Source organism: Perca fluviatilis, chromosome 3 (genome assembly GCF_010015445.1).
Source record: "Perca fluviatilis chromosome 3, GENO_Pfluv_1.0, whole genome shotgun sequence".
NCBI lineage: Eukaryota > Metazoa > Chordata > Actinopteri > Perciformes > Percidae > Perca > Perca fluviatilis.
Genome location: NC_053114.1, coordinates 20,241,318 through 20,385,496, shown reverse-complemented (window position 1 = coordinate 20,385,496; position 144,179 = coordinate 20,241,318). Strand labels below are relative to the sequence as shown.

The 144,179-nt window shown below is 39.4% G+C and overlaps 1 protein-coding gene and 1 long non-coding RNA gene across 2 annotated transcripts; both read left to right on the top strand.

The window, feature by feature from the left end:
• Positions 1-70,160: 70,160 nt before the first annotated feature.
• Positions 70,161-104,455, top strand: LOC120556571. Its single transcript, XR_005638867.1, has 3 exons — positions 70,161-70,535; positions 70,630-70,789; positions 102,891-104,455. It is a non-coding gene; the product is annotated as an uncharacterized LOC120556571 (long non-coding RNA).
• A 1,855-nt stretch (positions 104,456-106,310) lies between these two features.
• Positions 106,311-131,784, top strand: LOC120556479. The gene is made up of 8 exons (XM_039796124.1): positions 106,311-106,339; positions 107,275-107,350; positions 107,916-108,050; positions 108,184-108,311; positions 108,457-108,703; positions 131,063-131,163; positions 131,310-131,510; positions 131,758-131,784. The coding sequence occupies exons 3-8, from the start codon at positions 107,999-108,001 to the stop codon at positions 131,782-131,784; spliced, it is 756 nt and encodes a 251-aa protein (XP_039652058.1). The 5' UTR covers positions 106,311-106,339; positions 107,275-107,350; positions 107,916-107,998.
• The last annotated feature ends 12,395 nt before the right edge of the window (positions 131,785-144,179 follow it).

Here is a 144,179-nt window from a genome sequence, read left to right as displayed (position 1 = left end):
TTGCTGTGCAGCATTCGGAGTCCCAATTAACAGGAGAAGGAGAAGTCATCAGTTGTCACTTATCGGAAACAGCAGATCTGGCTCTTTCAGAAGACCTCTATGCGCTGGTACAACAGTGCACACTTACGCACATGGGCCACAGGATTGATTAAGGACAGATGGCTCTGTCTTGCATCAGCTGGGGGGGGACCCTACTATAGGCTACATGCCAGAATAAGTCTGCTACATTGTTTTAGTCTGTGGGGTTCTGCACATTGCGAATGAAAACAGGGTGCCATCAAATGTAGTAATGGAGCCAGATGACCCGATGCCCAGAGAGCAGTGTCCAGCACAGCAACTGGATGAAGGAGACAGAATATTATTCCTCGCTTTTAAAAGGTATAGTGTTATGTTTGGCAATTATATTCAATACAGGAAACATGACAATGCACAACATTTTTTATTTATTCTTCAGGTTTTCATTTCTCTTTTAAAGTGTTGTTGATGGCCACAAGTAAACAATTTATTTCTGCCATTGACCGACATATTTCGGCTAGTTTTTTCCAGCCCCTCTGCTGTCAGAAGACAGGGTCGCGGTGATGTTCCAGGGGCGGAGGACTCGCGTTCTCCCTCACAGCTCACAGTTGCCTGGCTCGGACCGATGAAAAGAAACAAATAGACACTGTGTGATTATTTATATATAGGTACACCTACATGTAGGCCTAAGAGATTGCAACATAAGCCTGCATATTACTATTAGGACTATAGCATACATATAAGGATGTATAAATTAAATAAACCTCAGCTGGAGTCCGATTTACTACGGAAACGCAACAGCGCCATCAGTGATCTCTTTCCAAAACCAACTTTCAAAACCGAGCATATATACTGTAGGGGCGTGATATTTAAACTACGATCGTTTCCAGGCGCTGCATTTATCAATGTACGACCATTCTTACGCTCTGATTGGTGTGATACGAACGTTTCACGAATCACACGTGAAGCCTGTCGTAAGATGATTTCTGCGCTCATATCTGCGCTGGTTTCTACAATAGATTGATAAATGAGGGCCATTGACTGGTCCTCAGGATTTAATTTAGGCTGGAGTCGTCACTGTCATGCTGTGTGTCTCAGATCGGTCCCGTCCCCTTCTCCTAGAGATTCCTCGTGTTTCCAGATCTCTTGGGAGTTCCTTCTGGATTTTAAAGGAGCCCATCGTCCCTATGACTGCAGCATCGACCTTTGCATCGACTGCTAAACTTTCCCAGCACCGCCATCATTTTGTTTGTTTGTTTATTTAGGATCCTCATTAGCTCCTGCATTGCTATTCCTCCTGAGGTCCTTACAACTCTCTTGACAATGTGGCAATGCAATAATAAATCCACATAACAACATCATAAACAATAAAAAATAAAAGTTAAAAGACAAAACTAAATATACACTATAATTTCATGACACAACTCATATAAAATAACAAAATACACACATAAGACAAGGACAGACACATAGACCACCAGTACAGTCATCGGGCATTCCTTATAGTTAGGTTGAACATATTTTTAAGACAGGTATATCCACATACTATCGTCACATAACATCTCTTTCATCCTCTCTGGACACATCTCACAATTGAACAAACATACATATATTGTTAAACCTCAATCAATATTGTTTCTTTGTCTACTCAACTTCTCTAATCAATAGATACTAGTGCTGTGCCCGTTGAAAACGGGCTGATTGCTTGGCCTGTGGTGTTGCTGCTTGTAGAATTTATCGAAACCAAAGTGTACCCCAAAATGACTTACAGAAGGACCCTGAACCACTTAATATGCAACTCCACTGTATAGCCTACTATCTATTGACTTAGTTTAGGCTACATCTACATCACAGGAAGACATAGGCGCCGATACCGAGCACCCACTGAGCACCCATGTGTGCCCATATACTGTCTATGCGTGTGCCAGACTGCCAGTAGGCTACATTCATTTAAAATGAAACATTGCAATTGGTGCTAAGTGGAGCGTCTGTCATAGTGTGATTGGTTATGTCGCTGTCAGTCCCCTGCTCCATATCCTATCCACCAATCACAGCGTCTCTTGGATGAAAACGCCTCCATACCCCCCCCCACAGTGCGTGCATGTGCGTTAGGTAATCAGAGTGAGAATTAAATGGACAGATTTGTTATTAAAAAAGCAAACCTAATGATGCAAGTGCATCAACGACATCCACCACCAGTGCAGAGAGTTCTTAATTTCCCACGAAGCTGATTGTGGTTGTTACCCCAGAACTGGTTACTGCGTGCTAGATACAGAGCACCGCAAGTGGCCTGTTGTGGTGCTCGTTAGGTCAGCGGTAGTTGGTGGTTAGTTAAACTTCTCATCTCCAATCCTATCTGTATTTGTGAGAAGTGGTGCTGTCCTGAGTTGAAACTTTACGGCTTTATTATCGAGTTAATAGTGTGTTTGTATCGGCCGCTGTCTGTTTCCTAAGGTTCTGAAATGCAAACATTTTTTGACTACTTTCTTTTTTAAAGGGCATGCGCCTGTGAGCACCCACGGAGGAAAACATAAATCGGTGCCTATGGAGGAAGACATTGTGCTTCGATATTTACCTGACAGAGAACATTGCAGAATCAGAATGTAATCACAAAATATCACAATTAAAATGTGGAGTAATCAGATATTAGCGTCATGGACTCATGGCAGTGCGCTACCCACCCGGTCTGTTATGAGAGCTAAACAGCACATATCTGCGTTCATCAACCACCAGAACCGGACCATGTGTGTGTGTGTGTGTGTGTGTGTGTGTGTGTGTGTGTGTGTGTGTGTGTGTGTGTGTGTGTGTGTGTGTGTGTGTGTGCACAGAGAGAGAAAAAAAAGAGAGAGAGAGAGAGAGAGAGTTGTCAGCAGAGGTGTTCATTTCCATACAGGTGGCTTGACGGTTAATGGTGAAGTAGGGGATTTGATTTGCGGGGGGGTGGGGGGGGGGGGGTAAGTTGGTGACTTAATTAACCCGACCCAGGGTGAGTCTGATGAAATCTGATGTAGGCTATCTGCCCGGTTCAGCTCTGAGATTTTCTTGCATTGCACAGCGCTCTGAAGGAATAATCTCCGAGATTAGGCTATGTTATGTTCTGCCAGCTCACAGCAATTTAATACAATAGCAGGAAAAGAGTCAGAGGCGCTGATGTGCAGGTTACCTTCCCCCCCCAACACGGACACACATACAGATACGTCTCACTTTATAAGATAGATAGCTTGCCTATAAGTGGCATCATGCTCTGTCTGCACTTGTTGTCTGGTTGTGCTTTGCATGTGTGGGATTCTGAAACGTCCTTATATTCAGGAATTGTCGTTGTCAAAGTCAAAGACAGTCCAAAGTAGTGCTACTTTGCACATTTTTGTGGGTCTGAGGTGTATGTCACATTTTAGCTGCCAAAGCTGCGCTGCTCTCTCTCTCTCTCTGTCTCTGGTCCTGCTCACTCAGTGTGAGAGGGGGAGTGGCCAGCGGCTAGAGCGGCAAAAGCCAATGTGTGCTTCTTTTACCTATATATTTAACGATATCTTTTGCATTTCTTATCTAAACAACGCCAAACTGCGTTGCGCACTGCACTTACTCGTGCCCATAGCAAGACACCTGTCAAGTTTGAAATCCATCGGACTAACGGTTCGAGAGATATGCGCTTAACACCCACACACACACACACACACACACACAGACAGAAAGACGTTCCTGCAGTTAGATAGATGTTTTAACTAAACTTTTAAATCTCCTTTTACTGCTTGCTTTCTTTCAGTAGCGCCATTGCTTCCTCAGCTGTCAACTACCACTTTCCCCTGAACAAGAGAAGGAGGCGAGCTTCACCTTAGTCCAGGGTTTTGTTTGTCACTGACACCACACCTAGATGAGGGCTCGGTCCACACTCCTCCACACCTCTGACTGCTACCAGAAGAGCAACAATCTGGCGCCGCATTCTGGTCCCTCGCTACATCCCAGGGCAGAGGGTCTGGGATGGCTATGTGGGACCTACCTCTGAGGGTGGATTACAGGAAATTAGATTCTTGCTTCCCTTACCCATTCCAAAGCTATCAACCTGTCTTTGATTGCCCCAGTGCATGCAAATCCACCCCACTTTCCATGTTTGTAAGCCCAGTAGCATAATGTCCCACTTCCATTTATCCCCTGCCAGATCGTCTATTGTTCTTCTACTTTAGAGTTCCAGATATTTTCTCTCTCTGTGCCTTTTGGACTCTGTTCACCTTGAGTCATTTAACCTGCCATTCTGGTTTTGACTTTTGCCTGTTTTCGAGTTCAAGTAAACTTGAACCTTTTATTTTACCGGTATGGTCTCCAAGTTGTGCTTTTGGATTCAAACCTATTTTCACTCAGCCTTTACACTTTGGTTCAATCAAAGCATCGATGAGCTCACAAATAATACTTAGTCAAACATAGAAAATAATTAACTTGAGCACAAGACTATTTGTGTGTAGCAGTGCTTATTTGGATGTGTCTTAAGTGTGATAGTGAGCAACCAAGGGAGAAATTGGAGAGGGCAAGCAACAAAAACAAGAAATCATTTCCTGAGAAGCTATTTGAGTGGAATTACAATGTCTTGTTATTTTGGAAAATTATACTGTGTTTGCATAAAGAGAACAACACTTGGGAATTGCTGTGTGTATCATGCAAATATTACACTGTATGCTCTATCCACCAGTTGCTAGTTATAATTTGGAATATCTTCAGCACAATGAATACTGATTGAGTGATAGTAAACTTTTATATCTTACAGGTTGCGACAGCCTGCCTGATTTGCCATAAAGAAAGGAGACTACACTGTAAAATTGGAAATGCATATTTTTTTTTAACTAACACAATATATATAGGGTGTGTAAGGCTGAAAACTAACCAACTGTGCCATGAAAAGGAGAGAGAGAGGTATCACAAATCTAGCATCTTATATGTACTTGGACCCAAAGACTGAATGTCAAGTACACATAAGGACTGTTCTCACCGTATTCCGGTTTCAGATAATCGCTAGATAATCGCCAGATGTCCATCGCCTTGCAAAACTCATTCGTTTCAGGAAACGACAACAAACTTTGAGCTTGCAAGCTACATGCTGAAAATGGTAAGTTTTAAAGAAAATTTGAATTGTGCAATAAGGCAGGCCTGCTTGGTTCTTTCGGGAAATAATTGTAAAGATTTACAAAGAATATGTTTAACGTTAAGGCATTTACTATCTAACTGGGACGTTTTAGGACTGATTGTGACAGGGACGAAGTAACGTTACACACAGAGATACACTGGTAAGAGCAAATTACGTTTAACCATGTATCCAGCTAATTTAAAATAGCTCACATTGCAGTATTGTGTGAACAGATAACTTCATTTTATATTATATGTGGCATTTTTCTTTTTTTTTTAAATCAGGGTGCAAAAGTTTAGCGCCGCCCAGGACGATTGTGATTGGTTTAAAGAAATGCAAACAACAAAGCTTTTTTTTCTCGTATCCTGCAATGTGGAGGAGGAGCCAGACCTTACTCCGCAGTGCTGTGGAGATAGGTCTGGCAATACAAAACTACTTCACCCATAAACCCTCACTTTGATGCTGATTTTCATAGAGTAACACCAACAAATGTTAAATATCAATTATATGTTTTTGCAATTTTTACAGTAATAGAGAAGTCCTTGAAGTCACTGGTTAAGGCTGATGATGCGTTGTTTTTAAATCAAAATTTCTTACTTACTTACTAACTGCAAAATCTGTGGTTCAATTATTACATTAATAACAATGTCTTCCCATGCTCCTAGAGGTGAAAGAACTTATTTGACAGTTGTTGTTAAACGTTTGAGATCATAGCATTTAAGATCATCACCTTAAAAGTTGTTAATCAGTACCACCAGGGTTTGAGGCTGCAAAGCTTCTTGATCTGTCATCCGATTAAGTGGTAATGTTGTTGTTGTTGTTATACAAGCTATACTTTTTTGTTGTGTTAATTGGACAATAGGGACAGGACAAAGAACAAAATTTTCCAATACACACATTTAAATGACAAAACTTCTACAACAAAAAACTACTGTAGAATACTTTGTTTTAACTAATATAAATTTATTTTTATGAGATAAAAAAAACTTTGCCGGCACAATTATACCCAGGTAGCTCCAGCTACATCAGAATCTTAAATGCTTCATCAATCCAGGGGGCTGCAGCGTGCATTCACTAGACATGCCCATTATTCCCATTTACACTTTTAAATGCCAGCTGACTGCTTGAATATAATGTTGTGATATAAATTCACACACAGCAAGCCATTTAGTTGAAGAGAAGTATTAAAGATCATCAGTGCATTGGGATAGGAAAAGTAATGGCAGCCCACAGGGGAGTTAAGTTTGACAGGAAAGTACTCCAAAGAGAGCTTCTCTAGTAATACAGACTCTATTATATGTCATCATGAGGTCTCAATGAAGAATTCAATTTACTGCTTTCTTGTAGACCTAAATGTATGTATTTTGTGATCAACTATTATGCATCTCATAATGAAAATCCTGTATTTTTCTAATATATGGGCACATTGATCAATGTACTGTTGTCTTAGTGGGAAAAGCACCGGTGTTTCTAATGTCATTACTGACAGCTCTGTTCATTTGAAGTGTCCCAGTAAGCCATGAAAGTGAGCCAGCATGCACAAACCAGTGCCTTGGAACTTTTACACCTGAATGGAATGTATCCATTTCTAATTGCACATTTACTTCTCTTGTGATTACATGTCTGCTCTGAAAGGGACCCATTGGCACACCCTTTCTTTGGAAATCTAATCAACCTGCCTTACTGTATTTCTATAACAGTTTAAATTAATCATTTTCACCTGATACCTACATGTTTAATCAGGTTAAACTTTGGAAATCATTTAAGTCTGCATACGTGGTTGACGCTGCATATTTGCTTCTTTTTGGACATGAAACAAATAAAGGCACTCTACAGCCTTATTTGGAAATTATTCTTTTTAATTGGGTGTCAGGTAGTTAAATATGTCTGCTGCACTACTCATCAAAGGTAATCTCATCTGAACTTGCCAAGTTTGCATGTTGCATGTTTTTTTTTAACCTTGTACACATGATTAGTTACTTACTGTGTTTTAATAAACTCAAGCATGTGTTTCAAGTCGTGTTCAGATATACATCTCAGAGCTGCCACAGAGTTAAAACAAAAGGTTTTAATATTTTATTCTTTGTCAGATTTAACATATAAGTGCTTTGTGTTTTTAACTCTGTCATGGTGTTTGAGACAATAAATGAAGGTACAATGGGTGATTTTTCCCCCAGATATGTGCCTTTGAAAACACAGGAGCTGACTAAGACTAACTGTGTTGTGGCTTCAGTCTTGTCCTACTACTCCAGTGTAATACCCTCCCAAGAATATGTATCATTATGCATACAGATACATGCAGACATGACATGTCTGTGTTAGCTGGAAAACTGGTCAGTTTGTCACTACTACCACTATTAATAGCATACATGTGCCATTGTGAGAACCCTTCCTTTCATATTATTTCAGAGAAATGTGGATTTTGTATTCAAAGGATATCACTTCTGTGGGTGTTCTAAGATTGTTAACTTTAGGTCTTGCCCCGCAAAATGTCTGCACAAAAACATGGTTGTTATAGTCATGGCAATAGTTTAAGCGATGGTAACAATGGTGATGAAACTCTGGGAAACTTTTGTAAAAGACTGCTGTATAAGACCTGCAACAGGATTGTGCTTCGGGCTGAGTGGAGAGTTGGCAGATGAGTTCCAGACAATCAAGTCAAGTCAACTTGTTGATGCATACACACACACACACACACACACACACACACACACACACACACACACACACACACACACATGAACACATGTACACACTTGACTGCACACTACACATCACTTTCTGATTAACCTCAATGTATGGGCTGGGGGTAAAAGTACAGCTTTAGTGATAGCCAAGGTTGTGCAATGTTTTCAGTTATATCAGCAATTCTGCTACTGACATAGATCGTATGCTCCCTTGGCAATAACAATACAAAGGTGCTGTTACCTTAATTCAGTTAATTGGCCCAACCGGACTCACCTCCTCGTGAACTGGACCCAGATCGATTCTAGCTATTGTTATGATCATGTTCAGATGGGCATTGTCATAACAAAGAGGTCAGATGTATAAATTGTGCTTTACATTTATTATGAATTGTTGCTTTGGAGCCCTGCTGTCAAATTAGTTATTGATTAGGAAGGGCTGGTGGTAGCTGGGTTTGATTATTCATGTGAGGACTTACCTGGGCAAGATCGATGGGGCCCCAAGGATGGGAACTGCATGTGTCGATGGAGGCATGCACACACAGGAAGGCACACAGAGAAAAACAGGACCACCGCAGATAGAGATCACATTTTATCAAATAAGTTGCCTCATTTTAATTAAATAAATAGAACTATTATATAGCATTTTCAGGATGAAACTTGTATTTTCTGTTTGTACTAGAACATGTTTACATGCTTTAATGTAAAAAAAAAAAAAAACTTAATTTTTCTCATATTGCCCATGGCTGCTTCACCTGTATTCACCCAATGTATGAGATGCTCTGTATGAGTATATAGCAGGACTTTGTACCATGGAAAATCACCAATAAAGGCTTCTAAACCAAATACTACACAACCGGACATGTCCCAGCAGTAATTTGACTGCAAAATTGGGGAGAAATGACCAGCACTTGCTGCCAAGATCACAGCTATCCTGCGTTAGCATGCAGCTACTTAATATTTAGCACTTGGCTAACGTTAGATTGTAATGGAACGAAGCAGCACTTTCTACCGTCAAAAATAGATATAGGCTGCTGAACCAAACACTACGCAATTCAGCAGGAATGCGACCCGAAATTGGGGAGAATTTGACCAATGACCAATCATAGATGGCCGGCTTAGAGTTGCGTAACACTTAGCAGAGAGTAGAAAAAACTGTTGAAACTGGAGCATTCCGAACAGTTGGAAATCTGAACGTTTTAGCTCAAGTGGGTTTCTTTAAAATAAATTTAACATGAAAATCCAACATTATAACATTGTAGATGTGACAATACAAAGTGCAATACAAATAAAATGTATTATTACAGAAAATACAAAAAGCATAATATGTCCACTTTAAATAACTTAATTTTCTTCTGTTTTTTTTATTTAGGATCATACACATGTATGATTTATAGAAGAGAAAGTATAGTCAGTTTGTGACAAAGGTCTTTGCTAGCATTTTATACCTATTATAAAACCCGCGTCTTTTTTTTTTATTTTTTATTTGTCATTGACAAAAATAACAAACCTGACAAGTTAAGTAAAAAACAACACAAACAAGAGCCTATTACCTGTGGAAGATTGTGTGTGTGTGTGTCTCTGGTGCCGGTAGAATGGTAATGGATGGACAATGATGGCAATGGAAGCAATCTCCCCATCGTAAATGAATGTACATCTGCTGGATTGTTTCCCCCAAAGAAATCAAGAGGAAAAACCCCATCAATTAGCAGGCACACACAGAGGCTTGGCGTGATGTGAATGACAATAATCAAGGCCTCCTCCTCCGCCTCCTCCTCCTCCTCCTCTTCCACCCTAGCAGCCAATGTCAAGTATCCAGCTGCTAAAGCAATCTTAAAACGAGGGCCCAACAACCATGCATTCCCTCTGACTAAGGAAGAAATGGTTACTAATAAGTGTGGCAATATATTTTGGCTTTGTTCTCCCTTGTGGATGTAAGTGTGTGTGTGTTTATTTAAGAGTATGAGTGCAGCATGTTTGATTCCATGCTTGATTGTATTAATATTAGGACTCAAAAAAACACTGTTTGATTTTGATACCGGGGAAATCAGGGAAATACAACACTAGAGTTCAATGGGGCCTGGAGGTCAATGTATGGAAATATGAAACCTCACTGTCTGTCAGTCACTCTCTCTCTCTCTCTCTCTCTCTCTCTCTCTCTCTCTCTCTGTGTATGTGTATGTGTATCCAAATGATCAAATGGGCACACAGAGCAGCAGGTGAGTATACTCCCACCTGAGGACCCTACAGTGAAGTTCCAAATTTTGCTAAGAGCAGAAGGCCTTATCAAAAGCCCCTGGAACAACAAAAACCTCAGCTGCACAAAAGGACTCCTCAGAGAGGAGACGCAGCTCTCACTTAAAGAGAAGACTCCTGCATCTGTTTTCACTGTTTGTTCTGATTCCACACAACATGAGGCTCTAACTAGAGACTTCCCTAATGCCACATTAGTCTTTCAAGCTTTGTCATGTCATTTTTACAGTGTGCTCTCTGACAGATGAGGTACAACAAAGATCTCATGCAAATGAATATGTACAGAGACCGTGTTTATGCTAATCTGTTGCATTACTTAAAGGTGATGGATCTGACATGAGTGGTAAATTCTTTGTGGCATCTAAATCCTTGTTTTCACATGTATCGAAATGTTTGCCTTATGCTCAGATGCTTTAAAAAAGTATATTGTTAATGTGATGCAAAGCTCAATTTAGTCAAATTCATTTAAAAAAAAAAAAACATTGCTTTGAGAAAATAAAATAAAAAGGGAAAATGCAAAACCTACATCAAAAGTTCAAGACATGTTTTGTTCCACTCTCTAGTATTGCGCCATCGGCTCAGGAAATATTTAATCCGATACACAGGTTTGTGAAATGTATTTTTATGCAGCAATACAGTATAAAGGAAGTGCATTGCATTCTGTACTGCTACTCTATTAATCCTTGCACTATTATTCACCTAATGCTGAAAGTGGAGGCTAGCATCTTAGAACAGGAAACAGAGGTGTCAAAAGTATTCACATTCATTACTCAGGTAGAATTATAGACACTAGGGTTTAAAAAGACTTCTGTAGAAGTTGAAGTATCAACTCAAGCTCAAGTGAAAGTGTAAAAGTACTTGTTTTAAAACTACTTAAAGTATAAAACTAAAATAATATCAATTTGCAAGTTTTGGAAACAATTAGCTCGTGGTACTTGGGTGCGCAGAGCTTGCAGCGCATTCGAAAGGAGTTGTTTTTGCATCCAACCATTTCGAAAAATTCTTCCAGGTACGGCCAGGGATGTAGAAGGGTTGGCTGGTCTTCCTGGCTACCAACCTCCTCGCTGGTGTTTGGTTGGGACATTTCGCTCGAGTTCTCTTGAGTCTCTGGCACGGACATCTTCGTACTAGTACTAGGCTACATACGTCTGCTATTTCCTTGCTGGAGCGTGACGTGATTTGTGTCACCCAATAGGGTGTCGGAATCTTATATGTTTATACTTCTCATCCAACCACAATCAAATTCACTCTATCCTGATGGTGCGATTTATCTGGATAGGTTTTTGTGTTTCTTTGAACGATGACAAGCCAGAATGAAAACAAGCCGAACTGAAATAGGAGTAACGAGGCTATTTTAAAAATGTAAGGAGTCGAAAGTACAGATAATTGCATGAAAATGTAAGGAGTAGAAGTAAAAAGTCTGCTGTAAAATAATTACTCCAGTAAAGTATAGATACCCAAAATTTGTACTTAAGTAAGGTAACAAAGTATTTGTACTTTGTTACTTGACTTCGTGTACTTCAACGTTCAATTGGTTTGAATTTCGACAAGGAACTATAATAACGACTTTATAATTAGTTGAGGAACAAAATAGCTCCTCCACAACATTGCCCTTGTGTGCTGGTGGACAAACAGCACAGCAACAATAATCAAGATGACAAACTCAACTGAATTATGTATAACCTTTCGTTTTTGTCAGGGAGTAGATATATATTTTCATCCCTTACTTAAAACTTTCAAACAAATAGCCATCCTCTCCTCTGAAGTGCCGCATATTTTGTCCTTTCACTCACTGGAACGTACACTCAGTATCTTCTTGGCAACTCTTGACGCACAACACAACACCCAAGGTCAGTTTGGTCTCCCTGGCAACAGTGCAATACATTTGGCGCATTGTCAGGCTATTTAATCAAGACTGTGTGTCAGATGAACATGGACATTCCTTTTATCTCTAAAACTGCTGAGTGAGGCGGCGGACACCCCCCGAAAAGTGTGAGGGATGGCGAAGGGGACAAGAGGTGTTTTTGAAAGAAGGAGAGGGAGAAAGTGAGAGTAAGAATCTTATAGAGCGTCACTAGCGTGGCTGTTAGAAGTCCTTGATGATGCCTTTGTATTGATCAGACTTCACCGTGGTCACCCACGGCAAATCTATTCACAGATGACCGCTGCAGCTGAAATGCTTTAAGAAATAGGGCAGCGAGAAGAATAAACAGAAACATTCCGCCGACTGATTTTCAATCCACTTAACCTCGCCACTTCTTATTCGAACAATAAGAGGGCAGGAGAAACGGACAGAGAAACAATGGATGGTAGGGGGGGAGATGGGAGGGGGTACTTTTGCATCTCATCTGTTGACAGTCAAGCATGTTGTTATCATTGTGTACTGCCCTCTAGTTTATCTCCCCCTAGAAGATAGTGGGCCGCTCCTCGTGACTATAGGGCCAGACAACCAATTATCTATGTGCCCTCTATCAGATGTGATTTATATCACTAGGCTGTCCCTACTCCCCTGTTCCCTCTCCCCCTGTGATCAATCATTCCCTGCACAAACACAAAACAGGCCTTTAACAAAACATACATATAATGTCCGGAATTGCTTGCAAAGGAGACTGAAGATATTAATCGGCTGAGATCTTTACAGAAATAAGGCAACACTGACATTGAGAGGGAGCACAAGGTGGAGGCAAAGTGGGGCTGATACTCTAAATGTTGCCTGCTATGTCAAAAGCCTAAATTTCATTTTAGCAAACCAAATACGCTGTTGGAGGCCCAGTCCTTTTAATCTTTTCACATTTATACCAACCCAATAAAGATAGAATCTTTAAGATTTCAGACTTCATTTGGTGACACCTGTGATTACTGGTGGTAACAGCAAGTGTGTTTTACTGCTACAGATAACAGTTGGAAATGACAGGTGTATTGACACTTACGTATTGGTGTTAGAAATGCAAAAGAAGAGCAACTTGTGTATCTCTTTACAATTCAGCTAAATAAACTATGGGGTGAGAGGATTCAGGGCATTGCGTTGTTTTAATAAAAGATAAAGTTAATAATAGCCTTTTTTTATCAGGCCGATAGCAAAAACAGGGTGCAGTAGCAGCCTTTCGCCTGCAGCTCTTTGTTTAACAGCTCACTGTTCTTCTTATTAAGTTAATCCCTTTAAAATAATACATGATCTGATGGCAACAATTGCCAAAAACTCCCATTTCTTGTTTAGTAGATGCAATCCACGTAACACTAAACTGACAAAAACAGTGCATGCCCTTAGGCTGCTTCACAAGAAAATCACCCTGTGGTTTACCAGTAAAGTGTTTGGTTAGCATTAGCAGTAACTTAGCACAACTCTGATACAGCTGAGAACTCATTGAGACGACTGAGACAATTAGTACATGCCTGCATTGCTTCCTGTGAATCTCTTGTGTGTGTGTGTGGGTGTGTGTGTGTGTGTGTGTGTGTGTGTGTGTGTGCATGATGACACGCACAGGAATTGCCAACACATTCTCACTCTCCCATCGCGTAAAATACGGACGCTTAGTCACACTAAAAGTCTCCTTTAGCGTCGGGACAGTGTGTTTTGGGTGAAAGTCCTGTGTTGTTTGACCCATCCCAACAAGGCATTTCGGTCTTTCATACTTGTCGCTACCATTGTCACACTTAATACTACGTCGTCTTAGAGCTCCGCGGATGTGCTGCTGCTCTGCACGGTGCCTTAGATACATATGCCAAAGAGCGCTTTTTGCATCGTGTCTGACGCTGAGATAGAGCCACCACCCAAGCATCCATATTTTAAGAGTTGGGCGTGAGAACCGGTTGGAATAGCAGACTTAGCTAATAACAATAAAAAAATATCATAATGAGAAGTAATTAATTAATGTAAATACACTGAAAGGCTATTGCAGAAAAAGATGCCAAACATAGATACTATAAAAAAAAGCAGTTTAAGAGCACCTTGGTAACTGAATGGTTATAGTCCATGCCACATTCTAGCCTTCAATTCTAGCCAGGTGCCTTCGTTGCATGTCACACCCCTCTCTCTGTCTTCCCCTTTCCAGCTTCTTCACTTTCAGTTATTCAATAAAAGTAAAACTGCAATAATGGCCATTTGGGGGCAGAAGAAACAAGCTTAAAACAACCTGGACATATTGTCATCTTGGAGTTGTGTTTCTGGCTAACTGGTGAATCCAATGTTCCATCACTTTTTAACTCCGTTTTTCAGTCTCTATCAACTCCTGAGGGAGAAAGTTGGCTCTTTAGCTGCTTAATATTCACCAGCAAAAGGAATATATGTTGAATACTCATTTATGCAATCTTTGATGTTTATCCATTCATAATATGTAAATTCATGGTATGTCTATTATTTATTTAGAATAACATAAGAAATGTCATTATTTTTGTGCTCTTCTATGCCAAACGAAGCTATACTTGTTTCAGCGCTCTAATTTGCAAGCTGTAGTGAAAAACTTGATACACTCTGGGCCCTATTTTAACGATCCGAAACGCAAGTATGAAACGCCAAACGCAAGTAGCTTTGTGGGCGGATCTCCAGCGCTGTTGCTATTATGCCGACGGGATAAATGACTCTTGCGCCCGACGCAAATCTAAAATGGGTTGGTCTGAAGTAGCTAGGTGTGGTTTGGGCGTAACGTGAAGATAACCAATCAGAGCGTCATCTCACATTCCCTTTAAGAGCAGGCGCGCTTGTTCCATGGCGGATTGCTATTATGACGGCTGATTTGCCTGGCGCACGCCAGCGGGAGCTGTCCGGGACGCGGCAAAGTAATAAATCCCCGTCTTGGCCGGGTGGCGATGTTGCTGCTCCTCTCGGGCGCGTCTCCTCAAGTCTGGAGAGGATTGCTGCAGCCATTGAGCGTGGGCCTCCAAACACACCACCTGCTCCTCTTGTGCCCCTTCCCCCTCCCCCCACTCCATCTCCGTCCACCCGTTCCACCAGGAGCGCATCGCGCATTACCACTCCCAGACCAGATCCCACCAGAGTGTCCAATCCCGCCGTAGTTCAACATCACGTCTCCTTAAGTCCTCTAATATTTCCTCATTTATGTCATCAACACATCCATGATTCATGGAAATGTGTAAAACACAACAAGCCACAAAGAATGCTGCGCCTTTTTGATGACTGTACTGTAAAGTGCCTCCTGACCTATCCAAACACATGAAGCACATTTTCAGTAATATTTTTCTTTGTAATTATGTATGGTTTGCAAAAATGGGAACTGCTGCGTCCGTTTAGATGAGAGAAGCGTATGCGCGTTGTGCACACGCTACATTATGCAATGCCAAGCATGCGCCCCCAAAATAGCATCTGAATAACGCGCCACTGACTTTAGACCAGGTTTTTCCTGGTCTGTGGCGTAATTGTTTTCCTAAACTGCAAAACAGCACCAGGGAACATTTGCGCCGGAACACGCCTCCTCTTTTCACTGAACCGCCCCCGGGAGCGCAAATACATTCCCTAATTTACCGACGTGCGTCTGTGGAGGGAAAAGTCCACAGACTTGATACATGCGTCGGTGTACAAAGGCAATTGCGCTGGGTGCAAGATAGGGCCCTCTATCTGTTAATACAGAGTTAACACCAACACAGTTGAGTGCTTAATTCCGAGGCAGTGCTGTGGTAAAATCTACACCACTCGACCCTCTGATGAATGTGAATCGCTTTTGGTCTCGGCCTCTGACTCCATAAAGCCTTTGAGGCGGCACAGGTATAAAGAAAACAATTCCCCCATGTATTTTTGTTATTGTGAGAATCCTGTGAATATTTCAGTTTCATGAGGCAATCAATACCAGGAGGTTGGCTTGTTAATGATGTAGAACCTGAGAGTCATCTGAGAGAGGCGAGATGGGTAGACTCAGGTTTTTTGACTCTCCTCTTTCATTAAAGACATGATCAGTAAGCACAACATGTCTCTCATGCAAGGGAACCATTCTAAGAAGCTTCATACCAAAGAAACTTTTCTCACTCTTAGAGTACATACAGTAGATGCAACTGTATGCGTGTGGAGGGGATGGAAGGAACACACTGGATGAATAAAGTGAATTTCTTATTTATCTAATTACGTTGTTTTTATTCTTTTAGGTAAATAGGTCACAGGCCACAGGACTGATGGAAGCATTACCTGAGTTGAGTTTGGTTTGTAAAGCACAGGTTTGCTGCTCCAGTTTCGAATGAGACAGTACCAAACTGTTTGCTGCTTATTGCAGATTACTGTATGTGCTTGATTAAAGATCAGGGTTTTGTATTGTTTACACAGTTCTGATTTAATCCTGTTAAAATACAAACACACACACACACACACACACACACACACATGCACTCAACCACAAGGCAAAACATAGCGTAAGATGCTGTATAAGACTTCCAAGAGGTTATGTTTGAAAAAGCACCTTTTTTTATTTTCCAGAAATCTCTTTCTGCCTCTCTCTTTTTGCTTCAGCCTCACACTTTTGCCACTAAACACAACTGCCAGCCAAGAGGATTGGCAGCACTATAGCCTACTCTCTATTATAACAAAGTTTGTGCTGATAAAAAACAGTCACGCTCACCCGCGCCCACACCAACACAATGGTCAGTTGTCAGAGTTCTTCTCCGTTTGAAGTGACAGAGGAAATCTGGATAATTGTATGATTTATTCTCTTGTGTTCTTCCTCCACTTCACTGAGCAGGCTTTATTTAGGAACTGAAGAGGGAGAGAAATCTTGAGATACAAGATGCTCGAGCCTGCAGAGCCTCACATGTGAGCTGCATGCACACTTAAATGCACCCACACACACACATAAATCCACCAACTATTTTTGGAGTGTGGTTTCACACTGTTGAGTGTGTGCGTGCATCAATGAGTCAACTGACTCTTCCTTTGCCCTTTGTCTCTCTGCCACTTCCACCTCAGAAAGCCAAGGAAGATCACATTAAGTGGGACTGCTGTTGCGTAGCTGCATTTGGCTGAGTGCTGAGGGAGATATGGGGCAAGGCATTACTCTAAGTCAGTCCCTACAGGCTTCAGCCGATCCAGAAACAACAAGGCCAGTGTAATTCACGGAGCTAGACATCCTCACTTCAGTGATTCAGGGCCTGTTATAAGCTCATGTTCTCTTTTGAGAGGGGACATTGTCACATATTGAACAGTATGTGTGCCAGTGTATATCAATGTTCATGCATTAATATCTTTGTGAAGACAGTTTGTCATTCTTTATTTAGCCAATTTGAATAATTGACAAAAACTGTAATTGGGTAAAATGCCATCTCCAACTCTTGCAATATGTTAGCATGTTTGCATCTACTTTTCTGATGATAAATCAACCACCTTCAACACAACTGATTATTCCTATCCTTAATGAATGTACATAGAGTCAAACTGATTGGTTGCTGAGCCTCATGGAGGTGGGTCTTATCTAATATCAGTCTGTCAGGGGCAGATGCCAAACGAGAAAAAGAGACAGAGAAGGAGGAGGGAAATAAAAACACAAGAGAGTTGGCGTGTTGCGGAATAGTGAAACAAGTTTGAAGCCTGTGATGGACAATGAATAATAACCCTCCTCCCTGAAGTCATTTGGTTTAGTTTTTGTCTGTGTATACATGTTAGACTAAATGAACTGAAACTGAAGTGAACTGTCAGTGTACGGTTGAGGACGCACCAGAGGATGCCGGGCCCAGCCCTCGTCACCCCATGGGGTTCCTTTCATAAGACACTGGCCACCATTGGCACGCAGTACCGTATTTTCTGGACAATAAGTCACTCCGGAGTATAAGTCGCATCAGTCAAAAAATGCATCATGAAGAGGAAAAAAACATATATAAGTCGCACCGGACTATAAGTCGCATTTATTTAGAATATTTTTTTTTCATCTGTCAACTACACAATAGCACACAGAACAACAGGCTGAATACGGTAGGTGTCCGATTTGTTAACGTAACACATTAACAGTTATTGAACTATACAATAGCACACAGAACAACTAGCTACCAGGGCGTGGAGCATGGATGTATTAAAAGGCGTGGAGACGTAACTGCACCGTTGACAAGCCCCTCCCGACTCGTTCCTCCAGCTCTGGCCGTCTTGCTTTCAGCCCGCGATTAGCTTTCTTTGTTTTCTTCATTGCAGTAAGAGTCACCTTTTCGCCAGTCCCTCACAAGTTTCTCCCTCATTTCGAACTTTCTTTCTGCTGCTCGATTACCGTTTTCGGCTGCATATTTTACTACCTGCAGTTTGTTATCTCTTTTCTTTCTCAGTTGTCTTTAGGAGCAGCATTCTAGTTGTCACAAGTCTAGAGTGCCCTCTCGCGGCTGTAGACGGTAATGTTTTCAGTATGAATTAACATTTAAAAACATGTTAAATTATATATATTTTGATATATAAGTCGCACCTGACTATAAGTCGCAGGACCAGCCAAAGTAGGAAAAAAAGTGCAACTTATAGTCCGGAAAATACGGTATATGTTGTGACCTGTTAGTAGCTGGTATAAACGCAAAGCAAATTTACAATTCATGAAAGAGAAAGTAAATATGTGAATTTCAAAGTTACACGTGGAAATGGCTTGAAAACAATATAAATGAAATAATTGCTTTATTCACTTAAAGCTACATTGTGTAAGAATTACTCCCATCTAGCGTTGAGATCATATATCGCAATCAACTCGCCACGCAGTATTGCAGCTACGGTAGCCTTCACGCATCAAAAAGCGAAGGTGTACAAAAGGTCGTCTATCAGCCGTGGTTGTTGTTCATGCGTTCTCTTAATACATCCATGAGTTCATGTCGGAGCGTGGCGCGAACGCGCGCTTCACACCAGAGAGAGAAAGAAAACGATCCTACATGCAGCGGTCCGAAGGATAATTAACTAGTTGGGATTTGGTCTGTGCCTCCAAAGCAGCTCCTATGTTCACTCTTTTTCCGGTCTTCTTGCTCTAGGCGAAGAAGACTCCTGTTGCTGAAATTTGGATTTTGAATACGTGTGGTCCTCCATGTTTCCTTCTTCAAACTTGCCGGGGCCGGGAAGCTACGATACCCATTAGCAGCAGCTGTGAGTCGAAAACGCAAAAGGCGGAGCAGTATAGCCTGCTAGCCCCTAACATATTTCAAGATGGCGCATGAATATGGAGTGTCTACCCCAGTTCATGCAAGCGCAAATGTAAAATTCCAAGCTAATAGGAATACTTGAAATTGATGGTGGTGGTCAATATTCATGAAAAAGGACACGTTTGTGAAGGGCAATACAGATTTTGATAATGAACAACTACAAACGTTGCACACTGGGGCTTTAAGATTGTGCAAAAGACACAATTTTGAACTTTAAATGTGGGGGCGCTTGGGGCAGCAGGACCCGTGCATTGAAGGTCATTAATTCATGTGCACAGTCTGGGAAAATGTTAGAGCATACAGTCAATGCAGGGCAGCTACACACCCACCTGCTCCAGTGGTGCAACTAAAAAAATATATTTCCTCATAAATTCTTCCTCATGACATAAACAATAGATTAAGATGTAAGATGTTTTTCATATGTGGCACAAGGTTTGCACAATCATAAACAGGATGTGAAAATCTATTTAGCATTTTCCTCTGTGATTACTTATATAATAATGAAATTGGTATTTTACAGAGATTGAAACAAACATAATCTGTATGGCCATAAATAGTTATTTCAGTGATTTGATATTGATGTATACTGGTTCATGCACACACACACACACACACACACACACACACACACACACACACACACACACACACGAACAGCATTATGTTAATATTAGAATAAGTGCACTATTCCTGTCAGCTTTGGCTTCCTTTTTATCTAAGGCACAAACAGTTGAAAGCTGCTTCTAAGTATTTCACCTGATATGCAAATGTTTATAAGTTGATGTCTTAAATGTCTTAAATGCTTTATTGTTAAATGCATCAGGGGAAAAAAGTGTTTCCTATGAATAACTGACTTATTTAGCCTAGCTCAGTCATGATGACACAAAACAAATAAAAAAGACATCTTGTTTTCAAATATTCCATTTAAAACAGCCTTCTTGACTGGAGTTGAGGGTGTTGGTTGGGAGTCAATAATATATAAAGGTTGACTGAGCGCAAACTAATTGGCCCACTATACTTTATTGATATACGGTACTTTATTCATGCCCTAAGGGTGAACAGCCCTAATTATCTCTGTTTAAGGTATCTTGGATGCATATCTTGGATGTACTGGAGATTCAAGATAAAACCAGAAAAAAAAAAAAATTCCCTAGCTTGTTGAAACCAACCATGTCTTTGTGTGAAGTTTGCTCTTTGTGTCTGCATGGGTTTTCTGGCACATATTCAGGTCTGGAGGACTGTTGGCAGCGAGGGTAGGAATGAATGTGAGCAGTCAGAACAGCAGTTGGTGTTAGCTGATTGGGTTCAAATAACCTGGATTTAGGATGACCTCACTTACAACTTATTCATGCTTTACACATACACAGATCCAATGGAGTGTGCATACTCCCTATGACATAACCACAGCCAGAACATACATTTTGCCATACAAAACACCCATCTCGCCTAGACTGAACTTTAACTGGTACATATGTTTCTATGGCAATTTGTAAGTGTGGGTAAACTTCATTACACTTTTACCAAATCAGGCAGTGGGAAAATATATCAAATATGCACCGACAGGTGCTAAAGAGCCTGGCTCTTTTTTGAAGTAGCGTCTTAAAATTTGCAGAATAGGGACACAGATGCTTCACTGTCAGAACTCAGCGTTGGTCTAAAGTGTTCCCCATTAGGTCATGGTGATATTGTTGCATGTGCATTTTAACAACAGAGGCAGTCAATCAGTTAGTAATGGCCATTCATTCTCCTTGGGCCTTCCACCTCCAGAGTCCGGCGAAGAGCCACCTCTGCCACCAACAGCATCACATGGAGCACAAGTACAAGACAAATAAAAAAAATGCAACCATCTGATTGGTTTAAAGAAATGCCATTTAACCAGAGCATGTTTTGCTCCCATCCTCTAATGCTATGTGGAGTAGACAGACCCTCCTTCAGAGCGCACTGGAGGAGGGTCTGGCAAAGCGAGACTAATGGCAACATGACTACTGTTCAGTTTTAAATATTTTGTTGTTGTGAAGGATGACAGATTCAAGGTGAGCGCTAATCTTACAGTAAAAACATGCATCTAAGATATTTATTGTGTATGATTTAGCCCACACCAAAATACTTATCTACTGTAAGTTTTACCAATCAATTGCAATCATATCTGCAAGGAGACAATAATTATATAGTAATGGATTTAGTGATTTACTGGTTGCCTAATAATCAGATGTGAAACAATACTTTTGCCTCTCAAACAACATTTTTATTTTTTAAATCCAATCCAAGCTGTATTTTTATTTCTGTGATTTAATTTTGAATTGACACCCAATCGCTCCAGCTCACTTTATTCCTACATCTTTTATAATTTTGTTGATAAATTGGTGGACCACATTTGGCTCACACCACTTTATTTACTTCAACTGTGTGAAGTCCGTCCATATCTTCTCAGCACACTGGATCTGAGGAAAAACCAAAACATCAGCAGTATTAGAGAGAGAGAGAAAGAGAGAGAGAGAGAGAGAGAGAGAGATACATGCACATGCTACCTTAAGGGCCTAAGCCTTTTAGCCTCTCCACTTTTCTGTATCTCCTCTGGAAAATGCACAAAAGACTTTTACTGCTATTACTATCTGAACAAATGGGTCACAAGGCTTCCTGTTGTCACCAAGATTACTGTATAAGCAACTGAGACACAGCCAGAGGGCAGGGAGGATGGGGTTACTTTTAGCATCCCCTTCAATTCTGTAATTCTGTAGTTTCACCCTAAAGAGGGTGAGCGCACTACTAGGGAGATGGGGGGTGGGAATGCTGCTTAGCCTCCACTGTGGGGTTTTCTTGCCTCATCAAAGAGCTTCATCTAGCTCTGCTTTCCATGTCATGAAATGTTTGCAGCCAGGCAGCTCAATCAGACACCGCACCATTGTTTATTCCTAAGGGTGTTATGCAGTACATCAGCAGTAAGTCCAAGCAGATGTAAAGGCTGTCTTTACACTGGCTGTACACAGACACAGTGCTATAGGCATACTTTGCCATACATTGCCATACACAGACTGCAATCATTTACAACAACTTTGAGAAGAATGCCATTGTGTATTATTTGAGAATGACCAGATGAATACTGAATGAACATTCACTGGCATCTCTGTATGGTACGAGATTTCAGATTCAAGAGTGACAATGAATTACAATATATAGAAATCATCACAGAAATGCTCCTACAAGATAACTAATTTAAATCAATGCATGTTCATTCATTTAACCTATTTTGCTTTTTGGAGAGCATAGGTCATTCATGAACTTTCTCCAGCTGGTTCAGTGTTGGGCAGTCTTCTCTGCTTCCTTCCAGGAAGATGTTATTTGCTTGAGTTCTGCCTTCACAGACTCTCTCCAACTAATTGTATGTTCAAATGTAATTAAAATGTACACACAAGATGACCCCAGTGCCCGGTTTATGTGAACATACAAGTTTTCACTAAATAATTCTGGAAGTAACTTGACAATACACATGAAAAAAAACACTATTTCATCCCTGGTCTTATTTCAATTTTATCTTATATCTTAAGACTGTTGCTTGCTTTTTCAGTAAGGTCATCTTTTCTCTTGTAAGTGTGGGCAATGCATGTTGCTGCAAAACATTTTACATATATTGTTCTAGCCTCTCAAGTCTAAAGAGGCAACAAATACATAGATAAATGTGAAAGGAGTCAGTAACAGAGCCCCTTTGTACACGCTGTTACCATTGCTTTAGCATTCTACATTTCAAAACGAGACTCACATACATATGCATGTTTGATTCCTTAGAGTGGTATCCATTCCATGGTTGCATGATCCAACAAATACAGTTGTTCTTAGATTGAACTCGTGTGTTTTTCTTCCTGCACCAGGGGCTCCTGCTGGTTGGTCAGACCGTCTGCATGTAGGATGCAGTAGTTTGAGATTTCTGCTATTTCTTTCTGCTATGCCCTCCTGGCAAAGCTGCTTGTTGGTAGGTGATAAAAGTTGCTGGTGTGACCATGTGTCATGGAGGTTGCACATGTTTGTCTACAGCCCTCTTTCAGCTCAACAGTAGTGAGATTGACAGCAATTGGACATTCCATATTAAGCGACAAATAGGAAAGAAATACATTAAATTTTTTCAGTTCATCCTCAGGACTCAGAATGCTTACTGAGAGAAAAAAACATTTCTTTGATCTATATAACAGAAATATGTATCCATTAACTAAGCCTAGTGCCCTTGAGCACTGAGATGCATAAACCATTGATAATTTCAGCTCTTGATACAATGTACATTTTAAATAATTTTTTTAAGCAAATGAAAAGAAGTTTTATGAAATTAATATATAACTTTTATATTTGATTTAGTTTTTATGCAAGAAAGAAAGACTTTTGTGAAATTTAGCTAGAACACCAATTCATATTGCAAAATAGATTATGTGACAATGGAAGAAACTGTGAAAACCATGTTCACTCATTTGAAGTGGTTAACTAATAGGCAAACAACTCTCTTTCCATGTAAGGACACAGGTCGGGGTGGTCAAATCGATGTTGTGTTTAAGAGCCACAATGCGTTTTTTCTGAAAAAACGTGTGTTTTGAGAAAACTTTGGAGTGTACACTACCAGAAAAGACACTTGTTCAATTGTTTTGCATATAGAGCGCTCACTTATATGCATCCCTCAACACTTTGCTTCTATATCTCCTCCATAAACCTGGCTGTCAATTCTTGGGTGTTTAATGCCTAAGGAAGAGCACTGAGGTCTAATCATGTTGCCATTATATCTGCATCTATTGCTACAGTTGATATTGATCTTTTTGATCTTTGTGCGCCTTTGGCACCCAAAAAGCTTTAATATTTTCATTTTTTTGGAAACATGGCGCTTATTTGTCTTTATGTGGGTTGATTTATGTTTGCTTAAAAACCCTTTTCCCTACTGGATTTGGCATCGATGCACATGGATTTACATTATCAGTATATTTGTAGTGCAGTGAAATACAACAAGAGCACAAGGGAAACCATGTCATAGAGTTGAATCAACACCTCTATGAGAAAGAGTCAAGAAATGCTGAACATCATGAGGCAGTTTGTGGGGCTCTTTGATTGCATTTTTTGTGTCTACCCCCTGTGTTTCTTTAATAATTGGTGAATGAAGCATATTCATTACTGTTTTTGTATTGACAGACATTTTTCACCAAATGCTAATTAATATACTAGGCTCGCCATATGTGTGTGTTAGACAGTCTTAAGGATGTCAATTTTTTGCGAGCTTTGGGTTCACAGACAGATGAAGACATTTTGCTTTCAACTTGCATGGCTGAGGGGGTAAATGGACTAAAAGAGAGAGAAAAGTTTTTTTGGTTCAGTGAAAAATACTTAGAAGGAAGGAAGAGTAAGCTGAGTCAATTTCTTTGCCACCTTGCATTGGCTTAATGAGGGACTTCAAGAGCGTACATGAGAACTGGCATTAGGCTAGGATAAAGTGGATAAATGCCATCTCTGCTCTTTGATCTGATTTTCTTCCATAATATTATGGACAACTGGCACACTGTGAATCTAAGCTCAGGTCATTACTTGGCATCAAATGATTAATTCTCACACTAGTTCAATCTGTCGTACAACAGTATTAACATTCTTCTATATTAATCATTACAATATTGTTTTCATGATTTTACATTTTAAAGGCAGTTATCTTCAACTGACTCAACATATAGGTATTACCAAAATAAATACATGACATATAGCCACAACACAAGAATTACAAACTATATATATTATGCATAATAGTATTTGATAATATTAATCGAATTATGGCATTTAAAGCATAAAAAAACACTTTGTTGCCATCATCATGTATGTAAATGATTAGAGATGATGATTTAATGAGATTATTTTGCGGCGTAGCACGACATATACAGATGCGCTGATATCCAAAGCACGTGTGTTTGCCAGGAGGGTACATTGATTGGTTCATGGCCTAAGCTCAAATATTCTGCATTCACTAGCCAGAGGACAGGATTTCTAATGAATAACACATATCCTTTAACTGGAGGAAGTCCACGGCACTATGATCCAACAGGAAGCACGGCATTGACTTGCTGTGCGCTGCAACTCAAAAGAAGCAGCGGAAAAGCTTCAGGGCAGTTTTGATCAAAGCAAAGACTTATCTATATCTATCGTCTATATCTGCACTAAATCTTATCACCAGTTTAGCCAGTTCAGTGTCTGATACCTGTGTACAATGGCTGACAATTTACCAGTGCATATGTGTGCAGATCAAGGGAGGACATTTTGTGTTTGCATGTTTTTAATTGTTTGCAGTTATTTTATTTATTTTAAGTCTTTTGCATGGGTTTTAACTGTTTGCTGTTGCATGCTTTTATTTTGAAGTGTTTGTTGTATATCCTGACCTTGCCCCACCCCCAGTGCCAATCAGCACTGATGAGACTCACCTGGAGAGGACAATTTAAGGAGGATGTGGCTGAAACGAAAGAACGAGCAGGAAGACTACAGCGCTGCAGAACAGAGGAGTGAACGGCGATAGGGGGACGACGGTTGGGGGCTGTGATAGAAAGAGGTGTCTGACGTGTGAGCCTACCTTCCAGGGCGTTCCTCTGGGCGTGCCATGACAGAGTTTCACGGGTGAAAGGGAGGGTAAAACCCTGTTCAACTACACCCCTGGAGATCGCTGGCCGGCAACACTCCCCAGTCCCCGCAACGGACTTGTCCCCCGCCCCCTCAGGCCAGCCGTCACTCAGTGTGTGCATGTGTGAGGCACGGGGACACGAGCAGACGGCAGCTGAACTAGCAAGGAGAGAAACCAGAAAGATGGGGCAGCAGCAACAGAACACGGAGATGCAGGGCCAATGGTAGCAGTAGCCTGAAGCCGAGAATGCAACACACAAGGCAGTAGCAGAGGCAGCAGCGAGCGAGAACACAGGGATGCAGAGCCAACGGTAGCGGTGTTGCCAACTTGGCGACTTTGTTGCTAGATTTTGCCACTTTTCAGACCCCCTTAGCAACTTTTTTTCACAAAAGCAACTAGCGACAAATCCAGCGAAACAGTCGCCTCTCTTCTGTTCTGAGACTGAGGAGCAGAGGAGCAGGCCCTCCACAACGGGAGAAAGACGCTGCTGAGCTGGCCTGGTCCTGGGCAAGCCAGCCTTCTTTGAGAATTCTTTATCCATCTTTTTCCCCTCCCTTTTGTAGAATTTCTTTTTTTACTTCAAATACAGGCTACCTAAGTAGTAATTATAAGGTAAAATAAATTCTGTATTGAATTTGTGATTATTTGGCTAAAGATTTCTTTTTATCTACCTTGCTGACACAACCACTAAGCTTTATGAAAATTATAGCGTAATTATGTCACAAATTTGCAAATGAGCATATGACATCATCTAGCTACTTTTAGCGACTTTTGGAGCTGGTGCTAGCTACTTTAATTGGAAAAGAGTTGGCAACACTGAACGGTAGCAGTAGCCCGAAACCAGAGACGCCGAGAGTGAAACGCACAAGGCAGTAGCAGAGACAGCGGAGACGGCAACACTGCCGTTCGCAGCCACGACCAGGCCGCTAGCGGTAGAAAGTGGGAGGGGGGGGGGAACCGAACCTTACAACAGGAAGCTAACAGTAGATTTGTTGTAGCTACCTGCATTCGTATGTCTGCGATTGGATATTTATAATTAGAGGCTTTTTTAGATTGCTTTATTTGTCCTATTTTTAAAAATAAACATTATTCCTTTTATCAGTTTGAGTTCGCCTCATTTTAAAACTTTTAACTCTCCTCACGATTTTTAAAAGGACCTTGCTTTTATTCCAATTTATCTTCGTTTACATTTTACAGAGTCCTAGGCTCTTTTAAACCTAGGTGGTGTTGTCGGCCCACTTTTTTTTTTTTTTTTGATTTATCTTATAAGAGAACTTGAGCACGCCTCCCTGTGACAAATACAATTTGATGTTGTTATTTGTGCCATAATAAATTATTTTCTTATTTAAAAAAACAAATTCAGATGTTGCGATACAGTAACCGATACAGACAGGCAGCATTATTCACTTGCCATCTAATTTTAAATGTTACTCGACTGAGGGTGTGAGTGTCAGTATACTGGTGTTATCAAGTGGTGTCCCATTTCCCATTACAGATGTTAAACTGAATTAGGCAAATGCCACCTCCTATTGATGATTTGTGTGTGTTCCCATAGCATCATTTGGGCACTTGTAATTACCATGATTGTCATGAATGTATATTCAAATGTACTATTTGGGAGTGATGTAAGTGGGGGGGGGGGGTGGTAGAGATGAAACACTTCCAACCCAGCCTTTCTTCTTGTGACAGGTGATTTGTGTTAGTAATTAGCACTGGGAAATAAACAGAAAACCCCATGTTTTGTATAATGTAGTCAGCATTCTGTGACAAATGTAGTATTTAATATTCTGCAGCTATACTAATTTGTACCAGAACAGATCACAGCAATCATCTGATACTGTACTGTAAATGATGTGCCCTCTTCCTTGTGGAAAATTTGGCCTGTAAGACAGCATCTTTAATAGAGCCGACCGTACAGTATATGGTACATATAGCTTTTACGCACCTTCACTCCACAGAGGTTTTTTGTCTCCTTATAAGTGAAGCGCTGCCAAGTGAACTGCACAGATTTTTCTCTGACCGAGATCTCTCTCCTAAGAAGATCCCCTCAGAAATATAGGAATAAAGCAACAGAAGGAGGGATGGTCCCATGAGAAGTGAAGAAGAAATATGGACAAATGAACATGTTACCCAGGATGGTCTTGGCCATCTTCTGTTCCTCTACTCACACAAACGCAGTGTTTCCCTGAGTTTTACCACATCTTAAAGCCTACCTCTTTCCTCAATGGTTTAAATGGCACAGAGGAAAGTACGGCATGGTTATAAATTTGACATAAAAATAAATTGTTTTGTTTTAGCTTGGGATGTCTATAATAAATGAAAATGTCATCCTTAACTCCATAAAGCCCAACACATCTTTAAACACAATAGTTGATGAACAGGTTGACCATCGACCACGTTCTGAGTTGTTAGTGTAATCCACTAAAAGGCTAAGCATCTGCAAATATTTTATCTTTTGTCAACTCTGTCAACTAGGAGTTACCTTCTCCTTCATGGGGCCTCTGCCTAAGACATCAGTCAGCTAGCCAAAACTATTTGCCAAGTAGGCAAGTCACATCAAAGATACTGACAATTGGCCAGCAATTTTCCATTTTTGGAGCCACTTGTCATCATAGAAAGGATGTGAAATAGAGTATGTCAGTTATTACTGTACATTAGTATAGTTGCCAGCTTTGCTGTCTTAAGATTATATATACACTCACCTTAAAGATTATTAGGAACACCTGTAAGATTTCTCGTTAATGCGATTATCTAATCAACCAATCACATTGCAGCTGCTTCAATGCATTTAGGGGTGTGGTCCAGGTCTAGACAATCTCCTGAACTCCAAACTGAATGTCAGAATGGGAAAGAAAGGTGATCTAAGCAACTTTGAGCGTGACATGGTTGTTGGTGCCAGACAGGCTGGTCTGAGTATTTCACAATCTGCTCAGTTACTGGGATTTTCACGCACAACCATTTCTAGGGTTTACAAAGAATGGTCTGAAAAAGGAAAAACATCCAGGATGCTGCAGTCCTGGGGGGCCAAAATGCCTTGTTGATGCTAGAGGTCAGAGGAGAATGGGCCGACTGATTCCAGCTGATAGAAGATCAACTTTGACTAAAATAACCACTCGTTATAACCGAGGTATGCAGCAAAGCATTTGTGAAGCCACAATACACACCACCTGGGCTACACCAGCAGAAGACCCCACCGGGTACCACTCATCTCCACTAAAAATAGGAAAATGAGGCTACAATTTGCACGAGCTCACCAAAATTGGACAGTTGAAGACTGTAAAAATGTTGTCTGGTCTAATGAGTCTTGATTTCTGTTGAGACATTCACATAGTAGAGTCAGAATTTGGCGTAAACAGAAAGAGAACATGGATCCGTCATGCCTTGTTACCACTGGGCAGGCTGCTGGTGGTGGTGTAATGGTGTGGGGGATGTTTTCTTGGCACACTTTAGGCCCCTTAGTACCAATTGGGCATCGTTTAAATGCCACAGCCTACCTGAGCATTGTTTCTGACCATGTCCATCCCTTTATGACCACCATGTACCCATCCTCTGATGGCTACTTCCAGCAGGATAATGCACCATGTCACAAAGCTCGAATCATTTCAAATTGGTTTCTTGAACATGACAATGAGTTCACTGTACTAAAATGGCCCCCCGACAGTCACCAGATCTCAACCCAACAGAACATCTTTAGGATGTGGTGGTACAGGAGCTTCGTGCCCTGGATGTGCATCCCACTAATCTCTATCAACTGCAAGATGCTATCCTCTCAATATGGGCCAACATTTCTAAAGAATGCTTCCAGCACCTTGTTGAATCAATGCCACGAAGAATTAAGGCAGTTCTGAAGGTGAAAGGGGGTCAAACACGGCATTAGTAGGGTGTTCCTAATAATCCTTTAGGTGAGTGTATATATATATATATATATATATAGATAGTACCATTATGTATCCAACATGATACACTTTGATAAAACCTCTAAAGTAGTTTTTTGGGATTTGCCAAGTTACTTTTTGATAAAGATCTTGCCACTACACTAACACTTTTAGATGGACACATCACAAAAAATGGCAATGGTTTTGTGTCAAAAACTGAAATTAAACTTGAAGCGATGAAGACAATTAGTGTGGTATGATGTCAAGATAATTCCATGTGTTTCCAGAAAGAACAGGCAGTGGAGAAAGTGTAAACAAAAAGGCAAAATGAAGAATGCAGCTCAATCCAGACTAAATACACTGACTTCTATTGCTTTTATATGTTCATTATTTTCCATTAATGCTGCTGAAATCACTATTGGCCAATACCGGTGACCTTAAAAGGAAAGGTCAGGTCCTACCTAGAAACAACAGTCCTAGTAGTTAGATGTTTTGAAATTGTGTGTGTGTGTGTGTGTGTGTGTGTGTGTGTGTGTGTGTGTGTGTGTGTGTGTGTGTGTGTGTGTGTGTGTGTGTGTGTGTGTGTGTGTGTGTGTGTGTGTCCTCCCTTTTTCCAGGTTGGTGATTGCTGCGTGAGCACACCTGTGTTCACTGGATAAAGGAGGGAGGAGACCCCACCACTTCTCTCTCTGTTCTCCCATACCTTTTGTTGTGCTGGCTGGCAGCAGGTTGTGCTGGCTGGCAACATGTGTTGGTAGGTTTTAAGGCCTTTTTCCTAAAAAGGAGGGTGTTTATCTTGTGCTTGGGTTTTGTTTGTAATTAATAATAATTAAATAAATATAATTTTGTATTTGCTTTATCATTTACTAACGTTGTTGTTCTTGTCTTATTGTAGATCGGCCTCTGCCTGACCATGGCAAGCTGGCTTTTGGTTTTGGTTTTCAACGGCTGTGGAGCATTGCTACATTTTCTGTTTATTAATAAATTGTACTGGTAACTTCATAACAAGCGCCTCCCATCCTTCCTTCAGTTATTTTAACACCAGTGGTTACTCTCTAGTTTATAGGGTCGTAACATCGGAAATACACTTTTGTGTCACCTCCCATGTTAGCAGTTAGGTCATGTTTAAATCTTTTAGTCAATATTTATCACTTCCTGTTTTAATTTGAAACTCACTGTCTCGTTTCAGGTTGCATCCCCTCCAGTCTTTGTCTTGCTATCTGCTTGTGATCACCTGCCCTAATGTGTTTCACCTCTGTCTAATTGTCTCCCTGTCTCTCTTAGTGTTTATAGATACCCCACTCTCACTAGCCTTTCTAGCACTTCCCTTGTGTTTCTAGTAAGTTAAGACCATTGCCTGTTTTTTGACTCTGCCCTGTCTAGTGATTTATATTCCTCAGTCGCATCCTTTTGAACTCTGCCTGTTCTTAGGAAAAGCCCTTGTTTGACGATTTGGACACTGTTGTCTCTGATTGTACTTAGTACAATAAATCTTGGGAATGGAGTTGCCTTTACCGTGCAATTGAGTCCATCCTGTGACAGACTTGAAATTTTGATGAAAACATTGATACCACTCTCACATTTGTACAGTAAATATGTAGCTGGATCCAGCAGCTGCTTGGCATAAAGACTGGAAACGGGTAAACGGCTAGCCTCGCTCTGTCCAAAGGTAAAATCTGCCTGCCAGCACCTCTAAAGCTTAATACTGTCGCTTAATACTTCTGTTTTTGTGTGTATCAAACAAACGGAATATAATATGTTAAGTGAGCATTGTCTTAAGTAAGCTTTAGAGGTGCTGATAGGTGGAGTTTTGACAGAAACAGGCTAGCTGTTTTCCCTGTCGCCAAGATGGTTAACTGCTGGCTCCAACTACATATATGCCACACAGACATGGTATCAATCTTGTCATCCCACTCTCGGCAAGAAAGTGAATAAGCACATTTGTATTCCTTTTTTTATATATATATATATATATATATATATATGTGTGTGTATATATATATATATATATATATATATATATATGTGTGTGTGTATATATATATATATATATATATATATATATATATATATATATATATATATATATATATAATTGTGTGTGTGTGTGTACTATCTTTTGACATTGGATTTTCATGTTCAGATACTGTGTGTTTTTCAGCCCCAAGGTGAATTTGAATAGGTGTTCTGGTTTATTTGGGTAGCTGCCATTACATAATTTGTCTGCGTGTTTGTCCATAGTATTTTAAATATTACCATGGGGCTTGCTTGGCTTGGCTCTAACCATTAAGAGTGAAGGCAAGATATATGAAGCAAGCTTAAGAGAGTAACTTGTGTGTGCTTTGCCTGATCCCAAGACAATCCCAATTTAATTGTGCATTAAAGACCATTCATTGTCATTTATTACATTGTTTATTTAGAGAGCCCCACCTCCCCTTATTCCTATTTGAGCCCTAATTAATCCTGCACACAAATCTCAACTTCATTAACTTGGGCAGCTCTAGGCCTTAACTGGGGTTAATTACTAAAATAAAAATGGAAGGATTTTGTTCAGTGCAACCAAACACTGGGTGTGATGATATTACAGCAAATATTCAGCACAAATTTAAAAGGTCACATTTCACTTTTAGATATGGAAATGGTATGCATGTTAAAATCAAGACATTACAAAAATGAATTACTTTCCACTAAATGAAAGAAATTATGATTTCAAAGCCATTAAACAGTATCAGTCAACTGTGCCCTCATTGCTGTGCAAAGATTAAATCCTGAGCCAATTAAAAAGCTAAATATCTAAGAACACGAAAGGTGTTTAGCACAAGCAAAATGCATGCTACAGAGGTCTTTATAGTACTTTTGTTATAATACTATTGAAGGTTTTTTGGGATAGGTCACAAAGGGTTATAGCTGTCTTTGGGCTTTCAATCAAATTCAAATATACATCAAATTAAGTGCAGCTCATGAATATTTACAACAATCTCACTCACGAGTCTATAGTGCTCCACATTGCTTTTTGTCAACAAGGTTGTATATTCCAGCTGTAACATCTGGCTCCCATACACAAAGGCTTCAGGGGACGCTTAAACACATGCATGCAAGTATGCACATATGTACACATCATTATACACACAGATATGCACCCACACACACAAACACACTGGGTTTACAAAGAAGGGGGGTGGAGGGATAAAAAAACATTGAATTGGCTCAAAAGTTAACAGCTGTATAATATCTGCAATGGGTCTCGGTAGATGCATCCCCACAGTAAAGACTCAACAATTAATTATCCTGCTGCAGTTTCCTGGCAGCTCCTCATTTTACTGACGAGTGCACTCCTGCTGCTTCTTCAAAGATTAACATTTAAAAATTCATCAGCTGGCTTTTCCAGGGTACTCAAAAGCCCAGACTATTATTCCATAAGAGTATGTTTTATTATCTCTATATGCTTATTATCACCACCATCACAGCTATGAGGCCAAATTAGGAGCAAAATGCTTGACTTACTCAGCCAGATCACAAGAAAAAAGGAGAGCATCTCCAACCAATATATTTTGGGCTTCGGGCAATTGCTTGACTCTATGCCACCTGAATATGTTACTATACATTCTTTAACTGAAATGATGAATGCTTTTCAGATAAGCTAACAATGATACTAAGTTAATTCTGAAGCTTTTAATCCATACATTTATCCTATTACATTGTGATTTTATTCTGTTGCTTTCGAGCCCAGGAGTGACATTTGTGTGAGCATGATCAAAGAAGCATCCCCGGTGTGTTAGCACAATGTAGAGAACATGGGAAATATAGAGAACATTTGTATACTCCCCAAAATTATGCACACAGATATAATTCTTTTTTTGTTTCTTGAATCAGTGCAGGTTATGTTGACCGTGAATGGATGGAAAATTTAGCAGCATGCTGTAGCTTGAAGTAGAGCAGTGCTTACTTTTGCTGAAATGGGTCTAGCAATTTCAGGCTAGAGTATCTTTGAATGAAGGGCAATGACTGGGTTAACAGCCACCACAATGCAAACAACACTAAAGTTAAACTGTAGACATGTACAGTTGTATAAAGCTAAACATAAGCTATGAACCATACAGGTTTTAATTAAGTGTCCAGACATCTGCATTGTCCATCTTTCTTCAGAAGGTTTTACCACTATAGAGTGGCCGGCCATGCATGCAGGAGTAGTAATGAAGTAGCAGTTGTTAACGTTCTCTCAATTCTCCCAAGCTAATGGAGCTGAGCTCTCTCACCATTTTAGTTATTCATAACCTGCAATATAACAGCTTTCCTAATAGCTTCTTCATTTATCCTTGTGTGCAAAGAGTAATGTACTACCGTGGCCATGTCAAAATCTGTTCAAAATCTGAATCTAACCAAATCTCTCGATTTACAGAATACAGGACAGAGGCAGACCAGAGAAACAGGCACATTATATTTTTAACTTGTGTAAGGACAGCATCCTGATTTACTGGGTGATGGACACATGGACCTAAGTCTTATGTTGATGGATGTTTCTGCAATGTTGATGAAGTTAGTGTGTTATATCCACATTGTATTCTGCCATGTTCCTGTAGTTTCACAAGCATTTTTTACTAGCAGATGTGTTAGAGTGTGGTTAGGTGCAGAACATCCTGAGCGCCAAATTCTGCATAATGAGGTAAATTCGGGTGGTGGATTGGGTCAAACAAATACAGGACCTTTATGCAGGAGACCGGGGTTCGTGTCCCGTGTGAAACCATAAGTCAATGGTCACTTTTTGAAATTACCAAGTTTTACAGACCTTAGTCCGTGGCGCAATGACGTCTGTGACGTTACGTCCTAATTTTTGTAGGTTTATGTGACTCATTTAAAGGTAATCCCTGAAGTTTTGCTAACACAACTAAGGACTCTTGTTTTGCTTAACCTAACTAGTTCCGTTTCATAATGCTAACTCAGTATGTGTTCAATAACTGAGCCTGTTACATTAAAGGTGCAGTAAGCGATGTTAATTCAATACACAAAACGCTCATTTGCTCTAGCGATAATTACTACAGCCACAAGAGGGAAACGTAATTATGGGTTGTTGTGAGCTGCTTACATAACGGTCATATCTGTTGCTGAGTTGACAATCTACCTATTCTGTCGTTTAGTTATGAGGACGTTTTGTTATGTGCACTATCAATGAAATTCCCTCTTGTGTACGTGGCTGGGCAGTCCATTGGCAAGTGATACTCTGCTTGATGCTGTTAGTAAAGCACCTTTTCAAAAGAAGAGAAAACTGTCTCGCTGAGTTTTACCTTAAGCAAGCCACAGCTTGCCACATGATGAATACACAGAAACACACTGTTTATTTGAATCATGGAGTTGTGAATAACATGGCAGTTAATACATTTGCATCTATAATGAGAGCAGATTAAAACAACTTGTCCTTCAGCAGGGCACAGGGAGCTTTTAATGGTTAACAGCAGATGTTTTGATGACTTCACTTGTGCCCCGAGAGGCTTATCTTTTCATCAGGCCAAAATTAGCTAAATTGTTTTACTTCATCTGGCTCAATATGGGGTAAATAGGTGGGGTGATTTATTATCACTTTATTAAGTGCCATAAAGTGTTGAGTGTAATTCTGTCTCGTGCGCAGGGACACACAAACTCCCCTGATCAAACTGTTTAAAAAATTAAATGTGGACATTGATATGCTGGCCATATTAATTCTATTTGGATTATTTAAATAGAATACCACACAAATATGCTCACAACTGTTTAATTCCCAAAGACCCACGGCCTGCCAAGTGTTTTACACACAGTGGCTCAAAGCCTGAGGTCTGTCAAATCAAAAGTGACTTGTTGTTGGTTGCAGCCACACTTAAGGCCATTGAGCAGGGACACGAGCCTATTCAGTTTTGCAAAAGGAAGTAGAAAAACATCTGGGAAATAAGAATGCCTCCAGATGTTATTCTGCTAACGTCTCATCTTACATTAGGCATTAGCCCATCAGTTAGCACAAGCACATGCCCACAAGCAGTTAAAACAACCCACATACTGTACACCACTGGCTAAAGGCAGGGTGATGGTGGAACTGTACTGATGTGTGGCCATTTAACTTAAGTTTTTTTCCCTGGTGATAATAAGATCTATCTTTCGAAAGGCTTTTTTAAGTAAGTGGTGTTTCATCAAATTTGAGTACTCAGATATTAGTATTGGATCTGGTTTTCAGTGGATAATTCCAGCATGGCATTTCCAATTTTTTAAAGCTAATTTTCATATTTTCTATTCCATTAATGTTGATTTAGAGTCTTACATGCTTGTTTCGCAAATAACGATGTATGCATGCATAAACTCCAAATAGGTCAAAACAAGATAATTCCTATCAAGTATGTTACCCAGACTGTATAACAGATAATAACTAAGTAAAAGCATAACTACTGTCAGTAAATAACTAACTACACAGTCACTAACAAATAATTTTCTGCAGTAGGATTTAAAGGCTAAAATAATATAACTCATCTTTGCTCTCTTCTTTACTGAAACTAACTCATACTATTTTCTTGATCTAGTTGGACAGGTGTCCATTGGTCGTCCAGCCAAAAGGGCCTCCAGTTGTATTTTCATACAACACAGTTGAATAGACGAGCAGTGCAAAGGACACCTGCTGAGAAATCCACTGGCCTGAGCAACTCGCAAATCCTAATCTACTATTTAACGTAATAAGTAATTTTTCAAGATGAGACATATTAATAATAAACTACCATGAATAACTATGAATGAACTATGCTGATCCAGAGGCATCTCAGATTCTTGTCATTTATTTAAATCAGACCTGGATCTTGGAAGTAAATTTTTTATATTTTGTTATATTGATGTTTATTTTGATTTATCAAAGAAATAACATTAACATGTCGTAAATGATTCACTGGTGTGTACTGAGCATGTTGTTAAGTCCACTTTGATGTGTCTTCATGGATAATACCTACATGGATATCAGTAGTAAAGTATTTATAGGATCTATACAAAATGTAGCACTATTCAAAATTGTGAATTAAATAAAGCATTACCTAATGCTAAAGGTAGGAACAGCTTTCTGCAATAAAAAAAAGTTTAATTAAATTGACAATAAAGTCACAGCTACTGTTAATAAAAAAATATATAAAATGTACCACAGCTAACATCATAAAGTGTCTAAAAAAGGTCAATATACTGTATGACAAAAACTTTAAACTTCTGTCTTGTCTTTACATCAAGGGATTTTCAAGTCTTTGCTCTTTTATTAGATGCTCATGTAGGGCTTGCACAAAGTTTCATTCGGATAACAAATGTGTTTCAAAGAGACAGTGTCCACCATCCTGCACACACCACTTTTTACAGAGATGAGCAGCTGCACTGAAAAAGTAAAAAGCTCCCTCACCCCCCAAACTCTCTGCTAACACAAGGACCCTGCTTGATTCTGTAAACAGCTCAGTGGCTCTCAAAGACTTTAAACATTTACAAAACCGAGCAACAGGCTGTGGTACTTTGAAACTGACTGCACATTATTACAGTAAAGAGGAGGTGGCAAAGGGGTGTCCATTAACAGTAATGTGTCTCCAAATAGGAGCCATGTAAATAAAGCTAAAGCAAAACAAGCAGGCGGCAGGTAGTGCGTTAGTGACATTCTGCCAAAACAAAATTGACTGGGGGGACAGTGATGAATAAGGATCAAGACCACTTTTACTGTTGATAGGTACATATTATTAGGGGAAGTGACGTGCAACAGTTTGATGAGGGAGAGGTTCACTGCAAATACTGATTTTGGGTTGCAGAATCTTGATGCGACTTGTTTCTTCCTGGTGTAAATGGGTATTCTCACACCATTTAATTACAAGGTAAAAACGTTAGGTGATGTTTAGTTTTTTAAGTATATGAATATCATTCACCAGAAGCCCCAGTGACACACAGTCAGACCGAGAAATGGTGATTTTGTAGAGCAAAGTGGGACACTACTTGTAGACTGGTGTGTAATTTACGGGCTGCATGTAATTTCATATTTTTTGCGAAAGGTTCAACCACTTGATTGACTGACTCACTGCTCTCAGCTGTTTGTATAATGCTGTTTGCTAGGTGTTCGGTATCTGACCTGGTGAGGGGGCCATGTAAGCCAGCAGTGTAGAATCTGTAGGCAACAGGACAAGATAGACCTTTTTCACAGCAGACATGTTGACATGTCATAGTAGGAAAAGCACAGGTGTATTCAAAACCATTAATGATGGCTGCATTCCACTTAGGAGAGGCCCTGGTATTGTGCGTGCTGACTCACTGAACTAGCTTACTGGGACCTTGATGGAATTGAGCTATTGTTAAGGTTATCAATTTCAGCTGTGCTTTTCCTACTATGACAAGTCAAAATGTCTGCTGTGAAAAAGATCCATTTTGGTATCGGACGCATTCTGGTTTTTAGTTTGTTTGTAGTTCTAGTAGTATTGACCAATCATGTTTGAGCATGCTTTGGTTGCATACTGGTAAGTAGTCCATGTGGAGAGTAAAAGAGGCATAACATTGGCCATTGGCCAAAATGCAATGAATGGAACTCATCTGCTATGGTCTGATAACGATTTAGCTTTTTACTAACTTTTTTAAAATTCATCTGCATTCATATCCAGATATCTGTTTATAGAGATTAACCAAAATGCCTTCTGGACCTGGATCTGGTTGCTAATCGTACAGTAAACAATGCCTGGGATACGGAAGAGAAAGTCTTAGCCCGAATAACCGCTGGCTACACCGGAGCACTAACTAACTAACTAACTAACTAACTAACTAACTAACTAACTAACCCCCAAGAGGCTAAATCGCCAGATCAATACCCGACATAACTTTTATACTGACGTGCACAACTGAGGGAATATGTGACTTTAAAGGGTCCTGTGTTTAGGATTATGGGGGCTCTGTTGGCAGAAATGGAATATAATATTAATAACTTTGTTTTCATGAATGTATAATCACCTGAAAATAACAATCATGTCTTTGTTACCTTAGAATAAGCCTTTATTTCTACATACGGATCAGGTCCTCTTCCATTCTATTTAGGGCCATTTTGCGTTTTCACGTCAGGCCACAATGTTTTCACATTGTAGTAGAAATGTGAAAACACACTTAGCACATGGGAGAAATCTTACTTAGTTGCATTGTATCTGCAACCTCACTGCTAGATGCCACTAAATCCTAGACACTAGACCTTTAAAAGTGGTGTCAGTACTCTACTACTACTCTACTAAAAAGATGTTGGATTTTGAAGGCAAATACATTGCCAACAACTACCGTAATTTACCACTAATACTTATCATTAAAGGGATATTTCACACCGTGAAAACATTTTAGAAATTGGTGCCTTCTAGGCCGAGATCAGCCAGAAAATGTGTTTTTGGCTCATATGGATGAAAGACACTAAATCCCAGAATGCACTTGCTTCGCTGCTTTAGGAGTCCACTCCCAAGCCACGCCTACCGTTTACAGACAGACAGACAGTGAGGCAGCATTCAACTCAACTCAAGTGTGTTTTATTGTCATTTCAACCATATACATGAAACAACGTATCACCATGGCTCAAGTGGTGTTACATTTAAAATATATAAAAACGACATTATATAAAAATGACATACGAAACAGGCTACATTTAGCTAGTGCACACAATAGGCTCCGTAAAGTTCAGCTAACGCATACTAGCATTAGCGCTTGGTGGGCTGTAAACACCGAGTATAAACCAGGGCTCTCAAGTGTCACGCATTGAGCGTGACAGTCACTCATTTCGGTCTTTTGTCACGCACTCCCGCCACACATTGTATTTCTCACGCGTAAAAATTATTTATAATAAATTGAATATGCCGCAGCGCCCAAAATTTCTCTGGCTGCACCGCTCTCACTATGGAACCGTCAGGAATCAAGCGCGTCTGGCCGTTTTACAGTTGTGCGGAGGCTCCACGCAGAGCTCTTGCAGTAGTCTACATAAGTGGCCTGATGTTTATGCTTTTGCGCTGGTGTGTGCGTCGAGCCACATGTGTGTGGGGGGAGTGTGTGGTAGAGGGAGAAGTGAGAGAGTGACGGCGATTATCTTTGGAGCAAGTACCGACTCTACGACTCTAGAGTCCTAGTGAGAGAGTCTCCTCCTGTTCTTTCTGACCACGGTGGGAAATGTGTAGCAGGAAAAGTTAACCCTCTCCTTGATTTCATGTTGTTTATGGAGAAATAGAACCAGGAAATGAGTCAGGGGAAATGCAACGCTACCAAGCCCATAGACCGCGACCAAGCCACGGCTTGTAGCTTACATTTTTAATGTCTAAGTCGAGCCTGCCACTTAATCAGCCAAACAAAAAGAAAGGGGCTACACAATAGCCAATCAGAAAATAGCACTATTTTATCTGGGTAAGATTTAATGCAACAACCAATGAAAAAAAAGCAAAGCATACAGACACTTCCCTAAACATTCGCTCATTCAGAGACCAGAGACCCAAACGTGGCTCTGTGTCTGTCAGAAGGTCTGAGATCTACCGTATCAGCAGAGCAATCACGTAATGCACAGCAGACTATGGTGCAGGTAGATTATTTTCTGAAATATATTGACTATTATAACTTTATTTTTCTCAAAGTATCACGACTCCTCCAAAACTCAGATAAAAGAGATATTTTGAATGTGCACAAAGTTTTGAACATGAGCAGAAATCTTGCTCTAACAAATCATATTACAGTCCAGGGGTTTATTAATTCATTAAAATGAATTAATGTATCATTGACGTGAATAATTGTCATATGCACATTTAAGGAGGTTACTTCCTCAACAAAAGATGCAAAAGGGAAGAGTAAATGATGCCTCTAGGCTACATGTGTGCTGACTCAGATATGATTAGAAAAGTCGATCTACAGGAGAATAAATAGATGAAAGCAATACAGAACGCCTGAGCCTTACTGCAATATATTCCATTATGTTTTTATATTTGGATTATAATCTATGTTTACCTTTACATAAAGATTTCCAGCATAAATTGATTCAGAACAAGGTATAAATAGGTGCATACAAATTCACCAGAATGCAGGAAATGAAGAGTTTAATGCTCAAAATTTTCTGGGGGAGGACCCCCAGACCCCCTCATTATCATAAGTAACCATACAGAAATTGAATAAATACTTTGTATTTGGTCTAATTGTCAGTGCCATGTGTCAAATCTTTTATTGTGTAAATCTGAGCAATTATTAATAATAACAAAAAAAACACTAATAATAATAATATTAATGAAACACCCCTATTCCTGCGACTTTTTTTTGTGGGGGGGGGGGGAGGTGTCACTCTTGCCTTCAAAAATTGAGAGCCCTGATAAACACAATGTAATGGTCGGCATTTAACAGTCACAAACTCCACCAGCAGTTAGCAGTTAGTTGGATACAAATCACCCCATTTCTGCACCAGTCCGTGTTAACACAGCCCACCTCCACTAGTCTTACCCGGCGACAGAGCAGCATGCCTGGTAGCTGGATAGTCCGGTACACTGTTGTTCAGCCGTGTTTCCACAACAACAAAAACACAGCAGTCTCTGAACTCGCGTTGGGAGTTTCGTTGAAGTTGGATGTCGTCCAGTTTGTTGTCTAATGAGTGGACACTTGCAAACAGGATGGATGGAACAGGTGGCCGGCTAGCGTTAGCTTTCCACCTAGCTCGATGGAATATGCGGGATATTTATGCAATTTTATGCAATGAAATTGCGGGAACTTGCGGGAAAAAAGTGATTTTAAACTTTATTTCAAAAAATAGTTTACAGATATTCAGTCATCGTAATACGTAAACAAATAAGATACAAAAATATATACAAACAATATAATATGAAAGTAAAAGTAATAGTCTAAACAGAGGGAAATAAAAGATACAAAACAGACAGACTTTCAAAAATCATTAATAATATAGACAGCAGGAGCACTTAAACAAAGAAATTTGAGTAGACCTCAGATATTAAGATAGGTTTCTGATATATGACATGTGACTTTTTTGCAACAGAAATGTGGGGATTATGAAATCGTGCAAGCCCCGCATATTTTGCACGGAAATCGGCAATTTATGCGGCAATTTATTCTGCAATTTATGCGGCAATTTATGCGGCGAAAGTGCAGCGTACTTGAAAAAATGCGGCCCCCGCATGAATATGCGGTTTTTGACTGATTATGCATTGAATTATGGAAACGCATAATCACGTTTTTCTGGAGGGACTGTTAGCTCAGTTGACAGAGCAGGTGCACATACTTTATATAGAGGTTTACTCCTCAACGCAGCAGGCCCGGGTTTGACTCAGACCTGCGGCCCTTAGCTGCATGTCATTCCCCGTCTCTCTCCCCTTTCATGTCTTCATCTGTCCTGTGAAAATAAAGGCCTAAAAATGCCCCAAAAAATAAGCCCATTACCCCTGCAATGAATGGATTTGTAGTCAATTAAGACACAGTAACATGACAGTTACCCTCAGTCATCGACTACAGACCAAGAAATGACAGAACATACACACCAAGAGTGTAATGAGGCTATACAGTGGAAATTATACCATTATCTAAATAAATGAATGTAGGTAGTATCCCAAGTAATTATTAATTATACATTTGCATAGACTATATATACATATATACTGTATATACAGTAAGCTCCTGCATTCTCCCACTCAGGTGATTATGTTATATTGCCAGTGTTCTTCACTTGATTCAAAGACTTACATATCAACCCACAACCAGTTAACTGTATTTTCTAACTTCTTATTCTACTCTGCTTGTTAGACCTTTATTCTTCAAATCTGATTAAGTCTGTTGTTCTCTATATTAACAATCTATTAACAAGAACCTGGATGGATAAAACAGTTCTGTCTGTATTTTGTTTTATAAAAAATCTCTTGAAATCAGCAGGTTTGTGGCTGAAGATTTGCTGTATAAACAAAGCCATAGCCCACAAGGAATACAGGAGAGCAAGGTTCGTCTTAAGACTTTGTAAATGATGTAATGTGAGGGGTAATTAAAATTCTAAACTACCTAATCAAAGCTTTATTTCAACTAATCTGAATTTAAAGAGTTCTCTTTCCTATTATGGTCTAATTTGCCAGGAGAATTAGCCTATCAGCCGTACAAAGACTGAGGGAGTCAGCAGCCCCAAAGCCTGTTCAGGCCTTTCTATGTTAGAGCTATCACATTCTGTGTGTGTGTGTGTGTGTGTGTGTGTGTGTGTGTGTGTGTGTGTGTGTGTGTGTGTGTGTGTGTGTGTGTGTGTGTGTGTGTGTGTGTGTGTGTGTGTGTGTGTGTGTGTCTTTCTGAGTTTTTTATTGCTGCTCCACTTTCCTCCCACATGCTACAAATCAGGTGAATTAGAGACTCTAAAGTAACAAATCTTGTAATTTATCTTGGTGAATGAATTGCGTTAGTGGCTTCATATTTCCTTGGTAACTCAAGCTACCAGTCACACTTTAGACATGTGAACATTGTTAACTGATAGCTGGCAGTTGCTGATAGTAGATTTAAGCAGCATTTGGGGAAATACAAACTAAAACTAGATAAGTTTAGGCAACAAAAAAACTTGGGTTTAGGCAACAAAAATTATTGGCTATATGATTAGGAAAAGATCATGGATTGGCTTAAAATGAGTCACGAATGTAACTACGTCACACACGTAACTACGTCACAGATGTAACAAAAAACCTTTGACTTTTGGTTTGACACTGGACACCAGTCTCCTGGGTGAAAGTTCTCTTCCTCGTTTGTTCCTTGGTTTGCTCCTACTAGAGGTTGCTACTAGAGAGTTTCTCAGTCACTAATTATTTAAAGTGATCATATTATGCTTTTGGGGTTTTTCCCTTTCCTTTATTGTGTCCAAGCCCAAAGTCCACCCCAAAGGGAATTACCATCTTCCAGAGAAAACACTGTTCACCAACTGCTCCAAACAGCTCTATTGTAGTCCAGCCTTTACTTCCGTGACGAACGTGCGTCACTTTGTAACACACGTTATAATGCTCGCCTAACTGCTAGCGTGGCACGCCATCATACTCTGCTTCTGACTGGCTTGTAGTGCTGACCTAGATACTGCGCATGTGCGACTCCCAAAAAAAAATGAACAGAAGTGAGATGCCTCACTCGGTAGCTAAAACAGAGAGCTAAACACATAGGATGAAAAGAGGAGCTGCAGCAATGTGCAGTACAAGTGTTTTTAGAAAATTAAACCACATAAACCTATTCTGATATAACCTCTAAATACAATTATGAACCTGAAAATGAGCATAATATGAGCACTTTAATTGCCTTTCTCAATTTTGGCCACACTTGCAGGTAAGTTAAATTTTATGTTCAATTTTACAAATTTTCAGTGCATTTTAAAAGTCTATTGCAACTACCTTTCCCGAGAGGCTGTGGAAGCACAATTAAAAAATGCTTTATCGCTCCCAAACTTGTCCTAATCAACTGTTCACTGAATCAAGCGTTTAATATTACGTCAACTATTGAGTTTGTGGTATACTAGGCCTCTGACTTACAGGCCTTACTAGATATCAACATCTCAAACATCTATCAACTCCTGGTACATCTTGTTAAGACAGATCATGCTTATTCATTTTATATATATATATATATATATATATATATATATATATATATATATATATATATATATATATATATATATATATATATGATTTTTTTTTTCTTCCCTTTTCTTTTTTAGATAAGCTGTACTGTATAAAGTTTGTCTATTTGTTTAATGGTTTTAAAATGATTTTATCCCTTTTTGTAACCACAAGAGGATGTTAGGGTGCGTGGGTTGTGGGTTGGGGTGGGATCTGTTTTTGTTGTGCAACGTCTGTTAAATACCAATAAACAGAAAAGACAGATCATGCCTCGGAAACATGCATGTGAGTATACTCTCACAGTACTGGAACAGCAGAGACGATTCTACAAAGAGATGTTAATTCAGAAGCAAGAAAACTTAAAATGCAAAAACTAACAAAAGACTGGATGGCGTTATTAGATATGTATAGCAGCTGAAGACCAGCTTGGGATTTATCCAAGATAACTTTGAGGAGATGAGAATGAGATACAATTAGATTAGAAAAAAAGAGAGTCATTTGAAAACAACATCATGAATTCAAAGCAGGAAATGGATGGAATGTTTACCAAGCTGGACTTGGACATAAACATTAATTGATGGGGTTGCAGATGAGTAAAAAGAGAACTGGAGTGAATCAGAAAAAAAGGGTCAACAAATGCTCTTAAGAATTCTGTGCTAGATGGCATGAATAGAGATATTGAGCACACCCAGAGAATTGGCCAGTACTACGTAGGGCTGTTGAAACGAATTCCGTATGTCGAATATAATTCAAATAGTAAAAAAATCAAAACTCATTGATTGCTGAAATTACTGTTCTATTTTCATTTTACACACACACACACACACACACATACACACACACACAACCAAACACTCATGGGGAGAGAGACGTTCTCTAGAGTGGAGAGGAGAAGGATCACTTAGTGACCACTGCAGAGAAATGCACATCTGGTATGGAATGCCAGACGCACGATCGGGCACGAATCTCAACACAGTCTCACGGCAGTTCATGAAATAGTCACGTAATTTACAGTTTTTTTACAATCACTTTGGCACTAATTTTAGATTCATTGTCACCAATTAGCGTGGAGCATGAACCAATTAGACTACCTTATTTATGGATGTAATATGTCATCATCATTCTTTACTGTAATGTATTACTGTTTATCAGACACTGTTTCTATGATCCCATGTACCACCTTTGAGACTATTTACAGTATTGACAGTACTGCACTGTATGGATGCAGGCCCTTGGAATTGCTTGTCCAATTCTGCCAACTCGTTACTGATGATTGAGATATATACTTTATATATATACTGTATATATACATATACATATATACTCGTACCACATTGTTCGCCATGCCCGAAGGTTTTTTCCAAGATGTTTGGCTAATTGCAATGTAGATGACAACCTGTGGCCAAATCCACAAGACAGAGTTGATGAAGATGTAGAAGTACAGAAATCACTTCTTTGTTTTGCTTTTTACAGTACAAGCAAGTTGAGGAACACTGCATTTGATGTTTTACAGTACGGTCTTTTCTTTTCTATTTTGTAGCTAATTATTTTTGCTTTGATTCAAATAAACCTATGCTGTGATCGTACTGTATTGTTTTTCATCAATACATTTCAGGTTTTGTTTAATGATTCCACTGTGTCTGTAGTATTCTCTCTACTACTGCAGTACTTTTACAGGGATATATTTACATCTAGTACCATAATGAAACATGTATCACCTATTTTGTACTACAATATTTAATGATTGTAGGAACAATGACACAGTGAAACCATGGGTAGCTTGTGTGTGGGTGATATAAAGTAACGTTTCAATGGTATTTCACGATCAGTTAGTTTTTTGAACCAATGATTGTGCAAGTGCAAGATTTATTTAAAGATATGAATGCACAATGCAATATTTTGAACATTGGACAGCCTGTGGTACAAGTGATGATCGTTTTGAGTTTTGTGTCTAGAGTTTTGAAAAATTACGTCAAGGTTCTGAAATTAGTAGCAATGTGATTGTAAAAAACTGTAATCTATTTGATTCGTGTACACAAATTCTTTCGTGATGGTCAGCACGTTTTTTATAATACCAACAATTGCATAGCTGTATACAGTGGGCTGGTTGGGTTTAGTAAAAGAAGAAAGCGATGGTTGGGTCCTGTGTTGTTTGACCCATCCACCACCCCAACCAACCTCCCTATGCAGATTTTCGGGCTTTCATACTACTCCCTACCGTAGTTGCTCTTAATGCTACGTCATCTTCTCAGTGAGAATCGTGCTGTGATCACGAAAGATGCTTCCCATTGAAATACATTAGTTTAAAAAAAAACTGCTGACCATCACGAAAAAAACGAGATAAATGTGTTTGTGTACACAAATCAAATAGATTAAATGATGTGACCATTTCACGAACTGCCATGAGACTGGGTTGCGAATCTATGTTTCACAGCGCTTCGTGGCCGGTGTGTTTTTGACGTTAGGGCGCGGAGTGACGGTAGAGAGACTTGAGTAATGAAAGTAGAGAGGGAGTGACAGGCTACGGCTGAAAATCAAAAGAAGAAAAATACTGTTTTAACAAGAATTTAAAATTGACATCCACCAAGTTGCCCTTCAAATGGGTGATGAAGTCAGCCTGACGTATGATAAACCGGTCATCAGGCCCAAGTGTGGACAAACTCAATCACCAGCTTAAAGTGCCTCATGGTTCAATATTGCTTTTATAAAAGGTTTGATTTTGTCTTATTCTTTTTATGCTTTTTTGCACAATTTTTTTCCAATCAATTGTTCCATCTCAGCTGCTGAGAAACATGCAAAGCAGCCAGCCAACTGTTGAGACTAAATTAAACTTAAAAGCTTTTCTTCTGTTCTTCATGCAAAATGTCATTAGAATAGTACCACACTTTTTTCTGGAAAAACTAAAACGTCAAGTGAGCAGTTGCCTTCTAGTGGTGCCATTTCCAAATACAAATTGAATGATGAGAACTGTTCTTTTAAAGAGTTTCTTCTGTCTGGAATATGCTCCCCAGTCCCCACCAACATCAGACAGAGCTTTTCTTTTTGTTGCTCATTATTTGTGATAGTTTAGTTTTTGTTTTCATTGTAAGCTTCTATTGTCTGTCTTTTCATATGTAAAGTCATTTCACTTATTTGTTTTATTGATACTCTGTGATTTTAAATTGTCACTTGAATTTACTGCTTTTGTTATTGTGTGGACCCTGGGAAGACTACCAACCACTATGTGGAAGCTAGTGGGGATCCAAATGTAGAATAAAGAGTAAATTTCCATTTTAATATAACTGAACATTATTTTGCTATTTTACTTTAATTCCAGTTACTGTAATTGCCCCCCGGTTTAGGGAAGTTTGTGCTAACATACATATGCACAGGTAATATTTGTCTTGTGCTAATATGGCAGAAAATGGACTGAATGGCCTAATTGCAGAGAACAAAATTATTCTCACCATTGTGATAAGATTTGTGTGACTGAAGAAAAGTTTGTACTTCATTGCACAATAGCTAATTATTACGTTTTTTAACTATACCACTTAGCCTTTTTTCCCGACCATTAATACTTTGTTTGTGTTTGAAGGGGTTAATTGGTCCCACAATTGTACGTTATATGCTGTCTGCCTTATTAAAAACAGAACCCTCTGAAAATCATCTTGCAACCCAAACCACGTCAGCTAATTGACGCTGAAACAAAGCTTAGAGAGCTGCAGTCTGCTGCAATGATTGATGGACGAACATGAAAGTAGCTTGCCTTTTCCCATTGTGTGACTATTCAATCAAACCTAGGCCAGCGTGGCTGGCTGGCATTAATATGCATGGAGATAGCCTGTCACCACTTTTTTCTGCTTCTGTGTGTGCGTCTGTTTTTCTTTGTTTGTCAAGTTGCTATCCATCTATCCACCACTGAACATTGCAGGAGAGTGGCCCGCTGCACCTAATATTTATCTCTTCGTCTGTCCAACAGTAAAATAAGAAACCCTCAGAAAAGTATCTGTTGCAAGATTTTACTTTACTGCCCATGTTTTAACTTGTGTTTACGTCATCGCATTTCCATATTATGTTAACCTGAAAGCTGTTAAGAGAAGTTAAAGAAAATATAGAGTGAGTGCTGTTTTTTTTTTTTTTTACACATTTACAAAAATATTTTGGTGTCAATGCATTCATTACATATTGAATAAGGAGGCCAAGGTAAAGTTTATAGATACGGTTTTCTAGTCTTAACGACTACTCAAAGCGCTTTAACATAGTACAGGAACCATTCACTATGTTAAACCATTCACACACATTCATACACTGTGGCCAAGGCTGCCATACAAGGTGCCACCTGCTTATCAGGTAAACATTGACACACATTTACACTCCAATGGCACAGCACCAGGGGCAACCTGGGGTTCACTGTCTTGCCCAAGGCAGGACCAGGGATCGAACCACCAACCTTCCGATTGGCAGGCAACCTCTCTACCACTTAGTCACAGCCACCAATGTGTTAAACTCACATAAATCCCAAGCTGTCCTTTCATGATGTATTTAATTACTGACTACAATTCACTATGTCTTACTGTCTGTTTCAGAATGTCTGTGTATATCCACTAAGAAAAGAAAATTAGGAAAAAACAATGACATTTTGGACCACATCCGAAGAAAGACTCTGTACTTCTCCTGACGCTCCTTTAAAGGGGATATTTGAACAGATGTCCGTGCTGAATGAAACACAAGTAAACAGGTCCTGTCATTGTGTCTCGCTGGTGTACAACACCTGTCAGCACTCATAAGACAGGAAGTAGGTCAAGAGAACTTTAAGGAGGAGATACAGGACAAAGGGAATCCTTTAACAAGTCCTCCAAATTAAACTAGAAATAACATTTGCCCATGCCCTCTAGAACGACACATACTATATATGTTGATATCTAGTAAAAAAAAGTATTTTTTTCCACCATGTCATTTTGTGCTGAAATCGTTTTTCTTGGGAGGTCTCCTGTTGACAGTGATGGGAGTGTGTATGTGAATGTGTCCATGATTGACATAGCCTTGTAGGCCAGGTAGTCTACAACTGCAGATGTAAAAAACAAACTACTTTGTTTTAGTATGTCAGGCTTAATGCATTTAGCTAACTGAGCACATTTGGACATACAATACATGCAATAAATATATTATACTAAAAAGTTCTGAAACAATTCCACCAATCCAATGTAAGAGCTCCTTTAGGCAGCCACAGAGGCCTTACTTTGTTCGTAATATCCCTTGGCAGTGTGTTAAACGTGTATAGATTCAACTCTTCAAATCATGATTTGGAAGACAGCATACCTCAGCGGTTGGAGCCCTGCAAAGGCTGGATGGGATATCTGTTGAACTCAGCACTTTAAACAATTTCTTGGCACTGTCTGTATGTCCTGGAAGATCAGTCTCCTTTGATGTTTCTTTAAAAATTCAACTGATTTGTGTGTGAGATGAAGCTATGTGTGTGTAAGAGGTGATAATATGTGTGTGTAAGAGGTGATAAAAAAGACAGGAGAGGACACATATGATGCATTAAACCACAGTCCAAGCATATGATGAAAGTTGGAGAGGACATTTTAAGGACAATTATTACTTTTTTATGAATTTTAATGTTACTGGTTATTCACATTTTTGACTTAACTCATAATCTGTTTGATGTCTAAAGTCCGGTGTGCAGTTTTTATATCAGCACATAGCCCTAAAGATTGTCTCCTAAAAATTACATTCCCATACAACTAAACTGCATTCTCGATTACGTACGTTTCGAAGGAAACATATTTAGTCCAGGACTACAGGTTAGCTTTTGATGTATTACAAATACCTTTCTAATCAAAATCTGAGTTCAAAGTCTACATAGGGAGTCCGTTTTCTTTCAATTCAAAATGTTAACCACATGTTTAAAACTGTGGCCGCTTCACAACGTGCGGCTGTTGCTCGTACAAAGACTTGCAATCCGGGAGAAAATTCTAAACATCATTGAAAATGCAGTTTAGTGGTGTAGGAACGTGATTTTTTTGGAGACAGGTTTGCAGCACAAGAAAGACGCACTGGACACTGGAAGTGGAATGACTGCATGCTAAGTAATACAAAACAATGACCTTAATCCAAGTAAAAATCTACGGGTAATAAGAAGTCATAATATGAATAACACACCTTTGTTTAAATGCCGGTGCTTGTTGCAGTGAGACCTTGTATCCCCTCACAATCCATGCTTGCTGATTGTGGTATAATTATTTTCCTGCTTTAATACATAAAATATATCATTCCTGTTAAACTGTTCTGGAGGTTATGCAGTACGTCTTGAAGTGGCACTATATGTCCTTGTGGTTCTGTTTGACTCTCCTAATATCACGAAAGTGTTTTGTGCAATGGTCCTTCTGCTTGGACCAGAGCAACACATTAGGCTCTGCCCCAGCCCCTGGTGGCTTATTCATGGCGCTGTACACTCACTCAACGGAATTTTGCTCTTTCAACAAAAGGCCATTGGTTTTCTTGTACTAAAAGGTTTTGTGGTGTCAGTGCTCCACACTCTTCCCTTCTGCCAGAAACTTGTCAGAGCTTGATGTCACTGAGTTCACAGCTTTTAAAGGAAAGCAAAAGAGGTGATTTTGTGTTGCATGATTTAAATGATGGCACCTGTTGTGAGAATATCTGCACATTTGACTGCACTTCATATTATTCCATCACTGATGTGCGTTAATGCAGAAATCAGATTGTTCTCTATCGTATCGAGATTATCTCTCCACCGTTACACATTCCATATGTACGGGGATGATCCGCCTGAGGTCAGGTACGTGGATAGTTCTTTAAGACACACCGGCTCGTCCGGCCACACCCTATGGTTTTCCATAAAGCACCTGTGCTGCCGTGGAATCACTGATTGTTTGATCTCTACCTGAGAGTATTGTTACATGCATGGTAATGAACCTTGTGTGTGTGTTGTGTCACTAGAAGCTTGTCAGTCCAACGAGGATGTCGACACAGCACCCAGTATGTTATAGTGGGAATTTTACACAACACCCATCTCATTTAAAGTGGCTTTTTGTAAATTTCAGTTTGTGTTGATTCTAGCGGCCGCTTTGGACAAAAAAGATAGTGTTTTTACCACACCTGCTATCGTAAAGGTCTTTTCTTTATGGTGCTGTATTGCCCACTGTATTACTGAGTTAGCATTACGGGGAGGTCATATAGTCGCGCTGAATGTTTTTCTTAGACAGCAATTCATTCATTTACAATAAGAGAATAAGTTACAGATGCATCGTTTAATTTCAAGTGTTGCATACGGTAACTTAGCCTGGATTTATCGTCAAACCGGGTGACGTAATCATTGTCGCTGTGTTACGAGCCAAAGCATTAATAGTTTGTTGTAGCAACCAACAAATTAAAAATAATAATTTAGATTTATACTTTTCATGAAAACCAGACGCTTTACACAAGTACAGGGGGACAAAAAGAAAATAGTAGGCCGACTGAAAAGAAATAAACACCTGATGTGCAACCATGTCTCACAATGTAAAGTTATTTTATGAATTAAATAGACATTATTCATACCTAAATGGCCAATTCGGGGTTGTTTTGAATCATTTACAATCCAGTAATTGTCGCCATATGTTGAAAGCCTGATGGAGATTGACTCGGGTTTTCGCCCCTCTTCTGTCACTTTCCCTTTTAGCTTTTAGCTGTTCTTCGTTTCATTTCCTTTTTTTTTTCTGTGATGGCCCTGCCCAAGTATCAGCCATAATTACAACAGATAACTTCTAAAATAAAATTAAAATACAATTAGGCCTTTCACCTAGCTGGAACTTAGGGAGGTGGTGGCGCAGTGGATATAACACATGCCTTTGGTGCGGGAGACCTGGGTTTAACTCCAACTGCAATACGTGTGTCCCTGAGCAAGACAATTCCCCCCTAGTTGCTCCAGAGGCGTGCAACCTCTGACATAAATAGAAATTGTAAGTTGCTTTGGATGAAAGCATCAGCTAAATGACATGTAATGTAATGAAACTTAAATCTGAAAAAGGAAATTTGGCATCTGTTGAAAAGGGTTAAATAAAATGTATTAGGCTAGTTCGTAATTTGCACATTATAATTTATTTTCTGACATGCTACTGTATGAATCTTGATCACTTTACTGCCATAGATTGTAAACAAGAAAAGAAAAGTTTACTGCCAGTTAACATTACTCACACTCGGAAATTATCATTGGACCAACGCAATGACAATCTTGTGTTCTGGTTGTTGATTGGTTAGGGAGGACGTCCTCCCTTGCATTATCATATTACGTGTTTTGGCCAAAAACAGATGAGCATGAAAAAAATTAAGTACATTAAATTGATATAGGAGATCCCGCCCTACGATAGCCAATGGGAGGACAGCAGAGTTCATCCAACTCTGTGTCCTCCGTCCCCCAGACTGCCCTTTCCTCTCTTACCTGCAGGTGTCGCTGTTGAGGCATTTTAATCAGAATCTCAATATTGGATTCTTTTTTCAAAGAAAAGAGGACATTTATTTTATAAATGATATTTCAATTTCATAATGGTTTATTTCAACCAATTACTCTGATTTTAGTGAGCATTAGTCTCTAAATCCACGTTTTTAGTCTCTAAATCCATTTTTTTATATCCCTGTTTTTGTCAGTTTTTCAATCACTGTTCAGCACTTTCAATTGGATTTTGTTATGTTTGAAAGGTGCTATATAAATAAAGCTTGATTGATTGATTGATTGATTGATTGATTGATTGATTGATTGATTGATTGATTGATTGATTGATACTGTTGTAATAAATGATGATGACCTGATTTGACACTTTACTTTTATTAATCCTATAAGACATCATGGAGTTGGAGAGCCTAAGCATTTAAGTACAAGTCCCCCATTAAGTACAGTATAATAGGGGAATGCCAGTCAATGGCAAACACGTGGAACTATTCTAATTTGTAAATGCAAAATGAGAAGGGTCTTAGTTATTTTAATTCATTCTTACATAATATGATTAAAACAATGCATTTTATTATGTAAAGTGCCCCCATTACATGTCATATCAATTTCTCAAGATGATAAATGAATGTGGGCTATAAGGATATATAATATATCCAGTAAATGCAGGGGATCAATAATAAGCTGAAGCCTGGTGAAGTTTTGTGAAATTTATTGTATTTTACTCCACACTAAATCCCATTTACTGGTCAAGTGTTCCAATAACGGAGTAATGCGATGTCAGTCTGCTGCCTTGTTTGCTTTGATTGATAGCATTTATAGTATGTACAAATATACACTATAGAGCTATATATCACATTTTCTGTGTTATGCATCAGTCAAAGTGACATACAGGAGAAATCATGAAGAATTGTCAATATAATCATGGCTTACTGTATCAGAGACGTTACAAATCTTCCTTCAGGTAAGACATATGCATTACATACAGTACAGTATGTTGTAACATAGTGTCGTTCCATCACTGAACTGAAGCTACACTAAATGGCTTACACTGACTGAAGGATTCAAATTCAAGATGTCATGCATTTTATCGCTACAAATACATTTACAATGTCTGTCCTCTAATTCAGCCTGACATATCTGGCATCTTTGGACTCTTTGGAATCTCCACCAAAAAAAAAGCATCAATATAATAAATACATAGATAAATATGGTGTTGACGAGTTAAGCCGTGATGTGATGTGTGCAAATTAACAGACACATTTTAAAGAAATCAATTGATTAAGAATGACTCCCAACCTTTTTTCCTTGGCGCCCCCCCTACTTATGTCTAAGAAAAGCTGAGGCCCCTCCCCCCGAAACCAAAGTTGAGGTAACTCTCGAGATGGAGCCTTACTTTCTTTTTTGATACAGAGCAGTTATCAGGACTTTTACGTTTCTCCGTCATGTTTCATTCATAAAATAGTGATGTCGTGGCGGCAGGAAAGACGAGGATGCTAGCAGCTAGCAGCTGACCTGATGACAGCAAGGGTCCCAGGTTAATTTTAAGCAAGAACAAAAATATATAGTTTTTATACAGACTTTTGTATACATTATATATTCTAGTGTATTATCATAATTTGTTTAACATGTGGAAATATTTTTTTTTTACCTCAACCTCAAACCAGATAAAGACTTGCGCACCCCCTGTGATCTTTGCCGCCCCCCTAAGGGGTGCCCGGACCCCAGGTTGGGAACCACTGACTTGTGTCATTAGAGAAAACTCTATTATACAGTAGTGCACCAATATAAATATAAGTAAAGCAAGAAGCAATACAATACTAAATCCACCAAGAACAGATCATCTTCACCTACATTCACAAAGAAATGGACTAAAATATCTTCAACAATGTAAAAGAGCAAGATAGTATTGTCTTTATGGCAGAATATGAAAAGGAAAAGTAGGCTAATCAACATGACTTAGAGAATTTATCATATATCCCTTCCTACTGGCTGTTTTGAAAACACTATGGCACAAAATAATTTACTTGTTGCAGATTTAAATTGTCAATGAAAAGTAAATATAGCCGAAAGGATAGTGTCTGTGTGAGCTTATTGATAAGTGAAATGCATTTGATCCCATTTTCACACTCAGTGACGGTGTGATCATTACTTTTACAGAGCCTCAAAAAGGCAAACAAAATTAGTAATGATTTAATGATCATAGATCACTATTTTGTGATACACAAATCTTGCGGAATTACTTGTCAGTATTCATTTAAAGGGGTGGTTCAGAATTTTGGACATACGACCTCATTTCCAAGTTAGCCAGTGTGCTATTTTTCAGTGGAAAGCGTTTTCAACACATTTCATCCAGTCCTTCTAGTTGCAGAGTTCACTGGTGCTAGACTAGCTAACATTATTCTATCAACACAGACATTTACATCGATAGTCTGGCATTATAATTTATCTACCTCGGGTGTACTGTGGAGTGGGTAAGACTGTTTTTAGTGGCAGGCTAGCAGATACTGTTGACTTGCGCTAGCCTAGCACCAGCGAACTCTGCAACTAGAAGGACTGGATGAAATGTGTTGTAAACGGTCTTCACTGATAAATAACACACTGGCTAACTTGGAAATGAGGTCCTAACCACCCCTTTAACCCATATCCACAGTTTACATATACTGCAAGATAAACCTCAGTAATGACTTTTTTCATGTGGATTCTTGGATATTTTCTTCAAATAATTATTTCCCATATGCTGAAAGATTATTTTCAGGACTATTTTCATCTCAGGTCTGCCAGACCACCAGCTTGACACAAATAAGTGTGTTTGTGTGAGCAAGAGAAAGCAAATAAATAGGAATAGGAGGTAAGTCCCTTGCCTATACAGCAATCGCTGACCATCTTGAGCTTCTCTGACAGTGATCAAGTGTGGCTTACCAAGACAGTGTAGGTGATTGAGATGTCCACAGTAGCAATTCATCATGCTATCAGGGAGCACAAAGATGACAAGTTGTTTCACTGCTTGAATCAATTTTCTACAGTTTTCAACTGCAACATGTCTCATGGTTGAAATAGAGCAATGTTCTTCATTATCACTTCTTTCTTTCTTTAAAGCATCGAGTCAGTTAAGGCTGAAGTGATCCCTAAGAAAGCAATTATAAACAATATAAACAGGTCTAAACAGTAGAGCAGGTGAGCCTCTGAATCATATGTTCGTCAACTATCAGATGTCTGCCTGAGCTACCTGCCAACCACCCGACTGCACACACACAATCGCATTCACATTCACTTACAGTTTTCTATTCAACAGAATATAGCTGTGGGTGACAGCACACCAATAATGTGATCTAGTCATCGGTCAACCACAGCAACAACATCAAAACATCAGTATGACATCAGCAATTATTAATAATCGTCTCTATGGAAAAGGAATGCCATCTATTGAGTAGAGAAGCTGCGGAAGCCAATTGTGTGAAACATAAATAAAGCAGCTTAAGTAATATTAATAAGGGATTGAGAACCATGGAAACTGATTTGGCCAACAGGTCTTAGGTGAAAGTGTAAGAGGATAGACACAGAGCTAAAAGAATGGATACCAGAGCAAGAGTATTAGTGAGATGGCATGCAAGAAGTGCATTTCTGCGAGTCCCGCAGGACTGCCCGTGTGGTCTGCCCCGGTTAAAAACACTTCTGTAAAAGACAACAGAATCATTTATTGAACTAACATTAAAATTTAATACTAAATGGCACTCCCGTGCTGTTTCCTATTGTTTTTTCAAATGACTTGATAGCCTTTTATTGTTCCCATGTTGCTGTTATTATCTGGGGGTATTGTGTTATGTCTCCTTCTGTGAGTTGGGTTTCCTTTTTCTCCCTCCCTTACTCCCTTACGCTGCCTCTCTCTCTTTCTTTCTTCCACCTGCTTTTGGCCTCCATCTGTTTCTCTGAGCGTTTGACTTGCTCTTGTTTTTCCTCTTTCTGGGGCTTGACTAGCTGTATCATCCTCAGGAGATTTTGACATGATATTAAGTTATAGTTACAAGGCAATACTGTGATGTGGTTCCTGGGGGAAATCTCTCAGATCTGGAATATGCCAGTTTTACTAGTGGAGGCAGGTGTCTGCCTAGCTGAACCAAACAACGATATATTTAATTTTGAAAATGGATACATAGTACCACCTTCGAGCCACCAGGGATTTTCATTCTGGGATGAGATAATCCACTTTTTTCTCTCTCTCTTAGCCCAGGAGGATGTTAATTCATTGACAGAATGAGGTATGATTCCAGCAATGACAGGTGTAGACATAAGCAGGTGCTGCCTTGTGATACTGTCATCAAATGTATGTCTCACATCTCGCAGTGAGGGCCTTGTCTATACCAGCTGCTGCAGCCATGTGAGGAGAAAGCTAAGAGGTTTTAATTAGGAGTAAGAGTGTCATTAATTACACATTCACACTCACATCGCCTTCTTACTGAGAACTTCCATCTACCTTCCGACTCCTCCCCCTCTCCCTCCTTGTCAGTGCAACACTGTTTTAAGTACCCAAGAATTTACTCCATTGCCTACCGGGAAAAGGAAAGCAAATTTGTTAATTTGATGAATCGCACTCCTAAGTCCCTTCAATGCCATCCCTCCACCCCGGTCTGCCAGATCGTTCAGCACACTTTCATCTGTGATCTAGGACCCCCATGGGGAGTCATGTTTGAAAAGGCAGACCCCTGACAGTTCTTTCAGAGGGACGGGATTTAAGTGAGATGGGGTATATGTGGCAGATTAGTCTCTTAAATGACTTGGGCAACAATGAGCAGGGGAAGTTCTTATGAAAAGCACCTAGGTTCATTACTCTAACTAATTTAATTTTTCCCTTTTGTACAAACGAGATGATGAGGTCATAACTCAGTGCGGAAAGCTGAGACAGAGGCTGTTGCTGCAGACAATGTGATAAAGACATGTAATATGCTTATGTTTCTCAGATTTATCTTTTGGAGAGAGGAGACTTTAATCTTCCCATATAATAAAACCAGGCTTTATAAATATTCATTCATAGGTACAATATATAGCATTGCTATATTATTAATGTCCATTAATAGTTTGTCTGCAAGGCATCAACTGGTGCAATAAAACAGCAATCAGCAGGAGCAGACAAAGGGTGATCCCAATCCTCAATTGTAAAGAACATTTTTAGGAGTGTAATGTTAATGGTAGTTAACCCTGTCGCCTCACAGCAAGAAAACTATGTGCTAGATGCTGTCTGAGTGGAGTTTGCATGGTTGCCTTGTGTCTGTGAGGGTTTCCTCCCACAGTCGTGAAAGTCAGGTTAATTGGCACTTCTTAATTGCCCATAGATGTAACTGTGTTTGTCATCTCTTTGCTCTTGTCTCTCTTTGTCTCCCATTGCATGCTGGGATAGGCTCCAGCTCCCCATGATCATGAACAGGCTAAGCAGCTTTCGCTAACATCAATGGACTCTCAATGGCATATTTAGAAAATGTTTGATTCATCAAGCACTTGCATGAATTTAATTGAATTTACCTAAACCTGGCCAAATTATAAAATGGGATGTGCACACAACTACTTTTCTGCAAAGTTGTTATAAGCTCCATTTGATTCCGTTTCATATTCAAATTAAGAAAATGTCATTTCTTGATAAAGTTATTCATTAAACCAGTGTAATCAAGCTAGCTATGGACCTAGCAAAAACTGTTCATCTACAGATGGCACTCTTCCACTAATTGGATGCCGTCAGCAGATGTTTTGAAATGCTATGCAAGACATCCAAACCCTACGCCGCTCTTACTCTCACTCTTTACAGCGGTTTGGGATCAATAGTCTGTTGTCTGTAGTCAATGCAGACACTATATACTATACTATACCACTATGTACTACGCTGTGTCGTTCCACATTTAGGAGCCGGGCCTGCTAGTGTCGGTCATCGAGAGGGACAGCCTGCTTGTGTACTCCGAGCAGCTCCGTCTCGCGTTGATATCGCCGCCACTCGCTCCTTGGTGTGTAGTTCAGGCTTTAAAAGGTGTATTTACAAAAGTAGTGTTGTGGGAAAACAAGAATACGTCATTTTCAATCATTAACAGTCTTTCTCTCCAATAATGTTTTCTGTGTGGAAACGTGGCTTTCCAGCTTCAGCCTGTAGCATGCTCACATCCGTCTTCCTCCTTCCGGAAACAATCTCAATCTGAATCTCCAAATCTCCCACACACAGGGCTGGCAATTGCTATAGGCGAACTGGGTGATTGCCTATGGGGGCGCCCTCTAGTGGTGCCCTTAAGCATACATCTTTCTCTTAACAACATTGATTAATATGTTAAAAATGAAATAAAACCCTGGTGAAATAAAACCCTCATTAAAACAAATGAACATGGCACCCCAGCCCAGTATAGAGTATAGAGGTATGTATTTTCATCTCAGACATTAGTTCTAAAGTTTAATAAAAATTGTGTTGTGTGTGACTGTTAATGGTTGAAGTTTCATTGCTGGTAGAAGCTAGTTATCACTGCGTGCTCCGCTAGCACTAGCTAGAATAGCATTCTATTCGATTCTATTCTATTCCTAGTAAGCTTGCTTGGTAAATGGAGCTAGCTAGCCTGATCAAAACTTATTCAATAATGTTTGACAGATGACCAATATTTGGAAGCACGTTCTCATGTGTCGCCATTTCTCCAGGCAGTATCACTAGTGATATAAACATACAGAATAAGTTGAACAGACTGACACAAGTTGACACATAGCTTTAAGTTCATTTTAACTATGTCACACATAGGATTCTTTGGATAAACACTTGGGCTGTGGGCTATCGTTTACATAGCTTAATCCACAAGCTGTCTTTCACAAGCAACAAAATCGTCTTTAAAAAAGGAAAATAAAAACTTAGGGTTAGCCTTGTTAGCCAAACTGCTTTAAGGAGTAGCCTAGCTAGTGTTTTCTTCTCTCTTCTCATTTAACATTTGTCTAGCCTTCCAGCTAGGTAAACATTCAAAGTAATCAGAGAAAACATAGTGATGGTGCTATGAGATGGAAAGCTGTGGCATGCTTGGGAGATGTCAGGCTCTGAGCCTGACGTCTCCCAAGCATGCCACAGCTTTCCACCTCACTGTTTTCTCTATCACTCTGGTCAGGCTATTGAAAGATTTTGCTGACAAATTCAATTATATCTTAATGTAGAATCTGCTACGTATGCATTCCACATAATACATTGCCTGGATTGTGAATACACGCAATAAATGTAATGGTGTTGGTGATGAGTGGTGTTATGTTATGCTAATTTTATTTTATATTTTAAAATGTCCAGATGCACTCCAGAAATTTTTGCAGAGACCCTCCCCTCCTGAAGAAAACTCAGCTGATCCCCCAGGTTCGCCTCTCTCTGAACCTTGTAAGTTTGTTTATTTATTATAGTTATTGGTGGTAGTAATAGTATGAGATTTAGTAGTAGAAGTAGTAGTGGGCTCTAAATGCATACTAATAGCTATAATCATCTGTTATAGTTCAAGATTATGTAAATACACTCAAAATATGACCTCACCCTTCCATTCATTGTAAAACTACGACTCAACCTCATTCTCGATCGTTTCACTCATTTTATTGAACTCCACTGATTTGGTTATACTCTGTGCTTGAATACAGCTGCAGGTGAAGGGACATCTAGGATCACACCTAGCACAGCAACCAGTGAAACACAGACCGGGGGACACAGAGCCTGCAGCAGGTAAGTCTATTTAATAATCTTTATTTTACTTAAAAGCTTAATTAACAATGATTTATTTACACCTAATGCCAATTTCAAATGTTTTAATAATTGCTCACTCCATTAAACACCACTGATCTTGTTAAAAAAAAATATTATTTAGATGTATTTACTGCCTGTCGTATTATGACTCACAAGATCAGTGATAAATCTCAACATGTGAACAAGAGAGAAAATCAGTCAGTGTATTACCTATTGCCATCATGTATCTGTATTAAAAGATTAACATCAATTGTATGTATTTGCCTTCAGGTGAAGGAGCAACAGACGCAACCGGCCCTGCTTCTACACTACAGCTTGCAGACACCCTATCCTCCACAACAAGTTCTGATATCCATGAGTCCGTCAGGGGAGAACCTATTGATGCTGCTGACTGGCCAACCCTGTCTGACACGGTGAGGAGGACTGAATTAGTCAGTAGAGGACCATATCATACCAATCCAGATTTCCCCTTTCCCAAACGACAGGATGGACCAAGGATAAATGAGTAATGTAATGTATAATGAGGGGCACATTAAAGCCACATGGCTAATGGCTAAAGTTGTTGTTGGAGTTTGTAAAGTTCCAAAGTTATTAAAAATAAAAATGTTCTGAGACCATTATATTGCTGATACATACATTGTTCATGTATCAAATATAAATGTACAGTATAATACATACAACATAGTGTATCTCTAATGTACAGGATGGCCGAAAGCCTACACATCTTCCGCCTAAGGCTAAAAACACATCCCTTCCGACTACACCTCGGATAAAAAAATAAATAATTCTTGAACCTGCACTTTCATATGTCTCTTTGTAGCTTTGCTTATTTAAAGCTAATGTACTTGCACTTACTTGTTGTCTGGAGTTTGAACCTTCACAGTTGAAAGCACTTAATTGTAAGTCGCTTCTGATAAAAGTGTCAGCTAAATGACATGTAATAATGTAATGTAATATCAGAATGATTACATGGAATAGATGTGGTTTAAAGTGGCCCTAGGTGGTAGGTTTGGGGGGGGTATCGCCTAGGGCAGCCAATGGTCTAGAGCCGGCCCTGCCCACACACCAGCAATGGCTGGGTTAAATCAGATCAACCAAAATGCCCCCCTTATGTGTCATTTGTCATATCAGTTCTGACCCTTATCAAAACTAACCACACAACTTCCTGAAAAACGAAGACTGACATCACAACACTGACTTTTAAGGGGCCTATACAATTGGTAACACTTTTCCCCTTTTGAGCAAGAGAGAAGAATTAAACAAAGCATTGGATTAAATGTGTAGTCTGCATACTTCAGATTGACCTACCCAGAGCTCATCAGTAAGCAAAGGGGTGCTGGTGAGCCAAACCATTTCCCCTAATTCTTCTTCAAACTCAGATGTTTATCCTTGAACAATCAGTATTACTCTCAAGGCATCATGGATTCTGTTGCAGATGAATGTTTTATAGACTCAACTCATGTTTGTTGCCTTGGTGTCTGCACACTACCCTTTGACACTCCCCTGGAGGCCAGTACTCTAGATGTACATCTCATCTACATAGTTCCATCTCTTTTTCCATGGGTTTGCAAATGTGCTGTTGTCTCCTCCTGTCTACAGGTCCAAGTTACTTATTCCAACAGTTCCTATGGTAATCCTCATGTTGACTGGTCTGTCAGGTACACTGTTCCTGTAAGACCTGAACATATTTAAGACTGCTCATTTTTCTGTTTAACCTGCAATGAGAATTTCATGGAGAATTTCAGTAAGCAACTGGCTATTTCTTTCCCATCATATACTGTATACAGTATGACTTATCTTTCCTTGGGGTGGAGCTTATTCACTAGCTGGCACAGAAAAGGCAGATATGGCAAAATACATTGAGAAGACTTTAGTTGTTTGGATTAATTCATCATAAGCAAGTCTTTGTGGGTCTGAATCATTTTGTACATTTAGATCCAATATCAGCTTCCAATTAGTCTCACATTGCCAGACATTCCTCCACAGCGCTGCAGAGGAGGGTCTGGCTAGTCCACACAGCATTCCAGGATGTGAGAAAAACTTGCTCTGGTTTATTGCCATTTCTTTAAAGCAATCACAATTGTCTTGGGCGGCGCTAGGTGCCGCATGGAGCAATGGCACTTCTGCAAAATAGCCTTGGGAAAGAACTTGTTTGGGTGTACATTCAAAGGTTGTTTTAGTCGTGCAACAGAAAACTCAGATTCGACATTTAGTCTAGCTAGCTGTCTGGATTTACCCTGCAGAGATCTGAGGAGCAGTTAAGCATAGTCCACATAAATCGACCAGAGTTTAAAAAAGCAACACAAAGAAAGCAGGAGGTATCCGGCGGAATTTGCGGCAGCACCTGAACAATCCCAGAAGTGGATTGTCATGGATATAGACTAGCTTCCAATGAACCAAATCCCTGTAAAGAAGTCTTGTCCAGCACAAGTCTGATGTCGACTTACATGCAATATATACAGGATCAATAGTTTGATGAATTTAAGTAATTTAAAAGATGATCCTGATGGCAAGCTTGAGATGCTCACTAAGAGAGTTCCAAAGCTAAGGGTTTTGGACTGTTATAAAGTGAGTTGCAGGAATAGAGGATACCTATGCCAGAGGATCTCAGGTTGTGCTGTGTTTCATAGGGAATCAACTTATCTAAAATGGTGCTGGGCACCTCTCCTCAAAGGTTATCATCAGTGAGATCTTAAAATCAATTGTCAATCAAAACTCACAAGCCAGTGAAAGGAGGCAAGAATGTGCCGTCTTGTAGAATAAAATTCCCTTCTGGTTGCGACCTGGACAGACAGCATTGTCGTAGAGCAGTTCAGAGGAGCATGGATTAGTTTTTCTCAAGATGTGCAAATCAGCTTTTGGTATCTGACAGACTGGACAATGGATGTATTAACTCAGTCACCAGGTTGTATGGGGATGTAGAACTATAAGTATCATCTGTGTACCTATGAAAATGAATATTGTGAGGCTGAAATACGTGGTCCTGCATCAGCATGTACACAGGGAATGGTAGCAGTTCTGAAACTGACATCTGGAGAACACTATACATGAGTGGGCAGGATACTCCTGCTAAATGTGTTTCTCGATGATATCTTCATCATATGACATGTCTGTCCATTCCTCCAATGACTGTTAGAGAACCAGCTGTCTGTCAAGGTCAGACGGTGTTAATTCCATGTGTCCACCATTGCCCTCTTGGGTTTTTAAAATTAATGTGTATATATAGTAGTCAGGATCCGGTATAGGAGACTGCACTACTCAGTATGACATGATGTGCCCTGCTATGACATGAACTTCCACGATGACCTTCGAAGTCACTGTTCCATTATCTTTAATGTGACTATTATTTGCCAAAGTTCATCACACCCCCAACCGGCCCCGTCAGACACCGCCTACCAAGAGTCTGGGTCTGCCGAGGTTTCTTCCTAAAAGGGAGTTTTTCCTTGCCACTGTCGCAATAGCCACTGCTTATGCTTGCTCTTGAGGGAATTACTGTAATTGTTGGGGTTTTGGAATTTATAGATTGTGGTCTAGACCTACTCTATCTGTAAAGTGTCTTGAGATAACTCTTGTTATGATTTGATACTATAAATAAAATTGAATTGAATTGAATACAGATCCAGCCAAGGTCTAGACATTGGGCAGAAGGGCCCATAGAGAGTAAAACAAACATTCCAATTCAAATCAACATAGCAAGATGGTCAGAGCGGCATTTTTATGTGTTCCATGTGGACCACTAAGGGACCTTAGAAAAAGTCTCAAGTTTGTTGTAAAACTGTTGAAGTATAAGACTGTGAAAATAAGTAATTAGGAAGACCACTCACCCCAAAGTCACATATCTGACATCTCGCTGTAGATACGATGCCTGTGTGTTTCGAACCCGGGAAGTAATGGGATGTAACGTTACTCACACGAGCAATGAGTCTTACTCGTTCTTTTGCTTCCTGGCTGATAAAATTATGCTGGATAAAACACATCAGGCAAGATAATGTTACATGTGTTGTGGAACATAGCTAAGCTACTTTGCTAGCAAGCAAGCTGAGCAACAAGCAAGGTGATGTATATTGTGCGAGACGAGATACAGTACAGTTCAAAAGTTTGGACACACCTTCTCATTCAATGTGTTTCTTTATTTTCATGACTATTTACATTGTATATTCTCACTGAAGGCATCAAAACTATGAATGAACACATATGGAATTATGTACTTAACAAAAAAGTGTGAAATAACTGAAAACATGTCTTATATTTTAGATTCTTCAAAGTAGCCACCCTTTGCTTTTTTTGATAACTCTGCAAACCCTTGGTGTTCTCTCAATGAGCTTCATGAGGTAGTCACCTGAAATGGTTTTCACTTCACAGGTGTGCTTTGTCAGGGTTAATTAGTGGTATTTTGTCTCTTATTAATAAAAAAGCAAAGGGTGGCTACTTTGAAGAATCTAAAATATGACATGTTTTCAGTTATTTCACACTTTTTTGTTAAGTACATAATTCCATATGTGTTCATTCATAGTTTTGATGTCTTCAGTGATAATCTACAATGTAAATAGTCATGAAAATAAAAAGGAAACACATTGAATGAGAAAGTGTGTCCAAACTTTTGGCCTGTACTGTATGTATTTCACTGAGCGGTTTCAAATAAAACAAAGTGGTGCTATGACAAACTAAGATGTTCTGGACTTGCAAAATGATCTTATAAATTGACAAATGTGTAATTCATGGCTCAATTCAAACAGGATGAAACAATTGTTTCTCTCCCCGTTCACTATCATATATATTTTTTCAGAAATAAGGCCCCATGGGGTCCACCAAAAGTGGAGGGACTTTGCCCCTCTATTGTCATTGGAAATAACTGTGACCATTGTAGCAGGCTACCTTCAGCATAAACATCCACAGAAATCGACTTGCAGCTAGTCGCTGATTCCCTGACGTGAGGTTTTGCAACAAACGAACAGTGGAGTAGGTCATTTGAGAACTTGATTTTTAAAATTTGTGCACATTAATTTGTTTGTTTTCCGCCCAGGACACCTGGTCCAATGCAGCTTAGCGTAAATTCATCAGAAAGAAAGAGCTCATTGCTTTACATTTCTCTCTCTCTCTCTCTCTCTCCTATCTCTCTCTCTCTCTCTCTCATTCAGCTCCAGTTCTCATCATTCCCAGCGTCCAGGGTTCCTCCATCATCAGAAGCCCTGCTTCACATTACATCCATCCAGATCGTCAGGCTCATCCTTCATGGCTTCATCACCACCACCAGTGCCTAGATGCCATCAGGGGGATATTTCTGTATATCCATGGCCTCTATACCCCTATAAATTCAACCTTGCGATACAGTCTAATCACCAAAGACTCTAACATATCAACCTATTATGAACCATGTTATTTATAGTTATTTCACTCTTAAACAAAGTCTCTCCTGATTGAAATGACCACAGCAAACAGTTCAATGTCCGTTCTACTCTCATTCTATTTCTATGGAAGGGCCTCAGTCAGATTGATTCTAGCAGCTCCAGTGTTTCTAGGGATTTATCAGTGTTGATTGCCATTTCCTCCATGATCTTAACTCACTGACAGCTCATTTTAAAATCTTACTTCAGACTCTTATCTGATTTCTTGGACATTTCACACCCCTGTCCTCATTACCTTTTCCCTTTGTTTTGTGATACACACGGAAGTCTTATCTTGGTGCTATCCCAAAGACTATATATATATATATATATATATATATATATATATATATATATATATATATATATATATATATATATATATATATATATATATATATATAGCAATAATATAATATACAATATATAATACATATATTGTACAATGTCATATAGGTTTTACGTACAGCTGGAGGGAGCTTAGTACCCTTTCTTGGTCCGGATGGACCACAGCAACCTGACATTCATTCAGACTGCTAAGTGCTGAGCACAAAGCAAGTCACTTTAGCCATCTTTTTCTTTTCTTTTTCTGATTCCACAAATCTGCACTAGCCTGTGGAATCAGTGGAATGTGAGATTTACTCCTGGGTGGGATTCCTGTCATGTCCATGGATATGTCTCCATCTGTTTTATCTCTCTGCCTCTCTGAGGAATGGCCACCAATTATAGTCCTGTGACCTATGTCCTCCCTATAGTGTGGCACATACAATTAAGATAACACTAAATATTTAAAACCTTTACAAATGCTGATATACAACTATTCAAGATAACACTCTGATATTCAGGTATACATAAAAAAAAACATGGCCAAGAATCTGAAAAACAACGTTAAGCTTATCAAACAATAGAAAAATCATGAATCACATTTTTTTCCCAAATAAGTAGATAGTCATACATCTAATATCTTGTAACTGTAAAGTTACTGGATGACTGTGAAAAAGCACTTAAGTCTTGCTTTTCTCACATAAATCCAGATGGCCGGATGGAAGGGGATTTTCTTTTACAGACAAGGCCACAAAAATACTTCTAAGAACCTCCACAGATTACACATAACAAATGCACATGGTTGAGGTTGCTACTATGGCAGATTAAACATGATGTACAGCGGTGAAAGTAACAGAAACATCCTAAATTGATACACAGTATGATTCAGTCAGCGGAGCACTGACAACTCGAACAGTAGAACAGAGCAACCTGACCACATTCAACCCAATAAGTAATGGTTTAGTATATTTGTTTACTTTTGTGTGGGTAAAAGTTCACAAATGCACGTGTGAAACTGCACTAGCTTTATGTTTCGAGGTAATTGCTCCTACAGCAGCACTGGGTAAGGTAGCCAATCAGAGCGCAGGTGTTTTTACTGTGAGTGCATGTGAGTAATTGCCTCAATAAAACTGCCAGCCTCCATGTTTGGTCTCTGTCTAATTATTGATTGAGGGCTTTCCAGCACCAACAAATGGCATAACAAGTCCTTGATTCTTTTTAGTGTGTATTTATTTGATGAAGCCAACGAGTTACAAGTTGCAGCTTTAGAAATGAAATATGTGGTTACTAGTTGTCCATGTACAGTAACTTCACAATAGATTTGGTGAACTGACAAAAACAAAGGTGCTGTGCGCAACATTTAAAGTGAACTTGCTTACTAAGACTAATTGTTTTTGTATTAAGTGCTCAGTGAAATTAGCACTGCACATATTGTTTTTCATAGTCACTCGGAATAAGTAGCTTAGTATTTTTATGATAGTGTCCAGCCCAATGGAAGTCTGTCCAGTAATATTCCTTATACCTCCCATCACAGAGGTCAGCAAGTTGCAAAACTATTTAATATATAATGTGTAAATTAATACCCAGTCATTCACACATCAATGACAATGTCACATATTTGGAAACTGTCCCCATTTGCGATAAAACTTAATTTTCCATTTAATTAGATATATTGCAACAATTCCGTTGTAACTTTTTCTCTCTCTGATACTACTGCTCATTTTCGATGGAGCCAGGGTGCAGAAAACATACAGGACACAGCAGCCACAGAATGAAGTAATCAGCTATACTAGCTCCATTATTGACAATTCTCTCTGTTCTTTTCTTTCTTGTTTCTTTCTCTTTGCCCCTAATCCTATTCATTCTCCCTCCTCATGGTTCAAATTCATACCTTCAGCGTCCCCTGGCTCTTTGTTCTTTCTTTTGTCTCTCTCCCTTTCTTTCTTCTCAGCTTCTGTTGCTGCAACACCAGCCCAATACTAGCTCTCAGCAGGACACAGGCATTACATTGATCAGAGGAATGCCGTGTACAGCTATGTAATTCCTCCATTCCTCCGTTTTTTCTTTCAGTGTGAGAAGATGACTCAAAGATGGTACCAATGAGTGATGGCCTGTTAATGAAAGTTGCAGTAAACACAAAGAACACACTCGAACTGAACTCTAGTTTGCAATTTCATAATTGCTTGGTTGTTAAAATCAATCTTTTCAACAATCAGTATACTATATGCACCTTTAATGTATTTTTCAACTGTACACACCTGCTGATTTACGAAATTAGATTTTTATAAAGAAAATGTTATTTTGGAGGCAGCAATATTCCTGACACCTATTAGAGAAAAGAATGCCTAATTGTTTCACACATTTCTGTGCACATCAGCTCTGAGACCACAACAGATCCATTTTGCTATATTACTTTATGCTCAAAGTACCAAAGTCGCCACAGTTGTTCGATGTAATGGAAATCAATTTGTTTGAAAAATATGAGGCCGTGGCTCACAGAAAGCTGCAGCAATTGTCAGTGTGCAGGTTTTCGTTTGCACACATGTAAATAGATTTTTCTTGACTGGATGACTCCTTTATTGTGCTGCTTGAATGTGCTACCATTCTGGAGAAAGAATCTTAATATGAGTGAACATTGTCACATTTTGAACGACATCTAGCCTCTGTCTTACCGTTGTAATTTTAGTAACTATTTTTTAGCATTTGGGGCTTTTGCGATATTTGTATGCTGGATTTAATTTTTGGCAGGGTCAACCTTATTTGGGGAAAGTTAATATTTCTATATTTGAACAAACACAGAAGGCTAAGAAGTTGCTCAGAAAAGCAAACGTTTACAGAGACTGGCAGTGATTTGCAGATATCTATATACAACAAAGATTTATACACCATCCATAAAAACAATTTCATTGTACTTCATTTTGGTCCAGTTTTGGTCAGTGTGAACAGTAAAATGTGCTTTGTTATCTGTCAGCAAGACAACTCAATGTGTAGTTTATAGAATTATCAAGTAAATAAGTGCCATGAGCAAGTGATCATGTATACTTATTTTGTTGTGTGTGCATGTGTCTGTCTCTGTGTATATCAGTTGTCTGCTGTTAACAGATTGTAGAGTTTTATTTTTTACCTAACCCAAAAGGTTATTAATTGTGTGTTTATTTTGCATCATTACCATTGGTTCAATAACTTGGTAGCATGTAGCAAGATAAACACATTACAATTGGTAAATTAGATCTTTAAATCAGGTTAATATGTCCACCAGTCACTCTTGACTGTTTGTTGATACAGCTAAAGCTTTTACAATATTTAATCTTCAAGTCAAATTAGCATATGAATGATACTTGTTGAACAATTGTTGATGGCATATTTCAACTTGGAACAATCTTCTGTTATTGACGTCCACAACATGTAAATAGATATTTTATCATAACCAGACTTTCAGTGATTTATATGCTTGGCACTGTTATCTAGAATACAGCAAATTGATACCAGGATGTAGGGAAACATATAGTTTTAAATAATAGTCAATCAGAGCCACATTTACACACCTGAGAGTATGGTTTGCTGCAGAATGCAAGGTGCCAGATAAATGAAGAATCCTGCACTGAGCAATACAGGTCAGTTGTATCTGAGCATAACTGGGGCGATGGCTTTTAGGCTACTGTGTTAGCCCCGTATGGGACTGCCTCATCTACTGAAAAGGAAACAGTCCCAAATGCTTCCCATAGGAAAGTCCAGGGAAGCGTTAACCAGGTGTGCATTTAGGCTACCTTCCTCTAATTTTGCTTACACTATTGTTTCATTTGACATGCATTTCAGTTGCAATGTATATTGTTTAAATGTCAATAAAGTATTGTGCAAAATGTTGCATGTATATGGTCAAATTAATGGTTTTGTGGAACAACTGAAATATCCCTCGTTTGGAGCATTCCTTGAATCTGTCTTATTCTTCTTTTTCTCTTGTTTCCTGGCGGGTTGCGAAGAACGTTTAGGTACATACTGCCACCAACTTTACCCTTGAATCTGTCATGGTCTATTTCTTGGTTTTGTATTGGTTATCCAGATGCCAGTCGTGTGTATTAGCCAATCAGTGATGAGTACTGTAATCTACGGAGTAGATGGGTTGGACAAAATCGAAACGAGAGACAAGAAATAATAAATGATGAGCGGAGCGAAGCAAAACACAAACTCGGTAAAGTATTTTAAGCTAGCTACAGTTTGATAATTAGGGGAAAGGCCTGACGTGTTGCATATTTTTGTAACCCTGTAAAATGGGAAGGTGAGCCTTGTTTGGAGTGGCTTTCTGTTGGTAATTAATGCAAGTTAACTTAACGTTAGTTGGCACAACGGCGTAACCAAGCGTGGACTGTTGCTAGCTGTTAGCTTTCACCCTCACAAGAGACCGAGTGTGTGGGGAAACACATTTTGCATCAACTTTCTGAGTGAGTATGGTCCCTATCTGTATACTGAATTAATATGGACATCTATAGTTAAACAGAAAAGAGGTTTAATTATTGTTTCTGGATTTGTGGGTAGTGTCCTTCTGATGCTGCCCCACACTGCTACAGTGTCAGGACTGAATTCCCGCTGCATGCGAGGAGGAGCCAGCTTGCTTGCTGCACGCGGATAAACCACACCACTGGACAGAGTGTTTGCAAGACTGTTCGCTAACAGCTTCCTGATTTTACAAGGAACAGTGAGTAGTGATTAAGGTTACACAATATTTTTTTTATTTTATTCTCAGCTAAGGAATGTAAGGGTTTTGTAATACATATTTCATTTGAATTGTTTGGTATTTTCACGTCTGCTCATATTGTAGCATACAAGGTAAGTTTTGGGGTTATAGTGAATAGTGATTGCATGGGACTTTTAAGCTTACATGAAATATGAAATAAGCTAACCCAGGTCTCTGTGCACCCTACTTAGAGTTATGTGCTCAGTTTGTTGTTATGGTATACCCTTCCTATGGTTACCAGAGTTGGTGAGAATTAGTTGTAAAGTGGGTGTGACAGGAACCGAGAGATGACGTAATCTGTAATGCAACTGGAACCGAGGAACAGGAACCGAGAGATGACGTAATCTGTAATGCAACTGTGGTCCTGAAATGGCCTTGTACCAATAGTAAATCACGTCAGCATGGTTTGGGCCTCAATCTGTTGGTCTCTCTCTCAAGGCATTTCACTGTATGCAGGTATTATTGCTGACACAGGTACTACTGATAAAAAAGTGGTCTATGTGCTGTTAAGACAATAGACACAATTTCATATATTTTCTGTTTGCTGTCCCAGTACCTGCTGCATCAAATAACACCATTTACATTCACGCAGGTAATTTGCTTCCCATATTTAGTTGTTATTCGCTTTATTTATGATTTGTTGTGTAACAGTATTTGCTCAGCTGTGTTTTGGAATTATCATCCAGGCTAATGCACCAGATTGTGTGCCCGGGCCTTTCTAACGGGCAATGCCTGCAGTTGTGTATTTGAAAGCACAGGCATGGAGCGGCATCATCTGCTGGGAAAAGCCCGATCAAATGACAGATTTAGATTTGCCAAAGTCATTAATTTCACATGCTGGCAGTGGAAGTCCTTGTGGCTACTGAATGAGAAATGTTTTCGATGAAAGATTTAAATTCTTATTCAATCATCACAAATGCCATTGGGGAACCAGGCTTCAGTATTCACAGCCAGAACAGAATCATGGATTTTGGTGTTCAACAAAGAGAGAACAGAAAATAAATACCCTTCACCAATACACAATTTGCATTTGTGTTTGGCAGAAAAATATTTGTTTCTTATGTATAATTTCTCTCTAAATTAAGCAAACTCCCCCTGGATTGTGATGAAATAAGAATGAAGAGCCGAAGAGCTTTAGCAGTGTGCTCTTTACTTTGCCCTGACCACTGTTCAACACCTGGCACCCCGGTAATCCGGTAATGTCGGTCATAAAAGATGTAAATGTGAAACAGTCACTCAAATATTCAAACAAACATTGTAGCCTAGGGATTAACTGGTAGGAAATTGGAGAATTTGGAGGGATTTATGAAGGTAAATCTTTGTAGGGGCTGGCATTTTAATAGCTCTACAGAGTGGAGTTTTGTGTGTACTTGTGTGAAGTAGGCTACAAGTCTTGTGGCCTGTGCTCACATTTTTATGGAGCCAATTTGGGGCCACAATGTTTAAAGGGGTGATAGAATGATTATATAGGGTATTTCAAACTGTTTCTTATGGTCTCCTAATGGGGTATGTAACATTGGTTTGGGCTGAAAATGGCCTGGTTGATATTTTATTGGCCCTTATGCATCCCTGTGTTTTGGCCCTATTTGTAACAAGAGCTTTTCTTCCAAATATGGTATGCTCATGAATATTTAGATGAGCTGCGTGCTGATTGCCATACACACACATTAGAGACGCGCGCTGATTGGTTGAGCGAATCGCCATATACACATAAATTAGAGACATGCGCTGATTGGTTGAGCGAATCCCCAGTACACACACATTAGAGACGCGACAGAATCTCATATTTCAGACACTGCAATGTTTCGTTACCAAATTCACTTCTGAGACTTTTTATGCGAGAAATCAACTATATAAAGCTCAAATATGGGCCGTTTTACGAAAATTGATGGCTAATTGCAAATTTGGTAAGACGTGTCGGACTTTAAGAGCTCCACACAGTCTGACGAGAAAGCGGCAGCCTGCTGGGCTCCATACCCAGGGCAAAGTCGCCCTTTGTGGATTAGCTAGCTACTGCACTACCGGGGCTCCACGGCCGGCTGCCGGCATAACTATAATATATTTACAGTTTGAATTTCGTCACGGCACTTATATCACAGCTACCCCAAGATCTTACAAAGCTAACGTTGTGTCCGTTTTCAATGTAAGGCATTTTTATGAACGTCAGGTGTTTTGTTAGGAGGAGCAGCTAGCTAGCTATATATCCCATTCAATACAATGGGAAAAGATCGCTGCTAGCTAGCTACACTTTCAGCATAACTATAGTAGCTATATTTACAGTTTGAATTTCGTCACGGCACTTATAGGTCTCACAAAGCTAACAATGGTGTCAGATTTCAATTTGTTTGAATTTTTTGTATGGCTAGACGCCTTTGTAACACGGGTTTAGTGTTGAACTGTCCCTTCAATCCTATGTGTATGGTGTATAGATTGTAGCTCTAGTTTAATTAGGTAGTATTTATTAAGGGTTTGAATTTCGTTAAAAACACTACAACATCTACAAAGGTCTTATAAAACTAACAATGGTGTTTTGCAAGTTAATGAGGTTTCAGTTTTGTTAGCTAGCGCTGCCTTATGTTAGCTATGTAGCGGCTGGCGAAAGCAGAACGGAATATCGATCAATTTATCGTTATGGCGACATAATGCAATATATACGTATATATCCCGTTTTTTTCCGCGAATTGAGAGCAAATGTTCAGTCAAAGCCCAAATCAAATATGACTGTCACAAGGTAGTTTCATAGAAACAGTTGCAAAATCAAATAAATAATAAACCGGTTTCTTCACCTGGTTCATGATTAAATGCTCAGCTGTTCAAATAACAATAAAATGTAAACCTAAATACTGTATAACAGGAGTAACTTTTTGAAATCAAAGCTCCATAGGCTATTTGTGATTCGTTCCAAAGGTCAATTAAGCTTTTGATATTAATATAATCTACTTTGTTCAAAATGTAATGCCTCATGCCTGTAAGCCTAGGTTATAGTCCCATTCTTCCACTTGATACTGCTTCCACTTAAGTAAACTAAAAGATGAACTATCGACTACAAAACAAAGAAACTAATTAATGTGTTAATACAAAGAATATTTATTATGATCGGTTCACAGATCTGAGTCAAACGGAAACTTCACCCTTCTGAACTAAGAGTTTCTGCTTCAAGGTGAAGTTTAAACAGACTGAAATGTCCAGGCTCATTCCTCCACTATTTATTTCTGTATGTATTTATGCGTTACATGTAATTTTAACGGGCACTGAGCTCCAGATCCTGCAGCCGCGCGATGTCGCTGCCCCGCTGTAGCTTCTTTCAGTCCGCCTGCCGCCGGCAAACTTAGTGGAACTTTCCGCCCGATATCGACATACAGTTCGTCCTGGACTACGTGTAAAATCCTACCGATCACCACTCTGTCTTTGGCTGGTCCGATCTGGATCAGCGGGGACCGAGCGCCGGCAGCGGGAAGCTGTGTTTTTGCCCGGGGAGAGAGGCGCAGCGCGGCGCGGCCACGGGCTCTCCGCCTCCCGCTGCCGCCCGGAGCTCAGATTGCTGGTCGGAGGCGGCATATATAATCATAAAACACATTGTCACCTGTTAAATGTTATCCATTGCGGTTTGTTCTTTTCATTTCCTCTATCGAACATAATTAAGCAGTACAAAAGTCCGGCATCTTTAGCGTTGATCTGAATGCGCCGGACCCCTGTTCCAAGATGGCGCGGGTTTTGACGTATGTTTAGAACCTCACGGCGACATATCTATGGGAGCAAGGATCACATTTGAACTATATCGATATATGCGATATGGTCTAATTCCATATCTCATTTAAAAATATATCGATATATTTGTTTATATCGATATATCGCCCAGCCCTATGTGTAGCTACAAATCACGGATAGTTAGCTTCATTTTCGGCGTAATTCGAGTATATTTACAGTTTGAATTTCGTCACGCCACTTGTATAACCTCTACCCCAAGGTCTTATAAAGCTAACAATGGTGTCCGATTTCAATTTTATAAATTTTTGTGAATTTCAGAGGAATTCTAAGAGGAGGCTAGCTAGCTCTCATTGATAGAGCTACATCCAGCCGCAGGCTCTATCAATGACACTCGCGGACAAAAGGAGTTTATTTCACCGATCTTTTGTTTAAATAACTCAACACATTATAATTACACACATTATAAGATTAACTGGAGCCTGTGGTAAGAGATTGCTGGCGTAACAAGCTCGCTGACCGCGCTCTCACTCTCACACACCAGGATTTAGCAGGAAGAGGGGAGCTGCAGGCCCTGGAGCTCTGTCCAGTCAGCGGCGTTTGGTAGTCCATTAACCCACAAAACGGTGACTTTGCGCGGGTATGAAGTGCCGTGGGCTGCTAGCCGTGATGGAGCTCAATCGAGCTCACAGCAGGCCGGGGTCTGTGAAGGAAGGCAGGCCAGGCAGCGAGGCAGCAACCCAGGCAGCACCGGCTGCTGAACTCCGACACACAGTCGGACAAAATTTGCAATTAGACATCAATTTTCCTAAAACGGCCCATATTTGACCTCTACATAGTTGATTTCTCGCATAAAAAAGTCTCAGAAGTGAATTTTGTAATGGAATAGCAAAGATCTGCGCGACCTAAATTCAGAAGACTACCTGATCTCAGGTCAGTTGTGTAGCTTATGTAAATCTTGGGGCGTGACAGTTCTCTTAATACACCCATGGGCGTGACAAAGGTACAGGTCTTGGGATGCTTACATAAGCTTCCAGCTTTGTTGAGATTCGCCCGTTTTCAGTGGCTTCTATGTATGTCCTATTTACCCACCGAACTGTCCTTATTCAACTATGACAAGGTAAAATCGGTTTTGCATTCTATCATCCCTTTAATAGTACATAAAAGACTAGGTGAAGACTACTGTAACCCCATTAGTTGTTGTATAAGCGTCCAACCTCCACATTAGATCTCCCCATGAATTTAATAATTTGTTATATATGACATGGAAATCTCCTCCAAAAAATTTTCATAATTCAGAACGTCTAACCATCTTAATTGTCTTATGTCGGTTATTTTTTTAATCCTGTTAATAATATAATGACGACACCGAAGTAAGTTTAGCCAAAAATAGGTGACTGGGAGCCGGGTACTGATCACAGTTAATCGTGATTTTTGATTTTAGGTCATGATATCGTCCAGCCCTTGATGACTGAGCCCTCCCGAGTTAATGCTGTGACCAGTTTTAATCTAGTGTTCACAGACAGCTGATGTTGTCTGCTTCTGGTGTTCATTCAGTCTCTTGTCCAGAGTCCTTGCCATTTCACCATTGTAGTGTTCCTGTCAGCTGTTGCATGTAATGCCATACAGTACTCCACTTAATGTCCTCTCTTGGCGGGACTGGTCTTTTGGTTGTACTAGCGGAGATCTTGAGATGTGGAATAGTCTGTGGTGGCTCACTCTGACTTCAAGACTGTCTTTATATGTTCCAACAGCTCAGCTCATTAAGGGAGACCCAATGGGGTCATCCACTCGTTGTAAACATTGGCCTTAAGTTTAATTTCGGTAATACCGTTGTTTAATTATATATTCATTTGTTTTGTTTTTTGAATGGTTTAGCGTGGTTGTCTACACTTTTATTTGCTTTCATGCATTTTGCCATCTTAATTTAGCTATTTAAGTGCAAAATGAAGTGATAGAGCTTGTGCCCCCAAACAGTGCCCCAGACCATGCAGACAGTAGCCTGGCTCAACGGATGTACATTGCTGGGTTAAAGCCTGACATCACTGACCTGACGTCCCTCCTTTCTCACTATCTCTGCTATCTGGGCTTAGCGCCACCCAGGATGGTTGTGATTGGTCTAAAGAAATGCAAACAAGCCAGACCATAGTGATGGTCAAATGAAGCTTCGCGAACCAGTGTCGTTACTTTCTGAGCTCACTAGATGGTGCTCTCTGTTCAACAAAGGGTTTGGAAACCCATTGAATTGCCATTCATTTTTTTTTGTGCGAAGATTTTTTAAATTGTTTCTTTTCCCCAGAATCAATATTTTAAATTTTTTTTTTTTTACCAATAATTAGAGAGAGGATGCTGTCCTCATCTCCTACTTCAATGCCTAACGAATCTATCTCTTTCTCTCCCCTGTCTTTCACTGGTTGAAGCCTGAAAATACTGTAAAACAAATTAATAACATAACTAATTCCACTGGTCGGGCTGTTCAGCTCTGTTTCAGACTGATACATCCGGTTCATCCTCAACACGGGCCTTTTTCAGTCGCAGAAAATACTTTTCAATAGGCTACTCATCTGGATTGAAGCGGCAAACATTCCGTGTAAGAGTAAAAAATGACATAACATTATTTATAATACCTTTATTTGATTCACAGCTGCTACATATAGTGTTTTGACCTCGACAACCCAACTGCATTTTACTGCAAACTTGCGACTAGTTAACTTTCTAAAGCAGGCGCAATCGCTTGTCGGGTCGGGACTCCAACGTTAACACACTGACAACATTTTATTCAGAATCTAAAATATTTTTATAACACTTTCTAATGTGTGATTCTGTAAAGTGTCTCGAGATAACTTATGTTATGATTTGATACTATAAATAAAATTGAATTGAATTGAATTAAAGGTGTTCACGAGCTAGATACCAACCTTTCGTCAACTTGTGAATTTCGCCAGGCGTCTTCTCTCCTTGATGGAGACAGACGCTGAGTGCACAGTGGGATCGATTGTGTTTTAAGCCTCCAACGTCGTCAGATTTTGAGAGACTCTAGTCAGGCTAATTCCGCTCGCCATTTCCGGGTGAGTCCCGACTGCCCTGCCTCCGACTGAACGTGTCAGGTCGGCCAAAATGAAGGCCGACAGCCCCTCAGACGGATGACAGCACGGGACACACCGAAGAGACTTGAGTCACTGACCTCGCCAGACTGTCCAACGGCCGATTATCGCCTTAGTGTGTCTCGGGCTTTACAGGCACTAACCCTCACCGTAACCTTAAACATAACAATTGCCGCGGTGCCTGTAAGGTGACGTTTGGGGGCTTAAAAAAACCAACGCCGCACGGTGGGAGGAGCTGTGTGTGTGCGTGTGTGCACAAGTGACAGAGAGACGGAGGAGAGCAGGGTAAGGAAATGCAGAAGAACGTGTTTTAAATGGCGTTTCAAAAAAAAATATTAGTAACGAAATGCAACGTGCGGCGGCCGGTGTTGATAGTGAGGCGGACCGCCACACAATAGTCTGTGTGGGAAAAACTGAGAAGGAAAAGAAACTTGCAATACTCAATACTATAGAATCGCAATAAATGAAAATCGCAATACAAGTTGAATCGTCACCCATGTATAGTGAAAGAATCGAATCAGGACAAAAGCATATCGTCCCAGCCCTAATGTATACTGCCATTTACCAGCCAGTAAATCACTGCTTTGATTGCAGTAGTTTTGATTGCTCAGTTTTGCTCAGCTAGCTGTTGAATATTGTTTTCCACCCAAGGCATCTTCTGATGAGCAACCTGTTAGTAGTTTGAGAGGTCTCAAAGAGCATGTACTGTAGGTTGAGAACCCCCGCTTTACTGTTAGTTTGTCATGGGAATTATATTTTTTTATACAGTAAAGATAGTTATTTTAATATAATGGTGTGTTTGGGCTTTCTATACTTCAACAGCTTAACTTCTCTTCTGCCATGTGGTGTTAGTTTGTTACACTGCAGTAGAAAAGCCGAACATCAACATAAACCTGGAAACAGTAAATATCTCCTGGAAAGTAAATCATAGAATTACCATTTCTGGGAAAGAGGATAAGTATGTGACACATTAAAGATTCAAGCAAAACACATTTATAAACTGAAAAAGGAGACATGCACACAACTCAACTTTTTTTTTCTCTACTTTTAGGCTAATTTATGTGGTTTGCAATTCCATTCAAAGAATCGAAGGATTAATTAGCTGCAAAAAGTTGATCTCCCTCCATGTTTTCTTCTCTGTCAAAGAACGCCATCTGCACTGCTTTCCTGATTAATGAGCAGGTGGAGTAGGAAGCATTTTCATCATGGTGTGCAATGAGGCAAACAAAAGTAAAAGTACTACTCCCAGAACACAAAACGATATCAAGTGAGATTTTGTATGCAGTCCATACAAATGTCATTTCAATCCAAGTTGCGTACATATAAATGTGATTATATTGTCAAGATACAGTAATCTTAAAATAACAACATGAAATAACTGTAGTGCTAATAGGGTTGCAAAATTCCGGGAATTTTCAAAGTTGGAAACTTTCCATGGGAATTAACGGGAATTAATGGGAATAAACTGGATATGTTTAATATTGCTTGTTATAATACTGTTAGTCTATAACAGGGAACTTAAATGTAGTTGGAAAAAACACATCTTTCAGCATAATCTTGGTTAAAACAACCTGATTTAAAGAATGTCCTCCCTATATTCATCAATGAGTGCAGTAATCAGCATAGGCTACTACATACATAATAATACATAACCCATTGCTATTATTAACCTATGTGTGTTAATTGTAGGGTTGAAACGATTCCTTGAATAACTTGAATAATTCGATTACAAAAAATCCTCGATGCAAAATGACTGCCTCGAAGCTTCGTTAAATAAATGTTACCAACGTTGTATCGCTGACGGACGATGTTTCCGCACGGATCATTATTACTGTCGCACAGACGCGGCTCAGTCTGCCGCTGGCGACACATGCCAGAGCGTAAATAGCGAGGGGCTAAGAGAAGAGACAGGCTGGAGAAAACGACAGAAAGTGTCCAAAGTTTTAAACTAAAACTCTGTACCGTGTGTCTACTGCAAAATCACACTAGCTTACCACGATAATAGCACGACGTCAGTGCTTTAGCATCTCAACAGAAAACATGGAGTCTAACTTAAACCTCCATTCCACGAAGCAGACCCAACAAAAGTGAATCAGAGTCGTATGGACGATGAAACTACACCAAACACAACGACTACCAAAATCAAAGACAAGAATATACGTAGTGGTGACCACGATCTGATCTAAAGAGCTGACACGTTGACTATCCCTTCGGAAAAACAGCTGATTGTTGCGCGCATCTCTTTCTTTCTTTCTTTCTTTCTCTCTCTCTCTCTCTCTCTCTCTCTCTCTCTCTCTCTCTCTCTCTCTCTTTCTGATCAACAGCTGATCAACGACCTAATAGCATAAGTGTAACAGAGTTGTGTGACATTATAATCAAATATATAAATGAAAATAGGTTGAGTATAACTAATATTTACATATAGGCCTACTGTATATACAGATCAGTCTCTGGTTGAAACTTGTAGTTCTGAAAGTTAAGTTGCACAACTTAATGTAATGTTTGTGTATATTTAATGTCTGCCTTAGTTTGAGGTTGATATCATTTGAAAAAAAATTCTCTTTAAAAACAATGTAATATGGCACTTAAATGCACTTAATATGTTTAGTTTCTTGAGAGATGATATTGTAAGCAATGTAGGCAATACAAATGTTGCTTTTTTCCGAAAATGTTGCTTTTTTTCCCTAGTTTGGGTTGTTTTAAAAACGCAAAAAAAATTATCCGATTAATCGATCGATAAAGTGCTAGATTAATCGATTACAAAAAGAATCGATAGCTGCAGCCCTAGTTAATTGTATAGCCCACTAACCATAGTAAATCAAAATTGGAATGTTTCCAAAATTCCACAGCTAAACTTTCCATTTGTGATGTTCCGAGGGGATAAAACCTGGAGATTCTATGAGGAGAAATGATGTGACCAGTCACTGAATTAATTCTGTTCCCAGTCTGTAGTGTTCATTACAAACGCAGCCAATCCAGTAATTCTGTATTCTAAACTCCCTCCCTCCCTCCTGAGACACACATCTCTAAAATACAAGGCAGAGTTATACTCATTAAACGTAATACACCTTTTTTTTTTCTGCCACATGGCATTGTTTTGTCATTGATTACGTGCGACCCTCTTTATTGATTGATTTCAATATCGATTGATCCAGCTTAAGGTTAGCCTACTATAAAGGTGCTGGTTGACAAGTAGCTAATGCTTGGTCTATAACGTTAGCTAATTCTTGGTGGGTAACATAAGATTACAACATCGTTCAACACGCTCAGTTATTTTTAATATGATTGTTTTGACCACGGTTAACAACTCTTGGCTAACCCACAAATTCATCAGTAACGTTATCTATCTATCTATCTATCTATCTATCTATCTATCTATCTATCTATCTATCTATCTATCTATCTATCTATCTATCTATCTATCAATAAATAAATAAATAAATAAATAAATAAATAAATAAAAAAAAAGACGACCCTTATTATAAGACGACCTCCCCCTCTTTCAAGACTCATTTTTGGAAAAATATTTTTTTAAAATAATTTTATTTCAAAATAATTGTAATAAAAACACATTTAATTAAACAAGGTAGGCTGTTTTTAACCTATTTTAAACAAAATTATATTTTCAATATCTTTTTAGATGAAAGTGTCACATTTAAACGAACGGTAAATATTTCCAAGGCCTTCAGCTGAATGACTGCTCTGGTAATGGGCATCCCATCGGCTGTCCCCTCCCCTCCTTGAAGGAACATCCATTCATCCCGCTGCCTCAGCAGAGCTAAGGCAATCATCAAAGACTGCTCCCATCCTGCCTACCCCCTGTTTGACCTGCTGCCCTCTGGCAGGCGCTACAGGTCAATCAGGACCAGGACAATTAGACTCAGGAACAGCTTCTTTCCACGAGCCATCACCACACTGAACACACACACTCACACTTTGTCAGTTGTAACTGAGAGTGGGTCTGGGCAAGCTTCATTCACGGCCCATTTCACCAACGGACGCCGCTCAAATGCCTCTGGGCGCAATTGGATAGTCCTTCAACCAATCAGACCAACGATCCGGGTGAAGTAGCAGCGACGCCGGCATCAACGTGTTGCTGCGCTTTGGTGGCCGTCATGTTGAATGTAAACAAAAAGCTGGCTGCCTCGCTGCGCTATCGTCATCGTGTAAAGCCCGCCTCAGCGCTTGTGATTGTTGCCTCGATTTGGAAAAATTTGAAATTGGCTCGAATGGGCTCTTGGCCAGACTGACTTGCAGAGCAAATCTCAAATTTGCCGGAAGTTCATCAGGGTTTTCCCCAGGCTAGGACCATGTGCAATAACTATACTCAGCAAAAAAAGAAACATCCTCATTTTCAACTGCTTTTATTTTCAGCCAACTTAACATGCGAAAACTTTGTATGAACATAGCAAAATTCAACTACTAAGAACTAAACTGAACTTTTCACAGACATGTGACTAACAGAAATGGAAAAATGTGTCCCTGAACAAAAGATGGTCAAAATCCAAAGTTGCAGAACGTTACAGGGAAGACATCCTCCTCCCTCATGTGGCACCCTTCCTGCAGGTTCATCCTGACACGACCCTCCAGCATGATAATGCCACCAACTTCTGGGTTAAATATTTGACCCAAATCTTGGGTTAAAATAACCCAACAGTGTAGTTAATATAACCCAACTTCTGGGTTAAATACCTGACCCAAATCTTTGGTTAAAATAACCCAACTTCTGGGTCAAAAGAACAACCCAATTTTCTGGGTTGAAATAACCCAGAAATTAGTTGGTCCCTTTTTAACCCAGGAGTTTTAACCCATTATGGGTTATTTTTGACCCAGGAGTTTTTAGTGTATACTGCAGTGCATCTCCTCCTCATGGACTGCACCAGGTTTGCCAGTTCTTACTGCAAGATGTTACTCCACTTTTCCACCAAGGCACCTGCAAGTTCCCAGACATTTCTTGGGGGCATGGTTCTCGCCCTTACCCTCCGATCCAACAGGTCCCAGATGTGCTCAATGGGATTGAGATCCGGGCTCTTCGCTGGCTCTTTGACCCAGGAGTTGGGTCAAAAATAACCTAACTTGGGTTACTATACCAGTATGCCAAATTTCAGAAAAAACATTATATATATATACTTCCCAGTGGGCATTTGATGTCAATTTAACATCAATATGACATCAAACATTGACGTCAAAATTACGTCGAAATTGTATTGACATATTTTGATATAATTTCAATGTCAAGCATCACTCAGTTTCAACCTAAATGTACAATGACTGACAACATACACATAGATATATGTGCAAATTATTTAATTTATGTAAAACTTAGACATTAGAACATACATCATGTATCATTTATTGAAGTGGTGCAGTGGTTTCAAAATGTATCAACGTACAAAATCCCAATTCCTGTAGGGCATGGCTAATGTACATAATGTTTGTTTTTCTCCCATAGAAACCATAGATTTTGCATTGTGCATTACTGTATTTGATTAATATCACTATGCATCTTATCAAAATGCTATAAAATGCCCCCCTCCACTCCCTTGTGAATCTGTGCCTGTGTACCTTTTAGTCTGGGTTACACAAGGATGGCAATATCCCGACCCGTCATAAATGGTCCTGAAATGTCGGTAAGAACCCATAGTAATGGAATATCCATGTTGTTTTATTCATAATGTTTGGTAGATGTACTGTATAATCCAGCTCATACAAAAGCAAAGTATTAAAAACAAAACTTATTTTCCGGTGATTCCCGTGTGGCTGAAGACGTTTCCCACCACACAAGTTAGGTTGAAGCACACTGGCGTGTTCGCGAGACTTCTCGGGCCTTCTCTGGTGTCTGTTGAGGAAACACAAACGCAAAACACAGAGTGAGGTCTGGTGTAACAGACTGAGTTTTTAAAGTACATATCTTAGAGTTTTACTTACATTTTGCAGCCTCGCCATAAACTCCCTCTCCTCCTCCATGTCCTGAGGTCCCTGACTCCTGGTAGGGGGCAGGGGTTTTGTCTTGGAACTGGAGGAGGACTCAGGCTTGCATGACCTCTTCCTGGTGGTGGTGGAGGAGGAGGAGGCTTCTGGTGACTCCGGAGATGGCACGGTGTGGGTCAGGGCTTAGCGGAAATGCTCCCTCATCCTCTTTGACTGGGCCACGTTCAGGCTGAGGGCGTAGAAGCAGTCAGCGGTGGCCATGTTGTGGCACATAAAAGGTGGCCACCATCTTCTGCTGCCCGACAGAAGGTTGTTCTTGACCTTAAAACAGTAGGAGAGAAAAGATTGCTACGGTTAGTTAAGCCAGCAGAGTTTTAATGAAATCCAGCATGAACAGAGAAGTGACTGAGGAGAACTTACATGAGCAGACACAGCAGTCCTCAGGTCAGTGAAGTTTGGGGACCCTTTAAGGCGGATCTCCGCCCACGCTACCTGCAGGTGGTGAAAGAAGTTTTAGCATGGGCCCTTCCCAGCCTTGAAGAAAACCAGCTGGTTCGGTGGCTTGCTGGCCACCCGTAGCTGCAGCCACCTCTCCAGCCATCGAAACTCGTCAGTCTCTAAGAACATTTGGGCCACCCCAAAGGACTTGTTAGTCTTGTGTTCCCTGATCTGCAATACACAGAAAACGGACGGACTCTTTCAGAGGAAACATTAACAAAAACAGACTCACAAGCACTGACAACAGGACACAGATTTTTATACTTACAGAGATCACAAAACCCTAATCGCCAGGCCTGTGCGCCTCTGCGGCCTCTTTGACCTCGCAAACCCGGAGGATACCGAGTACCCCCGGGCAATATTTCAGCACACTAAGGGTAAGAAACATACACAAACAAGGACACATCACTATGCACGGCAGACTTCTGTTGGAGATGGGACTATTTTCACTATTTTGGAAAGAGGGATGCACACTACCCAGCAGCTCTGGGATCCTCAGTGTGGCCCCCTCCTGACACCGCTTCAGGTCTTCGCAGGATATTATCCTGGCCTTCTTGTGGCTTTTCACTGCCAGCTGGTGCAGGACAACATTCCTGGTTGTGTCTGTGATGCACTTTGTGACGGGGCGCAGCACGCTCACCACATCCATCGCAGTCAGGTGAGACTGGGCAGGCAGTTTCAATTGTATTTGAATTTTTCTGTTAGAAATGTGCCGTTGTGATGGTCTTGCCTACGGACTGGAGGTGGGCTGTGTATCTGCAGAAACATGGGTTTTGAGTTAGTCCCTTTTCACATCAGGTGTGTGTCATAACCACTTCACAATAATTCACATGGAAAGTCACACTTACTTTTGGATGCCATCAATCTTCCTTTAAAATAGCCAGCTGAACAATACAGTCTGTCCCTTTGCCAGGTAAAATATAAAAGACCTGACACTCGACACATTGGTCTGTGCATTTTCCAGCTGCTTGGAAGTGGGGCAGCTGCCCTCATGGTACCGCTGGTAGTCCTGGAGGTCTTCTGTGAAGGCAAGGCAAGGCAAGGCAGCTTTATTTATATAGCACATTTCAGCAACAGGGCAATTCAAAGTGCTTTACATAAAACATGAAAGAGCAGTCCGAAACAATTAAAAACAATTTAAAAAAACATTAAAAGACAAGAATAAAACTTACAGTGCAGTATAAGCACTGTTTGGTACTGTTAGTACTACTAGGTACTGTCAGGCACTGCTATGCACTGTTCTAGGTACTATTAGGCCCTGTTAGGCACTATTAGGTACTGTTGGGTACCATTAGGCACTGTTCTAGGTACTGTTAGGCACTGCTATGCTTTGTTAGGCACTGCTATGCACTGTTCTAGGTACTATTAGGCCCTGTTAGGCACTATTAGGTACTGTTGGGTACCATTAGGCACTGTTCTAGGTACTGTTAGGCACTGCTATGCTTTGTTAGGCACTGCTAGGTACTGTTAGGCACTGCTATGCACTGTTAGGCACTTCTATGCACTGTTAGGCACTGCTATGCACTGTTAGGCACTGCTAGGTAAAAACCTGGAAACAGTTTCTCATCCTGTTTCTTATAGTCAAGACGACTATTTTATTTTGTTAATAGTCCAGACGACTATTTAATAGTTCAGACGACTATTTCTTAGTCCAGACGACTAAGTTTTGTTTTGTAAATAGTCCAGACGACTATCTCTTAGTCCAGACAACTATCTCTTAGTCCAGACTACTGCATTTTAATTTGTTAATAGTCCAGACGACTATTTCTTAGTCCAGACGACTTTTATTTTGTAAAAAATACCACTAGATAAAAGACCAGATTAAAATTGACAGTGCAGTAAAATATGTGAATAAAAGTTACAGTGATAGAATGTCATACAGTGTCAACTTCAGTAAAAAATGATAAGAATTTAAAGAAAGAGCAGTTAAAACAGTTATTTAAAGAGAGGCATCATCAAAAAGATAGGTCTTCAGCCTTGATTTAAAAGAACTGAGTTGCAGCAGACCTGCAGTTTTCTGGGAGATTGTTCCAGATATGTGGAGCATAAAAACTGAACGCTGCTTCCCCCTGTTTAGTTCTGACTCTGGGGACAACAAGAAGACCTTTCCCAGACGACCTGAGAGGTCTGGGTGGGTCATAGTGTAGTAGCAGATCAGAAATGTATTTTGGCCCTAAACCGTTTAGTGATTTATAAACCAGCAAAAGTATTTTGAAATCAATTCTTTGAGGCACTGGAAGCCAGTGTAGAGACTTCAGTACTGGAGTGATGTGATCCACTTTCTTGGTGTTAGTGAGGACTCGGGCAGCAGCGTTCTGAATCAGCTGCAGCTGTCTGATTGATTTTTTTAGGGAGACCTGTAAAGACACAGTTACAGTAGTCAAGTCTACTGAAGATAAAAGCATGGACAAGTTTTTCCAAATCCTGCTGAGACATAAGTCCTTTAACCCTTGATATATTTTTAAGGTGATAATAGGCTGATTTTGTAATTGTCTTAATATGGCTTTTAAAATTCAGGTCTGAGTCCATGACTACGCCGAGATTTCTTGCTTTGTCGGTTGTTTTTAACATTGTCGTTTGAAGCTGAGCGCTGACTTTTAATCGTTCCTCTTTTGATCCAAAAACAACCACCTCAGTTTTTTTCTTCATTTAATTTAAGAAAGTTCTGGCACATCCAGTCATTAATTTGTTCAATGCACATATTCAGTATTTGTATTGGGCTATAGTTCCCTGGCGATAAGGTTATGTAAATTTGTGTGTCATCCGCATAACTATGGTAACTTATTTTGTTGTTTTCCATAATCTGAGCCAGGGGAAGCATGTAGATGTTGAATAGAAGAGGCCCCAGAACAGAGCCTTGGGGAACTCCGCACGTCATACTTGCATGCTCAGATGTATAATTACCTATAGACACAAAGTAGTCCCTATTCTTTAAATAGGATTCAAACCACTTTAGTACTGAGTCAGAAAGACCAACCCAGTTTTCCAGTCGGTCAAGTAATATGTCATGGTCGACCGTATCAAATGCAGCACTGAGATCAAGTAATACTAAGATTGAAATTTTGCCACTATCTGTGTTTAAGTGGATGTCATTAAAGACTTTAACAAGAGCTGTCTCAGTGCTGTGATGTGGTCGAAAACCTGACTGGAAGATATCAAAACTGTTGTTTAGTGATAAGAAAAGGTTGAGTTGTTGAAAAACTGCTTTTTCGAAGATGTGAACACACATTTTAAATTATCTGAGTAACATTTAACATTGAGGTAGAACACATATATTTGTACTACTTTTCTTTCTTACCAATTGAAGGAGGGAATTTCAGGTTCCTTATTCCAGTGCTATGTCCACTGCCCCGGAAGAGGTTTTTCAGGTGTGTGTTGAGGAGGAGGCTGATGCTGCTGAGGCTGAGGGGTGTGCAGCTGAGGAGGCTGAGGGCTATTTTTCTTCCATAGCATGTCTTCTTTCAGACTATTATAAAAAAAACAGATACACAATTACATGTTTATTTTACCCTGTCTATTTGCCCAAAGGTTAGCAGTAGATAAAGCCTTGTTTGCATTTAAACATTTCAGAAAAATTATGATACAGGAAAATAATTGTCTTAATGTCAGTAAAAAGGAAGAAGTCTCATGTTGTTTAAATGTATTACACTATTCACTTGTATGTATGGAACTTATATAACGTTACACCAAACTTTCAAGTTTCCTTCCTCTCTATATTCTTAAGGTTTTTACATTAGGGATTAGTTCATATATCATTCAAAGCCTGATTTATGTAAAAGGTTATACCTAAAAAAAACAATAGATTTTTTTTCTTGGCTGTCCAAAATTCCCTCCTTTAAAAACGAGTGTAATCTACTCTACAAATTTGTTCTGTATATTCATCCTTAAAAATAAATTTACAGCAATAACTTCCAGGGAGTTGTGTATAAATCAGAGGTACGCCACAGCCCCGGGCGGGAACCAGCGATTTGTCAGCATTACATTTTTTCATTTTTTATTTAAAAGGAACTACATAAAGTACTTGATACATAATTTTTAGTAACGTTACACAAACAATTAAAAATTCATCCAACATGGAAACGTGAGCATTCAAAATAGGCTACATGATAGCTGAATACAAATTCTCCTCCTTTTTCTGCATGTTCACTTTTCAGCAAGAAAATATCCAATATTAATAATGTCCGTACATTTCTAACGGTCGGTGGATTAGCTATCGTTAGTAACGTTTTATTCATAAACATCTCCTTAAACCGAGCTAGCTAAATCAATGTTAGCTACCTACGTTTTAGCGTTCTAACATTTGTTGTAGCATTAACCTAGCTAGCTAGCCAGCCAATGTAGCATACAGTGACTCAGATACATCTTAAAGGGGTGATAGAATGATTATATAGGGTATTTCACACTGTTCCTTATGGTCTCCTAATGGGATATGTAACATTAGTTGGGCTGAAAATGGCCTGGTTGATATTTTATTGGCCCTTATGCATCCCTGTGTTTTGGCCCTTTTTGTAACGAGAGCTTTTCTTCCAAATATGGTATGGTCATGAATATTTAGATGAGCTGCGCGCTGCTTGGTTGAGCCTTAGCCCCGTACCCACACATAGAGACGCGCGCTGATTGGTTGAGCGACTCGCCATACACACGCATTAGAGGTCGTGTGCTGATTGGTTGAGCGAATCCCCAATACACAGACATTAGAAACGCGACAGAATCTCATATTCCAGACACTGCAATGTTTCCTTACCAAATTCACTTCTGAGACTTTTTTATGCGAGAAATCAACTATATAAAGCTCAAATATGGGCCGTTTTACAAAAATGGATGGCTAATTGCAAATTTGGTAAAACTGTGTGTCGGAGTTCAGCTGCCTGTGTTGCTGCCTCGCCGCCCGGTCTGCCTTCCTCCACAGACCCCGGCTTGCTGTGAGCTCGATTGAGCTCCGGCACGGCTCCTGCAGCCCACAGCACCTCATACCCGCGCAAAGTCACCGTTTGGGCTGCTGGACTACTACCAAACGCCTCTGCCCTGACAAAGCTCCAGGGCCTGCATCTCCTCTCTTCCTGCTAGCTAAATGGCCCGTGTGTGAGAGCGCGGTCAGCGAGCTTGTTACACCAGCAATCTCTTAACACATGTTACACACATGTCACGCCACTTAGCTATACAACATATAACTATATGTTTTATAAAGCTAACAACGGTGTCCGATTTCAAGTTAATGAATATTTGTGAGCTGTAAGGGTTTCGTTAGCTGCGACTGTCCCTTCAATCCTATGTGTACAGATTGCGGCTAGTTAGCTTCATTTTTGGTCGTAATTCGAGTATATTTACAGTTTGAATTTCGTCACGCCACTTATACAACATCTAACTATATGTTTTATAAAGCTAACAACGGTGTCCGATTTCAAGTTAATGAATATTTGTGAATTCCAGAGGAATTCTAAGAGGAGGCTAGCTAGCTCTCATTGATAGAGCTCCATCCAGCCGCAGGCTCTATCAATGAGACTCATGGACAAGCGGCGTTTATTTTCCCAATCGTTTGTTTAAATAACTCAACACATTATAATTACACACATTATAAGATTAACTAAAATCTGTGGTAAGAGAATGCTGGCGTAACAAGCTCGCTGACCGCGCTTTCACTCACATACACCGGGCATTTAGCTAGCTAGCAGGAAGAGGGGAGTTGCAGGCCCTGGAGCTCTGTCAGAGCAGCAGAGTTTGGTAGTAGTCTACCAGCCCAAACGGTGACTTTGGCGGCGGGATGAGGTGCTGTGTCCCCAGCGTGACCGCGAACTCAATCCAGCGCACTCACAGGCCGGCCCGTCTCTGTGAAGGAAGGCAGAGCGCAGGCGGCGAGGCACCACACGGGCAGCACCCGCCCTTCTGAAGTCCGACACAGTCGGACAAAATTTGCAATTAGACATACATTTTCGTAAAACGGCCCATATTTGACCTCTAAGTAGTTGATTTCTCGCATAAAAAAGTCTCAGAAGTGAATTTAATGGTAAAATAGCATATGAACAATGTATACATTTTCTGAGATCTGCACGACCTAGATTCAGAAGACTAACTGATCTCAGGTCAGTTGTGTAGCCTATGCAAATGTTGGGGCGTGACCGTTCTCTTAATACACCCATGGCTGTGACAAAGGTTCCGGATTTTGAGATGCTTACGCAAGCAACTAGCTTTGTTGAGATTCGCCCGTTTTCAGCGGCAGTTTCAAAATATGAGATTTTCATAGTAAAGGTGTGTCAATGGGATTTTGAGCTTATATGTATGTCCTATTTACCCACCGAACTGTTGTTATTCAACTATGACAGGGTAAAATCGGTTTTGCATTCTATCACCCCTTTAATAAAAAAGAAAACCGATAACTCACTTACTTAGATAACGTAAATTTGAATGTGCAAACAGACATAGCGCTAGATAGATAGATAAACGATACAGCATTGACATGTCTCCATTAACGACTCCTTTGAAATAACTTTAATTAAGTGAAATGTCAGTTACTCTTCACCATAGATATAGAACAATCTATCCTCTTTACAAGTTAGTGACGCTAGTTAAGTTAGCTAATGGAACGTAAGAGTTTATTCTAGAAGCACGATTTAAACAAGCACATTTTCTGCAACAAACTACCAGTAAAATGAAAATGCTTACCTCGCCTCCCTGCCCCAGGAACCAAAGTGTCATTTAGAGGAGAAAATAAGCTGGTCCGATGTCAAGACAACTCACCGAAAAATACATTGGAGAGTACATTGGGTTACTCTTTGAATATAACCCAGAAACCCAAACAACCCAGGCATTGGGTCAAAATATTAGCCTTATAACCCAGAAAATGGGTTACTCTCTGAAAAAATAACCCATAATTTTAAGCCAACACAAATAACCCAGAAACTGGATTGAAAAAATAACCCAGGAGTTTTTATGCAGCTGGTGGCCACACCAGATACTGACTGACTTTTGATTTTGACCATCCTTTGTTCAAGGACAAATTTTTCCATTTCTGTTAGTCACATGTCTGTGAAACCTTGTTCAGTTTAGTCCCTAGTAGTTGAATTTTTTGAGTTTAGTACTTTTAGTGTGTGTATTTCTTTCTATTTGAGTATTGTTTTACTATTTATTTCTTGTCTTTTTAGATTCAGATTTATGTTTACTGGGTGAACTGCTGCTAAGAATTTCGTTCATTTTTGTACAATGACAAATCTTCTGATTCTGATCATTCCGTTTTTCAGTCTGGCTGTTTGCATTTTTAGACTGTGTATCATCTCCATGACCACACCTCGTACTTCCGTTCTAACTTCTGACTTTTAGGCTTTTTTGTAGCTGGATATATCATTTGTTAGCCTGGATGCCAGCCGAACTTAGCCCTGCCCACAAAATTCGAGGTCGGGAAGTTCGGTCTGGAGTCGCTCCGTTGAGAAGCAATTATTGCCCGAACAGGATCTGTTCGGACCAATCAGATTGTCGGACAGATGATCAACAGTAACAGAATCAATCATGTCACCAAAGAACGCTTGGGTTGAATTTGTTGAGATGTGTAGATTCCACCATCGCGTCTGTAACAGAAGATATCGACAGCGCATTCATTTTAAAATCCTCAGCGGAGGAGCCTCAACAACTGCCCGAAAGCACGGTAGCGTTATATGGTGGAGCGAGATAGAGAGAGAGCGTTATATGGTGGAGAGAGAGAGAGAGAGAGAGACTGAAGAGAGGGAGCGCCGGTGCTAGAACAAAGCCTTGAATCAGAGAAATAAAAGTGTTTTCGCCGATTCATCTCTAGAAACGCAACTGTAGCGAGCACGTCACTATCACTAACGTTATCCACATTTATATTTACACGCAACAAATGATATATCCAGCTTCAAAAAAGTCTAAAAGTCGGAAGTTAGAACGAATGCATTGTGCAAAGAGTGGTTGCTATGGAGACGATACACAGTGTTGAGTTCCGTTGCTCTGATTGGTTGGAGGTCTATCCAATGAATGCAGAGGCATTTTTTTTTCCTGGTTCGGTTGTAACACGCCCCATAATCACAGCCCAATGGAGCGGTTTCAGACTCATATTCTGACTAGAATCTGAGTAGGACCATGTCAGGCTAATCATTTGTTGCATCTAAATATGAATGTGGATAACGTTAGTGGTATTGAGATGCTTGCTACAGTTACACTTCTAGTGATGAATCGGCGAAAACACGTTTTATTTCGCTGATTCACTGCTTTGTTCTAACGCCACTGGGCTCCCCTCTCTTCAGTCTCTCGTATATTCGGACCAATACGGTATATATTTACAACAGCTTACACTGGAGTGTGAGGTTCTCATATGGGATTAGTTTTGTGACTTTAATTCCAAACAAAACTTCTCAAGTATCAAACAAAAAACACTAACTCAAGCAAAAAAATTGTCACCTCAAAGGTAAAACTTGCAAACAAAACATTTGTGTAGTTGTAAACTATTGGTCTTTTATTTGTTTGATATTATGTCCTTTTGTTTACAGTTCCCTCTGCTTCTTTCTCAATGATCAGTCTTTTGCTCTCTCCATCACGTTTGCAGTCATGCTCCCAGCTTTCTTGCGCGCTTCCTGAGTTTTTGCTTGCGATTCTGACACAAACATCTCGCGTGGGCGGGTCTTACAGGGGTGCGTCCCCATTGGCTAATGAGAGTTAAGGGGAAAGTTTGAGTGACAGCTCAGCCTCAGTGCAGGTAAACTAACGTTAGAGACTCAGAGTCTGGTCTGAAGGACACACAAGCCACTCCACAGGGGATTCCTACAAGATTAATAAAGTGTAAGTATTATTAATATATATATTATCTGTGATCTACGTTGCAAGCATGGTTACTAGACTTTTGTTGTTTCGTTGTGTTAAGTGACTAGCTAGCTAGCTAGCTAGCTAGCTAGTAAAGCTTTTTTAAGTTAGCATTTAACATTAGCTATAGGCTACTGCTAACGTTATCTAAAACTTGTAGCCACCGGCTACCTTACTGAGCTAACCATGGGAATCATGTATTCTTCGTGAGGCCTTACTCAATGGAGCTGTATTAATTATCGTCTTCTCTCTGTAGAGACCAGGACCCGAGCAGAGCTACGATGCTCTCCCAGGTAACCTTAGGTTAGTAACGTAGCTATATTATGGTCTATTAGGAAAAATTATTATCCAGCTAACTACTAATTGTTGTGGTTGCTATTGGCCTGATAATACACAATGCTAGGGTATTGGTTAAGTTGTACAATGTAGAAGCTGTGAATGTAATGTATTATATCTAGAGGTCGACACATACTGTACAGTACAAATGCAGTGTTAGCACTGCTTAACTGGTTCATCTTTATATTTAAAGACTGGCTATTCTAACTCTAATTACATCTATTCTGTTGCATTTGCAAGCAGGTCAGCATAAGGAAAATGTTCATAGTGTTTTTAAAGCCTACACATTTGCTAATGGCTACTTAAAAGCAAGTTATTTTAATTGTAAATCACACAACCTTGGAAGCCTCAGTTATCAGTAAGAACTTTGTTACCATTTGATTTGTGTAAGAAACTTTGTTATAATTTTCTATCACAGCTCACATCAGGCAGCAGGCAGACCAACCAGGAGGACGTGGAGCAGCAGAGGGAGAGGAGCCTTCGGTCTCTCTGTGGAGGAAACGCTGTGTGCGAAGGCTTCAAACAGCCAGGGTATAGACCAATAGTGTATGTATTGATCATATTTTGCTCAGATACTCAATTAACACTTACAATAACCTTTTTCTTAAGTTTTCATTGGTGTACTTGTAGTTTCTTAGTCCATTGTATGTCAATATATCCTACTACAGTATACTGTCCTGTAATTTAATTTGTGTTTACATTGTCTTACTGTAATTATATTTTAAAATGCACATAATATATTAAATTTTTTACATTCACCATTGTCTGTTTGGTTCATTATATAAAACAGGAAATAAGGTTGAGACTATTATAATGCTTTATTTTTAGTCCAATATAAAACTTCACATACATAATGGATATTTGAACATATTTAGCTGGGGCTCCGGTGGTAGAAGAAGCTGGAACTCAGTGTCAGTCATTATTTGCAGTACATCACAGGTCAGGGTCAGTTTTTCATCACCAACAATACACAAACATACTGAGTAATTGGGTTATGTATATATTTCACATATTCAGTTTCACCTAAGGCAAGCTGTATTTCTCTGCTGACTTGTGTCTGCAACAACACTTCTGAGGGTGGTGCAGGAATATCACACAACTCCTGGACGCCTGGGATCATCTGGTCTCCTGAGTTCACTGATGGCCCACCGCTCCAGTCTGGACTACAGCCTTTTCTGCAGGACAGATCTCTGAAGGGCTGGGATGTGGCTGTAGTCCTTCACTTCCTTGACTTCTTAAAGCTTGAAGTACCTTGAAGTACGTTTTGAAATTAGCTCAATAATAAATAATTGTAATAAAGCCTGCACTCTAGAAACATTTTTCTAGCTTTCTGAACACTACTGGAACACTTATTTCTGGAATATTATTGATCACACTTTCTAGATTCCTACCTCCACGTTGACTACATGTGTAAAATAAGATATGGCCAGCCACCAGGACACATATGCACATCACATCAAACCATAAGGATCACTAAGCAAAGTATTTGTCAAGGGCCTGGTGTGTTAGTTAAAGTACATAGTTTGGACAGTAGTAACACTATGCATTAATTCTAAATATTGTTGACATTTACAGCGCTAAAAAATACGTCCGTTATCTGCCATCTTAAGGTAGTGCAAAGAAAGAACAGTGTGTACAGATGGAACATTATCTAATGTATGTGTCGAACCCTATATATATATATATATATATATATATATATATATATATATATATATATATATATATATATATATAATATTCACAGCTTCTACATTGTACAACTTAACCAATACCCTAGCATTGTGTATTATCAAGCCAATAGCAAACACAACAATTAGTAGTTAGCTGGATAATAATTTTTCATAATAGACCATAATATAGCTACGTTACTAACCTAAGGTTACATGGGAGAGCATCGTAGCTCTGCTCAGGTCCTGCAGGTCTCTACAGAGAGAAGACGATAATTAATACAGCTCGATTGAGTAAGGCCTCACAAAGAATACATGATTCCCATGGTTAGCTCAGTAAGGTAGCCGGTGGCTACAAGTTTTAGATAACGTTTGCAGTATAGCTAACGTTAAATACTAACTTAAAAAAGCTTTACTAGCTAGCTAGCTAGCTAGTAACTTAATACAACAAAACAACAAATGTCTAGTAACCATGCTGCAACGTAGATCACAGATAATATATATATTAATAATACTTACACTTTATTAATCTTGTAGGAATCCCCTGTGGAGTGGCTTGTGTGTCCTTCAGACCAGACTTTGAGTCTCTAACGTTAGTTTACCTGCACTGAGGCTGAGCTGTCACTCAAACTTTCCCCTTAACACTCATTAGCCAATGGGGACGCACCCCTGTAAGACCCGCCCACGCGAGATGTTTGTGTCAGAATCGCAAGCAAAAACTCAGGGAGCGCAAACGAGAAAGCTGGGAGCATGACTGCAAACGTGATGGAGAGAGCAAAAGACTGATCATTGAGAAAGAAGCAGAGGGAACTGTAAACAAAAGGACATAATATCAAACAAATAAAAGACCAATAGTTTACAACTACACAAATGTTTTATTTGCAAGTTTTAAGTTTTACCTTAATGATATTTATTTTTTTGCTTGAGTTAGTGTTTTTTGTTTGATACTTGAAGTTTTGCTTGGAATTAAAGTCACAAAACTAATCCCATATTCTCATACTAGGTTTGTGGTATGGGGAGTGTGTCCCGGTGTGTCCACTGTCATTTCCCTGCTTCCCATTCACTTCTATAGGAGCAGCTGTGCAATGTATTCTGGTAGCGTCGCGGGGACTTTAAGAAGCAAAAAGTCTTTTAAACTGACTGTTGTCGGTCTGAAATGAAGACGGATTCAGCAACTGCTTAGCCTATTTCTCGCATTAAATGTTTTCAGAAACACATTTCGGTGAAATATTTTTCGGAAAAGAAGAGATCGTATTCCAAACGAACTGCCATTATGGTCTGTTTTGAAATCCGGGAACGGACAAGTTATTATGAATCCCACTTTGTTTCTTGCAGGGGAAAGTTTAAGTTTAGTAGCGAAGATATCAAGTGACTACAGCACATGGATGTATAATAAGAACGGTACAGCAGAGTTCGCAGTTTTGTGCACTGTAAGCTGTAGCAGGAAAAATCAGCAACACCTGTTTTTCTGGTGCGTTCTTGACTTCAAATGTGACGCACCAGATGAAAAAATCAAATGCATATTTGTCTACCTGAAATGGGAAAGGAGTCAACCATTAACAGATTTTCCACTTCAAAAACTCGCATATATGCACTAATTTGTGGTAGGAAAAGGGTATAAAAAACAAGACTGACTTGTGATTCTAATTCATAGGTTTACTAAAGAGTGACACACCATTATATTTCCGGTTACACTGCCGCCTGGTGGAGATCCCCCTGGTACACTACAAACAGGCAAACTGGCCAATACTTTACACAGCCTAATCAGCAGCTATAAGTAAACAAAACAATAGGGGTGTAAGAAAAAAATCGATACACTCGAGTATCGCAATATTTTATTTTGCAATACTGTATCGATTTTCAAAAACAACATTGTTTACGTGCAAAAATATACATGTAAGACAGTGGTTCACGTTTATGTTGTGTTTAAACCCACTACTGCTAGATGGCTATGCTGAGATGCACCACTAGTGTCCTTGCCTAACAGTGCCTAACTGTGCCTAGCAGTGCCTAACTTTTTGCTAGAAGCTGACAATGTATCTATGGCTAAACTTTGGCCTACTTTAGCATATAAAAATTTGCTCACTAAGAACCTGTGAACCACAATCCCAAACTGGTGGTTTGATTTTCTGTGTACTGAATTGTTAACCTAAAGTAAACTTCTTTTATGCACATCATGTCTTTTTTTAAATATTAGTTTTTCTAAAATTATACTTAAAAAAAAATCACAGTATATCGCCTTACAGTATCAAAATATATTGCAATATATTGAATCGTGATCTATGTATCGTGATACGTATCGCATCGCCAGATTCTTGCCAATACACAGCCCTACAAACAACACAAAAATATCGGCATCGGCCCTCTATTGGCAGATATTGCTAATTGCTAATGGGAAATTGGTTTCAGACGCTAAAAACGTGATCGGGGCATCTCTAGTTCAAACCCATTTGAACCTAATACAGTCACGGTGGATTCAGTTCTGCACTTGAGGATGCCCATGAATATAAGCCGCATGCACTGATGTGGGAGTGCAATTACACCCACATCAGTGCCCCCCCCCCCTCTCTTGATATTTAGATAACGCACAAGGCAAACTAGTAGGATTAATAAGGAAGTGGAGCAGATGTGGGCGGAATCACTGAAAATTATCTGTAATCATCTGTGTCTTGGACATAAGAATAAGATAGCAGTATTAGCTTTTGCTACTATTGGTTATGATACCGTGAACCTTTCATTAATCTGACTTACAATATCCTCTGTTTCCACTTTGCAAGTGTTTTTTGTAACAAACCTAAAATTTGGAAGGTCAAATGAATATGTAAATTCTCTTCTGAACTGAATACCACCATTACAGTTAACAGAATCACTACAGTGCATGCACAGCTGGAAATGGAGTATATGATCTTTAAATTAACTAAACAGAGTTCCACTCCATTAATATTATACACAAATAAAGCCTTCCTAATTGATACAGCACAGGTGTTTGTTAGTCAGGAAGGCTTCTTGCAATAAGTTAGGGGCTTGGTTTTTAATTACCTAAGGGATTTGCTAATTTACATTCTGCCTCTAAAAGTCTCTAGTTGATACTAAAGTGTGTGTGTGTGTGTCTGTGTCTAAGTGTACTGTATATGCTGAAAAGTGGTTTGATGAGGGTGTGGGTAAAGAATCAATAGATATTTAATGGGAAACAGGATGTCCTCAGGTAAAATTCAGGCCAAAATACTGCATGAAATTCGATCTGCGGAATTATTTTATGCGGGTTGGATGGAGGAAGGAGAAAATGTAAGGAAAGGACCTCCTTCTTGGCCCTCATGTACACTTCTATTCTTGAAGGTCAGAAAGCTTGTTATAGTGGACAAACATTAGGCATCAAATGGTGCTGCCTTCTCATTAATCTCTTCTTCTCTAAGGCAAAACCTGTAAAAGGATCTCTATACGCTGACGTAAAACAGTCCACAACTCCTCTGATGTAGAACTTCACAAGGTGATATTTCTAAAAACTGTGGCGGCCCATCGTTTAATAACCAGAGGCTTTAGGTGTGCCTCCTCCCACTGGCTGAAAACAAGCTGTGTATCTACAGGACCCTCACTATGATCACGCAATTTTCATGAAGATCATCTTTTCTCAAGATTTTTATTGACATAGCTACATTATTAAATGGTACACACCGTAGAGCAAGGGCAAAAGTTTTCAATTCATATTTAGGAGAGACGTGAGAATTCTAGTCAATAATCACTAGCTAACAGCTTGAAACCGACCCTGTGTTCTGCAAAATGCATTCATATACTACTAATTTGCCTTACGAAATACATTTTGAAGTAAACTAGTGATGGGCGGATGAAGCCTCATGTAGCTTTGGGGCTTTCTTTCTATTTGTGCCGAAAAAAGATTCCAAGCTTTCGGGCTTCAAATGCAGCAAGCACAGTGACATCCGGTGGCCTGCAAAACTTCGCAGACCTTCACGACTGGGGCCGGAGCAGTGTCAATTTTGTCTTCAGACAAAATGCTTATTAGTTTTAGCAGTCAAAATGTTTTCTCTCTGAATTTTGTCAGCTATTTTTTTGTAATTTTGTCTCATTCCTGTGTCAAATGTCCTATATTGAACAGTTCAGTTAATCTAGTCCTGCCAAACACGTAACTCCTGCTGTTATTACAGACATGTGAACTAACCAGAGACATTTGCCTCGTTCATGGACTCACGGCGGTGCACTGCCGCAGAATGAAACGCTGATGTATGAAACTTTAAAATCAGATTCATTTACTTATTTATTGAAGGTGCCAGAGTGCAGTTCTGAGTCGTTCTGGTCCACTTTAATTAACCGCCCGAACCCGACCAAGGACTATACTCCGAGGACTGACAAGGACAGTCGGCGCCGGCGGTGTGTGTTTGAGAGAGAGAGAGAGAGAGAGAGAGAGAGAGAGAGAGAGAGGGAGAGAGGGAGAGAGGGAGAGACAGAGAGAGAAACAGAGGTGACGAAAAGAGTTTTCTTTTTTTCTTCTTTTTCTTGTCAACCATATTGCATGTTGATATTGCCACAGTCAGCGTTTAATGATGGCGGCAGCATTTCGTCATTGACTCGTCTTAGTCATTACCATTCTTAGTTGAATGCCTGTCACCTAAAGAAACGACAGCAGTGCAGCATAGAGAAACGGAAGACAGACCGAGGATAGTCACTATGTCATGACTTAAGGCAGAAATCACACACTTAGACATGCAGGATATGCTCTGGATTCCACTGATCAGCTGTTGTCTAATGGATGTAAACATTAAAAGGTGGAGGGAATTAACACTTCCCTCCTACGATTTCACACCAGAAATGTCAGTGTCCCACCTCCACTAAAACACCAACACAACATTAAATTCATATTTACATACAAACTGTTTTACATTTATTAGAAATGTTTTTGTCCATCATATTTGACTTCAGTGTTACTACTCTACATTTTAGCATTGTTTTGTGCATTCACAAATGCATTCTTAATGTGGATAGGATTCAGAACTGGGCAACAATTAGTTTTAATTGTTGTGTGAATCAGTAATTCCGCTGAAAAAGTTGCAATAGTTCATACAGGATATTTAGAAAACGTTGATCTCAGAGCTTTTATTTTCCTAGAGCGCTGAATTAACATGCAGTGCCTTACACATATTTTATAGTCACATTTTAATTGCTCTCCATTAATTACATATTCTGAGTGAGCAGTGCATTTGCATAGATTTCACATGCAAGTGTGGCCTACTGTTATGTTGTGTGGGTGAAAAGGTTTCCACTCAGATATGATATGAATACAGTATGTCGTTGCGACCTGCTCCACTGGACTACACCGCTGTAGGCTTGAATGCCTTTTTTCAGTTTTTAGAATGCATTAGTTTTGAGTAGGCCAAGGCCAGGCGGAGTTGAGGTTCAGGGTAGTTGTGGTGGGACTTTGCTGTGTTTTGTTTTTAACAATATCTTTGTTTTTGTTTTGTTAACAATGACTCAGCTGAATTTCTGGAAAGTTTAGTTATTTAAGTTATTAATTTCCTTAATAACCAAACTTTTTTGTGTTCCTCTAGATTACAAGCCTCTTACAGTTTATGAACTACTTTAAAGCTACATTAATTGCTACCTGCCACAGTGGCTCGCCAAACTAAGACATTTTAAATTCCAATAATCTCTTAATATATTGCTCTTTTAGTTTTACTCAAGTTTCATTTTGATGACTTTAAACACATATATTTTTTATCCCTATATTGATATAGGCACACTGGTTTGGCCATATCAGGAAAGAAAACTGACCCTTATATGTTCAAGAGAAGAATTGTGTTTTTACATAAAAAATTAATATTATGGATATTATCAGGTGTTTTGTAAGATGCAGGCTTAAACGTGCAAGCTCCTATCAGAGAGCTAACTGGGTTTAATCTAACAAAAGAGCTGGCTAAATTAACTAGCAACAGATAATCTCAAAATCTACATTGTGTTGACAGTCTGTTGGTGATGGATCTTACTGTCCTGTGTAACTATGATATCTAATTCCTAATGAAGAATTACTATAGATTACTTAATGAGTAATCTGTAAAACATACTTGCCTCTGGTATATATATATGTATTGGTGCATGAATATTTCTGTTACAATGAATAATAACATCACAAATACAGTTAGTTTAATTTGCAATAAGTTACAATTTAGCGACCTGTAATTTAAAGCGATGCTGTTGCTTTCTCCTTTTTGGTTCTTCAGCTGACTATCGAATGAAGAAATAAACAAAATCTCTGAGAACCTTTGGTACCATACAGGCAGCTACAGTCAGTTGCTGCATCTAATAATCACATTTTACAGCTGCACAATGAGGTCTTGTCAGCAGTCTATCATAGAGGTCGACCGATAGTGGATTTTACCGATAGCAAGGTTGGGCCGTATTTGCCGATAACGATTAATCGACCGATAGTATTTAGAATTGATACACCCACAGCAATGCTACACAAGCATGTGTGTTGTCTAAAACAGTTATCCTACATATTTCGAGTCATCCAGTGCAAAAATAAACATAATGAGCATTATAATTCATATAAAGGACAAACTATTTACATTTCTTCAAAAAAGGCCCAAATGTATGCCAAATCTCAAAACAGTGACGCCATTCTTCTCTGTAGAACGGTTTAGAACGGTAACAGACAATCTCTGACCTGGAGGGATCTATCTTTCCCACTATATACTCTCTGTTCTCGCTTGGATGCCCATATAAGGCGTAATGTGTGACGGACCTGCCTTCCCATTGGTTGAAAACATAAACAAAGGCATCATGGGAGATTCCCTTGTCGGTAGCACGGAGTTAGCGGCAGAAATGACCGAAAAGTTGATGAATTATGGACATCAAGTGGATAAATCTTGGATGTAACGGTTTGGATTTAATGCTCAACAACCCCGAAAAAAGGCACAAGTTCCAGGCTGGATAGAAAATCACCTGTAAAGGCTAGAAAGACACCAAAGATACCCCCGTGACGGCTAATTTGTTAGCTTTTAGCTGCAGCAATCAGTAAGTCTCTACGTTTAACGGTTATTAAATTATCTAAATATGAATCAGAGGTGCTGTTTGGGATCGTGGACGATCCATTTGGGTCAGACTTGCTTTTATTTTTGTCAGTGTTTTAACTGCTTGAGGTAAGTTAGCCTAATACTAATGTTTAGCGTCATCTCAGCCTCGAAAGCAAACAAAAATAATGTTGTGCTGTTCTTTCTCTACTAATGCAGCATCTATTCAACAAATTAATAACTTTATAATGATATGACAAAATGTACTGTATACATACCTTTTTGCTGTCGATGCTTTAAACACGCATGTGATGTCAGCCTTCTCCGCACAGCATGTGCTCTCTGTGCAGCGCGCAGTAACACGTGTCGAAAATAAACAACACGAGGCATCAGTGATAGTTTTTATTTCGCCTCTAGAGACCGCTATTGTAATGCATGATGCCAGCAGACCCTTCTCAGCTCTCGCGTACTGTGTAATGAATGACTGCGCGCTTCTCAGCCGCTCCAGCAACGAACGCAACCAAAAAAAACGGTATCGGTATGGATTTTTGCCGATAACGATAGTTCCACCAATCATCTATCGTTGCTGATTAATCGGCAAAACCGATGAATCGGTCGACCTCTAGTCTATCAACTTTGTTTTTATTTCTCAACCGCAAGATTTATGTCTAAATCAAAACAAGTTTTCAAAGTATTTTTGTATTCACCATTTTCACTTTTGGAAAAGAAAAACGAGGGAAACAAATTGTCAAAGCTGATCATGCCCTTGACTACAAATTCTAATTTAATCATGACTTAAAAGACGAAAACCTGCACTCAGACAGCTTTTGAGGCTAAACATTGCTGTATTTCATTTCTTAAGTACTCCTACTGTTGACTAACTGTTTACTTTCAGTTATTTCTTGGAAAGCTCCTTGACGGCAAACACCATCATTGGCTAGCTCTGAAATGTCTCCCTTTTTCTCTTCTTTTTTATATCCCTGGGGAAATGGAGGCCATTCTGCTATCCACAGCACATTCCCCTGAAAATACCTTTTAGGGATCCTTTTCTCAGTGGCAATGCCATCACTCCAATCATCAGTCCCCTGAGTGCCACTGGGCTGTACCTTTTACTGGCAAGCAGGGAGACACTGGAAATGCATATCATGACTTGCTGCAAGGGATCCCTAATGAGAATGTATGAGACTGATGTTTTCAGTTGGGAAATAAAGACTAAATAAACTATAGGAATTGTTTCAGTATAATAATAGGTAAACTAGTCAGGAAACATAATGTTAATGCAAAGCTTATCACTGAAAATAGTTTTATCATTTAGCATTGCAAAGAACTTACAAAAAAGATATAATGTATCAGTGAAATGTTAACTCGTCGACAAAAACTAGAATCTCACAGTTGCCGTTGTCGAAAGGCTTTGTTTTGCTGCAGATTTCTGTTATGTTATTTTCCACCCATGTCTCTTTGGATGCTGAGAAATGACAACTCTGATTTATTGGCTTGCTTATCAGGAATTTTTTCTCATTTTCTACATTACATTACATTTGCTGAATACTACAACTGCTCAGCATGTAGTGTGGAATTCTCACTGAAAGTGTATTCTTATCTATGAATGGCTTTACTTGTTAATGAAGTCGTTGTGTAAAGACCGTGTTCTCTTAGCTTGAATCAAACCAAAACAATGTGCTGGGACGCAAGAGGAATCTCTCAATGTCACTAATTAATTTTCTTCTATTCTTAATTCCCCGATATCAAACATATCAGTAACTTTGTGCATATTTATGTCACACTTTCGGTTGCATATTTTTTTCCTGTTAATGTCTGAGTGAAAGAGCTTTCTTTCACAGAATGCTTACATCTTTATATATATGCTGTCTTATTTCTGGTTTTAAGGAGAGGGGGGAAATATGTCATATTATTTAAGCAGAAAATGCCATTACCAGACTAGTTCAAAACTATTTCTTGTCATTGTTTTCCTGTACACTGACATGAGAATTAAATCCCGCCATAATCCTAATCTAATAACCTAACTCAAATCCTAATATATGACCATTCATGCAAGCATACATTTTCATTTAAAAGCATTAGTTTTGCATGAGTTCCATTATTAGTATAGCATTGTGTGTTTTTACTTAATCTTCTTGAATGGATATTCATTATATGATAAAGGCCACCTCAGTTTGCCACAAAGTGAGGCCGTATTCCTACAGTACCATAATAATACTATTTGTATAAGCAAACTATGCACACATTTATGATCAGTGTAGATGGTCCCTCTCTCTCTTTATATTCACTGTTGTGTTTTGATGTAACATCTTTAAAGATAATTTTAGATGTAAACAATTCCTCCATTCATATATACTTGGGGGATAATGATGTATTTAATACTTGTATTTGACATGATATTGAGCGTTTTTATTTAGTTATTTCATTAAATTATTTGTCAGTATAAATCTTCATTTTTAATACTGTATGTTGATGTTAAATTTGGCACATGGTTACTTTATTTCATGATAACTTGTAGATCTGTGAATATTATTTTACAACTAATTCTTTAATATAGGTTTTTTTATGTATCGATGTATGTATCCAACTATTTTAAAAAATAAATAATTGAAAAAATTCTTAAAACTTAATAAAGTTGTCATATTTAATTAATTCCAGAGAAGCACAGATGGCTTGTTACAGTTTGAGCAGATGGATGAGTTTGGAATATCTTCAACTGCTTCAAGAAAATGTGACTGGACACAACAGCATAAAAACTACATGTGAACAACATTGTTGGAGGTCTCAGGGTCAACGATTTCTTCACATGCCTGCACACTATTAGTTAACACTGACAGAATGCCATTTTGTGGCAGCAATTCTCTTTCAGGATCAATACAGCTTTTCCAATAGTTGAGGAGTTACAATAGATGTTGAAGGTGGTTATTAGGTAAAAGCAGTGAAGTGGCCAACCTCTAATCCAGTCAGCTGTCAGGGCAATGAAAAAAGAAAATATATGTGTTAAGGGAAGAAATACTGCACAGCTTCTTTCTTTAACACCAACGGTTATATTGTGGCATACATACCTCTCAGGTGTGCTGGACTTCAATTTATGGATATTACTTCTACCACTACTACTATGTTGTCAAACTGATAAGGAACATACTGTATATATTGTATAGGATATATAATAGGGGTGTACAATTCAGAAAATGCCACGATTCGATTCAATATCGTTTTTCGATTCAAAAAAACGATTCTCGATTCAAAAAAACGATTCACAGTATGTAAATGTAGTTACTTTTCCCATGTGATTGCAATTTACAATTTAAAAGAAAAGAAACAACAAATTAAATGTAGTTTGATATTACTTTATGTCTTCATACAAAATTAAAAACTTTTGCAACTAAACACTGCAAAAGTGCCACGCTTTGGCCAGCTTTCAAATACATTTAATTCAAGTATAAAACTGTTAAGTAAAAAGAGCTTTTACATTTAGCTTTAAAGTACTGTACTCGGATCAAACAAAAAATACTGCTAAATGTGGTTTAAGGAGTACTTCAGCTACCAGGTTGACTGGGCACATTGAACTTAATATTAGGCCCTTTCTTTTTAGAACTGTGGCAACTACAGTCCATTCAACAGAACTTTTGTGAAGTGTCAGAATCACATAATGGATACATATTTAGGTGTGTGTGTGTGTGTGAGTGTGAGTGTGAGTGTGAGTGTGAGTGAGTGTGAGAGAGAGAGAGAGAGAGAGAGAGAGAGAGAGAGACCAGTTCATAGTTCACCACTGGCTGGAATCTGTACATTCTTTTGCAGAAACAGAAGCTGGTCTACATGTTTTGGAATGAGCATACTCCGCTGTGCAGTTTCGCTTTGCAAACCCCGTATATAGCATGATTCCTATCAAGTTCCGTCTTCCCCTCGAGGTTATAAAAGCCCAAATGTGCCCAAACTCTCGCCTTCAATGAGGATGGAGCAGGTTGAATAATTCTTTCTGTGAGGTTTGCCATTGTTTGCGCCGACTAAACTACTTCCGCTGCACTCGTTCTTCTTTTGATTATAACAAGAGTGCCCAGGCGTCAGTGTGAATTTGACGCAGCGCCATCTATGGGAATGGCGAGGTAATGTCATTTCAGGACAATAGTGTCAAAACGAAAAGAAAAAAAAATGAATAGATTTTTGGAATTCTACACTCTTAAAAATACTGGGTTATTTTATTAACCCAACCACTGGGTTGAGGCTGTTTAACCCTGTATTATGTATATTCAACCCATATTGGGTTACTTTCAGTAACCCAGTAGTTGGGTTAATGGTTTTGGACTGTGCCTTGATCTGAATAACCCAACCAATGGTCATTTTAACCCAGTGGTTGGGTTATATTCAAGTTTGAGATCCTCCTCCAACGGTCTTTTTCTTTTCCTCCGACGAGGCGGGAGACCACTCATGGAAAAGCTGAAGGTTTGTCATTTCTCATTTTTTAGAAAACTACCTCTGTTTTCGACAGAAACACGAGCTTGCTAGTTGTTAGTTATAATATATATAATAATAATCATAATCATTATTTCCATAACGGGGCAGCCTGTAGAACTTTACTTTGCCGAAAGCAACCGTTCCTGCCCCTCTAACGGCTACCACTGATGCTAATTCAGCAAGCAGCTAGCAAGCTAGCAATGAGCCTATGCTTACTACAACATTGCTTCATTGCAGTCAAACAGCAGACTTTAGCTCCGGTTACTGGTTACTTACTTGATCTTGATTCATTGCCGGATAGGAGGAGCGTTTTAGCTCTGATAATCCAGTTAGCAACAGTGATTTCTAGCTAACTACGATTCATGCATGCTATAAGGCTAGCGCAAGTTCAAGTATGATAGCGCTAATGCTAGCTAGTAGGTTAATATTGTAGCATGATACCTAAGATTTAAATGGAGACTATTTCTAATTCTCTGAGGGAGTGACACATAAACAGTGCTTTATAAACATTTGTGTGTGTGTCTGGGGCAAATCACGAGACAAATTCACTATAATATGAAGTATTATAACGTTTTAAAAAGATCGCTAATGCTAACCGCTAGCTAGCGCTAGCTAGCGCTAATTGCTGACTCATCCTGTAAGCTAGCTAGTAGCTAGTACAGCTAATAGCGAAGCATTGAAGGTGCATTGCACGCATTCTGTTGACAAAGTAATTTGTGTTTAGTGCAGTTAACATACTTTGATTGTAGAGATACCACATTGTGTTTTAAGTGATTATGAAAAGACCACTAGCTAGCTAGCTACATGGCACTAGATTACAGCAACTTCGTTATATTTTCACTAGACAGACAGACAGACTGACTGCAAAATACACTTCCATACATTGATTGAACATTAACAGATATTGTTCTTCTCCCCTATAGCGATTGAATATGGAGGACTTTGTTAAACTAAAGTTAACAGAACGGCAACTTCTGGAGCTGATTGACACTTTTGCAGGTAAATATGTTATATTGTTGTACTATATGCCTATTATTAATATTATAGAATATGTCAACATTAAAAAAATTACCCTATGCTCATGCATCCCCAATGAAGTTGTATGCTACACAATACTCCATTTTGTTTAGAAGTACAACATCTTGACATGTAAGAGCATTATGTAAAAGAATCCAACACTCTATATGTGCCACTGAAGACCATGCCTCCCTAAACAGAATCACATTTTGATTACCCATCACCTGTGGTCACCATTGTAGGTCCCTGAAATACCATTTCGATAGTGACAGAAATTCCACAACTATAGAAGGCAAACAATTGGCATGAGGTTTTATTAACCTTACCATGGCCACATAATTTATAGTTTAGCTACCTCTTATTTTACCACTACACCTCTGTCTACCATTGTGCACAGCAATACTTTAAATGTAATTTTCTTATTACAAAATGTGCTCTCAATCTCTCACACACACACTTTATCTATTTTCCTTTCTCTCACTTATCTTATTATTTTTGTTTTGATGATATATGATTTAATTAATTATTCTAAATCTCCCCCTCTCAGATTGCGCAGGACTTCGAGGTCCTTCATAAAGAGGCATCAGACTAAATGTTTGACCTGGAGGAGGTTCAGCGAGAAGCTTGTTCATGCGGCCCAGCGGGGGGGAGCTCCAGGTGCAGACCGAGTCTTTGTCTCAAGGTAGAAATTATAACATCAACATAACCCTAAGATTTGTATGGATTTGTGCATTTTTCGAGCCATAAGCTACTCTATGATAATAGATAAATAAACTATGGTAATACTTATGTCAAACTATTTTCTTTCTTTACAGGCTCCAAAGACTACATTGCCCTGATGGTTCTGCCAGGTCTGATTCCACCTGCAGTCTTCAGGATGGGCCGAAAGACCGTGAGGACTACAGTGTCTGACGCCATGAAGGCCTTCATCGATCTTAAGCCTGTGAGTAGTCCTAGACTCACACAGCCCCTTGGATCTAGTGATGCAGGTCTTTTAATGTAAAATCTGTTAGAAAACATTAGCTGTCAGCTGGTCAGAGTCTTTTTCATTCAAGTACTTTTTTAAGGAATATTATTATTATTCGCAGGTCGGATGGTGGATACCTTCAGGCAGCAGACCAGACCATACCCCTACACCCTGGTGTTGGGAGGAGAGGACTGCTGCTCACAGCCATTCACCGTTCTCAGTGGGCCGGCCCTGGAGCACGACAGCGTTGTCCAAGCTGTACATGTTTGTTTCAAATGTTTACTTGTGTTTGATATCAATTTCCCAAAGCAGTGTTTCTCTGCTTGGCTGTTCCTCAAGAAAGGGCTGTCTATGGAATGGGGGAAGGGGTGATTGGGGGGGTAGTAATGTGGCCCCATGCGTTTGTTTTTTGGAAATGCTCATGCATAAGGGAATTCTCTTTTTTTTTTTTTTTTTTTTTTTTTTTTTTTTTTTTTCTCTCTCTCTCTATTTCTAATATTTAGGAGGAATGTAAGGAGGGAATGAATTATTGTTAATAATTGTTGCTTGGTATTAGTCCAGTTATTTGATACACATTTTGAAATGGGGGTAGTAATGTGGCCCCAGCGTTTGTTTTTGGAAATGCTCATGCATAAGGGAATTTTTTTTTTTTTTTCTCTTTTTTCTCTCTATTTCTAATATTTAGGAGGAATGTAAGGAGGGAATGAATTATTGTTAATAATTGTTGCTTGGTATTAGTCCAGTTATTTGATACACATTTTGAAATGAGGTAGGGGTAATGTAGGCCCCATGCGTTTCTTCTTTGGAAACGCTCATGTGATAAGGGAATTGGGCTTGTTATTGTTATTCCAGTTTTTCTCTTTAAATGAGTAAATTAATATTGTTCAATAAAATCAGTGACATTAATGAAGTGTATGCATTGTCTATTATTATTATTATTAAAAATATAGGGATTTTATAGATGAAAGAATAACTAAATGAATGGGTCAAATATCAACCCAACAAGGGGGTCAATTTAACCCAATATTTGGGTTGGTGGATCTGACCCAGTAATGAGTTGCATTAACCCAACATTGGTGTCAGAATTACCCATATTTTGGTTAGGCGAAGCAACCCCTTATACTGGGTTAAAATTTCAACCCAGTTCAAAAAGTCAAAACAACCCAGCATGTGTTCTGTCCTATATTGAACCAGGTACTGGGTTGGGAATAACCCAATTTGGGTTGTTTTCAGCCCAGTATTTTTTAGTGTGTATGAATCGATTTTGAATCGGTAGAGCTTGAATCTCGATTCGAATCGATTCTTTTTGCACACCCCTAATATATAAGAATATCAATATCATGATGGGCTGCCACAGAGAAAAGTTTTAGATCAAAGACTTGATCAGATAGACAGGATTGTCGTGAGGCTTCAGACAGCTGGCAGGTTGGATAGATAGCTTAGTCATACAGTTCTGTAAAAATAGTTATGAATTTTCCAAACCCTAGTCCTCCTTAGAAGTTTCCACATTAAAAATGACAAACTATCAGAGAAACATCTGTTATTGCTAACTGTCTGTTGCAAAATTTCAATGTACTTGCATGTGAATATGTAGAGAAAGGGAGGGATTATGTATGTGTGAGAGGGAGACAGAGCTGGATGAGAATATTGCCATCTAGGTTACTTCTGTTTCGCCAGCTCCGAAAGCCTCACTTGCTATTGTGGATGGTGTTCCTTGTCATTGTGCCAAATAATATGTGGAATATATATGTGGAAGAAAATTATTGATGCTGAGAAAGGCCAAAACATTCACAGACATTAAGCATCACTTCTATAAATTGATTTGTCTGGAGCCCAGACACAGATCTCGTCAAACAGTTGTGGAATACATTCTGAGATGCTAAGAAAAGGCAAAAACATTTACAGCCATGTAGTATTAGTTGTCTGAGACTGGCTGCCTGATTGGCCAGTGTGACTAAAAGGGCTGTCTTTAAGCTTTTACCCTTTTATAAGTAATCATCCATTACATTAAAATAGCATACAACAGTTCCAAACTACTTTGACATTGTTAAGCAGTGGTTTGTTTGCATGAATGAAAAAATTTAAAGGGCTGATAATGGACGCTGTGATTTCAGTCAGCTACCTAGATGTCACATTCATCTCAACTAGCCAGTCAGCATTTTTCTCCTTCTATTGTCTATCCTCTAACAAATATTTGAAACATTTTCATTTTTTTGTTAGTAATATTTGTCGATAGACATAGAAGGTCATTCAGCAGGTTAGATTTATGGTGTGCTGTTTGTCAGACATCTATATTTGATATGACACATGAGCGTTTAAGTGTCTGGACAACTACTAAACTCCATCTTAAAGAAACTCGCCGACTTATTGGGAATTTAGCTTATTCACCGTAACCCCCAGAGTAAGACAAGTCGATACATACCCTTCTCATCTCCGTGCGTGCTGTAACGCTGTCTGACGGCTCCAGCATTAGCTTAGCCCAGCACAGATCCTGCAGGTAACTGGTTCCAACTAGCCTACTGCTCCGAATTGTGACAAAGTGACAAAATAACCAGGGTGGCCGCAGGTCCTTAAAAAGTCTTAAATCACTTTTCCTAAAAATAAGGCCTTAAAAAGTATTAAATTGTATTAAATTCAGATTGGATAGGTCTTAAATATGTTTGTGTCATGCAACCGCGAAAATGCAGGCAGTCTGTTCTGCCAGCCAGGTCAAATATTTTTTACGCAAGGTAACCCCATTTGTACATGACCTATCCCCTGACCAATCGGCTATCCTAACCTTAACCGAGGTCAAATGCCTAACCCCTACCAATCGAGCTGCTTGGTGGGCAGGTCTTGGCGTGGCCATAGTCAGTGGGATTTGCAATTTCGCCGCATACAGGTAATACAGCAATGGTTGATAGCCACCTAGAAACATGGGGAAATGGAAGTTCAATTACAAATTGCTTTAAAAAAGAACGAGTATTATTGGTTAAGGTCGGTGCCTGGGAATGTTTATGAAGCGAACTGCGTTATGTGTCGGAAGAATTTCAAACTTGGTAAACTACGTACTACGTAAAGGCTCGCCAGCAGCCCGTAATTGCTAGTTTCTGCTACACCATTTCTACCGCTAGCAACGATGTCAACGCTACTACGCTGGATGTTATGATGGGAAATCCACAGCCAACAATGCCAGCTGACCGCCGAGCAATTTGTGGCTCTATGCCAACACTCCGAGCAGAGGTGATTTGGGTGCTGAGGACTGTGACAAGCCACAATTCCTACAGGTATAATGACGGGATTGAAGAAGTGTTCAAAGCATTGTTTCCAGATTCGGGGCTTGTACAGTCATTTACCTGTGGAAAGGACAAGACCAGATACGTTATGCTAAATTTGGACTGTCGCCATATATCAAAAAATAACTCTTCACCTTAGTCCAAAAATGCGGTGCGTTTGTAATTATGTTCGACAAGACACTTAACCAGACAACTAAAAGCCAAGAACTGGACTTGCATGTGCTTTATTGGTTAAATGACAAGTGGTGCTCATAAGTTTATGAACCCATGATAAGTTGACTAAAAAGAGGAATACAAAAATCATCTTTTGGAAATTGATCTTAATTCCTTAATTAAAAAAAATAGGAAAAGTCCAAACTTTAAGGACACCAATTTTCTTTGTGAATAAATAATGCATCGTAAATAAATAAATGCCCTTCCTTAAAATACAGGGGGCTACAGATACAATGCAACCTGATAAAGTTCCCTTGGCCTTTAGAATTAAAATAGCCCCACATCCTGACATACCCTTCACCATACCTAGAGATGGGGCACTTTCAATAAAATCATCTCTCAATCAATCAAACCAGCTATGAGGCTAACTGAAATAAAACCATGCCAATCTCTAGGTATGGTGAAGGGTATGTGATGATGTGGGGCTATTTTTATGAGCAGCACTGTATACTATTTATACATATTGGCAGGTAAACAGCAGACTCTAACACCATTCTAAAACTCAATTTGGCTGTTTTTAATTCATTCATTTTAATTTGTCTAATTAACATGTAGTGCCCTATCCATAGTTGTTATTCACTTGACAAATCAGTAAAGCTTAACTATATGATACACAACATACAGGTTAGTTAATAAATATATTTATGGCACACTTACTTTGAAATGCTGAAGTAGATCCTGGGCAGTTGCATGGCCCATGAACTGCTCCATATAATCTTGACTGGACATGGTCATTTAACCAATAATGCACATGCAAGTCCAGTTGTTTGCTTTTGGTTGTCTGGTTCAGTGTCTCGTTGAACATAATTACAAACGCACCGCATTCAATTCTTAAATTTCATTTAGAAGTGGTCTTAAAAAGTCTTAAATTTAACTTGTTTATACCTGTAGCCACTCTGATAACGCCAACATGTTCCTGTTTACATGTTGTGATTTGTAGAGTCACAGCGTGTACAAAAAACAACGTAACATGAGACACAGCCATCTTCTATCCGTAAACAAACCGGGAACTATATTCTCAGACAGGATAGACAGAATAAGCTAAATTCCCAATAAGTCGGCGTGTTCCTTTAACATACAGTGCATAGTACCTAATGTTAGAGAAATATTGATGCAAAACAATAATTCCTTCAACAGGATCTTCATACAGGTAACATATTTTTTTTCACTTAAGAAAAATACTAAAATGTAAAAAGAATGTGACATCGCCACAAATGGCGATGTCACTCCATTGCCTTAGCTATGCCCTTGCCCAAAGCAAAGATAGGTGAAGAACAACATCTGCAGGCACATGTCCTTCATCTAAGATGTTGGAGTGTGGCCCACAACTACAGTGGCTTGGTGATTGTCCAAGTCCTGTGACATTTCTGTTTCATCCTATCTATTTTAGACAGCAGATCAGTCCTAGATATTGCAGATCAGTTATAAATAGGGGTAGAACGGTACATGTATTCGTATTGAAATGGTACGGGCGTCACGGTTCAGTGCATGAATTTACACGGAGAATACACGGTATAAAAATAAATAAAACTTGCATGCAAATTAATTAATGTAATGCGGAACTACTGTTAGATACGCGGGTTCTTTAGGGACACCTAATCTGTAGGCCCACCTTAGCTCTGGAGCTCTCCGCCTATGTATGCAGTTTTAGTGTGTCACCGATAGTGATGCACCGAAATGAAAATTCTTGGCCGAAACCGAAAACCGAAAAAAGAGGAAACCAAGACCGAAAACCGAAACCGAAACACCGAAAGAAATTAAGCCAATTATTAGTACCATTGCATTTATGGCTATGACTGTGTACTAACTTTACTAAAATCAAGGCATTGCAATTGTATAAATTAATATTAAAGTTTAATTTAAAAAATATCTAGCAGAAATATGGTTACAATCTGATAGTCACATACAGTATACAGTAGCCTAAGAACAGAATAGCTTACCTATTATTATTATTATTATTATTATTATTATTATTATTATTATTATTATTATTAATATTATTAATTGAGGCACTTTCTTACAGGATTTCACTGAACATATCAGACAACGAGGGTGCATGCCCCTCATCTGGTGCAGAGAGACAAGTCTTCTTCTGCGCTCTGATCTCCTGCGCTGGGCGCTGCTCCGTCTCCGTCTCCACGCGGGTTCTCCGCATCCATCGCGGCCTGGATCATTTCTCGTGCGCCCTGCTTTATTTCCGCATCCAAGTAATGGTCTTTATAACGTGGATCAAGTACAGTCGCGATGAAGTGCAGAGGATCCGAACAGATCTCACTGAAACGTGTGCTGACAGACTCTAAGAGCGTACTTTTCATTGTTTTCACTCCGTGGTCCGTCTCAACCTCTTTGCTTAGGAGACGCTTTGCAGGTGGATCGGATACTGACACACGTGCAGGTCGCGTTTTCTGTTTACGTCATCACAACATTTTCGGCCGTATTGTTTCGGTGATAAAAGTATTTCGGCCGAAAACCGAAAATGCCCTTTTGGGCCATTTTCGGCCGAAAATTTTCGGTGGCCGAATATTCGGTGCATCCCTAGTCACCGATAGAGTTAGGACCCGCCGGCCTCTTTAAGATCACAAGTTTGGGAAAACTTTGGTTTCCCAGTCAGTTACAGTAGTACAGGCGAGAGAGTGGTGGTTCGCCTTGTTTCTTTAGGCTAACTATATTAGCTTTAGCCATGCAGGGAGCAGCTTTCTGCGGTGAAAAATGGCCGGGAGACGTTGTGATAACGTTGCATTAATCAGGTAATTTAGTTCGTCTTTGCAGAGAACAGAGATGCTGTATTAAAATTTTTGGACACAAAAATAGAATATAATGAAATTGAAGCACTTTCTATTCCATATGGAGTGATTATACAGTAATTTGTGATGCCTGTTTGCAGTATAATGGTGTCAAACTATTTCACTTCACATGTGGGTGTTTTCAGATAGACAGCCAGAAGTCTTTATAGTCATGCACTTCATTTAGAATTGCTTTCTGCCATGGCACAGAGGGGAAAATGTAAAAGTCCCCTTTGGAGGACTCCAAAGGTTGTTTTTTTTCTTCTTTTTTTTTATTCATCAGTACTTCATTTGTTTCACTATTGCACAGTGACTTCAAAGATGAGGCAGCAACTGCAGCTGGGATAAGACTGATATGTAGTTGACAGATAATGCTGTGATTTGACACACTGCTTTGCAATTCCAGGGACATCTTGTGTTGATGTGTGGTCAAAGTTTGGGTGATAGGAAGTCATTGGATGTCAACAAGACATGCATCAGGGTTAAGACCAAATTAAACTATGCATTGCCTAAATTACACTTTTTGCATAATAATACTGCGAGATAATGATTTAATTAATTCAATTGCACACAATAAAATCAGCGATGTGTATGAAACACGCATAGCACATATTGCTCGTTTGTTAAGTAAAACAAGCTACAGCTTGTGTAAGAAGGAATAGCTGTTCAAATTGGTCGTTTAAAATATGAACACAATTCATTGGGGACATGCTTTTTATATACCAGTTTTTCTAACACTTTACAAGATCAGCATAATGCCTAAAAGTTTTTGTGTCCCAGGACACACCTTCAACACGAAGAATACCAGAGCTCAGGTTTTCACACTTCATATCCCAAGACAGAGCCTGAAAGAAAACTGCTCTGGCTTCAAACTATCAGATGTTAGGATGCCTCAGGCAAACAGGGGGCCCCCGCTTCATCACACACCTAGTGTTATGTGTGTAGCAAATGCTTCATAATAATAATAAGTGAGAATGATATGCAGTTTGTTAGTGTCTGAAAAGGAAAACCATCCAAGCTCTTTATGCTGTCACTTAGCTTTACCTTATCTGCCATCTCTGTTGTAATGCCAAGAAATAACAGTGTAACTACACGTCAACAATATCTCTATTGCTGTTATAAGTAGGATGTCATGACTACAGCAACTATAATTTTTTTGCGACATTCTATGTGTGGTTGGCTGTTAATGATATGATAAATTACCTAGAGTATTATTAAAGTAAGAACAGATGTCTGGATTTGTCACCTCTGGCCACTAGGTGTTACTCAACATTTGACAGAGCTTATGGTTAAAGACCAAATTAGTGTAAGTGCTGTGTTGTCCAAAATGCAGTGAATGACGCACATCAAAACATTGCATTCTCTGCATTTTTAAAATCGTATTTTCGATCCCTCTGAGGAGTTTATAAGCCAGAAATGTTTTATTTCTCTTGTTTACATATTTGCACATTCAATATGCCTATTTATTAATGTATTCAAATTTACTTGTTGCAGTGTCCAACATAACATTTTTCCCACATTTTTCACCCCCCGTCTTCCAGGCAGAGCTGCCTGGAAGACGACATTGGGGGCTTAAAACACCAAACACCGTTCACATTGTAGTAACCTGAATAATTCCCAGTCATGTTTACTGGGATATTGTATGCATTCTTTTTAAAATGATTGTATCAGCGTTTGACCGCGGCACTGGAGTAGCCAACTTTTCAGTTAGCTAGCTAGCGTTGACGCAAAGAGACTACTTTGCCGTCAGGAGGGCTGACAGCAGTGCAAGATGGGTGCAAGTGTTTGCTTGTTGACGTTAGCGGACTCTAGTAGCTAGTGTTGCACCTATAGCATTCTATCACAAGGACGCGTTGAGGCAACGAGTGCTAGCCAGTCACGGCACAGCAGGGCAGGACTAGGCAGTACACTAGACATGTGAACATGTCTCAGTTTAATGCCGAATTTGCTGATACTGATTGGAGTGATGAGATGTCTGTGCAAAATCTTGATCATGTTCTGTAAGACAATACGTAAAATATTTACCACTAATTGTAAAATACATATTGGGCAAAATACAGTACCTTGGCTAACTCCAGACATTTTGCAGCTCTTAAAAAAGAAGGCCTACTATCTGAAAACCTACAGATTATTAAAAACATCTGAGGCTAAGCTTAATTTTGTACAGCTCAGAAACAAGTGTAATTTTGAATTGTACAAAGCAAAACAAATTTATTTTGAAAATCAAATTAATCGAACAGCTTCAAATCCAAGAACATTATGGCAGACAATTAAATCTATAACTGGTGAAAACAAAATTAAAAATAATAATAGTTTACAATTATCCATAAATGGTACTCTTCTTACTGATCATGATAAAATCGCAAATTCTTTTAAGGAGTATTTTATTGCATCTGTACAAGAATTATCTTCTAGTTTTACTGCTCCTTTATTTCTCACATCAGTATCAGCGGCATCTCAGCAATTCTCTTTTTCTGAAATTGCACAAAATGATATAACTAATATTTTGTGTTCTTTGAACGCTTCCCATGCCTGTGATGTAAATAATCTAAATATGATCTTTCTTAAAACCCATGCCAGTACTCTTATACCACTTTTTCATCATTTAGTTAATCTGTGTATTAGGCAAACAGTATTTCCTGCAATGTGGAAAATGGCCCAGATCACCCCGATTTTTAAGTCTGATGATCCAACCAATGTTTCCAACTACTGACCAATTGCAATTCTCCCAACTATCTCCAAGTTACTTGAAAAAGCATTATATAATCAACTGGTCAATTACCTTGAAGACAATAATCTGCTCAGTGATCACCAGCATGGCTTTCGACCTATGCGGTCAACTATGTCGGCTCTGCTGCTTTTTACTGAGCAGATACGTCTTTAAATAAGGGCCAGATTACCGGAGCTGTATACATAGATTTTCGAAAAGCTTTCGATACAGTTAATCATCAAATTTTGTTAAATAAACTTTTTACCTACCATTTGTCCTCCTCTACAATAGATATGTTTATATCATATTTAACTGATAGATCTCAGACTATAAGAATCGGTTAGTAACATCGCAGCCACGAGTGTGTTCTATGGGAGTTCCACAGGGCAGTATTTTAGGTCCTTTACTTTTCCTTATGTATATTAATGATCTTCCTCATGTGTTGAATTTTTCTAGCTCTCTGCTATATGCTGATGACACTGTTATTTTTCTGTCTGGCTCAAATATTGATATAATTAATCGCAAACTTAACACAGATCTCCAGCATTTACATAACTGGCTGCAAGATAATCATCTAACACTTAATATCAAGAAAACAGAATGCATGTACTTCTACTCATCTAGGAGACATTTATCCACATCCAATCCCATCACGTTTTCTAATCAAAAACTTTCAGTTGTATCCACTTATAAGTATCTTGGAGTCTCTCTTGACTCACATCTCACTTATTGTGACCATGTCCAAACCCTAACCAGAAAGTTAAACCAAAAGTTATTTGTTTATAGTAAAATTAGACCATATTTGCTGCTCTCTGTCTCAAAGACTTATCTTCATGCCATCATTATGTCCACTTTGTCGTATTGTTTACCTGTTTGGTCACTCACAACAAATGAAATTCTTGAACCAGTAATAAGACTCTATAACAAAGCCTATAAGCTCCATGTCAGGCTTCCTGGATGGACTCACCACTGTACTGCACTATCTCTGTGTAATGACCTTGACATTTCAGAATTATAAATTAAATTTGTATTATGAAATTTTAAATGGTCACACTGCAGCTGCTCTGTCTACGTTGGTTCCAAAACCCAGTTCAAGGTCCGAGCGCATTACGAGATCTGCTACAAATAGACTTTTGCCTTTACCGGCTTTTAGAAACTGTTATGGACAGATATCTTTTTTCTATGTGCTCACTAAAGCCTGGAATGACATTCCACAGCACATTAGAACTTTAACATCAATAAGACTATTTAAATTAACATTTGCTCGCTATCTGGAGAGGTATACCTGTGACCATTGAGTCAGCTTTATTGCTTTGCCCTGTTGCTCATTCTCCTGGTCTGTGTGTTTATTACTGTTTTGTCTAGGAGTTTGTGTTGTGTATGTGGTGTTCATGTTCTGCAGAGCAGGAACCTGCTGAAAATCCGTTTTATACTGAGTCAGGCCCGATTGTTTTTAATCTTTTCCTGTTTAAAAAATGAAAAATGAAAAATGAAATCCCTGATTAGTATCTCATTTGAACTGACTTATGACAGTTATTGGCCAAAATGGCAGGGACTGGTCAATTATAATTAAGTTTGTTGAATTGGAGTTTTCTCTAAAGCCTGATTTTTTTTAAATTTTTTTACTATTATTCTGCGTTGAATCCACGCCATAGCTACGTACGTATGTAGGTATGCGTACATACGGACCCTACAATATAGCCTGACATGCACCTCCCCAGAAATGTAAGTTCACGTCACAGAGACGCAGTACGCAACAACTCCGCTTGGCCATGGCTTGGTAGCGTTGCATTTCTTCCTACTCATTCCGGGTGCTTTTTCCCCGTGAACAATGTGACATCGAAGAGAGGATGAGCTTTTCTTGCTACAGCTTTCCGACTGTTGTCAGAAGGCACGGGGTACATTTTGTTTTTCTGCCTCCACCGCCAGAGTCTGTACTCACTCCGGAGCGCATCGGCAACACTCTTTCACTTTCTCTACCACACACTCCCCATGCACACACACAATACATATCGGCTCCGTTAGTCTCTTAAAGTGATACAGTAGAATGACGCACACACACCAGCGCACGCAAGTATAAATCCTCACAATGGCGTAGGCCATTTACATAGACTACGGCATACGCTCTGCGTAGAGCCTATGTACTACTATAAATCCGCCTTAATACTACTACAAATACAGGTAATTCAGTACAAATACAGGCATTGGCAGGGTAACAGTGGGAGACATAAGCATTCACACCAATACCAATGGCTTTTCAACTAATAGAATTAAGGTACAACTTCAGTGATGAAAATCCAAACTGGAGTCATGTCATGCTGCTGCAGCACTGGCTGCAGTCTGACAAGTAAAATTGAAAGGAGGCATACAGGCTTTCCACGTCAATGAAAGACAAGCCTGACATCTGCAGTACAGCAGACTTGCTCTGACCCACGCCTCTGCCTGTCCCCTTATTGCAAGCCTCCTCGACACCTGTCCAAATTAAATGTTTTGCAGTGTCTGTGAGGCAGCCTTACTGCCATACTCATCACTATGTTTGGGAGGAGTGGGACTGTCTACGTTAAGTAAGAGTGATGGTGGAGATCCCAGGGCAATAATGAAAATGTTAGAGATGTTATGATTAATGGTTCAAATGTTAACCTACAATAATAGTTTTGATTGATTTAATACTAGCAGTTAAACAGTTAAACAATAAAAGTTATAAAACATTTTTGTATGATAAAAGAAAAAAAAAGGCTATACAGTCTATTTCTTAACTGCTAGTTAACTTGCTACTGCACGTTTCGTTTTAAGCTGCTCTTTTTCTGCTTGTGGGTCCGTGTTGGACGGTGCACACAACGGAGAGCTACGTGACACATGCCACTATCGATGAGGGCCTGGGGGTAAATTGGCCGTCCTACACACATAGTATGCCAGGCAGACATACAGCTGACAACCTTGCAGGGGGATGCGGTTGAGACAGGCTCAGACATACACTCACACCACAAACTGTAGACTTGTCGGTCGTGCGAGCGTTTCCAGAAAAGTGGCTGCATGTGTTCACGACAATGCGCGGAACATCGTGCCTGCGTGATTGGTACAAGTAAGCAGCTGTCCGCGGACACGGAGTGCGGAAATTATGTCAAAGCCTCCTGTACAGGCGAACTGGCACTCTGTTGCTTGCTTGTCGGTTAACAGTTGACGATTTGGTTAATGGGGTCGGCTATCGATAAAAAAACTCGCATCCCCAATTAATGTAGAAGGAATTTCTTAGTGTTTTGCATTATATTGTAATGCTACATGTTGTTCTTTGTGCTGTAAGGTTTTCTGAAGATTACTGAAAGTCATGCCTCTAAAAGAGCTAGTGGGCATATAAAGTGTGTCTAGGATTGATGGGTCACAGTAGACCACAGTGTGACCATTTAGATCATGATGGTATAATACACATGTACCTGATCCTGGTTCCTTCCCTCTAATCTACTTTCTGTCAGGGACCGCTGTGATCAATGGTTTGTTTATTTGCCTGGGTAATAAGCAAATTATGCTAAGCAGGAGAAGTCACCTCTAGCATTAACCTGCTTACGTTTTAGTCAATGACTTAAGTGATTTTTATCAGGATGCCACAGGCAATGGGGCGATTGAGCCAGTTACAGACTAGAATCTATGTTTTTTATTGGCAAGGACACGGTTGTCATTTAGTAGTTCTATCCGAGAAAGCAATTTTCCTGGAAGTCACCCATCCAAAAAGCAGCATTCATCATATTTGCAATTAATGGCATCATGTATTACAGCCACTGCAATCCTGGTAGGATTATAGTTTTGATTCAAAGATTGTTTTGATAAAGTTCGTTCTTTTTGATCGGTCTACACTTTATTTGTTTTGTATTACAGCTTGGTTGATTACCAGTAATTGTAATCATTAAGTTAAAAAAAGTAATTTTACCAATTCACTTTCTTTCTCTTCTTTCTCTTCCACTGGGAATGAAGCTCAGAGTTGAAAGACTTCAATAACAGAAAAAAGGGTTTAATGAACAGCATAACAAACACGTATACACTTATAGTGCGTACTTAGATAAACTGTCTGTTATTTGTTTTGTTTTGGGTATATAACCCTTGTTTCCTATTTTAAAATGCATTCATTGCAAAATTGGGTTGTGCTCAGTTCAAAGGTTTAATGCTTTACTAGACTTACTGCATGCTTTTACCTTTTTCTAATTATCTCTTACATCTTCATTGATGCAGTTGGTGACCTGAAGACATATTAATTAATTGTAAATAATTATAAATAAATATATTTTTGATGGAACTAACTAGTTCATTGCCATAACGTTATACTGTTTGAACAGTTATGTTAGTGATATTTTGAGTGAATGTTGAATTGTGAGTATACTGAACATTTAATAATCCGAGTCAACATCCATCCATCCCATTCTGTCTTGGCCTATGGAATTGTTTTGTATATTGATTGAGAGGTTACTATAATAATATTGATCATGTGCTAATTATTATTGTTCATAACTGTAATCAGTCATTATAATCATTAGCATTTAACAAGCACTACCTTACCCTATCTGCATGATTGTATCCAGTGGTGGAATTGGCCAGATTGTATTAGGGGAACCCTGCACAGAATTTTATTTGGCATTTTTTTGACCAAAAACTATTCATTTCAATGTCATTTTGGACAGTCATCATTATTTACATTATTTGTGAAAGAAGAACTTCAGACTTTGTGTGTGTCGGTCATTCACTGTCCCTCAGGTTGTGGCCTGTTGATGCGTATTGGAGAGGAAGATATGCCCCTTCTCCCAGGAGTATTTTATTCTCTCTCTCTCTCTCTCTCTCTCTCTCTCTCTCTCTCTCTCCCCCTCTATCTCTACTTCTCTCTACTTTTACCTGCTAAATCCACTGCCCATCATTGACATTAATTAGTCCAAAAAAAATCATATTCTTATGAAGATGGATGTTCATAGTCTCTTTAGACTTACCAACAATTCCTCCAATTAAACAAATGTGTGATTTGTCATTACTTTACAAAATGACCCAAAGATCCATATAACTGTTTTCTCATCAGTTAAGATTCGGTTAGGTTCAGGCAAAAAAACTACTGACCACAAGGAATTAAACAAACGACAAATGCTTTTGTTCTTGTGAGGGCAGAGTCAGACTAGCTATTGACAAACCTGGCCACTTTTATACAACCTCACATTTATAGCAGGAAAGAATTTGTTGGTCGATACAGAAGGAGCAAAAAAAATTTTCAGGGTAGTAATGCCAGGAGCCCTGATCATCATTAGAAGTTTAAAACCAGGCATTGCTGCCGTGGGAGAGGGAAGAAAACTCCCTGGCAGCCATCGCAGATTACATCATAACAGGATTAAGAAAAACTTGGTGTAGCTTGTGCTTGTGCCACACTTCAGCAACTATTTCTGAGTCTTTGACATTGACCATCAATGCTCCAGTAAATGTAACAGAAATGCAAGCCCACACTTTCTCAGTGCTATGTCCAACATGCAAACACATCACGCCCTCACTTTAGTAGCAGGCAGCAGGGATTATCCCTGCCAGCACAGAAAGCATATTGCTGCCAGTTACTTTCCAGAGAAACAACTACACAGAGTGGAATTGCCTGTTGCTCCTTTCAAGTCATCACAAGCCACAAGCAATATACTATAATGAGCGCTTGATTCACACGGAGCAAAAATGGAGACAAAAAAGGTGGAGCAAAACAAAAGGATTGGCAAAAAGCTACACAAATGGAGAAAAAAAAAATAATATAAGGTGCCGTGGTTGGGTACTGAACACTGTACTTTTTTTGGGTACCGACAGAATTATGTCGGTACTGCCAAGGACTGATTCACGTTGAATCAAACGGTGCCAAATTTCGGTACCTGAAAGTGCGTACGCTTATCTCTCCTCTCTGCATGTTGACAGAGAGTGGAGCTCCGACACACACGTAGAGCTGTGGTGGGGACGGAGCGAAGCTACGTCGACTTAGCAGCTTGTTAAGTCCCAGTGAGTCAAGACAATCGTTACACTAATATTAATGGCTAGCCAAAAGTGGTCGCGGTGCAGTTACATTTCCTCTGACAGGCACACCAGTGTTCTCCTATGCCCTGGTGACTGACTGACAGGTTGAGATTGTAAGGCATGGCATCTTTATTTCTATAGCACATTTCAGCAACAAGGCAATTCAAAACGCTTTGGATAAAACATTAAAGAGCAGTTTAACAAGGGATAGAAAATAAAAATGGAATAAGATACAAATACATGAATAAAAGTTCCAGTTAAGTGTAAGAAATAATTATTTGATAGGTTGTAGGGACAGGTTTGGGAGTGTAAAATCTTATAAATAAATAACAAAATGTTCTAAAGTAAATAGTATAAATAGGTTAGAAATTATGTTTACAACTGAAATAAATTTTTTCTCATTACAGAGGGAAAGTACCAAAAAAAGGTACCGTTGTGTACCGGAACCGAATTCCAGGTACCATTATCGGCACAGGGAAAAAATTTGAACGTTACCCAACCCTAGCAATGGCCTGTATGCAGAAATAGAACAGCCTCCAACATGCTGCTGTCAAGTGACAATTTTATTTAAATAGCCCAATATCACAAATCACAATTTTGCCTCAAGAGGCTTTACAATCTGTACAGCATACAACACCCTCTGTCCTTATCGATCCTTGCATCGGATACGAAAAACTTCCCCAAAAAAACCTCAGGGAGGGCAACTGAGGAGGGTTCTTCCTCCCTGCACGGGCAGACATGCAATAGACGTTTGTACAGAATAGCCTAACTAACAGGGCGAGGGGAGGACAGCTAGCTCTGAGCCACACAACCTCCCCTCCACCATGCAAATCTGGAAAGAGGACAGGTTGCACAGATACACAATAAGCTAAACTGAAGCACATCATTCACACAGATAGGAGAATAAACAAGCACACAGAAGGATAGAGACAAAAGAAGAGGCTGAATCTCCTAGAGGATGGAGATCCGGATCAGCATAATTACATTTTCTTGAGACCCCTTGAGAGGACACATTTGTGAAGCTGTTTTCACCTCCTGCATACAGTTAGGCATTGCACATGTTGATACTGACATGGATGTCTTCGCGTGGCTTTGCAGTGGACGTTCAGTGCATGGACAGCAAACCCATTGAGAAAACACATTCAGCTCAAAAATTACAGAATGAAGAGGTTACTAATATTAGATTAACTTTTCATCCTTCCTGTAGGATGGCTCCCTAGATTAGCCTTGATTAGCCTAGATTGCTTGACTTCCTGTGTGTGTGTGTGTGTGTGTGTGTGTGTGTGTGTGTGTGAGTTTTTGTGAATTTAAATGTTCCTTCTGTCAGTTATTTGTCCAGTTAAGCATTCAGACGTGGGCTGGATTGTGTGTGTGGGTGTGTATGTGGTGGGGGGTGGGGTATGGGGTAGTTGATAGCAAAGGCTGAATGGACTCCCAGAATGACTATGGTCTGATAGGGTGGAAATCTAACTATGGGCTCACCCTGCTGCTATTGGCCTTAATGTCACTCCTGCATTTGGAGACCGAAGAAAATCCCAGGAATGATTATGAAAAACGAGATTGGGTTTCACTGTGTTTAGTGCATTTTCATTCCCCAGGCACTAGCAGGAGATTCTTAGTGAGAGTGGTCTGTCTGTCACTTTAGCAGCATGGTGTTACATTGTGAAGGAAATGACTTTTGGATATGTGCTGTTCACACTAAGCTTCCTATAGGACTGGCTGATACAATCTGACAGTGATCCATGAATTTACACTATAACCTAAAGTACAGCCATCAAACAAGCCAAGCTGTCAAGTTTGTAACGGTATAATCTGGGGATTTGACTTTTGCCCATAAATCATATTCAAAGTTTTTTTATTAATTTTAATATTCAAATATTTATTAATAATATTATATATATAGTGTGTGTGTGTGTGTGTGTGTGTGTGTGTGTGTTAGAGTGAGAGAGTGACGGTGATTACCAGTAGCGTCAGAGTGAGTAGCGACTCTAGAGTCATAGTGAGAGGAACAAAGCGTCTCCCCTGTTCTTTCTGACCACGGTGAGACATCTGGAGCAGGAAAGTTAACCCTCTCCTTGATTTCACATCGTTTATGGAGAAGGAGAACCAGGAAATGAGTCGGGGGAGAATGCAAGCCACGGCCAAGCGACGTGCGTCGCCACGACGTGTAGTTACATTTTGAAATGCGTGAAAAAGCCTCGGAATCTGAATGGAAAACGTTTAAAAGCAAACACATTTACAAAACATAATGCCCATAACAGGTTTGAATATTAAGGGCTGCCTAATATTTGTTTGAATATCATTATTTTTTGAAATATTCAAATTATATTCGAATAACGAAGTTCGGAGTCAAAGTCCTAGTATAATCTAGATCCCCCTTTGACAAAAGTGTAAAAAACTGTCACATTAGCAAGGATGCAAATTACTGTACTACTGTATGTGCATATAAGTACAGATATAAATTAAGGACAACTGGGTTGCGATTGTCAGGTCAAAGCTACACTTTGATTGAGGTTTATACGACATTTAGCTAAGTAAACATATTCTACTTTTTAATACACCACCCAAGAGACTGTAGGCATCAATGAAAACTAAACAACAAATCCATACAACTCTTTGTCCACGGTTTCTATAAACTTACTTAGTATTGTAGAACACAAATCCAAAGAACTGCAAAGTGTAACTGCCTCATACTCACAATTAATAGTAAGGCAGGCCCTATGTTGGTCTCGTGATCCTTTAGCACAGTATGACAAATAGGTATGAGACTAATTAACTCTTGTTATGATTTGATACTATAAATAAAATTGAATTGAATTAAAAATATTCACAGAACAGCAGAATTTCACGATCTTTCCTCAAAATCTAAATCCAAAGGCATCTTGATCTTCTTACTACAATATTTATGTTGATCTGCACATGCATGACTCTGTGGCTGAAAAATTAAGAAAAAGAATTCAATAGTTCACTTGAAAATTTGGTTTAGGCAAGTGATTATTATTAGACTGTGACATTTTGTATTACAAATCAGATATCAGATCCTTAAATCATAAGTAATAGATAAAATATCTAATGTATGTAGATTATTATCTTAATGAGCAGATTAGTTCAGGCGTGCACATGGAAAAATGTACACGTTCAAATCTTTTTTGTTTTTAACTTTTAACACCCCGCCCCCCACACACACACACAAACACACACACACACACACACACACACACACACACACACACACACACACACACACACACACACACACACACACACACACACACACACACACACACACAGGCCAAACAGTCAAACTAAGTCAGTCCACCTTTTTCGCTCATTGAAATTCAATTATGTAAAGAAAATGTTGAATCATCACAATTTACTGAATGGAAATAAAATGAGATGCAAATAAGTGTGGTACCATGCATTTGAGGCATTTTGTCACACCATAATGGTATGATGTTGATAAGGGAAGTGAGGCCAAAATAAATTGATTCGGAGTGACAGAAATAGAGAGAGAGACTGAGAAATATGAGAAGGCTCAAGTGTAATGCGTGGAAGAGAATGTACATACTGTAACATAATATGCATAGATGGTGGAGGGTGACTAAAATAGCATGCATAAAATGATGCATTTAATGTGTGATTTGCATGTAATGTGTTCATTTTAATGCATAGTGACTGCTTAATTTAAACAAACTGAGCTCTTTATTATTTTCAACTATCCATTAGGTCATTATGCTTTCATCCAGACATCTACTCAGAAGAAATAATTGTCCTTTGGATAATGTGACAGCCCAATAGTAGGCTTAAATGTACCATTAACACCAGGTCTGTGGTTTTTGGAAATGTCTGCCTGCCAGCCTGTCTGCCTTCCATTTCAGCATGGCACAATTTGAACTGTGACAGTTCAAACTGCTTGGTTTCACCCTGATCAATGTGCTGCCAAGATGTCAGAATCTCGTTAGCCAGTGAAAAGCTACCAAATCTTTGCCCGTGGTGCCTACAGCTTTGCCTCTACAAGACAAAATGTTCTATGGTGTGTATGTCTGTCTGTAGCATCTGTCAGGGTTAGTGGTGGTGCCAAAGACTTATCTCCTGTTAGCTGCAGTCATTTGCACATGTCCTTGCAGTTGTTTGGCTTGAGCTCATCATGGCAAGAGGGGGCAAAAAGAATTGTAAGAGAGCTAAGAAACAGTTAGACAGAGCTTTCCACTGCATCTGATTTGGTATGATTTTGTGGTTCTGTTAATGCTGTTTAACTTGCCAAGTAGCACTTATGCTGCCTAAAAATTGCTCTCATCATTGTGTCCATGAGTCATTACTGAGTCTATGAGTGCCATTCTTTACTTGGGCTGCCTGTGGTGGTTTAATTAAGAATGCATGCTTGTTCTATGTCATAAAAGTGTGGTGAACAGGGATTTTTGTATTTAAGTCCCATTTGGATCGCGACCTCTGGCTTTATGGGAACATGATGTGCTGAAAATGAATTACTCTGTAATATGCATGGACAATATTACATATTTAAAAAAAAAACAAAAAACTACTAAGGGCAGTTCAAAACAAGAACATGGTTTTAAGTGTTTCCCCTAAAGGCCTGGTGGGCTGCAAACGGGAACCCCCACCAGACCAGAAAATTCTTTATTTTTTTAATGCCAAAAGTTAGTTCACGTTTGTAACAGCATGCCAGTCAAGTTTAAATATTATTGAAACGTTGTCCGTAGCCTAATGGTTACAGACAGGCTTGATAGTGAACGATGCGCTAATGTGTTGACGGTTGTTGTGTTTTTAGCTAGTCTAAAGAATATTTGGTTAAAACCATAAACTGTGTGGTTAAAACATATTGGTGATGCTGTTTTGCCCTCATTGTTCTCTGTGAAGTTTGCTGAAAATGATTTAAGGTAGCATTTTATGTGGAGTGAGCACTGTGGATATAACGGGAGTAACAGGCGAAATTGGTTCAAATGCCAATGAGGTGTCCTGGTAAGTGATTGGTTACCCAGTTAAAAATGTGCAGCTCTAAATACAGATGTGATTACAACCCTAGCACCATTCTAGGGCTGCCACCTCTTAGTCGATTAGTCGACTAATCGGTCGTTTTGGTCTTAGTCGACTAAGATTTCTTTAGTTCATTAGTCATTTTTTATGCTTATTCATGCTTAATTACTCATTTCTAAGAAACATGAGCACATTTATGGTAAACACAAGATTTAAAGTGGTGCTTTTGCAGTTTAAGTGTTAGTCGACTAAGAATTTCTTTAGTCGAGGACAGCCCTACAAAATTCGAATGAATTTGGTTGAAAACCCTTATGTGGAGGTGGTTAGGAAGTCAAGTTATTATACAGTATATCAACTGGTGGCACGGTGGCTCAGTAGTTGGCACTGCCTCACAGCAAGTAGGCACTGCCTAGTACTGGATTTGATTCCTTGTGAGGAGTTTGCATGTTCTTTCTGTGTTCGAGTGGGTTTTCTCTGGGTCCTCCGTTTTCCTCCCACCATTAAAGGGTAACTAAAAATTGGTACAGTATAAGGCAAGTGTCTGACAACATTATGGAAAGGATCCCAACAGGGGTCGACCTTTTGTTAAAGAGTAAGATCCTTTTTTTAAAACATGAAATAGCCCCAAAATCGCTAGCGCCAATCCTACCAGAAATAAATAGTAATTTTATCATCGGAAAAAACATTTTATTCAAAGTCAACAAAAACAAAATAAAACTATGAAATGCCGCCTTGGTTCGTCTTTCCACTATTCCAACAATCACCACTCTGGTTTGGTTGAAATAAACCCCTAATTCACCCATTTATATGTGAAAATATGCTGGCTCTGTATTACGCGCTAAAAGTAGGAATGCATCGGCTAGACATCGGAATCAGCTGATGTCTGCCCTATTTACTGTCATTGGCGCATTGACAAATAGGGTGACATGCGGCGATGGGAGTAGCAAATGTTTATATAGTTTTCCTGTGACATTTCAAATGTAAACGATTACCTAAATGCTTATAAAATATGGAGAGATGAACTGAAGGCCAACAGAGCACAGACCGACAGAACGACTTAGCCCATGTTAACCACAGTATTCAATAAGGTGAAATCCCCGCAGACAGGGTAGCTTACTGGCTGGTAGCATGCAGCTAAAGACACAGGGTAACATTAGCTTACCGGTACCCTGCAGCTGCACTTTTCTAGACCCCATGACCACTGCCAGAGTCGGAGATGACGGAGAAACAAAAGAAAATCCCTAAAGTCACTGGTGTAGCAATATTTTGCCTTCCCCGTGAGTAAGTTATGGACTCAAACAACATAGGGAAAGCATGTGCACTCCTACGGGACTTTATGATGCTTTCAGGTAACTTGTAAGCTTGTTAACAGTGCATTCAATTGCGTCATTAAAAAAAACTGAGAAACTCAAGCTGTTCATACATTTTTTGATAGAATTTCTGCTCATTCAAATTTAGTACGGAGGAGCCCCGGAGGTGACATGGAGGAAAAAAAAAACGAAGAAAAAAACCCCCCGATGTACTGGGGGTAGTGTTAATTTTGTCACCTATTTTTAATTTAGTCTTAGTCTTAGTCTTGTGCCAAAAATTGTTGGTAGTCAAGTTTTAGTCGACTAAAAGTCTCGTCATTTTAGTCTAGTTTTAGTCAAAACATTTTAGTCTTTTTTAAAAACAAATTATTTCTGATAACCATTTCAGTAAAATAGTTATAAAAATAAATAAATTATATAAAGTTAAATAAATGTTGAGCCTCTTATTTATTTCACCAGTAAATTTCTGCTAAATGACAAAAACAGCCACTGCATGGGAAAAGGATATTTTACAATAAAATTAATGCAGCATGAAACTGGCGAGGCGTATTTCAAGTGAACGCAACATATGTGTTTTTTTTCAGACAATGGCAGCTGCAGCTACAGACTGTCGTACGTCTCGTGTTGGAATCCTACACAGTGAAATAGAGACAAACTTTTACACCGTTTAGTTGTCAGCATTGTAACCGTGTTTACTCCAACTGCTAGCTAGCGGTAGGCTAACGTTACCTGCTGCCAAGCGTAGTGTTAACTAGCGTCCCGTGCAGCGATGTTTCGGTTGACTCTAACATCAGTTTAGGAGCATCAGAGAGAAGCGCAGGCACCAAAATCTGCGTTGCTATTCGGTCCGGTAGATAACGGTCGTTAAAGATGCAGTAGGTAAGTCTTATAAAACTAACTTTCTGTCATATTTGCTGAAACTGACCCTATGTTCCAGTGGAACTACATGAATTATGTAAAAAAAAAAAAAAGACAGCTCCTCTGGCACCACCTACAGCCTGTAGTGCCATCGGCAAAATTCCACCGCTCCCGGTCGATTTTCTCCAATCAGGGCCACAGGGGTGGTCTATCTGCCTGTCAATCACTGCTCAGGCACACGCATATATAGCGTTCTCCCCTTCCCCCTCCCCGCGCACGAGCTGCAGAAAACAAAACAAGAAAAAACGAAGAAAAATAAATAAATAAAAACACGTACTGGGGGGCAAACACTAAACTCAAGATCTCGACTTTCAAACTCGAGATCTCGACTTTCAAAGTGATCCAGTCCAGATGTCAGCGGGAGGTGGAGATTTCCGGCCGGCAGCAGCATCTCCTCCCCCGGGCAGGAATACAGCTTCGCCTAGCTGCTGCGGTGGTCCCCCGGTCATGTTTCGTCATCCACAGTCCGCGTCCCGCCAGACTCCTTTTAAGAAACCTGTGATTTAAACTTCAGCAGGCTGTGAGAGTCCTCTCCGCTCAATCCTGGTACTGGTTCTGCCGGGCTTCCCTTCCCTCCAGCAGGCCCAGCAGTACGTCCTGGGCCTCCAGCTTCTTGGTGTCGGTTTTGGCTCCCAGGAAGCAGGCAGTGAGCTCCAGATCCTGTAGCCGCAAACGGACTCTGCTGCCCCGCACCACAATAGCTCCTCTCCGTCCGCCTGCCACCGGCAAAGGCAATGTAACTTTCCGCTGAAATCGACGTACAGGTCGTCCTGGACTACGTAGAAGATCCTCCCGATCAGCAGGGACCGGCGCAGCAGCGAGGCAAAGCTGCCGGCGGCAGCGTCTTTTCCCCCGGGAAGGAACACAGCTTTGCCTTGCTGCTGCGCCTGCTGATCCAGATGGGACCGGCCAAAGACAGTGGTGATCGGGAGGATCACCACTTAGTGTTTAGTGTTTGCCCCCCAGTACGTGTTTTTTTTTTTTTTTTTTTTTTCTCCGTCACCAAGTCGAGATCTCGAGTTAGTGTTTGCCCCCAGTACATGTTGTTTTTTTTGTTTGTTTTTTCCTTTGTTTTTTGTTTTTTTTTCCTCCATGTCACCTTCGGGGCTCCGTACATTTAGTGCAATGAAGATGGTTCAATATTTTTTAATGAGATTTATTTAATCCCTTTTAGCTAACTTGATCTAAGGAATGTATTTTTCTAATTCTCAGGTATTAACAACTTCTGTCATCGTTTGACAAAAAAGTTCTGTATGTAACTTAAAGAAGGGAAGTGATACCACTTTGTTACTTTTCTCTATACAAGTAAATAAGTAAATTGTTCAAGGATAACAGATAATTAAAAAAGAAAAATCAAGTGTTGCTACTTAGCTCAGGTGATAAAAATGTATTAAGATTAATAAATTATATACAGGAATTACTGTAGCCAATCAATTCCAACTATAAATAAGTAAACTTATAAGAAATGAACCTGCAATGAAAATTCACTTTTTGCGTGAGAGAGGTCAGAGTGAAGGGTCCACTGCCTTTGCAGGCATTCTGCTGTAATATATAATTACCACACCAGATAGACGGCTCAGTTTAAGGTAAGTGTTTGTGTAAGTCTACTTCTTTGTTGGTGATAAAAAAAAGTAACTATGGGCTTATCTTTTTACTGAGCAGCCTCAAGGTTAATACTATCCCTATCATTTATTTAATGTAGAGATCCTTTGTTGCTTCAACGGCCCTTTACTCATTTCACATTGCAAGCCTGGAGTGATGCTTTCCATCTGACAAGGCCAAATTCCAAATGTGGTCCGAGGCCATCTGCACTCTGCGGGAATAGAGAATCAATCATTTGCTGTGGAGAGGTGAAAGGTGTCCATGGCCTCTGCCGCATAGACTAATGCTACCTACAAAGCTGCGCTGCCAAGACACAGCCAGTTACTTCTGACAAGGCCCAGGATTGCACATTTGTGCATACACTTTTAAGCTCCTATAAATTCAACTGATGTACACAAACATATAGACCAACGCACACTGTCCACAGCTTGAGCTCTTACTTAAATGGATATTTCACCGCTGGAAAGATGAATATGTATTAAATTGGGTCATTTATGTAGTAGAAATGTGAAAGTTTTTTAGAAGTTGGTGCCTTCTAGACCGCAAAAATCCAGAAAATGTATTTTGAATGCACTTGCTTCGCTTCCCAACGAATCCCCTCCCAAGCCACGCCTACCGCTTACAGCCAGACAGATAGCATAGACGGGCAGTCAGGCCAACTCAAGTGTGTTTTATTGTCATTTCGACCATATACACGAAACAACGTTTCACCGTGGCTCAAGTGGTGTTACACATTTAAAATATATAAAAACGACATTATATAAAAACGACATACGAAACAGGCTACATTTAGTGCACACACATTAGGCTCCGTAAAGTTCAGCTAACACATTGGTAGCATTAGCGCTTGGTGGGATGTTAACACTGAGTATAAACACAGCCGTGAATTTGCGTGTAATGTAGAATGGTCGGCATTTAACAGTCACAAACTCCACCAGCAGTTAGTTGGATACAAGCACCCCATTTCTGCACCAGTCCGTGTTAACACAGCCCACCTCCACGAGTCTTACCTGGCCTGCTTGGAGGGCTAGCAGGCCTGGTAGCTGGATAGCGGAGTCCGGTACACTGTTGTTCAGCCATGTTTCCACAAAAACACAGGCGTCTCTGAACTCTCGTTGGGAGTTTCATTGAAGTTTGATGTCGTCCAGTTTGTTGTCTAATGAGTGGACACTTGCAAGCAGGCTGGATGGGACAGCTGGCCGGATAGCGTTAACTTTCCACCTAGCTCAAACTCCTGCCCTCGTCCCTCTTTTCTGCTTTCACGCACACCGCTTTCGATGTCCCCTTACCCGGCTAGCGGCATCGAGCGACACCGCAGGCTTAGGTGCTGGTCTCCGTAGCAGGCGAAGCTCGCTTTGTGTGTCGAGTTTGAATGCACATAATTGTTGTAAAAGTTTGCTGCTGAAAAGAGAGAGCATGTTAGCTTAGCTTCAAGATGGCTGACACGCGACTCACATTGGCTAGTGACAGTCCCACCGCCAATGGGCGGGTTGAAAACATGCGGAACTAGCTGGCTGTAGTCCATAGACTCTGGGCAAAAATGCCTCCGTTGACGCTAAATGACGATGTTTGCATCGTCGGAGGCTTTTTTCCAGACCCACAATGCAGAGATCTCTCGTCTCAGGGGGACATGAGGGAGGGAGGCACGATCATTCGAAAATACTACCGGGTTTCTACTGATACAAAGCTTAATGCTAATCTGTGAAGTATCCCTTAAGAAAAATTGGTATTATTATTTTCTCTTTTAAATGCAGAGTATGTGCATAGTAGTTGCAGTTTTTGATAGACTGTTAGGAAGCTAAAGGTTAGCATTTGGATACAGGTAGTTGGGAATGGAATCAAATGTACCATTTAAATGAGCTACATAATAGATCTGTATAATGACTACGCTGTCTGTGTGTACACAGTCATGTACAGTTTCCTACTGTAGACTGCTGGCATGTTGAGAATCTTTGGGGGAAACAGTGTAATTTGGAACACAGTAATAATGGTAGTAGTTTAAACTTGTCTTTTTTTTATGGAGGGTAAATTTTCTATGCCTTCATATCTTGTCAAGAATGTTCTGATATATGGCACACTTTTTTATCCATAAGCACCAAAACAATAAAATCAAAATACAATAGATAACAATGGGAAAAGAAAGTCAAAGAAGTGTCGAAAGTTCAAAGAAAGATGGTATTATTATTTCTGCTTGGATATCCTGGTGTGAATTTGCCGGAGACATTTGTCTGAAGTAATAGCTTTGTCACTTATGTCATTGACTCACCATGGGAGACAGTCAAGGAGGGATTACATTTTTGGGCACTCTATCATTACAATTCGAGAACTGCTGACTTGGATATTAGCTCCCAATAGGGAACAACGCTTCCAAACCCTCCCACAGAGCGTACTGTGAATATTTCACAGAAAACGAAATGAGATATAAATGAAACCAAACAATTATTTGGTGTTTACATGAAAAACCATGTTGGAATGTCAAGGTTTCAAACGAGAGAGACTTGTTTTGTTCCCTTTCCCTCTTAGATGCTTTGAGTGATTCATCCCCTGTTGAGCCATGGTGCTCCAGACTGAGTGTCATTTTGAAAGGCACCCTGTGCAACTTCTGTTATCTAATCCAAACGGGTCCACTGTGAATATCAATGAAAGTAAATTGCATGTTTGTTTGACAAAGTTTATCAAAGATGTGATTTGTAGAGCCACATGGATTGCAGTGACCCTTGCCACAGTGGGCAGTAAACAGGATTGCTATGTGCTTCAGTGTTTTTTCTCCTGCCCTATTTATAGGCTCTATTTTGATATTTTATATCTAAATGTATCCTGTTTATATATGCTCCCAGTGGGCTCTATTAAAACAAAAACAAACAAAAAAAATCTATATATCCATCTCCCCCTGACCACACGCAGCTGTACTCTCCACTGAAACCGGGTGATCCATGTTGCTTTAGTCCCTACTCTTGAGGATATCATATGCTGGTTTGCTAAAAGCTTTCTGAAGCTAAATGAGCATAAGTTGTCCTCATCTTTGGCTCTAAAGACTCCTGTCGTGCTCTAACCAACATTCTATCCATCAGACATCTATTGCAAAATTTCAATAATTTCTGTCATTTGGGGATTTGGAGATTGCAGTACATACAAAGAACATGTACAGGTTTTATTTGCTTATTGTATGGTAATTCTCTTCTCTATGTGAGAGTCAGCCTTGTATCGCCTGCAGCATGTTCAAAACGCAGCAGCAAGGCTCTTCATTCAGAGGAGAGAACATTCCTCTCTTTTTTTGGCCATCCTTCACTGGCTACCAAATACAGAATTGATTTAAAGATTATTTATTCCTCCCCAGTTTATATCACCAGACTCCTCAGTACCTATTTTACCATTGGGCTCTTCTTACAATCGCTCCTCTCCATTGCTTGCTTCCAATTAAAATCCAAAGTTGATCCAGCAATTTAAATTGTTGCCCCCAGACCTATGGACAGGTTACCCTTCACTTCCAGATCTTCTCCTCCTTCTGACATTTTTGTCTTTAAAGGAATAGTTTTGCAATTTGGGAAACATGTTGTTTTTTCTGGCAGAGAGTTAGATGAGAAGCTCCTACTGCTGTTCCCGCCAAAAAATAATCTGGCACATAACCCCTATAAAAGAGTGAATTGTTTTTTTTAAACTTTTTTTCTACAGATTTAATAAAAAAAAAAATTAAAAAAAATGAGATACAACAAAATAATAAAAGCTTTAGAGGTGCTAGTAGCCATTTTAGTTACCTTCAGACAGAGCAAGGCTGGCTGTTTCTCCATGTTTCCAGTCTTTGTGCTAAGCTAAGCCTACCAGCTGCTAGCTCTTAACTTCTCTGAGGAAGCATTTGGGTGAACGTTAATTGTTATAATTTTTTTCGTTGCATAGTCCTTTGGCCACAGGACATGAAATTGAGAAAGAATACCAGAGGGCGTAAGTGGAATCAGTTATCATTTCGGAGTGTTTTTCCTCACCAGTCACTTACCTTTTTTAGCACACTTACCTTTCTCTGGGTGATTAGTCTGTTTCCTCGTCACTGGGATTGGTGTTGATTAGGTTTGTGTGTCTGTATGCACTGTGTTTTGCTTTGTCTGTTCAGCAATGGTGGCTCCCACTGTTAATGCTTTTAATCCAGTTCTTTTATTTATTCCAGACCAGCCACTGCTGCGGTATATGCTAATGCATCACTAACAGCTATCTGCTGTTAGGTGTTTAGAATAGCGAGTGCAAAAGCTTTGTTCAATAGAGAATGCTTGGATCACTTTTGTGTGATATCAATTCAGGAAGGAAAAATATGTGTATACCTGAAAATGTTTAGAAATATTAAATTAGATCAAATGCATTTTTTTTTTAAATTTTAACTGAATAGCAAGACATATTGACATAAAAAATTTAAATGGTAGCACATGATTTGTACATCCTTGGCTAAAAGTAATATGAAGTTGGATGCATAGATTTGTTTTGTTTGGTTCTGCTAGATGACTAGCCAGTCAAGACTGACTACTGTTGTTTCCTGGCTGACACTGCATTGTTTGAAGTAGCAGAAGTTGTTGCCCTTTTTCTTAGCTTTGCCTTTGGAAGTGAGTGACACATATATATTTAACTTGTTGTCCATAGAAGTAGTGTCAGTACCATTACAGCATCTTAGAGTTTCCATGAAAAGAAGAGTATTTTGTGAAGAACGTTTTCCCAGATGTCCCCTGTTTCCTACAAAGAGCGTTTCCAATCTTATTTTCTGTAACGTCTTCCAGAGAAGAGTGAGTTCACAGATGCTTTGGCAGGGGATATTAGACTGACTGTGCGGGTGCAAGCCTGAATACATCATGTTGCAAATAGCTACTGAAGACTTTGTTTTTAACAACATTTTATCAAAATTTTAACTTTTTGTATTGACAGAATTAGATTGTTTGGAGTTGCAGAGCGACCCTAACCCCATACATTTCAGGCACTGGTTCTGTAAGACTCTTAATCATTTTCTCCATAGACTATGGTAGGTAACTGACAGTTGGGACCACTTCCACGACTTAAATAGGCATGAGTCAGTCACATCCTACATTCTACATTTTTTGGGAATCTCTGGTGTTTTTATTCTAAGAAACATTGAGAATATCATTGAAAAAAATGCACTAACATGGGTGTCATAGAAGGGTCCTCCCTGCTGCATCCTTGCTGCCTCAACTGTGACTAGACCTAGATAAGTCCAACAGAAATAGAGCATCCTTAGATCTTTCTCTAGAAAGTGAATCCCAGATAATACACTAAGAGTTTTGTACCTGCATGTTAAGCTGTATGTATATGTGTTGTGAGTGGGTATATTCATTGTGTGATGTTTACAGCTGGTTCGCCTTGCTGTCAGACTTCAGTTTATTGCTGAAGGTGTGTGTGTGTGTGTGTGTGTGTGTGTGTGTGTGTGTGTGTGTGTGTGTGTGTGTGTGTGTGTGTGTGTGTGTGTGTGTGTGTGTGTGTGTGTGTGTGTGTGTGTGTGTATATATACTACTCCCTGCTAGTAGTAGTGGTGACATCCAGCATGTATTAGAGTCTCATGTAACATGAGACTCTAATACATGCATGCACAAAGATGAATGAGGAATCTAAATCAATAATTAATAAATAAGGAATCTAATTCAACCACAGTAGCACCGGGGGGGATAAAGCACTGCACTGTAGTTTGCAGTCAGTGATAAATGTTGCTTATAACCTAAACTAGAATTATGTCAATTGAAGACAAAGTAGGTCAAGCAGACAGTGACTGCTGTGGCTATTCATCACCTGGACGCAGCTCCAGGAAAGTAGCATAGTAGTGGCCTGTGTTTACATCAGCCATCTGTTGATCTATAAATGGACACTTTTTAAAGTATTTGTGCACACATGCAGAATGTTGTTACCCATTTTTTATTCAAAACTGCTTATGTAGTGTTCCAAGTATTTGTGAAAACGATTGCAAGATTATATTTACTGTAATACCCCTATATTATATAACATTCCCTAATACATTTTTACATCACATTATAATGTAGCCTATGTAAAGTGTAACTGGCAAGTTTCCGTTTTTTCTGTTTAGCTGGTAATTAATTCATTTTTCAGTTCAGTTTCAGTTCACAAAAAGATAAATAAGATGAAGTTCTTTCAGTTGACAAAATGTGATAAATGTAATCATGTAACATGTAGTTTACTTGCCAAAAATAAAAATGCTGAAATGGATTACAATGTTTCAGCATTGGTATAATGCTTTTTAGGTTTTATGCTGCAGGTTAAATGCTGCTTCAAATTCAAAACAGCATCAGATAGAACAAAATATATTTTAATTTAAATAAAAAATAAATGTAAACAATGTTTTGCGGGTCTTCCTCACAATAACACAATAACAATGTATGTCTTTTCTTTATGGGATATGTGCATCAGACTCAGTTTAGTCAATGCATTACCTTCCTTTACATTAATATAAAAAAATTGACCAACAATAAGTACCCCCAAACCAACCTATTTACTGTATATATGTTTTCTTTCCTTCTTAATCGGAGTACTGGTCTAAAGATGCAGAATAACATTGCAAGTCAATCACAAGTTAAAAGTTTTTTCTCAAGTATAAGCCACTTTTTTATTCATGAGAATGTTCTCAAGAGCTATCTATAATTAATGCTGAAGCCATGGCCTTTTTGCTATGAGCTTTTGACTTGAAAGAAGGCTACCTCTAAACCAATGTAAGATTGATATAAAAAGACATCTGGAGAGCCTTCAAAGAAAACCCTGCATCCTATTTATTACATCTGTGCACACAGATTTATTTCCAAACCTTGACTTCAAAGTTTACAGATTAACATTTTAGGGCACCTGGTAGGTTCAGACTTATTCCTCTGAATTGTTACACATTTGTAAAGTTATTTGAAATTCATAATGCACAGTTTCACTCACTTTTTTTATGGTAAGCTACATTAATTGCACAGCCCTATTTGCAACTAAGAGTACATGATCATATTTCTTTGAAAACTATAATTGTACTTCAATGTGAAGCTTTATTTTTCTGAAGTGCATTACATCATACTGTTGATTAGGGGTGCACCGATCCGATATTAGGATCGGATATCGGCCCCGATATTGCAAAAATAGCTGGTATATTTTTTTTTCTTTTTTTTTTTAACACGCCGTCGCAGCACCGGGGCCCCTGTTAACTGCGTACCCTTCTCACTCATGGTAGTAACTTTATAACACAACAATTAATAACCCACAACTAACTCTCTTAAAAGGATAAAACACCAAAGCATATAACAATTTGAGACTTAAACAGTTTCTAACACTAATAATTTTACATTTACAAATGTAGCTACACCGCCGAATGGCATGCTGGGTAACATTACATCTGCTAGCCTAGCTAGCCAGGTAGCATAACAGTCTGTTAAGCTGGGAGAGGCTACGGTCGCTACTGCACAAGAACCTAGAAGAAAGTTAGCTAGAGGATGAAGAAAGACCGGAGATACACCAGAACAACATGTGCTCAAGAGAGGAGCCGTCGGTTGTTCCCATGTTTTTTTTCTTTCTAACAAATCGGACATAATTTAGCCACGGTTGTAGCCCGTCGCTCTAACATTACTCGGCCGTGCTAACGTTACTGCGCTAACGTTAAAGACCTGTCACTTCAAGCATGCAGCGGAGCAACGTTACGAACGCAATCCACCTCCGGTCCCGCTACAGACCGTTGAGAAAGACTGGTTCGGAGCAGTGATTAAAACTCTGGATTTAAGATGTCTCGCCTCGCTGAAATACGTCCGCCAACCTGCTAACATTATTCAAACAGCGAAGGAGGCTGACAGCGGAGCTACGTTCAGTCCCCCACTACAACCACACTACAACAACCTAACTTACCTGTGGCCAAGGTAGTGGTTATACAGTACTAGCTTACAACTATTTAGTTTTGAAAGGGAAACGGTGTTAAAGTTGTTTGTATGTGTAGGCTCTTCATTCGATTTGAGTTTATTTTACTACTTTGCAGTTTGCACAATACAAATAGTTTAGCTTCTGTAACTGTGGAGCCAAGCAAACCCTTAATCAAAGCTTTTAGTAAACATGATGACATTAACATGTTTTTGTGATATTCTATGTACTCCTGACAGTAGAATAAGCCATTATAAACCTATATAAAGGTGGCCCATTATTGATGGCCCATTATTATGTATTTAAATTTATTTTAAGAAGTTTGATTACATTATAGTTTCAATTTGAATGCACAATTGTTTTTTAAATAACAAATAAATTAGAATTCAATACATTACATCTATTAATGTCAATCATTTTGTCTTAGTTAGGAAAATAATGTTTAGTTAGGAAGGTCTGGTGCCTTTAGTCTCTTCCACATGGTGGAAGGAAGGTATGATGTGGAAGGTATACAGTTTATTATTAATTCATTAACGGTATTGGATCGGTATCGGGTATCGACAGATACACAAAGCCCTGGCATCGGTATCGGGACTAAAAAAGTCGGATCGGTGCACCCATACTGTTGATTGTTTAATTGTTCATCTAACAGTAATATAATGATGGTGTTTCAAGGCTTAAACTTCACACTTCATATATTTTTCAAAGATCTTGTTCTGGAGCTTTATCTGCATTTCCATTGCAACAGATTAATAATGTTGAGTTTGAAGAGTCCAGTAGGTAGATTGTTTTTCACGTCTCCTTAGTTATTCCTTGAAGTTCAATTCATTTCTTATTAATTTTACAAACCATTGTGAACATAAGCATTATTTATGATTTTGACAACTGCTTCTGTAATTTTTCCACATCTGACAACAAATATCTTGAAAATTGACTTAAGTGATAAGTATTTAATGTTCAATGACAATAACATAAACACAAAAACTTGTCAGAATTCTTCATCCCATATTCCTTCTATTGATGTTTGATACAGAAAATCAATCAGAAGCCGGATTTCAATATGGTCATCTTTCATTCAGCCTGCCCTGAGTTGTGGGCAAGGACAGGTATTTCAGGGGAGTCATACTTCTTTCTGTCTTCTCCACTAATGAGACAAACGAGCAGACTCTGCTGCTGCTTGACCATGCATGCTTAAGTAGGTGGCAACAGAAGGAAGAGGAAGCAGAGCCTTTGAAAAACATGTCTCAGTTTCTATATTATTCTTCCTATGAATTCTTATTTTTATTTTTTTTAATGGTTCTCTGTAATGGCAAGGACATCTATGTCCCGATAGTTTAATGAGATCAAGGACTCAAACAGTGATTAGCCTAATATGTTGTAACTGCCTACAACCTAACTTTAGTCAGCCTTATTATGACTTCTCTTTACTTAAAACAATTGAAATGGCATCAGATGGGGGTAGTGACAGTATTCCACCACTGTGAATAAGATTGTCTAATATTATCTATTTATTCTTTTTGAAGTATCATCACATATTGCCAAGTTGTGGGTGTGGATGGAACTCCTGGGTGTGGAGTTCATGATGGTGGGTGGTGGGATACCATATCATTTCTGCTATTTTTGATCTGTTACAGTCCAACATTTAACGTTTGCTTTTAAGTGGCGCTAGCGGTTCTGTGGATGGCATGTACCACTTTGGTCCAGACTAAAAATATCTTAACAACTCTTGATAAGATTGCCGTGAAACTTGGTATTGTATGTATCCTTATGACTATGGTTATCCCCTGACTTTTTTGAAACCACAATCTTTTACATAATTTGAAAACCATAGATTGTATGCACGGATATTGTGTGTGGTAAAAATACCAGGCAGCGAAGAAAGGCAACTAACCTTTGTAAAAAGAAAGGCAAAATAATAGTTGTATTTTCATTTTAGATCAGTGGCGTTTAATCATTTGCCATTATGGGTCAAAAGAATGAAGCCTTATTTCCTATTTCACTCCGTATTTGCTTCCACTTAAACATTTTATTTAAATGTCCAACTTTTCTATGTGAAATTTATTTCCTTTAATTCCCACAAAAAACCCACACAATAGAACAAAAAAATGTATCGCCCGAAGCATGCACAAAATCTTAATTTACTACTCACTCTAGCGTAGTATGTAAATTAATGAGTTTTTATTATGTAGGGTATAGGGAAAAGTAATTTTGGACACAATCCAGGTTATCATTCCAGCCAACCTTTGCACCAGGTGTATACTAGATTAGCTTTCTCCTTTGATAAGTGGTGAAATCATTATTAGAGATGACTGAACTTCACAGTACCATCTCTTTTATCACCATGCTACTTGCAGAACATCTGCTTCTTAACAGACTCGGAGATCCTAAACCTACAATGTCCTGAACATTAGTTATTCAAATATTACATATTGTAATTAATTCAGTTGCAGAGCTACACTCCTACAGAACAAGGCCATCAGTCTCACGATAGCATGACAATTAGCTTCACAAATTGTTGACGAAGTGTGCCTGTAACTTTACCAATTTACTACTCTGGGGAAATAGGCCATTAACCTTTTAAACTTTTGTACACCTTTTCTCGATAAATTCAGGGCTCCAGACTAACTTTTTTATTTAGGTGCACCAGCACAAAATGTAGGTGCACCCAAATTTTTCCTCACGTCGCTGTTAACGATATATAGCTCTGTATTTTTTTACAAAGTGGGCTAAATGTTCAGTTTTAAGTCAAAGCTACTTTTCACATGCTTTTTTATTAAAACAGATTGTGATTAAAATAAAATGCAAAGACAGGGTTTCCTTTACCAGTTTAAAAATATACAGCTGCAACACATGTAAATGAAAGTTATTTGAAATAAATAGCCTAGGATGTATTAAAAAAAAAAATATATATATATATATATCTCTGAGAAAGCTCCTTCACTTGTTTTCAACAACAATAACCGACTGATTAAAAGAGGATAGCTGGATAGCTCTGTTGGTACATATAGAGATTCGACTCCTACCTGCGGCCCTTTCCTCTGTCATTCCCGCATCTCTCTCCCCTTTCATGTCTTCAGCTTTCCTATGAAAATAAAGGCCGAAATCTTAAAAAAAAAAAATTAAAATAAACAGACCGACAGACATAGGGAGACAGGGAGGGCGATGGACTGAAGCGTATGCTACTCACAGAGTGACGGCTGACTCATTATGAACGGGTCCAGCACGGGTCGAATGCGCTTTGGCGGGTCAGCGGCATTACACACGTCTTGTGTAGGCTATGAAATGTCTGTATCGTCACTGCGCTGCATTTTTATGAACTATGATATTCCGGCCATGGGTCACATCTCTCGCCCAGGTCCAGCAGGCGCCGTCTTACATGCTATTACTCAACACAACTGAAGTTAGTTGTGTTCAATAACTTCTAATGTGTTTTTCGCCATCGTGGCCTTAATAACAGAGAGTTACCAGCGGAAACACTGGTACCAATACAGGTTTCCCTCTCATAATTAACAATATACAGCTGTGTTAATAACAATTAAAATTGTAGACAAATGTCAGCAGTTTGGACTGGCGGCGCTGTGTGTGTGTATGTTGCAGGTGAGCAGTGTGTGAGTGAATGGGGGGGGCGGCTGCGCGGAGGAGAGATCCAAACACTGGCACGGCTTTACGCTAAGTGACATTAGGTGCTAGGAAAAATCTTAGTACCCTGTACCCTTCCAAATTGTTTGCACTCTAGAGCCCTGAAATAGGTCTGAGATCTTGAAGATCCTGCAACACACTTAAATAGTCAACACAGTAATGTCGAAACAACTGGTTTTAGTATATGATATATACATTATATATATATATTTAAAAAAAAACTTTCAATCAAATTCAACAACTTAATTCATTTATTCAGAAGCTCCAACAAAAAGTTGATTAAGTTTGTTGAGTGGTAATAAGAAACAAGCAAATCAAATCTGAAACTTCTACAGTTACTACACACTTTCCTGAGATGATCAGTGACAAAGAAAAGCGATAAAGCATTTTAATGTCAGGCTGCAACTTTATTGTCACAGGCTGCTTTTTCTGGCCTTTAGGAAACAAAGCGTATAATCGTGCCATATGGAAGGGTCAATACTTTGCCATATCAGGATCAGCAAGCTAAAGCCATGCTA

Excerpts from the sequence above, each read along its gene's own strand:
- LOC120556479 (XM_039796124.1), top strand. The coding sequence starts at position 107,999 with ATGCGGCCCAGCGGGGGGGAGCTCCAGGTGCAGACCGAGTCTTTGTCT. Across the intron at positions 108,312-108,456 it reads CCTTCATCGATCTTAAGCCT|GTCGGATGGTGGATACCTTC; the intron begins GTGAGTAGTCCT and ends TATTATTCGCAG. Across the intron at positions 131,511-131,757 it reads TGTTTAGTGTTTGCCCCCCA|GTATTAACAACTTCTGTCAT; the intron begins GTACGTGTTTTT and ends TCTAATTCTCAG.